The following is a 144,179-nucleotide window of genomic DNA, read 5'->3' on the forward strand; positions in this document are numbered from 1 at the left end:
TCAGAATCAGAATCAGGAATATGTGCAGGCACCAGAGAAGCCTCCTTATCAGTTGCTGGCTGAGTCCACTGGAATGTTGGCCTGTTCTTGGCGCTGACATTTAAACTGATGAGTTCTGCTGCAGCTCAGACGCAGGACTGCCAGACCTGCGGGAGGAGACGAACGCATTTATGCCAAAGATAATAAAAACACACAAGGACAGTAAAGCCAAGTATGTGATGGACTAATCTCCTGTGGTGGCAGAGGGACATCCAAGAAATTTGATTGTGGGAGCTTTTGTTTGCTTTGCATGCCATACTGTTATCTCTCAATAAAAGGAATGTGTAAAGACTACCAAAGCATAAATAACAAGGCGTGGGTTCAGTCACACTTAAGGAGCTATCAATGACACTCAAACAGACAGAAGAAGAAAAAGCTGCTGTCGTTATCATGTTCACTTAAGAGGTGCAGACACAGATATAAGACGAGGGATGAATTCATGCAATACCTGAAAAGTGTGACTGAATATTAGCTTTGTATGCATGGAACAAACAGAGGACTCCTCCGCTCACCCCTCCCTTTCCCAAACATGCCAGAAATGAGCAATCAGGAGGTTAGTGATCATGACGGTGTCGTCGTCATCAGTCAAGATTTATATCCAATAGTGGGCTACGTATTAACCTTATTCATTTATGGTATGGTGATTACTTAGTAAATGATAACACAAACAGAGACAATTCTTCATTTTAAAGCTGCAACTATGGGTATTTCATGTATGTTTTGTTATCTTCACAAAACCAGAGAATGAATATTCAGTCTGTGTACTAATACACTATATGGACAAAAGTCGTTGGCCACACCTGTAAGTGTTGAATTCAGTTGTTTCAATCAGACCCCTTATCTCCAATGAAGAACAATCTTAGCAGTTATAGCTCTTAGAGCTGTATATGTATTTGAATATGTCATTACAGTCCTTGTTGGTGTAATGGTCTAATACTTTATATACATTATAGTGTATATCAAAAAATATAATTTGCAAAATAGGACCCAAATGCAGGATCTTGTTTAAACATCGAAAACTAATCTTTAATAATACTGAAACTAAGAGAAACTCAACAAAAACAATCAAAGGCAAGGTGGGAAGGTTTACATAAAAGCAGGAAATACTTACACTTACAACAGAAACATGTGAAGCGGGGAGGTGAACAGAGCAAGAAAGAGCAGAACATGGCACAACAACAGAGAGACTGACCAGACACAAGGCCGAGATAATTACACACAGGTGAAACACATCAGGGTGTGGCAGACAGTCAACAATGGAGGGAAAAGAGGACAAACACAGGACATTAAAAACGAAATGAAACAAGAGCCAAAGGCACAGTCGACAAAACAAACAGAAAAACTGAAACAACAGCAATAATAAAATACAAGACAGTTTGAATGAAGTCAAAATGAAAACTACATGTTCCTTTCTCTTGTGTATTAAGACAGGCCTTTCATGGAAAAACAGAATCGATTTATGATATAAAGGAAGTGCAATATTTATTCTAAAAACACTGCAGAGGTTAACATTGACCTGATATTTACACTCACGAGTTGTTTATTGTGACACAGTTGTGACCAAACAAAAAGTGCTTGGGACTCCAAATGGGGAATTATATTTGACATGTTTTAGGTCCGTGTTAAAAAATGTGCCACATTTTTTGCCCAATACTGATATCACACATTTGAGTACTTACTCATACAGGTATCAGTCTGGTACAGTTCTTTTTTTTTTATAAATATCTGTTAAACTATAGTTAATTGTTACACCCAGTTGGGCTGATGCTTTGACACCAAGCCCCAGCAACCATTTCAAAATCATAATGCTCCCATTGAATAAAAATCTTTTGCTTGACTCAGTTTTTCTCTGATAGCCAATTGCATTAAAAATGCAATATTAAATATTGAATGGTATCATCTCTTTTAAAAAACTAAAGAAATGTGTGATTCAGAACTTGGATGCATTAAGATTTTGTGGCTTAACACACTAACAGGCAGTCAAGCTTTTTAAAAAAAATTATTTTTTAAACAATATTTATTGTCTTGTTTGGCTTCAGAGTCAGCTGCAAATCCAACAATGATAAGTTATAATGCAGATTTGGCATCCATCAGCTGAAAGATACTTAGATCCTCCTTTTCGAGCTGAGAGGAAAAAAGTCATTCTCAGTGGATGTTTCAACAGCCAGCCTCTTCACATTACACACGTTTATTTGTGCAATGTGAAGATAAATAGAGATAAATATTTTGTAGCTCAGTCTCAGGCTGGCAAAGTGATCATAGCAAGTATCTGTATAACACCCAGATCACGCTCCTCAACTCGAGTGTGAATAATTAAATAAACGAGTCACTGCCCTGACTGTTGTCGCCTCATTAAAAACAAAAAGATGTGACTGTTGTATGGTCAGATGACAAAAGTTGCAGTAATGAGCTACTAAACTGCTTATCGGAGGATCATATTTGGACTGAGGGTACGGGGTCCCTCGAACAGATGGCAGCAGCGTGGAGTCAGATAAACAGACGAGGAGCTCAGTGAGGAGAGATCTGCTGTGTGAGGGAGAGCCTCATGCTGTGTTCACTCACAACTTTGGTTTCAAAACCAAACCACGCAGTCAGTGTGCTGTCAGATCCCAACGAAGTGCCAAGAGAGATGATGGACAGCCATAGATGCTGTCATGATGACAATAAAAAAACAAAAACAACAACAACCAAAGATGTGAATCTTCATCAACAGAATTCTGCTACTACCACTAAAGTGACAGTTCAGCGTTTCCCAACCTGCCATGACACACCTGTTTCAAATGAATGCCTCGTTATCAGGCTTGATGACGAGCATTTGAATCAGGTGTGTTGGAGCAGGTTTCCCCCCGAGGGCCAGGGCTGGGAAACACTGGTCTGGGCTGACTCGATGTCACGGTACGTACTATTTTCTCTCTCTCCCAGGGCTGCGTTTTGGGAGTTCTCGCAGCTTTTTCTTGACACATCATCTGCGCTGAACTTTTTTCTCGCGTGGTGTCCGGCAGCTATTGCTTGAATGGCCAGTGTGACGACCCTTTTCAAGTGGAAATGTAAGATTCAGTTGCCTCGTAAATTGCTCACTCCCCACACCAAAGTCCATAGAGAGAATCAAAAATGTTTACATCACAGCACATTGATCCACTGCTGCCTCCATCAGTAATTTCAAATGTGTTATTTTTGTAAATTCAGTGTCCTTAATTTGGTTTCACTCATTTGACACACATTTACCAAACAAGGCAGCAATAGCCGAGCAGCTTTCCTGTCCTTGTGAGCTAAAATAGTTGATTTCTCTATGGACTTTGGTGAGGGAACATGAGCGGTTTACACACTTCAGTTTCAGGTATGAAAAGGTCTCAAGGAAAGATAAAAAAAAGGAGTATTGTATACTTTTTTTTTTTAGAAGAGTCGTTGTTGTTAGGTGGCTAGAGTTGTTCGTATATTATGTCCCTGTTGGCCATCATGTTTTCAGTCACGACAAGCGTCCATGTCAACTTTAATTTGGCATGTTTTTTTTTTTAAATTTAAATCCATTTTTTGTATGATATATTTGTGTTCCTGTACAGTTTAATCATAGAGAGTCCCACAACTTTTTTTAAAAAAAAGAGACAAAACCCAACACCATTTGAAAGCTCATCATATACAAAACAATAATTTATTATTTCTCTCATTTTACAAGACATCAAATTGTGTGGCTAACTAAGGATTTGTTAAGCTGTTATTATGTTCAATACATGACAACCCTAAGAGAGCAAAAGCGGCTACACTGTGTGTGTGTTAACAAACAGACATATTTCAGTATCAACAATGTGAGAAAACATCTCTCTAAACAACAAAGTACAAACACAATGATAATCACGTTATGCTGTTCTCTTCATGATGTAACAGATGGTTTAGCGCTGGTGGTGTCAACTTTGGCAGATCAGCACCAATAGAGAGAAAATTCATACTAAAAAAAGTGGATTTGTTACAAAATTTTATTTTATTTTTTTAATTTACAAAAGTCCTTTTAAAAAGGATCATGTATTCTACCTTCAGGAAAATAGTATTGTCTCCATAAAAGCCTTACGTATGCATAACAGTAAAATACTGATAAGAGATATATAGTACAAACAAAAATAATGTAAAATAGTGTAAATGCTGGTTGTTTCTGTCTCTGGAAGACAGTTTTTTTTTTTTACACACTTCTGAAAACTTCCAAAAAAGCCAAATATTGTGTTTTTATGTCCAAACTTATGCAAAAGAGCAAGCACAAAGGTAGAAAAAAATTATTGAGAGAATCCGAGAAAAAAAAAAAAATGCTTCCAAAAATCATCCTCGTAGCCATGTGGAGTAAATGTCACCACGTCGAACCATCATCTACAGGACCTTCTCTTCACCGCAAGGGTGGAAAACGTCCAGAAAATGCTTTCCTTATTTCTTATTTACAAAATGTTGCCACATTGAACGAGGCAGGAATCTCTACCCCAAACTGGTAGCGTTCTATGTACAGTCAGTACTGTCCTCCTCTGTATTTGCCCCGTCGCTGAACTCAAACTAGGACTTAGACTGTGGTCACAGACAGGATTGAGTTGTAAACCCTGGTGCCATCTGGCGACTTGGTACCGTGGGTCAGCAGTTCCTGGATCGTCATCCAGTTGTCAAATATTTTCTTATTCCTCTTTTTCATCATCTTTTTGTGGCTGAGTTCAATGATGTTGGGCTCCTTTTTATCCTCGGCACCACTCTGGTCTCTCAGACAGTCGGCCCGGCTCTGCTTCATGAACTCGCGCCGCTGTCTCTGCTCCTTGGCACGGACGGCGTGCTGTTTCCTCTCCTCCTTGCTCCAGTAGCGGCCCATCTTCAGCTCGCTTATGGCGTCGTCGTCTGTGGTCATCCCGCTGCGCTCCTCGTGAATCCGCAAGGCGCGCTCCCTCAGCAGCTTGTCTCTGACGGGGCGCTTGGTGATGTAGCGTGTGCCGTCGCTGCGGATCTTCACCTTCCACTCCATCTTGGGTTCCAGGTCACCTGGGGAGATGGGGTCCCGGCACATGCTGACCAGACTCATCTGGCTCTGGGCGTACTCCACTGCTGACTTCTGCTGGATCAGCTGCATGTAGCTCTGGTAGTGCTGGGCATGAGCGGGGATGTGAGCGTGTTTATAAGGTGAATGTGGATGGGAGCAGCTCCGACCAGACTTGCTGGACTCTCCCGACTTCCTCTCTTTGCTTTCTGCCTGTAGTGCACCATCTTGATCCTTGGAGGAGCCTCTGCTCCGGCTGGGGCCGCTGACTTCCTGCACAGGAGACAGGAGGGGCTTGGGGATCCTGCTGTTGGAGCTGGATGCTCCAGCCTGACCCTGGTTCTCTGCTCCTCGACGGAGCGAGTTGTCTGGAGACAGCTCAAGTGTCAGTGGGGTGCTGCGGCAGCTCTCACCAGTGTTATAAGCACTGGAGCTGTCTTTGTCTGATTTCTCTGGAAGCTCCGTGATGTCTGAGAGCTCATGGCGGCGAGCATCGATGCTCGTGTTGTAGTTGCGGAAGCCGCTGTCCTGGAGCATCCAGGACTCCCGGCACTGCTCCCGCAGTTGCTGCATCTTGTGAGCGCGGACGATATTGAGGCACTCAAGCTCGATGGTGCGCAACTCCTCGTTGAGCAGCTCCAGCTCCTTATCCACGATCTCTTGGTCTTGACCTCCCGCTCCTCCGCTCTGGTAGAAAAGACCCTGAGCTGCGCTGCTCCTCATCTGGCACTTCAGCTCCAGGAGTTCCCTGAAGCGCTCACAGTCGTCGGCCGGGATGCCCAGAAAGTCTGTGTCGGTGTAGTCTGCAGAGATGAATGACTCACTGCTAAAGGGCAGGTCGGTGCTGCCGAGCGTGTCCTGGCTGTAGGTCAGCTTTCTGCAGCTACCCAGCGTGTTGGAGGCTGTGGTCTGGTCATCACCAACGTTCTCCTGCTCTGAGCTCTCGTCATTCCGTGTGCTCTCATCCGTGCGGCCGACTCCGCTATCCTTCTCGTGGTGGTTGGACAGCAGCGTGGCTGTGTCGGTGGTGCCTCCGTCCTCTTCGTGCTTCTTCTGTAAACAGAGACAACGAAATAGCTCAGAGACAGTGGAGATATGGATGTCAGGAGCGGTTAGGGCCCTACATAACCTGATGCCACCCAAAATCACCTCCCTGTAACCAAAGTAAACAATTCCAGGGACATTTATAGACTGTATATGAAAAAAGGCGTAGTCTTCCAGTTGCAGAACAAATCCTTGGTTTAAGGTTTGACTGAAGGTCTACAGGCATCACCTGCAACCAGCAACAACTGACATGTTCCATGCTGCTCTGGTCTGCTGCGTTCGCAAGTACTAATGTAATTTGCAGCATTAAATGTGTGGGTTTTCTTTGAGACTATTGTCTGAAATTGCCCGTCAGCCTTGTACTGTGTACCTTGGATAATGTGAAAAAAACTTTCATTCAGACGTACTGTATATATTGGATGCAGAATAACAATAAAGGCTGAATTTAATTGATATTGCACTGATAAAATGTAACAGTGACTAACGATACCAACATTTTACTCATTTTCGTTGTAGTGATAGGATTTTACATATACATATTGTATATACAACACAAATGTTTCCTAATTTATGGAGAATGAAACAAAGTCATTTATTTTTACCTGCTGAAGCATGCTGGCAGTGAACTGCATGGCCTGATGGTGCTGCTGCTCCAGCATGTCCATGTGGAGGTCATCCAGGAAGTCGTTCCTGTCGTCATCCATCCAACCTTCATCCAGCTGAGATGCAGCGGAGAGAAGAGACGCCTCATTAGGTGCAAATATTCACATTTAAAAGAAACACACAGCATACTTTACATTAAAATAGGGCACTGTCTTGTTATAAACTTTTACAGACTTCACATCCATGATAATCCCAAGCTTCTCTTAGACACACACCGAAGGACAAAAATGCCAGAGATTGTCTGAAAGGGCTGGAAACGCAAATATTCTCTTGAACTTCTCCTGCCAGCAACTCAAAGTCAAAACTCTGGATAATGAGTGTGAGGACGAGCCTAAGTGAAAATAACAGCAGGAGAAGTATCCTATCCACTGTATGCACGGCCCAGGTGCCCTCTCTATGAACTGCAAGGTCCATAGAATATCCAGACCCAATTCCCCAAACATTTTTGGAGTCCATGTGTGAAAACATTTTCTAATTACCTGCATCTCTGGTCTGGCCACCAGGAGGGAGATATTCTGGTTGCTCTCACTGGTCAGCAGTACTACAGCATCCTCTCTATTCTGGATCTCAACACCGTTGATCTTGACAGATAAAGAAAGAACAATTGAAAAAAAACATGCTTCATTGCTATGTTTGAGATTAATTTAGAAGCAAGTAAGGCATTAAAAGAAACATTATATTACATTGAGACATTACCTGGATGATTTTGTCCCCTTCTCTAATCCTGCCGTCCTTTGCAGCAATGCTGTTTGGATCAACCTAAAGAAAACAGAGAATAAAACATTCAAAAACTCCATCTGTCTTACATTTTAAACTTTACCTTTTGTACAATTACACTTTATAATCAACATTATCATACTATATATATCATACTATACTCACTGTTGATAAATAGATCTGAGAGTTTCCCTGTATCACATACCTCACTGATGTAGATCCCAGCTTCATCTTCATCATCAGTCCTATAACAGATGGTCAGGCCGAGCTTGTCCTGGATATTTGCTCGGTACAAATCCACCTCCTGGTGAGACAAATTGCACAAATTAATATCCCACACCTCTGAAATCATTTTGTTTTCTTTGTCAAAATTGAGAGGATAATGTGTTTTTTTTCTGGACAGATTGAATATATTGACTAAGTAATGGGATCACAGAGCAACAGCGATCCATCAATCACTGTAATGAAACTTTCAGGTGGACTCAGGGAAGCCATTGGCTTTTTCAGAGGCCCACTGACAGGATGACAGACGACGCGGCAAACAGCAGACGGGCAGAGTCCCGTCTTTCACTTGTCAGCACCTGTAATCTCACAGATACAGATGAAGATACGAGCGGCGGCGTTCTTTGAGGCCAGAGGCCGAGCTCCGAGAGGATTCATAAAGAACGAGTTGTCTCGGAAGAAAATGAATCGTTTGACATTTTATGAAATAACTTCATTTGGTCTCTTGCAGAGAGTTTGATGAGACGATCCACACCACTGCCACTGTGTGTGTGTGTGTGAATGGTATATTTGAACCTGCAACCAGAAGCTGGTCAGGTACTAGACACATTTAAAGCTCTCTTGTGTCATGTTTATTAGTTCAATCTAAAGTTTTAGGAAATCAAAAATCTTCTGAGGTGCTTATTGACCACAAAGACATCGCAAACTAGTGATTTACATCATGATTTTGAATTGATTATGAACATTTTGCTAAGTGAAAACAGGTAAATTGGTTCACAGGCATCACCCAATTGCTTTGGCCATGTTTGCTACTGGTTGTCTCACACACATCAACATCTATTTCTATCAATATGCCAATTTATTTTTGCTCTTTAAATAAACATTATGATCCACACTGAGGTGTGAAATTAAATAAAAGTCATCTGACACAAACACGGCCAAACTAGATCATTTACAAGACACATGATTGAGTCCCTCGGCTCTCTGCCACGGTGGATATTATTAAAATTAAGCAGTTGGCAGGCTGGTGTTTACTGGGAGGGGGGTATATGGGGTTGAAGGTCACAGAGGGAGCAAAACAGAGGCTTGATCAATGCCTCATCGTGGCATTGTTAGCGTGCAACATAAGATTCATCACTGCCAGCCTATTATCTGCGCCGCAGCCAAGAAAAGAGCTATATGTCACTAATAAGCGACAATGTCGCTGTTTTCCATCTGCTGGAACAAGCCAGTCATGTCAGTGTCTGCATGTAGGTACAATACTCTGTCAATAACGACCATATATCAGGAGTTGTGGTCAGCAGCAGGGCTGCTGGAGTGGAGACACAGAGGTGACCTCAGGTCTGCTTATGGACTAATAATGCAGTTGCTGTCTGAATGAATGAAAACCATTCATTGAGAAGACAGTGGAGACAATGTTTACCTCATATTCCAGCTCCTCGCGTTCTATGTCCTGCTGTATTCCCTCCAGGAAGTCATTTGGGTCAAAGTACGCATGTCCCGGAGGATTCCTGCGACAAGAGAAAGAGAGGGTAATTGGAAAAGCGAAAAATTCACACATAAAAAAAGGGAGACAACCGACACATTTGTCAATCTGCATTTAATTTTGCCCCAGAGTTAAAAAAATAAATGAGAATTAGCGAGGAAGTCAATGTAGGAATCAGTCTTGAATCAGATATATCGAGGCTACACCCCGAGGCTAATCACAAATGAACATGCTGTGTGATTAATTTGACTCTGAAATCAATTATAGAAATCATGATTATTCATTAAAGGGCAGCTGCTACTACCACAAATTGTAAAATGGAGACAGACTCCCCAAGCTCCAGGGCCTAACACACACACACACACACACACACAGACAGAGAGGGAGAGCGAGGAGAAAGAGAGAGAATAGTCGTGAATACAAATGAAAGGAAACATATTTTTAATGTGGCTGTGCCCCGCAGGAGCTGTCATCTCCCACAAGTGACAGGGACAGAGCCGGTGTGATACCGACAGCGGCAGTGCGGTCTGGAGACGAAGATAAGGTGTCACTCTCTTAATTAACTATTATGGCAAAAGGTCGAAATGTGTCTGAGAGAAACGTGACCTTTCCAGCACAGCTGAGGTTTGACACCCAAGATTTTCAACAGTTTCATCTCATTTAAAGTGAAGTTTCTGGAGCTAAAAGTCTCAGGTGCAGGACGATGCACCATCAGTTTTCTTCAACAATTTCCTTAAACAATTTTCAGGTCAGTCATTCTCAAATAGTATTCTCTGTTCTTCCACGTGAGTGTTCCACTCACCAAAACATTTGGGAAGTGAAGCAACAAAGGTCCACTGTCTGTATTACCTCTTCGAATATGCAACTACATACAATCACTGACATGTTCTGACCTCAGACTAGAATTGTAGAAGGCTAAATATCGAGACGAATCAGTGACACCAGATTGCAGGACAGAGTGACACGACGGAACCCTAAAAGATCAGCTATCATGGCAAGAGAGCATGTTCTTTGCCTTTTCCACAAACAATCTGAATCCTAATAACAACCTGTCCTGAATACATTACTATTATATCTATTTTTTTTGGACTAAACATGTTTCAGAGACAAGACGCCCCAGTCTGGAGTTCCTCCAAAAAAACCAAAAACATGACATGCTGACAGTCAGTTGTAGGAACTGAGCCTGTACATTTGTTATGTGATTAGCTTTTTTGCAATCTCTGGATACAAAACAAACACATGAACTTGATCTTTAGAATGTTTTACTGATGTCAGTATAGATTCTCATTCTCAAAAAGTCATTGAATCATGAGCAACTGGACTTGCACTTGAAATCTACCATCGTTCTATAAATGCAGACTTTCTGCAAGAGGTATCGCTCGAAAAAATCCTTCCGACTTAAGCTGCAAGTCACGGCCATGGCCATCTCTACAGGGGGGTTCTCTCTGCGTTTTATGAACCGAGCTGGTACTCACTCATCTGTAAGCAGATACTCCTCCAGCTCCGTCATGGGGGGCGAAGCAGGGGGCAGCTTGGTGAGTGCCATAATGTGCTGGAGGGTGATGTCGGTCTGAGTGCTGGTGTCCGACACCTGGGTGTCAGCGGTGGGGCTGACCAGTTTGGGGAGAGGAGCCCGGCGCAGGACCTGGACCATGATGGGCTCCTTGGCGGTGCGGAAGGCCTCCACTGCCTGGTCGTGTGTGGCCTTGGACAAGTCTTTGCCATTAACCTGGAGGATGAATGAGAAACAGAAGGGAAGGGATTAGCCATGTGCTGGTAATTCGCAAAAATTCGGCTAGTCACGTAGTAACCGTGTTAACCATTACGATACGACAACAGACAATTTCCCTCACTCACGTACGTTATTTGCTGCATGGTTGAGCAGTTTAGCACTTTCCTTTAGTGGAGCTCTGGCATGTACATGCCTGTGTAGCACTATTATTCATAGTTGTATGATTTAAATGTATATATTTGTAGATGCTTCTGCAAAATGTTTACATAGCTTTTGGAAATGCTGCTATCTCAGCAGTGCTCCAGCCTCACATTTAGTCAAATGCTGACGCTGACTTTAAAAGTAATTGAGATCCTAAACAAGTTATCACTGTGGCAATCAGCACAAGTACTGTACTGTATATTGTGTGTGACATTAAAATGAGAAATAAGGACAACTAAGGGTTTACACTGAGCTGAAATGAAAGAAAAATGATTAAATGACATCTTCATGAGATCCACCATGTTAGCCATGTGTCCAGTCTGATACTGGAACATTAGGATAGGTCTGTGTATTTTGTTGAACAAGAATGAAATCATTATACTGACGCAAAAAAGATGAAGACATATTATTTTTTTCCATTTTGATTAGTTGGACTCGAGAGGATATTCATTTCACCAAACCGCTGTAATTGGCATCATGATGAAGCTCTCACATGAAGAGCTGTGCCCACAACAAACGAAGCAGAGAAACCACTCATCACTGCCTCTGATTGCTTACAGGGTCACAGTCGGACCAAACCCGACTAAGACCTTCATTAGCTCCAGTCTCTCCTTAATTAATCAAGGTCATTAATTGAGGCTGCGCAGGGGGAGGAGCCCTCATTTAGCAAACTAATTCTCGGCGGAAGACGAATATGACCTCCCCATCAGAGACAGTTGATCGCGTGCGGTATACGTTAGCCTGTGAAGATTAATTTCAGCAAAAAGCCATGGCGTGTTGCAGAGAAGAGGCTAATTAGTCTTGGTAGAGGCCCTTAAGGCCTTTGTGTGCTGATGAAAGATGAGGGCTGGTCCTCTCAAGTCCGTGCTCTCCATAGAGCGTATCAGAGGATCCAAAGAGAGTTAAAGGTCCAGTGTGTGACATTTAGTCAGTGAGAGTTATTGGCAGAAATGTATTTTACTTTTGTATTCAATAGAACAAATATTTACCTACATTGTAGCTGCTAATAAGACATTCATTCTGATTCCTCTGTTCGCTCCACTCTGCAGTGTCACTATATGTCACTATAATCCTAAACACTGGATATTTAAGAGACAAAATTTATATAAAAGGAGACTTAAGTGGACACAAAGGATTTTACGGTATGTGTTGCTGGAAATTCACAAAAAAACAAAGCTGGGAATGTAAAATAATAAGCAGCAGCTTAATGAACTTCATGAACAGTCAAGTGCATGCATGTTGCATCCTGACTCGCCTTTTTGCTTTATGAGGATTTACAAAAAAAATCTGCTGCTTCCCTTTCAGTCACAACATCATACGGAAGCTTTTGTTGGTTTGTGATTCCTGGATGTGTTGAGAGCTTTGACAGGATCTCAGCCTGGGGCTCTTTTCACTGACTTCCAGGAATAAAACCACTTTCCCGCACCAGTGCTACATATAGCATTGCAGGTCACATACTGTATCTTCAGCATCCCGTCTCCCTTCCTCCGACATCTAACATACAGCACATGCAAGTCCATTTTCTGATAAACATGTGGCTGAATGCTGCACTTGCCTCCGGCTTATGGCTGCCTCATTCCAATTCATGCCATAGTTCTTAGACTTAACTGTGGTGCTGCACATCAAGAGTAGCAGCAATATTACTACAACACCTCCAGGGAATTAGGGTTGTACATACATACATTCATATATATATAAAAAATTGACTTTGAGATAGACACATTAACATCTGAGAACATATTTCTATAAAGGCATACATATAGAGGCGTTGTTGTGTGTGTGTACAGAAGGACAGAGGAAGGACAAGGAATGGTGGAAAAAGTTGGAAGTTAATGTAGAAGTCAAAAGATAATAACCAGAGCAGATTAATGCTAATCCCGGGCCAGCGGGATAATTGGATCATCTCAGTGGACTCAAACTTCTACGTCTTCCACATCAAATGTTGGCCAAAAAAAATTAATAGCTCATCTATTTGCGGTTTGCGTCGAATAATTTGACACTGAGAAAAGTGGGTTTTCATATTGCAGGATAATAAAAAGTAGAAATCCATATAAAAGAGCTTTGAGATTTAAGACGACTGGCCCAAGAAGAAATGGAGAAACTATCCCCGACGAGTGTTTCCTCCACATTCATTCAGAAGCTGTGCATCACCACTGTTATAATTCTAAATGATCTTTAATATCAAAGTGCCAATGATCATCATTCACAACTTGTTCCAAAAGCTGGAAATTAAGATACAAAACACAACAATGATTAATTGACAATTATTAGGCCATCATTTGGACACGAAATTAAATTATTTATTGTTGCTACTGGTAACAACAATAAGGCTTCCTAACATCTCGGACCATGTTTGTTTCCCACAGCGAGCCGTCATGTTGCACATCAGCTGAGAAAAACAAGCGCCTTTGTGCTTCTCCTCTCTCTGCGTGCAGGCTCCAGCAGTCAAACCTGGTTGCCCAGAGCCCCTTGAAGGCACTGAACCAAAGACAAAGCCTTTAAACCCCCATCACTCTCAATGGTGTGTGTGTGTATGTGTGTGTGTGGGGGGGTCTCCACCCAGCTTTGGAGGGCTCCCATGGCCCCCATTCACTGTGCTCACCTCTGACACAGATCAGCCCTTTGCAGCGCATTGAGAGAAAACACACAACACTCCCCACGACACAATTCACAATGCCTTGCCACCGCTGAGCTCTCCAACTATGCCAGGTTAACCCTCCGCCTCGACAAAACGGCAGCTCAGCCGCTTGTGGCAGAAGCAGACGACAGCGACAGGGCCGAGACGTGAACGAATACGTCGCCAAGTGTCATCAGAGACAAGGTTCGCCCCGTGCGAATACAAAGCACTTGGGCTGTTGTTAATGTTGACACACCACGGCGATGGTGAAATGACTCTGTCAACCTCTGGTGTTCATCTGTCGAATCCATTTTAATGGCAATAGAACAGAGACGCCGTACTTCAGTCGCTACGTTTCCATGCGAGCTACAGATACAGCACTTAACTGGACTACTGTCCTGTACGAACACAAGCTCAAGTGGAAAATCAGTTTATTGAATGAAGTGTGTCCGACTCCACTACACTAGGTGGCGGTATTTCGCCCCCTTTTTTTACTTTGATTATGTTACAGACCAAAACAACGTACAACTACTTTGATTGCTAAAGGCGGCTACATACAGTTGTATGATACTGACAATGGCACAGGGTGGATGATAGAGGTTCCGCACTGGAGCTTTTTGTCACTCCAAAAATGTAGCATTTTGGATTTTGCCACGTTTTTCCTCACAGTTGTCTTCTTCTACTGTGCACCAGCTTCTTCTATAACTTCCAGGTCAAAGTCCAGAGGTGAGTTTAGGTCCAGTTATCTGTTGGTGACTTTAGTAAAATTACACATGCTTACGTGTACTTCAAAGCCTTGTTCTATTTCAGACTAATACAATATTTGATTATTTCAAACGTCATGTCAACGTACCGCGAGTCTGGAATTCACACAGCTGCAGCTGTTGTTTTTCATGGCATATCTTCGCCAATTAAAATGTCACATTTGACCTTGAGAGCAACAGTGGACCCCAGCGGAAACCTGCCGTATCCCTGCGGACAATTCATTGAAAGCTCTTTCACAGCAATCAGAGATTTCAGCTTTCCTCGATGTCTCACATGGTTACGTTATGTCAGTCTTCAGCCCTTTGGGTAATAATTAGGGGCAGCAAGGGTCACTGGTGCTGCGAGGCGCAGCGTGCTGGTTTCATCGCTGAAGCGCAAATCCATCTGGATTGAGACGTTGACATGGGAGTGTGTGAGTGTGTGTGTGTGTGTGTGTTCTTGTATGCGTTGCCCCTATATGACCCTTTCTTGCATAAACACTGACTTGTCAGGACCAGTAATCCTCATGGAGACCAAAGAGCCTCTCTGGTCCTAATGAGGCATAACCTGATTTCGGAGCAACTGGTTAAGATTTGAATTGTGGTTCGGTAAAGGGTTAGGGATAGGCATTAACTGGTTAAGGTTAGGGATTTGTTTAGGCTGTTCAAATGAATGGAAGGCAACGCGAGACCTCAAGAGGGTAGCTGCACGAACCAGTGTGTGTGAGTGTGTGTGGGCTCAGTGATTGCAAATATGCTCATGTGCCAAGCAGTAGACTCAATCTCTCACCATATTACAGTAGATGTGGCGCTGCTGCTGCTGCTGCTGCTGCTGCTGCCGGCATTATTTATTTATCTATTTTATTATCTCTTCAGGTGGCCTCACTGAAACTGAGCCTTCGTATTCATGAGAACCCAGAGACACCGTCAGCAATCAGCTGAAGTTAATAGATAAACTGAGTGTCCGTCTGTGAAGTGAGTTACTGCTCGCACATCTGTAACAAAGCTGCAGTGTTGTCTACAGGTTTAAACACAGTAAGCATGCGGGGATGTTAATAGTTAGCTAATTAATTGCTGTTAGAATTTTATCAGATGTGTCAGTAAATTATCCAACCTTGCCTGTCAAATTCACTGGGGTGTCATTTTTGTCCAGAACTCACATGCTGTGAGTTCTGACTAATGGTCAGCATCTTAAAAGTAGATTTTTTTTGCCAGTTTTGTTCTCAGAAACTTGATAAAAGCTGCAAATTCACTAAAACTTTGTTTCCATTCAAACAATCATGTAACAAAGCTGAGTTTTCTGACCGCTTGTTATGCATCCATGGTAAGCAGTTTACTTACTGGCCAACAACACAACACAACACAACACATAAATAATAAAAAACAATTTGCAGAACAGATTAAAAATGTCAGCAGGAAGTTATGACAGGAAGTCAAGGTGACAATAAAAAGTCTAACTGTAGAACTATAGCACAACTCACACTCCTTATCATTATTATGCAGACAGGTCTTTGAAGGATATCAAGTCGATTCACTGGCTGCGTTGTATGAAATTAGCCTGTAATTCGGTCATTTCCTCACCACATAATCCCTTTAATAAAGAGGAGAACATCATTACAGAGCCACTGTTTCTGTTCCTCAGGGAAATGCACTGAGGTGAACAGAGTGGAAACACTGCCAGGCAGAGGAAACCCCGGAAACCTCTCTTTACAGCGCGCTCGCCTACTCTTTCTGGTCGGCTAAACCTTAAGACGCGTTCTTCAAAGTCAGGATCTTGGAGCGGAGAGGAGCGCTGACGTGATTGAGAGCATGAAGAGTTGGATGGCTTATTTTCAGAGGGCCCGTGTATAAAGTTTGAGAGGCAGTTTGAATATGGGTCGCTCTACTTGAAAACACAGTTAATCCCTCTTTTATTTCACTTTGAAGACATTTTCATAAGAAAGAGATAAAACTGAGGGACCTGCCAATGTGTGTGTGTGTGTGTATGGATGTGTACTGTTCTTTTACTTGAGCAGACAGAAATCTGTGTCTTGAAAACACAGCAGTCTTCATTCACTGCAGTGTGTGAGCTTACTGAGGATAAGAAAACATCTGGCTAAAACCTAACACCTGCTGAAAGAGACACAACTTTCACCTAATCTCATGTGGGCATATCCAGATCTGATCAGATAAGAATTCAAATCTCTTCCATTACACTATCCATTGGATGCCTAATGAGCCTAACAGAAGGCATAAAGTGTGTCTGAGCATGCTGTTGAACTTCATTTGACTTACGATACGATACTACGCGGTCATAACTATTACATTATCACCTAGTTTGATCTAAAAACTCAAATGGAAGAGATGGTTCTTCCGTGTCAAGGATTTATTAGGAAATGATCATCATTAATACAAATACAATTTGGATTTTCCACTAAAGGTTTCTCCATCCATCCCTTGTTTTACGAACTGTGATGCTTACACATCGGTTCCACTAATAACCATCATCTTTCTGTGGATCCAATTAGAATATAGAATAGATAACCAAACTAGTCATTTCCAACAATATAAAGAGCAAATTGCCATGGCTGCACTTTCATTGTTCTTGGGCCTGCAACGAGTCAATTCGTCAATCAAACATCACTTTTGTTTGATAATCGATTAGTTTGAGTGTTTTTTTTTAATATTTACAACTACAACTACAATTTAAATAGTACAAAAAAAAAATCACACATACATGTTGGACGTATTGTCTTTACCCTTTTTTTAAAATGGCTTTCTAAATGTTCTGTAATGTCTGCATTGCTGCACTGTGACACAAATGGTTTGGGAACAAATAGTTTGAATTAAATTGAAGTGTGCATGGAATTGTCTGTTATAATGTGGAAACACTCCATCCTTCTTTCCACAGCGAACTAAAGCCTGATTATCTGGCAATTCGCAAGAGCCCCTAGAGTCCGAATCTTGTCCGACTGAATGGAAATTTGACTCCTCATCGCATTTTCTTCATGGGTTGGTGTGACTTTGAGAATCTCCAATCACGTTTCAGTCAGGCTACCGTGTTTATATGTCATTTAAACGTTTGGTTTTAGTCTCCAGATGCAGCTGAAATCTTCCTGCTCATCCATCCTTGTAAAAAGATCAGAATGCCTTGCCTGTGCAGCACATTACAAAAATAACATCTGTGACTTCAATATGGGTCAGAGATGTGCTGACTTATCCTTTTTTTTAAATGAATGTGAACCCACAATGCACACAAATATTTTCAGTGTCACAATCCAACACTACTCTTTATTTTAGGGTTTAGTTGGCGAGCGGTGCACAAGTCATTCATTCACTGTGGCCATGGTGACGGCATTTTAAACAGAACATTTCGATAGACTTATTCAATATATTTAATAAATACGCTGAATTATTCAGTGGACACATTTCGCAAATAAAACGTTCATAATAATTTCTCTTTCATATCAGTTGGTGCTCTTAATGTGTGCTGTCGCTGTGATCCCTCCCTGTCATTTGCTGTGTACTAACAACAGTTAGTACACGGGCAGCCGGCAGTTTTCCCCTGTGGCAGCTCGCCACCTGCTCCAGTGTTTAACAGATGTGACGGCACACCAGGGCCGGTCTCAGCCGTTATTAAAAACACACAGTGTCAGGCTACGGTGGCCAGCGGTGATCCCTGCTTATACGTAGCCTGTGTCGAGCCTCATTGCAGGGGGTTGGGATCAACTGGAGTGGCATCCTTTTTTTGGGCAGCCTCTTTGAAGACACCACTTTCTCACAGTAGGGTGAGGAGGAGTTTGGCTCGTGAGGAACTCTCTTGTACAAATATTTACATCTCATCTTTCGCTCTTGTCCAGACAGTGTCACACTGAGACCATCTGCCTCGATGACAGCATGGTTTTCCCGAGCTGCAGATGACATCTTTGCAGCCTTCAATCAGAAACATGATTAATTAGGCTTTGGCACTTGTAAAGCCTCGGATCCAGAGAAGTTCCAGTGGGCTCATTTGTAAATTTCCTAAACTCAGCAGATCAAATGTTTCTTGCTCCACTGCAGGAAACAGAGAGAGAGGAAAATAGACAGAGAAAGACAGATACAGGGAGAGGGAGAGAGAGAGAGTGAGAGACCAGTGCCTGATCAGTTCGGCATGGATCAGTCCCTCAATAGCAAGCTTGTGCTGAGGCTCTAATTAAACTCTGGCTCTTGCAAGAGCCGCAGCATGGCGCCAGAGCCATTACAGAGTACTTGTGGAGAGATTAAGAGCCCTATAGGACTGTCAAACAGAGTTTCCAAGGCCTCTACCTTAAAGTCTGTGACAAAAGCAGCTGAGCTTACATCTCCACATGGCGCTTACCTTTCGCTTTGAAGAAAAGGCCGAGGGGTTCACTGCTGTCAGAAGGGTCAAGTTTAAAAGAGAGCACCGAGGCCAGTACAGCTCAGGCCTGAAATAATTACAGTGAAAGGGGCCAACGCTTGTCAGGAAATGCTGCGTTGGCTGTGTCTAAAGATATAATATGTTATATTTATGCATTGAAATGTCAAGGTAATCCAATTCAAGGTAATGGGCCGTTTTGTTTTGGTCTCATTTGTCATAGGTTGCATACGTCTCTGTCATAACTTCTGGGATAAACCAACTACCAAATGTCAGAGGGAGGAAGGAAATAGTCCGTACTACTAGTTAGCCAGTGTGTTTTTTTATTTTAGTGCATATTTGTCACTAATAGATCGTGAATACTCTTTGACGTTTGCTACATGTTCTGCTGCCAAAGCTCTCCCCAAACCCATTTTTAGAAGAATCTGCTACTTATATCATCATCTCGTACAATGACAATAAAGGCTTTCTGTTCTCATTTCAAAGCACAAACACACAGGGGATACAAACGAGACAACAAGGCAACAATTCCCATGATCCTATGCTGCTTTTTCGGTGACATCGATCAAGGTCATTTTTTGTTTCTTTGACTCCTATATCTACGACATACTGTGCATTTAATACGAATGATCAATTTTTGATATCCAGTCGAGATGTTCATGAGTTGCTTTACTGTATTAAGAATTAAAAAAAAACATTAATAAATAAATAAAATGACGGGGTCTGTTTTCTTTTGTTTTCATTTCTTTTCAACTTACATACTGTGTAGTCAAGTTTGATACCAGAAGAGGGCGCACATCAAGCAAAAATACTAACGCCATTCACAGAAGAAGTCAGCTCTCTGTAGCTGGAGTGAAGGACAGGCCGTTTTCTATTACGACTATTGATTATCAACCCGTTTAACTATCCATTAAGCACAGCATATGAATTTTCCTTATCTCCAGTATGGCTATATTTACATTCAGCGGTGTCAAGAAAACAATTAATATGCGCACACTTCCTTCGAGAAAGAAATGTATGCAGATAGCAAAGCTCCTAATTACCTCTATTCAAACGAACTGCTGAAGTCAACCAAGTGTTTCATGTGATTCTGTCAGCTCTGATTCAATGCCTCCAAACGGAAAAAAGGCTGTGCAGTCTGTTGACTTGTATAAAACAGTGCAAAACCACATTTTTACATGCATCCAACATGGGAGTTATAGAGCTGCTGTGTTTAATGACCTGGAAAGATTTCAAGTGGTCATGGATTATTAATTCCTGAACGGGATGAGGTGAGGAGCAGAGAGGGCACTGTGCCAGACTCCCTCATCATATGCTTGTATTATCAGCGAGGAGAATTAACACCACCCCTGCTGTGAAAAATAGGATCATACAGACTTCATACGTGATGTATTGACTGGACCAGGGTCTGCCACAAAATGCTCCTCATACTCACTGGATTGAATTTAATTGGAGTTGTAGCTTGTGTATGAGTGCAGTATGTCAGTATGTGACCAGTTCAAGTATCCTACAGGTATTTAATACATAATGCACTGTTTTAATGCTTGATGGTGGGTATGCGTGACGCCCAGTGCTGGTGCTGTTGTCATGAGAGCAGAGAGTTGCAATTGTTTATGCTTGGCAAACAACTCACAAAGCAATGTGGTGTCTGCCATTGATGATGGCACTGGACAAAAAACACGGCAAAGGGGAAAAAACTACTACTGTGTCCAAAAGCTCCATGTGGACAGTGTTTTTTTTTTGGAGCATTGATGCATGCATGTGATTTGATTGGACAATTTTTGCAACTGAGTATTTGCACAGCGGGATTTCATTGGTTGGTGACCTTGGAACGACACCTCGGAAATATTCCACCATACTCAGCGAAAAAGGAAAGTGAAGCAACAGGTCCACACAGCAATCCAGCAACACGAGACGCTGGCCCAGAAGAAGTTAAGTTGAACCCACCAAAACATGTGTGAGTCCTTACACATGGATCAACAACAACGGGTGAGAATGGGTACTGTGCATAAAATAAGACGCATAAAAGAAAACATGGAATTCGGTTGAACGCGGATTCAACCCGACGCACTGACCACCTCCATTTCTTGTGCTTCCTGTTCTCCTCTCACTAAAAGTTCATTCAAAATCAATCCATGAGGAAAACAAGGGAAAAAGTAGCACAGGCAACAATAATCATAAGTGTTGAGCAAGAAAGAATACATTTAGGCTTAAGAACTGCTTCAAATCCACTCCATTCCCAGTCATTGACAATAACTGCTTAACCTGTGTATATATATATGTACTGGCTGTGCTGGATGAACGCGCAGGCAACACAAGTGTGAACTTGGCCATCATTAACCAGTGATGGTCATGGTAGTTAAAGGCTATGGCTGCACATTCTCGTAGGGCCTATATAATGATTGTCCAGAGGGCGTGGAAAAAATCTACAGTTTCACATAAAACTGGTTTAATAGACAAACTGTTCAAGGAATGTTTACCAACTACTCCGAGAGTAGCTGCGATCAATTTGCAATGTTTAATGACAGTTTCTAACCTTAGCGACAAAGGCCATGAACACCATTCCCCTGTATCTTTCAGGACCACTAATGACAATCGGAACTGAAAACGATAGAAACCTTTTGACCATCCTTCCACGAGTACAAACATCACTGAGCTTTGCGATAAAATGCAGGGTGAAAAGGCACGTTTTTTGTTTTGTTTTTGTCCATGTTACACCAGAAATAATCGCCAGTTGCTGAAGCTGATTGGCCTGTCTGAGGGCAGCGCAATGACAAACGACTTGTGAAGTAAAAACCTGCGCGCAGACATTTTCTTGACAGCGTCAGACGAAGCAGCCGGGCCGCTGGAAGATGAAACAGAAGCCGGACAGAAGAAGGGGTCACAGGATCCAGGATAATTGACAGGCGGGATGACACCGTGACCGGAGAGAGACGGCACAACAAAAGAAAGTGACAGCTCTCTTCCAAACACCATGTTTTTGCTGTTAGTGGCCAGTTGGAGGGTGAAGGAGCGGTGGGCTTTGTGACCTCAGTGTTAGCACCCATAATCCATTTATTATGCCACTGCATAACAGCCATCTTTACTTTGAGACAAGCCAAAACCCTTAAGTCTTTTTTTTTTTCTCTGCCCATGAAAATCAAAGCCCAATTCTTTAGAGGCACGATGACAGACACCCCCTGTTATCTTCCCCCCAATTGGGGGGAGGGGGGGCGTGTTTTTCAGTGGAGAATAATGAGTGATATACACAGAGAGCGTGATCATTACATTCATCCGAACCAGCAACTAGCCACGCTGCAGCCTCTGCAGCAAAGAGGAGAGGTAATTTGGTGTGACAGGACGATAACACTTGGCCGGGTTCCATTATGGATGAAAAGATGGAGACTATGAAAAAAAATAAAAAAATAATAATCACATTTGAGCACATTACAGAAAACAGTCTTCAAAGACATGATGCAGCACAGTGTGTCAGAGTGGTACGCTCTTCTCTACTGTCAGACAGGTCACTGTTTTCACTCATTAAACTGGACTGGCCTTTGAATCCACACACACACACACATGAATAAAGCAGTGCTCAGTGAGTGTGTTGTCTCAATTAAGGCTGACAACGTGGCAAAGCCTGGAGAGGAACAGAAGAAAGGGTTCTGGGGGCACCACGTGTCACTCACAGAGCAAACGATACACCAAAATCTTCTCAACGGACGGAATACATAAGACTTCAGACCTGACTTTAATATAAAACATGTTTTCTTTTTATGTTAGAGTGGACAGTGATGGATGATTTCGAGAGCTGCACAAGGTTCACGCTGAGTTCATCTGAGGGCAGAGAGGATCCAGACAGAGAAGGTGGATGATGGTTCATTTCTTTGAAATAATGAACAGCTTCTCTAGGCAAAGAGGCCCAAGCAAAAACACGTGTTTGTATTTTGAGTTTCAGGACCGCAGCAATCCATGACTATGTTTTATAATGTATTCATCTGTTTCAAAGTTGTTGAGAAGATTCAAGATACCTTTATTGTCATTTTTATGTCAAAAACTAAATCTAATTTCACCTGACAGTAGTTAAGTTTTCTTTAAAAAGTTGTTGTTAAATGGCAATCAAAGTTTACCAAGGTCCAAGATGACGTGTTGGAAGGTTGGAAGTTCTGTTTTAACCAATTCTGGAAAACCCAAATTTACAATTTTCCAGTTTGGCAATAATAATAATGAACTTGTTGAACTTGAATGATTTGAAAGTATTTTATCTTGATAATGTTATTGGCAAATGACAAAAAACTCAAAATGTCAAGTCAATAATAATAATACTAGGTTTGCCTTGTATTGAGCCTTTTAAGGTACCCAAACTTTTACAGAGACTATTTAAAATTCTATTTTTTTTTTTTTGGAAATAATCAGGGTTGTAATTAAGTTTCAATTTAAAGAAAATGTAAAGAGTAAAGGTATGGCAAATCCTACCCCACAAAGACAATCTTCCCTCTACTTGTTAATGGTGCATCTATAACATGCCTGCTCAAAGAAAGTGCTTAACAGGCAGGAGGATGTTAAATATAAACTTTGGTGAAAATCAAACAGGGGTTAAAGCTCGGAAAGCTCCGAGTCAGCATTCAGCTGACAATGAGGAGGTGGGCAGTGGTCGGCTCACACAAACACACACACACACACAGACACACACACACACACTAGCAGACGCATTGAGAGAGCTGTCACCTCTTCATCACCCCCCCCCCCCCCCCCACCCCTCCTCCTTTAAGCACAGCACACCACCTCTCACTGACCCCTGCCACCAAAAGTTCAGGCTGCTCAGCTGCACCCGCTCCAGCCAGCAAACACTACACTCCACATTTTTTTCAACCAGCGCCGACCCCCCACCCTCTGAGATGTCAGCGCAAGCAAACTCCAACTACATTTTAACAAGTCGGAAAACAACCCATGACATACAAAAGCAAGCTACGAGAAAGAAAGAAAGAAAGAAAGAAAGAAATCAAACAACTGAGGGGGAAGTTTTCTGTGTGAAAACCCCTCCTCAAGCTTGGTCACAGTACCTGGCAGACTTCATAGAGTAGTTTATATTGCTCCTGGGGCTTCTGCAGGGTACATAGGCTGCATCCCATGGTGGAGGAGATCACACCATCCAGGCTCTACCTCCAGCCACTTCAGGCAGGAAGAGAGAGGAAGACAAGAGGTAGATATTTTCCCCTTTTTCTCTTTCTTTCTGAACTCCTTTCTTCTGTCAGCTCACTGTCTTTCCACCACTGCCACACAGCGACTTTAGCTGACAGGATAGACTTCCCTCTCCAGCATGTGGCTCTATCTCTCCACTCTCTCTCTCTCTCTCTCTTTCCTATACACACACTCTTTCCCCCCACTCTCCTCCTCGCCTCACATGCTCTCTCCCTCTTGGTTCCAGCCTTCTGCTGAGCTCATAGAGGCTGATGCTGGAGCTCGGGTATATAACCCCCCCCATACACCCCCTCATGTTTATTAAGCAGCCTCTCATTGATCATTCATGAAGGGGGGGGACAAACTGGTAAATGGGGTAGGCTGACATCATGCAAGTCAGTCTTGTTGATCAATAAGCATCATTAGATTTGTGTAGCACAGCTAAAACTGAATGATGGAAACAGCTTTTTACCTGATGATGTGATTTGTTTCTCCTTGGGTTTATTAATTAATTTAATATTGTGTAGCCTTAGAGCAGAGGTCTCACATGTGGCCCTCCAATCAATTTCAATCCATCTTTTTTTTTTAGAAATAGATTAGATTTGCATCACAATTACACTTTTATTTTAAAATTGCGATATCATTGAATGTTGTGATATCACTGTTAGCTCATATTGCCCACCCCTGACTGAATCATTCCCAAAATATTTGTCACTTGTCTTGCCCCCTACTGGTCAGACAAGACGCTCAGTGGTCCAAAGGTCATTTGAGACTGAGACCCCTGCCTTAGAGCAAGCTTCACGTGGCGTGGCTCTTGCTTTGCGAAGGCCACCGTCTTGTCTTGATGTGCCGTTTTGAAGCAGACGCTTATTACTCAAGCCAGGAATAATTAGGAAACTGGGCTCTAACCTAAATCCAATGCTAGTCACAATGACTAGTGACAGTAGGTTTGGACAATAATATGATAATAGAGTAGACTGTAAAAAAATAGCACAGTTTGCACTTCAGTATCATGTTTTTTCCTCGACTGTTTGTTTGATGCCAGAGACGAGATTTAATGAAGTTTACAGATGTGTTGATGTCATGTGACCCCTCCAAGGAGACACCGCAAGTGAAGCATGAAACAAGTCGGCCCCAAAGAAATACACGACACCTCCGGTGTTCCTGTGTCAGACAAAGAAGCCCGGCGAACAAAATCAATAAAAGGCTGGAAGTCAAGCCATGCTGTGCAAGTTGATGCACAAGGACATAAGAGTGATGACCCCGGTTTGCCAGGACGAAGACAAGTGCAGGTGCCGTGACCAAAGTGAAGAGTTTAGGAGGAAGACGCACGCTGAGCCCTATGACTGCAAGTTCTGGTAATACAGTGAGGTTCTCCGTGTCCTTCACTGAGTCTGCTGGCCTGGTGTAGAGCAGCTCTATAAATCTTACAGAGCTGGTTCCTCTCTGTGCAGGACATATGTGACCCCATGGTGAAATACAAAGGATAAGCTACATACCTGGATAGATTTCACGGCAGAGGGGGTGTGGGAGTCTAGTGGGAGAACTGCTGACTTGCTATTGATAGTGAATCTTCCTCTTGCCAGATGTGTCCACTGATCCCTATCTATCAGCACCTCCACAGTTGCTTCACGGCTGCTTCAGCATTATTAGCACAAGGTTTTAAAGTCAAATGTCAGGTAAAATCCTATGCCGTTGCTTTCAAATGCCACCGAAAAACAATAACATCCGGAGTAAAGGTCAAGTATAAGAAATCCTAAATAACCTGAACCCAACTTTGGCCATATTTTACTAGTGAAATAGGCATGATGTTTCACAAACTAATCTTTTGTACAAATGCACTTGTAGCATCATTTAAATATTGGCAGAACTCCCTCCTGCCTCCGTGGCATGTTTGTGAGAATTTGATTAGACTTTACTGTTGACTTTAATTCACTTCAGCAGAGGAATTTGGCTAATACAATTTCACTTTTTCTCATTTAATCATTTAATCTATGTTTTGGTCCTGTGCAGCCGATATCTAACAAGTCTTCACCGACTTCAAATAAACGCTCACCTTTTCCCACAACATAAACTGCACATAATCCTGGACAATATGAAAAAAAAAAGCGAGAAAGATCCGATTCTTAAAGACGAAGACGCAGTGATGGTGGCAGAAAGTTGCCTCGAGGCAAGCTGCAAACGTACCTGTGCGAACTTAACAGTCGTCCATAATCACTGCTGTGGGCTTTGCTTGTCTGGGTTTTTAGGCTCAGACTTTCATCCACTGTAGCATGGAAACTAATTCTCCGCTCACATTAGTTGAGCTGTTGTGCCTGGGGCAGCGATCAGTGGAGAATTTTTTTTAGCCGGTGCTCTTGCTCGACTAATCTTTCTTTCACACTGAGATTATCCTATTCACTAAGTCGAAACGGAGACAGGCCTCAGATATGAACAGCTGCACTGAAGTTTATGGCAGCTGTGGCAAGAAAAAAAAAGCCGTAAGTATTAAGCAGAAGTATGGACAAGGAGCAGAGAAGTCAACCAGGAGGAGCTGAAAGTGTCTGTCCTTTATTCAGGAGAAGCTGTCGTTCATAACTATTTTCAAACCATTGTCAAAGGATATTAAAAAGACACAAATGGTTGCGTTAGTCAGACTCAATCCATATACATGCAAACATGTTAGTCGGACTGAAATTGTACTGAATTAAATTGGTCAAAGTTGCACAAACACACCCATATAATGCAGTTGGAAGTGGATTCAGTACAACCCCGACCCTGCGCTGCCTCTGTATACACACACAAACGCTCCCTTTCTGTTCATGAAGACCAAACAGAGGCAACATAATTCGAAAAATCAAACTGGTTACACCTTTGTTCAGAGAGACAAACAGACGCACACAAACACACTTTTATTCATTACTGATCCAGACAGAGGTTTAATCTCAGAGGGGAGTAAGACCGAGGAATAATAATGCCATGCACTTTGTCATAATAAACACCAGCATTTCTTTGTTTTTCCTTTCTCCTTTTAATAGAGACAAGAGAGTTGGGGGATACTAAATTCCACTCCCAATTAGCAATGTGCTGCTTGGGTCCTGTGTGTTTGATCTATGCTTGGTTGGATCATTCTTATTCATAGCCACTGCCTGGTGTTGTGTCTGCGTCCCACTGGGCCCAGTTTAAGTCACGGCTTTAACTAGAGCCAGTGCAGCAGGGATCAGGTGGCGCTGGCTATACTTCGAGCATTGTTCCTATGGTTTACAACTCTCTAACATGTCGTCCTCCGACTGCCTCTGATCTCTTTGTGCTCCTCACATCATGGACAAAGCTTACAGTTACAATCTGGGCGGCTGCTTCTTTTGTCTGACCATAATATGTCCAGAACTGTAAAAACACACTCATCACCAATGCTACATTCAGACCATCCACACCGAATGTAACCAGTGTACATATGATGTACAAAGAGCTCTGCATTATCCACAAATGTGTTAAAAAATTCCAATCCTTGCAATGTTACAGAAGAGACAAAAACATTCCTGTATCCACCCTAGTTGAGCTGCTCCAAATATTTAATGGGTTCCTTTCAGGCTCATACCACACATACCAAGTTTTTTCAAACAATATATTCAGGAGTTTTTTTTTTGCCTAGTACTGCAAACACACAAGCACAGAATGCATTGATAACCTCCCTGTGAAAGATAATCAAAATCTACTGATATAAAACAGAAAATGCCTCAAATCATTCCTGCACACTGACATACGATCAATGACGGAACTAGAAAGGCAATCATCTACATTCCGATTATAAACACTGATAAACAGTACAGTATTTTTCCATATGATACACTATCGATAAACTATATATAAACTCCCCTTCGATTCAAAGATTCAGCTGAAGTGCACAGATCCTCTTAAAACAAAAAATCTATAGATAATTGGGTGTTATATTTTGGCCTTGGCTCAAATGACAAAAAAAATGGCAGTTCACGTTTCAGCCTCAGACAAAACCAAACCCCAATTAATGTCAACCTAGACTTTAAAATGATAGTGTGAAGATTCCCACATAAGTTCAGCCTGCCACATGTGGCAAAATGTTATAAGCTATGTCGTTATATCTCCACATCATGGGAAGCCAGACCTTAAGCGATCAGAGTGGAGAAGGGGGCTTAAGAAATTAGATTTTAACCGGGTTTGGAGACAGAGTCTGCAGAAGGTGACGACGTGGCAACACGTGAAGAAACGGGACACTGATGACTGAGTGATAACACAAGGAAAAAGCATGACTTTCAGGTCTCCCTCACACGACTCTAATGCACTGTCCAGACGACAGGATGAGGGGGGCAAACGTGGGGGAGTAAGCTAGTAAGACGTGAAGCGATTGAGTGAGAGGAAGAGAACTTATCTGGCTACATATTGTTAATCCATGAGGAAAATGTGCTTGTGGGGCCTGTCCGATGTATAGAGTGTCATTGGTTTGTGCAGCAGCAGAGAGGATTACTGTCATTTCACATCAAGTGACTAGAGGTCGGAAAAGGAAGAGGGGCTCTGAGACCTGCTGTCCTCTAAAATACTGAAAAAGCCTGTATGACACTCTGCAGAAACAACAAGAAAAACAAAGGAGAGAGCTGCACTGGGTCAAAAATGCCAAATATTGGCAAATATTGTCAAGGATACGGCACTCACATATAGAAAAATGGAAAATGTCTTAATTAAGTCATGCAAATGTTTAAACAATGCATTGCAACTTTACAGTCTTTAGGCACCCAAGGCTCATGTGTGCCCAAACGAGGATTTTCAAGTGTACAATGAACATGACATAAATAGTTGGTACAAATGAGGATCACACCGACCCTACGACACAAATCTGTGCCTCCTCCTACTGATTTGAATTTTTTTTTATGTTGTCCCTGAATCTTTGCTGGCTCAGTGTAACATGTTCCCTGCAGTTGATGGGTGACACCTCATGACGACGTGCACAATGCATCTAAAAAATGGTCATTCATGAGCTCTCTCCTCAGCACTGACGATGCTAATGGTTCGTCTTACCCAGTGAATGATCCAACTTCAGAATATTTGCTTTCAAATTCCAAGTGTAAAGTGAACGCTTTTCGAGCAAACAGTATCGCCACGAGGGAACGAGAGCAGACACAGCCGGGGATGTTAAAAGACGGTGTGAAGAAGACAGATACAAGATACACACGGGACCCACAGAGGACCGAACGGGGCAGAGACGGAAACTAAATGTGTGGAGGAGTTTAATGAGTCTCCAGTTTCTCTCAACTGTACTACTGGGACCAGAGCTCTCGAGGAGCGCTGTGTGAGTGTGTGTGTGTGTGTGGGTGCGTGCGTGCCTGTGTGGATCTACCTCTGAAACATTGGGCTGTGCATAATTTATAAGACAGCTGTCAGCTTTGTACTCCTATTTACTCTGTGAGCCAGATCCTGAGCCAACAGAGACCACAGCCAGCAGGAATGACAACCACCAAAACTGTCTAATTGGAGACTGAAGCGACTAATAATCCCATCACTATAATTTCAAATAAATGACTTAAGTGTGGGGAAATATTTAACAAGACTGATATACTCAGATGCTAAGACACAGTCCCAGTGTAACTGGATATTTTGGGGGATATAATGTATCTGTTTAGTTGTACAGGAGATGTAAATGTGAAAACCTGCGTGGTTTTTACAAGCTCCCTAAGGATGTTCCCCGGCATCAACTGTCTGGCAGTTAAAGACACATACATTTAGCTTTGGGCTACCAAAAAAATAAATAATAAAAAGAAAAATCACCGTTTATTTCCTTGGACGTTTGCATACGAAAACAGCTTCAGGCATTGAGGTGAAGTCACCAAGGTGCATCACGGAAAAAAGCAATAATCGTTTTCCAGAGTGGCATCACTGTCCCTCTGCCAGAACCTGAAAACTTCTCCACTTTAAAATGCACTTCACTCACAAAAGAGGACAGACGACAATGTTCCCGCTTTGTGAATGAGCCACGAACAGTGTCAAGTGGACGCAGGGGTGGATTATGTGTCAAAGAGTTGGTTTCAGTGAAGACTGAAACCATGAGAGTATGTGCCTGTGTAAAGAATAGTAAATCTGTATTTAGCTCCATGAGGGGGAGTTAACATGCAGTGTCCTTTGGGCACACAAATAAATTCTATCCACAAATGAGAGCGACACCTTTGCTCTGTGTCACGTTGAGATGAAAATATCTCCACTTTTTCATATTCGGTGACCACTTTCAGACCGCCTTTACATACAATACTGTCTCTGAAGTAGCTCAAATTAGTTGGTGCACCAAATCAGCAGGTCCCTGGTTTTGGTTGCTTAGTAACGGTGGACATGACAGAAGCACAGCCCCACAAACGCCTTGGTTAAAAAACGTCTCTGGATGTGTTTTGAAGCATTTTTAGACACTGCATAAGAATGAGCAATAACAGGGTTTGTAAAATCATCACCAAACCCTTGCTTTAAAAATGTTTTTATAGCAACTGTTCACAGCTAATGATCCTACGGCCACAACATTCCCGCAGAAGGTAACTTGTGGTGCTTGTCAACACAGTTCTTGGTTTATTAAAAAAAAAAAAAAAAAAAAGTCCATATTTCACCACATCTCCTAGACCTGAGAGCAGGTCTCAGTGCAATATATGGCTCTGCATAAAACTCTGCCAACGCTGGCATCCACACAGAGCTCCTGTCACCAGCTTATTCCCCCATGCCTTCATCACTCCTGGCTGCCACAGCATGTTGGCAGCCAAAGTCACCAAACAACAACCTCCAGCTACACTGGGTGATGGAGCCAGTGTGCACACACTGCAGAGACAGTAGGCAGAACAGGTAGCTTCTAAAAATGGAAGTTGCCCTGAACTGGATAAAGACAATGGGATTACTTTGACAAAGTGTGTACGGTGTTGATACCCTTTCAATTCAACACTTTAAAAGATAATATTTACTGGATAAGAAGCTTTATTTATTGATATTAAATGTATCCAGTAACACCTAATAGACAAATATGGCGGTGCCATCACTGCCATAAGGCAAGCTGCCTTAAGAATGGACAGCTCCAACAGCAGTAATAGCATTGTACTTTGTAAGAGGAGAATCTGAAGTCCTGTTTTGAAGCCTTGAGGTTGGTGATTTGATTTGTGAATGATGCCGTCTGCCAAACACACTGGTTTCCACTAATGCGTGCATGCTTTATTGCTTTATTTCCTCCAAATTAAGAGCATAATTTACTAAAAACGAAAGAAGGCATCCTACTCAACTGACCTGAAACTACCAAATGAGACTTCTCAGGAAAATGTGTACTGACATTGTATATCTGGTGAGTTCAAACAGAGTTGCCCGTGGTGGCAATTTAGTTCCTGGCAGACCTTACATCCACAGTTTATGGTGTAAGCGTACACTTTAAGTTGAAGTTTCTTGTGTTTGTCCTTTTTTAATATATGCATCTGCACTTTAAGATCAGTTTACACTCTTTATAGGTTCTGTTACATGTGGTAATCTTAAAGAGTCCTTTTTTTTTTTACTGTATTTTCTGGCTCTTGTCACAACAGTTGTCTAGGTTTTATTAAAATTTTAATTTAAAGTTGTCACTCAAATCTGTCACCAGATTTTCCTTGAACTCCGGATGAGAAGACGGAGCGGAGCATTTATGAAATGCATTGTTAGTTGTTCAGCCGTGTACTCATGCCAAAGTGTCCATGAGAAAGACATAAATCCTCAGTTATGCCACTTTGGACAACCCCTGTGCTTTGCATCGTAGCTGACAGCCACATATTTGGGAGAGCATGTGCTCGGGATTTAATATAAATTCAGTCATTTTGCTTAATCAGGGATAAAAAGAAAATACATGAGGTATTCACTTGTGCAAAATATTTTGGTTTGGCCGTGTGTCAGGAGGAGATTGGAGGTTCAGAGCTGATGTTACACAAGAGAGGGAGAGCCGGTGCAGAGATTAGCAACTGATGCGACACACCTGAGTGATGCCAGGTGCCTTCACACAATACGGGCCTGTGATCATTCATCCTTTTGGCTCGTCTGATACAACTAATGTTGCCCTACATCACAAGAAGAGCAGACTGACCAATCATACGAGGGGGTACTATAAAGTCACGACACATTAAAGTCATCGTATGAGTGATACAGAGTTCGGTTCCTACGTCTTTAAAGAATTACAAGTCTTCCCTCTGGTCCATAAAACCGTGAACATTCTTTAGTTAAACTTAAAACACGCAGGGCATGGCTTATTAGATGGCAATATTAAGTATAAGGCAGGTGGTGACAATATTTCCTCCCTGACCTCTCTTTTGCGTCTTTGTAATCTTGAGACAAATCAGTCTGAGAAGAAACGAGGGACAGACTGTTGACGCTTTCCTCTCCACAAACGTCGCCGACTGCTGCGAGCGACTGTGCTTGGTGGACTGTCAACTTTGCGCAAGTTACAAATGAAAACTCGTCAGACAGACTCCAGACTCTAACGTCAAGGAAAAAGCTCAAGTAGAGAGTTTTGGATGCTGTTCAATAATCAGACATGCACTTTATTGTTTGAAGTGTACCGAGCCCCATTATACTTTCATAACCATAGCTTCTCAGAGGTTTTGATTCTTTGGCAGCGTGCTCTTCTCTGGATTTCTGTTTGTACTTTATAACCCCAGGACACTTGCTGCAGACTCCTCTGCAACTGTACTCTTTCTTCACTCACAGCTACATTTCTGAATGACAGGGAGATAACGTGGCTTGTTTCGTTGGTCGGGCAGGGACAGTGTCAGGTGAGCACAGCTGTAGTGAGGTGGCTAATTATGCTCTTGTCTTAAATGCACGGGCGGCGGTTTCTTTTCGAGTTGATAAACTTGAGTGAAAAAGGGCAGGAGAGTTAAGAGAAGTGTTTAAACTGAACACAAGGCTTTTTAATGACTGTGCAGAGCACTTAATGAATACAATGACAGGGGATTGGATTGTGTGTGCAATCAAATAAGGCTCCTACATATATAAACTCCTTTGCCCCTTCAAAAAGACTGATCATTGATCAGCACAAGTGGAAGATTATAATGCAATCATCCTCTTAGGCTTACTTAATTAAAATGACTGTCTTCACGCCATCTAGTAGGCTCAGCAATGTAAAGAAAAAGAAAACACTATAGTTAACTGTGGAACGTGCACAAGTCCAACTATCAGCATATTTATGCAACTGGCAGGTTGAAGTGAAGATTTATATTTTTTGGTGTACGTGAAAAATGGTAAAAATGGGAGCAAGAACGCAGCCCTGAGGTACTCCTTTGCCCGGGATAGCTCTATCTTAGGTAGAACCCTTATGTCTTAGGCTACACCCACATTCCTACACTACTTTTGTTTAAAACCCTCTGCTCTGGATATGGTAGAATCCATGGGGATTACTGCTGATAGGAAACCAAAACACTCGTTTAGATGCAGGTGTTGACACTGCTTTCAAAGTTGGAGTACCTAACTTCACCCCGATGTGCTTTTGGCACCGTCGCTTCACCAATCACAAATGACAGCACAGCTTGCACACACAGAAGCCACCTGAAATGTATTATCACCCCCTGAGCAGGGCTGAAATATAAAAGGGTTGAGCAAGGAAAATACTGGAAGTGGAAGTGATATAGTGGCCGACTCCCTGGCATCTTCTACACGCTGCAGTAAGTTGGGTTCAGTTCTTGTTGTGGAAAGAGGAAATACGTCCACCTGTTGTGAGTGAAAGGTTCCAAAGAGTGGGTTCAAGTCAAAGGTCGTCGTTTGATGCTCAATCTCATTACATCACCGTGCTCCTCCAAATGAAAAGCTCTGAGTGAGAGCGGAGGTCACTGGGAGGTAAGTGACTGACATGTTGGTGGAAATCACTCAGACGTCTCAATACTCGGACGAATGGCTGCGCTTAACTGCCCAAAGTCGGTGGTGATAAATGAACCCACTGCCCTGGAGAGGGAGTTCCTGTCCTCAGCACTCATGAAATTGGTAGCGGTGCTAACTGGATGTCTTGACCAGTCAGTAAATCTCCCGGCTACACGACCTGTGGCCCATTAGTCAGGGTGATGCGATGACCTCACAGGCCTTATGGCCAATGGAGACCACATTCAGAGCCTCCCTGTTGTTTTAGCTGAGCCAGTGAGCAATATCAAAGAAAGATGTGCACTACTCTTCACGTTTCAGGCTCCAGAGGCTGCTCGATGACAACAATCAACACTTAATGTGTCCATCGAGGTAATTTGTGTAAAAGTGAGTAGAGGAATAATACATATTTGAGATTATTTCATCTCTGAACTTTTGAAAACTACAATAAATCTCCCAAGTGGAGTAAAACATCCACTTATTAGATGCCTGTAATATTCATGTAATTGCTGGCAACACTGTGATCTAGATGCAAACGGTCTGTAAACCACTCTCTGACATTCAAACACAACATCCAATGACACTTTGAGACAAATATGACAACTCCAGCTCATCTCTCCTTGCTCATCTGTCCAACATAGGATGTTGCTCATTAAGCTCCTAATTGGTGCACAGCTCCGGAGACGGCAACAAGAGATACGACAGAATCGAGAAGGAGAGTTCCACTGCTACGAAAGCAGTTTTAAAGCTTTACATTATGCAAACATCCATGAGCAGTCTGTAATGAATCAGATTTTGCCAATAAACTCCTCTCAAATGCTTCCGTGACACATCTGTCGGTGACAATACAAACCAGGTTTGCCCGAAGCAAATTGAATCATCAACTACCACTAGAATCCAAGGGGAAGAAAATGTCCCGTTTGCCTAAAACAGCGAGGATTTTAACACAGTCAACGCTAATTCCATTAGTCTGAATGGGAATAAATTGGTGACATACATCAATAGATTTGATGCAACCTAGATGCAAATAGAAACATTTAGGGTGCCAATGTGTTTCACTACATCAACCCCACAAAAGCTGTAAATAATATAATATGAATATAATATGAATAAAAATTGCAAATAAGGGTTCATATATCATGATTTCTCCATGTTTTTTTTCTTTCAAATAAACCAGACGTTTACCATATGACTGCCATTTTTGTTTCAGCATGCACATCTTTCCAAATGGAAGACATTATATACACTGATTACAGACACAGTTGGCTGCCAAGTAATGCTAATTTTAGTGCGTATGAGACGGTACAGGTTGAAAACATTTCACATCTGATTCAGGCAGTGGGCTCAGTGTATTTCACATCAAACGGGGAATTGGAAAATTGCCCTAAAGTGCAGTTTTTTTTGCTTTGATGCTCCGAGCGACACCATTAACCCAAATATAGTTTCTCAAGCACTGTTCCCACCAACATGGATTCAGAGACAGAGTTGTTTGAATGGCAATAGCAAGAAGTGCAAATTTCAGCCTACCCCCTCCGGCACTTCTTTTGCTTTGCACACCATTCCCTTCCAAATGGAATGGGAGAAAAACAGACTTGGGCTTTCAAGGAACCAATGACTGTCATTTTCTCCAAGATGCAACTTTTACTTAGCAAGTAACCTGCAAATGCTGCCTTTAAGAGCACAGTGATCATGTGGTGATGCTAAAAGGGCTCTTCAATAGAGAGGGCAAATTTAAAGAAAAGCAAACGGAGATCGAAAAAAACTAAAAAGCAGCCGACAAAATGTAAACTCTATGGGAATATGGGCTTCTTTCCATTTAATTTACAACACATGTAAACATTTTCCTGATGAGTTCATGGTGTCAACTTCTTGTTTCAGATCTTTGCCAGTATACCACAATGATACATCTTGTGAATTATGTCACAATGTAGAGGAAACTAGACAATAAACCACGACACATGTCGAGAGGTTTGACAGCTGACGGTCAAATCTCAAATTTTGAGGCTTCAAAATAAGAAGACTATGTCCATATTAGCAAAGGCTGCGATTTTCATCAAATCCTTGCATAACAGTGATTTGAGGGCTCCTCATGTGTTAATTGTTGCGTTAAATCTAACACTGAGGCTTTTGATAATGCAAATTAAATAGCAATTCGCAGTCTCTATCAGAATGATCAAAAGTAGATTTTTCCCCAAATCAATCAACCACCCCCACCCCCCCAAAGTGACAGACAGAGAGATGGTTGTGGTGTTATGAGGAGACACAGATTTTATTGGCGTGAGCAAGGGGGATGGTTTGATCTCTGACCTCTCAGATCCTTCGGTGTGTGTGACAGGCCTAAGTGGAGACAGAGGATTAAGGTAATCAAGGGCCGTAATGAGAACAGAGGACACTTTGATGAGCCTGGACACTCCCCCCCCCCAAAAAAAAAGCAATAATTAGGCACCTTACCCCCATCTCCCCTACTGAGTGCGTGAGCCTGTAACCTACACACCATCTTTTGTCTGTTGGCGGTTTTTACTTCAGCGTGACAGAAGGGGGCCACTGCAGAGACAGATATAGATGTGTGTACGTGCCGCAGGATCACCCCAGCCCCCCGTTAATGGAATACCTAGCCTTTGTCCCACTTACGTGTGTTTCCACTGGTAGAGACGTCACTTCAGTCCAAGGTGACAGGACTGAATTATCAGAAATTGGAAATCTGAGACGTACAAAATGAACAGCTCCTCTGACTTTTGCAAAGGATTTGCTGCTTTTCTGTTGCTTTGTTTTTATCATGTAGTTAAAACCATCAAATTTGATGTTTCTCGACTTTCATTTGTATATCAAAGATATGATTATGTAACATTTCTGACTTAAAATATCCAAAAATGACAACACAATATTAAAGCTAACAGACACATTTCATTTATTTTACATGAAGTAATCTGCCCTGTGGAGCTGCTGCTATATTTTACATCACGTCATACCAATAAAAATGACGCGTCTGAAACACAGATCCTATTTGTATTCAAATGTAGCAGTGTGGGCGTCGCCTGAGATAATCCTGAAACACGACCGGAACACTATCTGTGATGTGTTGGATTTAGTTTGGATTATGGATTTTCAAATAGGCAAACAATAAAAAAGTAATAAAGTTATACCAAAGAAATCTTAAATAAATAAAAAGAGGCAGAGTAGGCAGACTATTTCATCATATTTCAGTCCGTGCCGCAGGGACCAGAGGTACAGTAGAACAGCCCGTCAGTGTCCCAGCAGGCGACCAGACAAGGCCATGTTAAAAGGCTACGCTCTGTCTACAGCAGAACATGATTTCATCTCGAACTCGACAAAATCTTTCCAATCACTTCAAAGTCCTGGCTACACTTTTAACACCTACAAAGGGAACATTTAAGTCCTCATCATGAAGATGCCACATGCCAGTATCATCTTTCACAGGCTCCATTTGCCCCTACTGCTCCTGTTGGTTGAAGTCCCGTTCACTGGTGCACATCCCCACATTTATTTTATTATTTTTGTTTTAAAAATCACGTGCTTTCAATTACTCCAGGAGTGCACAGAACAAACTTGTTCTGTAATTCAATGAGGACACAAAGAGTCTGGCTGGACTGGATGGAAAAACCCGGCATTGTGCTGGGACAGCTGAGTGACAGGGGTGAGTTTAGGGCCTCAGTGCACACAGTTGTTACTTTGTAGCTGTCAGTCAAGCTGTGACACAAGCAGCGTTTCATTGGACGGGGGACAGGGGGGGGGACGGGGCACTTTGAGAAGCAGGCGAGGTGAGAGGTCCTTGACCGCCCATCAGCAGGTGACCCCCACCCTCTGCCTTGAAAACTTCACTGAACAAAGGACAGGACGGAGCAGCTGGCGGCTGAAGCAAGGAGGATGTGTACAGGGACACACATGCACCATGCATCCTTAGAAACCTTCAGTCGTGTTTAAACGTGGCTTATTATTGTTTGCGGAGCAACTTTATGTCATAGCACATCTCTTGTTTTCAGAATCAAACCACAACAGCGTAAAATGTAGTTTTTGTCAATACAGATGCACATACTATGACAATCTACATCCATGTCTGCAGCTCTCGGCAAAACAATAATTATCACAATATTCTTTTCTGTACTTGATGTTTATGCATCACACAAACGCAATGACTGTGAATTATATTACCTCAGAGGTGTGAAATGTTTCTCAGTGTTTGTTGTCAAATGCCTGCTCTCGCTGAAAACACGGCTGCACCGCAGGGACACAGAGAGAAATACAGACTTTGGCCACTTCACATAAAGCTGTCAAATGCGGAAATAAAGCGACAAACATATTTATAAGATGTTCTAGACTCAAGCAGGTTTTATTGTGCGAGCCATTTATTGAGTAGCAAAAATCAATTTCTCATTGTGTCCTCACTGTCAAAAATGTTTCCAGTGAGAGTGAGCCTCCGTGTCTCGAGCTGGAAATACTCGTGAAGCTGCAAGTCCATAATAAGAGATGTTCTGCAAGTGTCCAGTCCAGTGTCGGCGACAAAGTCCATAATGCAATAGCAATTGCCTTTGTTCTTAAACCAGCTCTCGCCTATTTGTCAGGGTGTGAGTTTTTCTTTCACTCAGCTTCACACTCCAAACTCTTTTAGCCTCATCCGTCTCTGTCAAAGCTTTTCCCGATGCAGAACTCAGTCGAGCGCTGACTAATGCTTTGTCTAACACTCCCTGCTAACGCTCTCTGCTAATGCACCAATCATTTAAACTGCTTCCGAGCTAGTGGATGTGCCTCAGTCAGGGAAAAAAAAAAAAATCAATATATTTTCCGCTGGATGGTGGAGGCGAGTTGGTATTATGCACCAGTCACAGTTGACTGTGCTGGCAGCCGGAGCGAATGGCTGCTGGGTAACACGAATAAACCTGGGTCTCAACATTGAATACACAAGCTATTGTAAAATTAAGTTAGAAAATCTAAGGAAACACTGACTGGAGACAAAAGGACTGAGATTATTCCCATGTGAGAGCTGAACAGAACTCAGACTTGTATGTCGATAACACAATGACAAGATCTAACCTTAAACCATGGACAATAGACCAGCACATGTTCTCAATATTGTAAGTAAGTACATGTGAACACATCGTATTCACAACCGGTTAATTCCTCAGTCTGCTGAAAGCTGCGAGTTCAGGATCCCCTGTATACGACGTGTATGTCATGATGATGAGGTCACAGGTTCCACTTGAAGTAGATGAAAGTAGCTCATCAGGGTCAAACTGAAGATGACTCTCCAGATTTATTCCCAAAGAAATGCTAAAAAGGGCTTCAAGAGCGAGAGATAAGACCAGGTTACATTTGACTGGCTCAAGTAGGCATTCGCGGTCATGATTGTTTTGTTTTGGTCTGAAAATCATGCTTAACTGTAATAACTAGCAGCGAACAAAAACTGCATATTCAACCTTTTAAATGCAGTAATAGATATATAGAAAAAATATATACTTTCACACTTTACTAATATCCTATTAAGTCTTCCTTTCACTATGTTATTCTGGGCTATTTGAGGGAAAAACAGTTGACAAGAGTTAGAGTGCAAAGAAACTGCATTATTCTGCATCCAAAACAATTATGGCATTCACCTGGTTTCTATTATGCTGTTTCCAGCACAATACAAAAGCAGCCGCGAGGATAAATACCAGTGTCTGCAGGATCTTGCTACTGTTGCTCTTTACGCTGCTCTATCTCGTTGCATACGGGGAAAATACTTGTGCTAAAGTGCTAAATCCACATAGATACACAGAGAGGAAGGAAAAACGGGACTGGTGCAACTCTGTGACTTATTGTATTCTTGTTGCCGAGAACAATCCTTTTGAGACTCCACAATGAAATCATCTTTAATTGTTTAAGTGCCAACAGCTTTCTGAGACAGAGAGTGTGTGTGTGTGTGTGTGTGTGTGTGTGTATTCACTAGGTGAAGAAACACAGAGAGGAAGTGCATCAGAGACTTGAACGCAAATATCAATTTGTGCAGTATGACGAGCAACAACAAAAAGCCTAAAAATCAACTCAACCGAACCGGTGGGGGGAAAAAAGATGACATAATTTATCTACTAACCTCCCCAAATGCAGCTTCCCTCCCCCTTTCTCATGTCCCAGTGGGTCATGTCATTAGCCCATTCTGGGGGAATAACTCCCCCTGCTCCTAATTGAGAGCTACAGGTTAACATGTCTCACTAACGTCTCACTAACCCCCCCCCCCCCCACGTGCTTTGATGCCGTTTGTTTCCCCGTGCGCCTCACTGCACCGAGGCTTCCTAATACACAGGTGAACAGGGAAAAAAAAACAAACAAAACATTAACCAGTGTCTTCTTAATGAGACCATAGCTCAGAATAATAGATGAAGATGTAGACAAAGATTCTTTTCCATAGAATTATATTTTAACATGTTTTATTTTTGGTTTTAACAGGACAAATAGTCCTAATGCAGACCTGTGAGACACACAGAGATAGGGCAGCAACTAACAGCAATGAATCTCATGCACATTGGGCAAGACCTGTGTAGTCACCAAGGAAACAAAGCCTGTTTCTCAACATCACCATGGCAACCTGCATCCCAAAAGTGTCAAGGGCTCTCTTGGAGGAATGATGTCCTACTGTTAAAGATTTCACTCTGTCCACCTCAGTGGGCCTCAAATTAAAACAACGCTATAATTCCAGTTCAATTCTTGAATCAATGAGATTTTGTGTGGAAATGTCCATGATTAAACATTGCGCAAACAGCCCTCTGAGGTCACTCTATGCTTTCAACTCTTTAACAATCTGAGATAATCTTTTCCGATTAGCAAGGGAAGAATTTGAATGCTGAAATAATCGGACAGCGTGCCAAGAAACGCCAGCAAATCATGAAATCATTCCTCTTGCATTGGAGTTAAACTATATCAACGGGTCGGGTGTCCAAATGTTGGCCGCTCAAGCAGCTCATTTACGCACACAGTCATGTAATGAAACCCACGCCAGGCCAAGAATATGATTTACTCCGTCCAACAGGCACTAATGCTGCTCTTGATGTGTAATGAAAACGAGACGAGGGCTCAGGTGAACTGGGGGGTTTTGTTCTCACGGCATGCTCACTTTGGTAATGAGATTATTGGTTCAAATGGGAGTTAGGGAGGCTGAAGGATGGCAGAGTTGCAGATATGCACGTGTTTGCGGTGGGAGGCTAACATGCATGCCTGGGTTGATTGCCCCCGAGGAGCTGATCAGCCAAAACGGGCAGAGATTAACTCCCGATTACATCACAAATATGCCCCAAGTCTCGGATCTCCACCAATATATAGTGTCGAACGCTGTGATCAGGGTTGTAGAATCCACACAAGAAAAGAAATCTATCGTTATCTTTATCACTATTAGTGCATCCATTCAAGGGAGTTTTATTGCCAGCGTATGACAATATTTAAAGCACATCTTTGTTAAAGTATGTATATACACACCCCAATGGCTAGTAGTTTCACTGTTTAGGTTTTGGTCTGTTGCACCATCCAGTAACTAATGAACAACCCTCTGCGATCGCTTCATCTTCTCTCGCTCAGACGAGAGGTCATGAAATTTGAGGTTATATCCACAAGGTCAGACTATTCAGAGACAACAAGAAAAAGGCAGAAAGAGACTTGAATCATGATGAACAGCCCGCTCTGTAGCACAGTCACCTGACCTTTGTCGTCTAATTTCCCCTCTACTCTCCCAGTTTCTCGACTTCATTCTTCAAAATGACTCTTTTTCAGACAGATACCGGGTTATCACCTTCCACGAAGAAAACAAAAAAACAAAAACTACATTGGTTCTCCAAGGAGTCAAAGAGCTTCTTCTTCTTCTTCTCAGAAAAACTTTTATAATGCTCACACAGCTTGAACTGTTTACAATACAATGACCTGTGCTATAGCTGAAATATTGCAGTGGAGTTGCAGTCTACCCACAAGTGAATGTGCCTGTACCCTGCGTTTGACAAACTTACAAAAGATTACTTCAATTGGTGACACCCTGATGAATTAGTTCATTCCAACTTGGATGCAATTCAGACAAGTTTGTAAAAACCCTTTTCTTTTTTCAGCGCATTATTGATATAACAGGTCATTAGTCAACACCCTTGCAGTGTGTCTCTTCTTCCGTGGCTCCCTCGTGAACAGGAAACTCTCTTTTATCCTCACATGCTCCCCCAGAGCTCATGGGATTCCACGTGTGCTCTACAGTGTCTACAGCCAAATGCATATTCATCTGTCTCATTACAAGAAGACAAAAGAGAGAGAAAGAGAGTAATAAGGAAATAATAAGGAAGAGAGGTTTCTCATAGACAGCGCTGATACAGCTTCTAAAGAGTCACATCACCACCTACTGGTGATACTGTAAATGAACACCTTAACACTGTGCAGCCTCAAAACACTCTCGGAAAATGTGCAATGACTGTCGCAGGAGTAGAAGAGCGCAGAAGAGGGGACGGTGAGGAGGGAAAAGGTAAGTGGAAGAAAGAAAAACACACAAACATGAAGTAAGAGGGGGCGTGTAGCTTTTAGCAAACTGAGAATTTGTGGAAACGGCTTCAACAAGTGGTGTAGTCTCAGAGAGCTGTCATGTGGGGGAGGGAGGCGGGCACACTAGTGTTTACCTGCTAGATTCTACAGCAGCGCATCAATCTCAATGTGGGCCTCATACCGCCTGCCCTTACTACTTTTGGCATTTCATCACTCCTCCCTCCCTCCCCCCCTCTGGCTCTCCCATCAAGTGCCTCTCCAGCGAATGTATGTGTGTGTGTGTGTGTGTTTGTCTGTTTGGATGTTTCAGAAGCCCAGCTGGTTATGTCGGCGGTGGGAGGAGAGGAAAGAGGAAAAACAGGGAATAGGAGCATAGCAAGCCAGAGCCGCGGCTCCAGTCGAGCATGACTCAGTCTGGGTGAATCCATGCCCCTGGGGAAAACACACAAAACACCGCGCAAAAACACACACTTCTCCTCCTCACTGCTGCTCTGTTATCACAGTGTTTAGATGCTCACTTTCCCCCCTTTAACAAGGATCCTCCGTGTCTCTCAGCCCGGCTGCTTGGAGCTCTTACAACAGCAGTGACGGGGGAATGAGAGTCAATTCTGGCCTGGGAAATATGCCTTATAAATGACATGTTGAAGGTTTTAGGCTATGTCCAAATATATGCAGATACAACTCAATTAAAAGCTGGACACGTATATTCTCAATAAAATAAAACAAATAATACCATGAAAACTACAAACAAAATACAACTTGAAATAATAGCCAGTGTATTTCCTTGGGGTTTTATGCTTAAATAAATTATATTTACTTTTGGACAAAACCTTTAAAAGCAGGAAAAGACATCACAGATGCCATAAGATGATATGACAATATCCAAAATCTCAATATTCACAATACGGATATAATAGCAATATATCGGCCATCTGTACGATGCATACAGAGAAAGCTGGGAACAAAGATTAGTCGGCGTCCGAGCACGAGCACCTCTGCTGTGCCGTCCACTGGAAAAAATGCAACGCCCGGGAGAGTGAGAGAGAAAGAAAGAGCACAAACTGGACAACATGAAAGAGCCTGGAGCATTTACAGCCCTGTGGTGGTGGTGGTGGTGGTGGTGGGGGGGTGGGTGAATGGCCCACCTGTTCAAACAGCCAGTGCTATCCTGAGGAAATGAAAACTTCCATCTTAGCAGAGCTGTGCAGATCCCGCACACCAACAAATCCCTTCCACTTCCTCACTCTCTATCTTGTGTTTCCACAGCCGGCTCCAGGAGGGTTCTACCTGTCTATCAGCACATCTAGACCCGGCGCCGAACCAAGTAAATAAATAATAAAAAAAAATCCCTCAACTCATTCAAGTGGAAAATAAAAAGTCCTAAATGTCAGTGTATTCTGCACTATGTCACACATACGTCAGTTATGGTATTCAGGCCAAACTTTAAAAAGTGGGTCACAGCTCCCGCCTGCCTCCATGCAACTGTAATTATTCACCGGCTCATGCACTCACAAAGACGCCATCGGAACTGTCTGAAGGTCTGCAGGTCAAAGTAAGGGAAGGAGTGTCATTTGTGGGGGGTGGTGAGGAGGACAGGGACAAACGTGGACAGTGACTGACCTTGGCAAGTCACTGCTCGGGTCACTGCTCACACAGAGGTGTGGGTTGACTCTCAGGGTCACAATGGCTGTGACCCCCACTGACCTTAAAGTACTGTTTTTAGAAAGCAATGGCTGCATTATGTGGCTCCAACATAAAAAAAAAAACCCAAAAAGGGAAATATGATAGGGCAGGACGATGAGGTCATCACAATTAACATTTTCAAATCAGATGATTAAAGGTATATTTTATACAGTGTGAATATGCAATGACAACAGATATCTATTCTAAATTTACACATTTTTGTTCTTGCTGAATGCTGGTTAGTTACTTTTTTTTTAATTTAGATTTCTTATGACCTTTATTTCTTATTTAAAACTAATAGATGTACCGCAGGGCAGACACAAATTGCAAATCAAAGAGACAAACCCTAATTGTTCCATAAATGTGTCTTTGAGTTCGGACATTTTGTAAAAAACAGTTTAACTGTTATTTATTCACTGTTTACTCAATCAGATGTAAGATGAGCCCATTATTTATTAGCCATTGGCAGAACAGATTTTTAAAAATATTAATATGACTTATTTTTGCCTTTGAGTGACCTGTAAGGTATTACTGACTTATTGCCCAGCCCTAAAATATAGTTGTTTAAGAGGAAAAAACCCCACGTAATAACGCAATGTATAGTTTGTTACTGGACTTGTATGACTTGTTGCAGTAGTGGCTGTTAACTACCTCTCAAGACTGTGCGGAAATTCAGTCCTTTGCTTTTCTGTTGGACTGGACAAATGGAAAACAAAGTTTGGGGTTGCACAACTTTAGCCCGAGGCAAAAGCAAACGTCTCCCAGACTGTGCAGGTATTAACCTTGAGTTTCCAGCCAGTCTCGGCCTTATCAGCAGACGCCAGAACACAACTGGCATCTGACGAGTCTGACGGTCGTACCTGGAAATTAACATCACCTTAACTACACCCATCACCAAGGAGATATCCTCGGGGAGGGGGGGGGTGCAGGCAATGAAACATCCGACAATGGAGGAGCAGCATGCCAGCGAGTGCCATCAGCTCTTTTTATGAGCAGCTAATATACTCCCCTGCTTGTCAGGGTTGTCCGTTATTGCTGTCGTTCACTTACTCCTCTCACACAGACTCCTGTGGTGACTCGAGCTATAGAGCGGGAGAGGGAGGAGGAGAAGAACAAGAGGTGTTACTAATATATTCTGTCACCTCTCCACTTTCCTGTAGGCAGAGAGAAGCCTAAACCTTTGGAGGGTTTTTTTTTTTTTGTGGGAAGGGAAAAAAGGTGCGAATGATGATCACACCGGCGTCTGGTCGCTGCGTGATTTGACAGCAAAGAGACACCCAGGTTTTATTCCTTCGGAGCTTCCACCAGAAACCTCAAATTACACCTTTCAGACGAGCCATAAATCAATGGCTTGTTGCTTAAATGCTTTTGTGTCAGACATAAAACATAAGCATGGCAGGTGGGGAGAGGTGAGTCAGCTTGTAAATTGAAGGGGATGAATGTGACTGTGGTGAAGAGGCTTCAAAGAGAAAATCCACAACAACTAAAAGTGACAGGCTCTTTTCACTATGGGACTTTACCATTTGTTACAGGCTGCTAAACGCAGTGAATTGACTGTGAAATTGTAAGTGTACACTGTGGCCACCAGGGGTCAGTCCCTCCCTCCAGTTTTGTGTTTTTGGCAGATTAGGGCAAAGCCAGCTGGACATGACTCAAGAATGAGCTTCACAGAACTGAGCCCCTATGCACACACACACACACACACACACACACACAAACATAAGGCACAGCCAGGTTGATCTGTGTTCTTTAAAAAAGACAACAGCACCAGTTCCATATTAAATACATATTTTAAGGGAGTGTATAAATAATTTATGGAACTGCCACAGCTGGCACTAAAACGTATAAATCCCTTCTCATTTGTGAGAATATTGGCCAGAAATATTCCTTTGTCTTGGAATTATTACCACTGGAGCGCAACTCCAGCATTCCTCCAGGGAACAATGAAAAAAAAAGTAACATAAAGCAAACACAGCACAACACACCGTCAGGCTAATTTAGAACTTAAGTATAAAATATGCTTGTTTTACCAGGGTAACGAGCCATACCTGAGGTGAGGGAGGGAGGGAAAAAAATACAATACATAAGAGTTAACTCTCTCTCTCTCTCTCTGCAGATGTTTTAAGAATTGTATCTCTTGAACTGAAAGTGAACAGCAAATAGCGTGGGATGGGGAAAAGCAGGAAAATAGAGAGATTTTTTTTGGTTTGGCGGTTTAATATCCATTTGCTGGTCCCACAGGGCCGTACAGGAGCAGCAACGGCACAAAGCTCATGGTTGACTTGGCCCATCATGGGCGGCTTTCGTACTTTTCCAGCAGGCAGACAGGAAGCACCTGGGTCCGAGGGCCGATAAATGATTTGGGGTGGGGGGGGTGACCCCACCCAACGCAACACATCATCAGCTCGAGTAGAGGGGTCTTTTGCAACTCTTAACAGCACTCCGTGGCTGCCTGTGTGTAAACAAACATAACTCCGCTCTCCATGGCAGTGCCAAGGGGGAGTAGTACACTTTTTCATTCTCTTTCAACCCTCAGGCATTGAAAACAGCATGTGCTACCACTGCCAGGCTTTGAGACGTGCTTTTACACTAAGACCTCCTGACAATGAATAAACTTGTGCTTTCCAAATCCAAACTACACAGAGCTGCCACTAGAAAATAATTAATAAGCCTAATTTGAATATTGTATATACTGTATGTATACAATTGCAGAAACCGCCAACCAAGCCAAGAAATTTTAAGTTATCATAGAGTGATCTGTGGGTTGAAGCTGTTTTCTTTATTATTATTATTGTTGTTGTTATATCGTATTCTGCCATTGCAGCCCTAGTTATAGTCATTAAATCATGGATGTTCTGTGAGCTTCTGGGGCAAAGCACAACGAGCCGGGTGGACGCCGGGGTGGGCCCGATGGGCTTCCTTGCTCCTCCTGGGTTCACCGAGGGGATGAGAGGCCGGGCCACAGCAGTCAGGGGCAAGTGGCCCAATGTAAACAGCTTGTTCTGATGGCGAAGCTGAGGAGCTGCTGTAGTTACCGCAAGTCATAAGAAGATGAATTGGGATTTAGAGAAAGGGAAGAAGCAGATGATCAGGATGAAACAAGGGGCATTAGGGCTGAAGCAAAGGGTTGGAGCAAGGGGCCATGGTTCCATTCCTCACATCGATCTTTATCTATCACAGATTCCCAGGGAAGGAATTATAGAGAGAACAGGCCTGGGGTAAGTAGTGCAGTTCACACCAGTGTTGCACTCTGAAGCCAAGCACTTCTTGTTCTCTTCCAGAGGCCCTTGGCAAATCAGCTCTCATGCTGCTGAGAGTCTGAGTGTTGAAAATGAAGTTAGTGAAAATCCTCTTGTTGGTTACTTGCAGTAAGGAAAAATAGAACTGGTTTTTATGTGCATGTGACAAAAACTATGCAGCCCTTAAAGAAAACTGAACAGTTTGTGATTCCAAATGTGTCAGTTATTTTGTGCTTAATATGTTTCTACTTGTTCATTTGAAAAACAAAACAAAACAAAAAAAACTCAGAGTGCTATTAATCTACAGCCGCTGATCAGAGGTTACTCTTTAACTTTGAGTGACAAGTTACAACTTCCGTGTGAAGAATACAAGAGCCCCTTTGGCAAACATGTCTCACGTTTGAGTGATTTAAAGACTGGGACACAAACATCTCAAGAACTGGTGTAGTCATGTTAAGGCTACAATTGAGCTTACACTTGATAATGAATAGTCCAAAACTTTATCAAGTCAATGAAGAAGCCGATCTCTAACATATGGTTTTTATCACATTTCTACTTAAATAGTTTGGTTTCCATTCAAATGTAGTCCAACTAATAAGCAGTAGGTGGCGCAAAAACAAGATCAAAAAGTGTGTGATCGTTTGCTGCTTCCATCTTTTTTTTTTTCCTCAAAATTTGCTTTTTTAAATATACGTCAAGAAAATTTTCCATATCAGTCCACACTTACTCTCTATTTTTCCAGTGTAGTGAATTGTGGAAGGCGCATGAAAACAGGCCGATGAACACTGGAGGTAATGTTGCTGATTGACTCATTTTGACATTTTTAATAATCACCACTGGCCATTTACTATTTAATTAATTGGCTGATTACAGCTTGTAATGTACGGAAACACATTTTTGTTCTCAGACCATTGATAAACGCTACTGATTGCCCCGAGACTTTCATTTTTCTACCAAACGTTTATTTGACGGTTAGTTTATTGATCAACTGCATACAATCATACATTCAATGCTGATCAGTATGATCACCCATATGTGCTGTTAAATTAATGTTTTTTTCAAGCAATTTTCTACGTCATTTGTTATGATTAAACTGTCATATTTGATCAAATGGAGAAAAGAAATAGAAACGGCCAGAATATTGACAGTGTCAGCAATCTGCTGCCCTGATTTCTCAACCTCTGTTGATCAATCTCTGATGGAAACCCACCTAATAATAAGGGGATGTATGTATGCGTCTCTATTTGTCATATACGACGTTCGTCAGAGGTACTTTTACTAACAACTTCTTTAACTCATACCCTGCTGGGTCTTCCCAGCAACCTGGCTCTGATGAACAAATTCACAAGCTCAGGCTTCAGGTAGTGGTGTGGACAAGAACATGAGCGGACTGCTCAAGATTAAGCCTCTTTTATACCTAGATTACACAGCATTTAGCCTCCCGTGACGTAAAGAAAAGGAGGGGAGGATGTGTGGGTTTCTTTGGGATGCAGGGAGGGAGGGGCTTCAGGTTGGCCCCCTTAAAGATTAGCGTAAAGCTCCTGGTAATGAAAGAAAGGGTGGCTGTCACTCCCTGCGCCACCTTTGAAGTACGATCAAATGGGGGGGGAGTAAATGCGATTCAACCTCAAAAGCGCCCCTGCAGGGTCAATATCAACACACAGCCGCCCACAGGTCAGCCCTGATAAGGAGGATCGGGATTAGACCCATGTGACCCTTGAGTTTTCGTGCGTCTTTCCCTTTCCCTCAGCCATGTACTGTCTTTTTAACCCTGCACCCTTTAAGTGAATTTGATTTGGAGCAAAAGCCTCAGTAGCAGCCAGAGGCGACAATGGTACTAGTCTTCTTTTCTTTCCACACTGAGTTTTCCAGTCTGTGCTGAAAATGTGCATGAGAGTGAGATACAGACCGTACAGATTGATGATCTGCATTATTTTGTCAGCAAATCGGACCAAAGGTGGAAGAAAGAGGTCAGGACAAATGCTGCTGCTGCATGACTATTAAAAAAAACAAAACCACAACACCATGTATAGAGTCAGTTATTCCCAGTGATGCTTAATAATCAAATTTTACTTGCAGTTGCTGCACAGGCATGGGCCAAGAGGGGAGAGTTTGAAAATTGAGAAACTCAGAAGCTAATTGAGAAGAAGAAGCCACAAGCACAGAGGCCGAGAAACAGGAGGTTGAGGAGGTAAACACAGGAAGAAGAGGTGAAATGTGCTTCAGAGCTGCAGGGGGGGAGGCTCGCCTGCAGAGCAGCGAGGGATGTCACTGATGGACATGTTTGACATTGGACTAACAAGCAGCCTGTGCACTGCACAGCACACGCGTACACGCTGCAGCACATTCATGACCATCATCGTCTCTTAATCCAAAACACATTCTAGATTCCACTATCAGACCCTAAGATTTTCATCCTTTCAAATCCCTTCCATTGTCTGCATTTACTCAGCTCTGCTCATATATATGTTTATGCTGTAACAAGTTTGTTTTGTTTTTGTCTTCATTGATTTTGACAGAGTTCACCTATGGATTATACTACATATAAATGCTGCTGGGTTAGAAAAGTGAAATGTGTGTGGAAGTGCCTGCAATCTTCCAATGCAACATATCCAGTTTCTAAATTATGACGACATTTAGAGTAAATCTGACAATAAAGCAGGGGATGCTTTAGGGTGTGGCTGGGGTGTGATCGACAGCAGAAGTAAGGCACAATGGCCTGCTGTTCTTGCGCTCTCAGTAATATCTTCCTGTTGCACATTATCCCTCGCTTCAAAAAAAAACCGGCTTTCTCCTTGTTTTAATAAACCACGATGGCACTGACTCAGAAACTCAAGGCTTCAAAACACCAGTTCGCAGTCACATGGGTTGCAATTTGTTGTCGCTCTCTTGAGTTCCCTTTTGAAAGTTTAACCATAAATTGATGAAAAAAGCCTTTGGACATCCAAACCAAGGTTTTATTGTTAAACCTACTTCAATTTTAAGCCAAACAGAAATACAAACAATACTTGAATCAAACTTGTATGACACAAGACACAAACCAAAAAAGCCCCAAGAGCAATGTGGTCTGGAAAGGCCTTTATTCTTTTTGAATTAGTTTTTGTTTATAATTTTTTTTTTTATTTTGTAAGTACCTCTGGTCTTCAAAAACCACATGCATTTTTACTCTCTGAGCAACTCCTTCCTGGATCAAATAATGGTTCGGTTGCTAGATGGAGGTTTTAAATAGGGCGAGGGACTCTGTAACCAATCCATGTCCTGAGTATGAAGAATGTATCCAGTTGCTTTGACGGTTAGGCATTGCTGTAACAGAGGATTTGTATCCACCAAACAAGGCTCCTTCCAGCTGTGCTTCAGTCCTCTGAGGTTAAATTAACAGCCGTGGTACACAGCTCGATGTGTTGGCACTCTTGTTAAACTCAGGATTTCTTAGTAACAACTGCCTGGCTCCTTTACAAATGCTCTTTTCCCATGATGGATGTCACCGACCTTGTATTCATTTCCAAACGACTTAAGCTAATGATGTTTTTTTGTTTTTTTTTTGACTCTCGTAACTGGGGTTTCACACATTTAAAGGGTAAAATGGCATCTGAGCCAGATCTGACAGTAATGCTGCCAGCCACTTACACCAAGCTGTCATTTCACCCGCCAAAGTGCTGCCATAATTCACCCAGATGAGGATGGTGAGCTGATGAGCATCCAGAACCAGAGCTGCAATCATTTTTCTTCAGAATCAGCTGATCAGCAAATGCCAACCACTGGTGTCTACATTTAACTGTACACTCATTTCAGGGATTTTAACCGAAAAAGAAAAAAGAAATACGTCCTGGCAGCCAGTTAGTCACTGGTCGTGTAGGTGAAGTGAATTTAAGCAGATGGCATTGATAGCGTGAAAGGGAATGTGGAACCATAAGATAAGGCTCATTATCACCTCTCTCTGCCTCACGTGGCACATCAACCCTCCATCCTCCGTCACCACCCGTACCTCTCACTTTCTGTCTGATAACAGCACATTCCTCCCACCCCAGCACTGCCTCTCAGCTTCAGCACAGGGCAGAGCCTTGACACCCCCCCCCCCCCCTCCCTCCACATGACTGGCTCTTCTGCCCACACCAATTAGAAAGACAACAATTCATTCTTGCAATCGGATTTGGCCCCTCGCAAATTCATTGTAGATGTCTGAATATTACGAGGCAGGATATTTCAAAATTGCCCGTCTCAGAAATTGATTCACCAATCTGTTTTTGTCTTCACATGACCCTAGCACAAGGTGCAACTTCATTTTAAGATACACAACTTTCATAGCAGGATCCCTGTAAACCGATCCTACCAAAACCTCGCTATTCAGCGCACAAAGCCGTCCAAAACAGGCCTGGATTTATTACTCATTACAAGCGCCCGGCTATGCTCTTTACCAGCTGCCCACATGAGGCTTTTTCATGACTGCTGCAGCCCTTTGTAACCTTCTGCTCAACCCATCCACTGTGCATTTCACTGGCAGCCATGCCAGCAGGAAACCGCTTTAACTGCCTGAACTTGGAAAATGCAGTGCAAATTTGGTTGGCTTGACAGCCATGTTTTTGTTGACCCAACAGAAAAAAAAATACTAATTTCACCTCATTTCGCAAATGCGATCATAACTGTTTATAAATACTGAGGGGTACCTCAATCTCAGCACGGCTGTAAACCCTCACTGCAATTGGGGTTAGTTAGCAGCAAAGCAAGGCTGAATGTGATCCCTATCTGAGGTCATAACTGCGTGGTTGTGTGTAAGGCAGAATATGAGCGAGCCAGCACAACTATCAACGTTAAAGGATGTGTGGTCTGGCCAAAGTGGATAAAGGTTTGGAAGGGAAATGAGTTTGAATGTGAGCCTGCATAACACGCTCTGCACCCCCGAACCCAGCCGTCGGGTTGGCAGGTCCTCTACAGAGAAAAGAGTTCAAATGATCTGATTAACCCAAGGAACCGAAATACACCCTCAACATGGTCTTTGAGGCGACGCAGCTGTTTCTTCTCAAGAGACGCAAACATCACGGGGCAAAGCAGTGATGATGTCACCCATCACAGGCAATACGGGGATATAATCCAGTCATGAATGAAGGTCCCTGGGTTTGAAATGCAGTGACATCAGAGGGACAGAAGGTCAAGTCTTAAAAGGCTTCAGGACAGTGAGAGTGCATTTCTATTACTCTTGCACTTGGCACCTCAGTTTGAATGAAATGAAAAAAAAAAAAGTCATGGTTACGGTAGCGCAGTAATTGCCGCTTCTGTTCTTGTGGTTGAGCATAGATGGAACATCAGGATTTACCGCTCCGACTGTGAAACACCACTACGTCATTCTTGCCTCTTGACCAGCCATGCTACTGTGCAAACACTTTATTTGCCAATATGGAAAAAAAAAAAAGGTTTCTGTCCTGTATCCAGCACTGATATAACACAGCAGTAAACAGACCTTAATTGAGGAGAAGCTTCATATATTCCATAAACGTTGTTTTAATCATCTGACATCTTCCCTTTTGATGTCTTTGTTTGTGTTCCTGTCAGATTCTTGAAAACAGTTGCAGACAACCGAAAATTAAGCTCATTCCGTTGTTGACTTTGTTCATTGTTCATGATAAGGACGTCTACAACTTCCCCACAATGTTAAAGTAAACACTCTTATCTTCAACAGTCCCTTGTCATCTACCCCTCCTCTGCTCCCTGGATGTGGTTGAGGTCGCGGGGGGAAAGACAGGCGGGTCATGTAAGCAAGAGTTATGGGTTTGTGTTTGTCTGTGTGTGTTTGTTTTGTCGTGATGGATGAACTTTGCCGGTTGCCGTTTGTTTGTGGTTTTCTTTACATCTATATGAACCCTCTACACCTCCTTGTCCTCTCTAGACAGACACAGACACGGTTTGACACTTTTATCCAGTCCACCTCTTGTGTACAATTACATTTCTGGAGCACAAACAAAAGGGGGTTTGAGAAACGAGTAGAATAACAGGAAAAGAAAAGGCACACGCATGCTCTAACAGGGCCCATAAGGAGATACTTTGACAATGGAGTTCACCTGAAAAGGACGTTGTTATGCCGTGTCATATACAAGATGTACACAGGTATTGACAGCTTTAATATAGCTTCAATCTGATTACTGGGTATGTTTAATAGGGCCCTGTACTGGTTAAGGTAATAAGAAAATGTTCTATAATCTCTTCTTCTTCTATAATCTATGTAAACATAGCCAATATGAAACTGAAAAGTGTTCTCTCTTATTTATTTTCCAGCTTTAGTATGGATTACAGCCAGTAGTCACTCATCTGTGCTATTAACCTGTCACAATCACAAGATCCAATTCAAAGTAACTCTCCGGCACTAGCCTAAGGATTATGCAAACAAGTAAGTCAATACAGGTTAAGTCTCTACTATCGCACAGCCAATACTTGCCTCCTGGCACTAAATTACCACCGGTAAATGACTCCTTTTGTGGCATGTGCACAATAGAAAGAGAGGAGGCCTCAGCTTGTGTCTGTAATGAGTGGCCAGCTCTGACTGACGTGCGGCATTATTAGGAAGACACAGGTTAAGGAATGGGTAGCTTCCACGGTACAATTTACACACCGTCTTCCAACACTGCTGGAGTCAAGAGCCTGTCACAACAACAGGTACCTTGGGGGTATACACACACACACACACACACACACACACAAACTTCTTTTTATAGCTTAGTAAGGACACCATCATACCTAAAACCAGGTCTTAACCCTAAAAAAAAGCACATTCAAGTTGTGGGGAACTGACAAAATGTCCCCACAAGGATAGGTTGGTACGTCTTTTTTTTGTATCTCACAAAGATACAAGTGTACACCCACACAGAGTCGTATCAGGAAGCCCACAACTGTGACAGTACTTACATGTGCGATCACAGGTTTTCTACCACTGGAATTTCTTTCTTACCTGCAGAACAAAAAAAAAAGAAGAGAACACAGAGATGCAGAATTTAAAATGAGTTTCTTGAGCACAGGGTATTCATGTCACTTGTCTCTGGGTTGATTTGGGTTCATTCTTCTCTCCCCTAAAGAGACAGAGATGGTGTCTCAATAGCCATATTTGGAAACGTGGGCGCTAGACGGTCTAGACGAGCCACCGTTTAATGACAGTGGCTCGTCTCAGCTGGTGGGCGCTCTCTCTCTCTCTCTCTCTCTCTCTCTCTCTCTCTCTCTCTCTCTCTCTCTCTCTCTCTCTCTCTCTCTCTCTCTCTCTCTCCTCTCTCCTCTCTCTCTCTCTCTCTCTCTCTCTCTCTCTCTCTCTCTCTCTCTCTCTCTCTCTCTCTCTCTCCCACAGTTAACTCAGTTACCTTTTGCCAACTATCTGCATTTTACTCAAGCATGAGCAACGGGTAAAGCTGGTATAAATGTAACAACACTGACGTTTTTTTTTTTATGGAGCTCATTTTTACAGTAAATGTAATATAAACTGCCATGACAAACTCACTTGGATGACAACTGACAACTTTTTTTTAAACTCCATCTGTCCTCCCTTTCCAATATCTCCTCCTTCAGGAAGGTTAGAGGACTTTTGCTGTCATGATAATGAACACAATTATCTTTAAGTTGAAGGATATAAATACAGATGGCTTGACACTATAATTGTCATGTCCCCATTACCAATATCACAGCTTTGTATCTACTAGGGATGTCCCAATCCTGATGTCAAGTATCGGACTGGAGCCAATCTGGACATTGTTTTAATTGACTGGAGATCAATCTCCCCCATCCCCCCAATTTGGTAATTTACTCCAGCTGAAAATCCTTCAACACGCTCCAGCTGTCAGCTACTTCATTAATGGTAAGCATGTTCTTCAAGCTCAGCTGAAGACTCTAATGGGGCTTTACTTGGGGTAGAAATGCAGATTACAGTCACATGATAATCCATACGGCGGAGTATCTACATCACCATCACCAACACCAACTACCACTAGCAGCAAAGTCTAAGAAAAGAGGAGCTTGTCATCGTCAAGAGTTTAATCTCACGCACAAATTTACCCCGGTAGCTTCCGTTTTTGAATTTCCCCTGTGGGGGAACAATAAAGGTACATCTTATCTCATCATATCTACAGTATCTCCCAATTCAATACCAGAAACACATTTTAAGTCAGACAGTCACATTCAGGTGCAAGACACTCACATCTCATCTGTAACATTAATCAGATTTAAACAATGTGGGCCAGTAATCTATACGTGGCTTAGGTTGATTCCTGATGCCACTAAGCTGTAAAATAACTTGTAAACCACATGGAAACTGCACGTCAAAATGAGGGTCATGTTTTTCTTTTTTTTCACCTTCATTAAATAGGACAGATAAGTGTGCGGGGGGGGATACGCACAGCAAAGTACCATAATTTAACTTGGGTTGCTGCAGGGGGCCCTTGCCCCATGGGGCACCACGTCTTAATCACATTTCCCACTGTACTCGCATTGTTTTGAGGAAAAAATATAAAAGCACTTATGCTGCTGCAATAAACCATTCGACAAATAACTAACATTAAAGCTCTGCAAAGTAATAGTTCGGATAAAGAAGCATACAATTCATGAGAGAGACAGAGAGGGGCTGGGCTTCCGCTTAATTCCCCGTCTAATTACTCGTCCCCTGCTCACCCCAGGTCAAAGACCCCGCAGGTCTCACTCTAATCCATCTCTGTGGCCCACTTCAAAGAGCCATGATTACAGGGAGGAGAAGAATAGTGCAAGAGAGGGAGAGAGCGAGCAGACAGAATGGAAATACAGGGATGAAAGAAGAGAGGAAAGGAAGGAAGGTGGACAGAGCCAGAATGGAAACATATCTCGTCTGTGTCTGAGCTGTCTGACTCGGAGGTCTGTTGAGCTCCCAGCTGATGCTACTTCAAGACATAAGCCATGTGGGACTCTGCTCAAATCTGCTGCATTTGAGGCGTTTGAGGCACACACACACGCTCTAACACGGTTAGAGCTCTTTTTCCATTGTCACGTAAATGGCAGGCGGACTCTCTGAGCGCCAATAAAAACCAAGCAGGCGAATGCAGCATAATAGTGGTGCTGTTTCTGTGAACATCTGTCAATGGTTTTTGAACTTTTTCCAATGCTACACTGAGACTGTCTAAATTAGCCCATCTATTACATGATTTGAGGAGCCAAAGTATTCAGAGGGGAGATAAGGAGAGGCTCAAGTACATCAGGGAGGGCGAAGCCAACATTTTCCAGAACGAAACACTCCTGTTATTACAACCCCAAACAAGTATGTCCTGCGCATCGTGTCTGGCTACCCTCTATTCACTGGAAGTCATCAAAATCAAGCGGCCAATAATTTGAAGTATTATTTCACGCAATGGTGATGAAACGTATTAGCTCCACAAGACTCGCTCTGTGTTCCTCAGTACAGCAGTGTTTAGAGCTCATGTCGTCAGGCGACATTCCCGGGGAAGTGATTTATTTTATGCCAAAAGAGGCAACAGCAGCATTGTGCAGTAAAGCAACAGCAACTGCGAACAGATTCAATATGAACGTTTCGGACGTGAATTCTACTCCTTCAGCAGTGAACAATGTAATATCAAATAATTCCTATCAATTCGGTTCACAGTGACCAAACAGAGGCAGAATAAAAACAACATGAACAACACAAGTCGCCAGAAGAGCTCAAAACTGCTGTGCTTTGTTCTCAGTATACTATGTTCTTTTTAGTCCATTATCATGTCTATCTGTCCCTCTTTGTTCCTTCACATTTTACGAACTGGTTTAGTGAAAACAAACCAACTGGGCTCCAGTTCAATCTATAAAACACATCTTTTCCCATGCGCCCGAGGATTTGTCTCTTTCTTTTTCTTAGAAACGTTCCTCCTATGAGTTCAAAAATAATGAATGAAAACAACTTTTATGCTCAAAACTATCTTTTGTGTTCAGAAGCTTAAAGAAGCCAGATGTACTGCATTTTCTTAGGGGGAAATGTTGTGGGTAATTAGTTAAAAAAAAAGAAAAGAAAAAATGACAACATTTTTCACAGCTAATAGACACCATGAAAGGCTTTGGAAATAAAGAGTCCCCGCTGGAGCCCTATATTTCACCTCAACAATTCGAGCAGCACTCTGTAACATATACAGAGTTTCCAAGCACTGCTGCTGAGTCTGAAGGCCAGAGAACATACGTTTTTACGTGTCATTTCAAAGCGAGAGTTTAAAGAAGAAGTGACGGCGAAAACAGATGAGGAAAGAGAAGGAGAGCAGAGGAGGGAGTGTTGGGAGGAGGAGGACAGACTTAAAAGGCCTAGAGCCGTCTCTCTCTCTCTCTCTCTCTCTCTGTGTTTCTTCCCTCCAAGCTGGGGATGATCAGCGGCTGGAATGAGGCCGCTGGCTAGACTCGTCTGTCCACAGGTTTAAATTTAGGCCGCATCAGACGTGAAACTTTGGCTTTCGTCCCCTCACAGCCAACTGGCGTGTACCTTGTGGAAGCCATGACTGACCGCACTCATCATCTCTCCCATCCTATATGTGTGGCTCAGACATAGCCACCTAACATTAAACTTGAAGTGATGCACGCAAAAAAAAGTGAATTCACGGGAGGAGCATTACCTGAACTTTAGTGAGCGTTTACAGCTGATGAATATGCGTTTGAAGACATTTGCACTGTTTAACTCTCCTGTGTCATTTTGAGTCATCGCCGTTTAAAACTGAGCGCGCACTTCCCACTTACAAATCAAACTCTTAACACACTGTATACATTACGCTCTTACGTTCTAGACCACCAGCTGAATTTCCACTGTATACATAAGCAGACACATGATGCTTTCACTGCCAATTTTTCCTTTGTGTTCACTCTGAAAATGCAGAAGAAGAAGAAGAAAAAAAAAAAAAAAATCACAGACGCACAACACAATGAACAATTCTGCAGCGAGCAAACAATGGTTCATGCCGGGGTACTGATAATGGGCGAGATGTCCTATCAGAGCTTCTGATGTGGAAAGTCTGACTGGCATTCAAATCAGTAAATAATGCATAATTGTGGACGGCCTCATTCAGGTCTTTGAGGTACACATCTTTTTCCATCAAAGAATACGACCCAGAGAGTATCTGTTTACAAGCTATTACTCACTTCCCTTTCTAACCAGCTTGTGTTCCACGTTGTGCTATCTGTTCTGTAATTGCGCCTTATTATGCCAGTGTGATAAGGGAACGATGAAACAGGGACACCGACGCTCGTGTCAACATTTGGATGTCATTTTGGCTCACGTTATCTTTACTGTTCACTCTCAGTGTCTAATGTGTGTGTGGGTGTGTGTGTGTGTGTCTGTCAAGGGGGTGTAATCCTCCGACGGGAGACGAGCCACAACCTTCTCGACAACAACTGAGGAGAACAGACAGCATGGAGTCTCTGCAGCTGTTTCTCTCTGGCCGCAGAGGGGGAGCTTTTAATTGAATGTGAATGTGAGCTGCACAGGCTTTTAATTTGGCCTCTGCTGGAGACACACACACACACACACACACACACACACACAGCGGGAGGGGTGGACTGAGGAGAAGACAGCCCCCTGCCTCATCCCCTCCATCACCTCCACACCAACCATATCTCCCCACCTCCTGCTAGATCATCGCATGCCTTTAATTACTAGTCATGGGAAAGCTGGGAAAACAACAACATTGTACACCGCGCAACAACAACAACAACAACAACATCCTGTGATTATTGGGTTCACCTTTTTGGGGCTTTGGCCATTGCTGATGTTAAGAAATCAATGCAGTCAATGGCCATTGTATGATGCTGACAACCGACTAATAGGTCAGGCCTGGGGCTGGGTATTTATGATGATGATGATGATTGAAATTTTCAATAAAGTATTGCTGTCATTATCTGGAATTAGATCCTGATTCTTGAATGACACTTTTTCAAAACCAATTTAATTGCATTCATTTAGCCTCTCAAAACACAACACAGACACATTAAGCACACATTTCGTCTTCTTCTCCTATGAGGAATGAGCTCCGTCTCTGGTCGTAACTTCCTTAACACTTCAAGAAACCCCACAGAAAATTTGGTCAACGATTACTTTAGATAATAACAATTACTTTCCAAATGTTTAACTGGAACAAACATTTATTGAAACATATTAAGGTCTTGGGTTACAAAAAGCATTTTGTGTCTCCTCTGTAATGCACTAATAGATCTTGAATAAAATAGTATATAAATTAAATACATAAAATAGGTAAAAAAAAAAAAATAAACTCGGTCTAATAAACTCTTGTAAGACAAAGTTTTAGTGCAATTAGCAGCATTTATAAAGTTTCTGAAAACCAAAATGCACAACTTAAACCTACACAGTTGAGAATCAGCCGATTATTATTTAATCAAATTGGCCCTATTAATCAGACATACTAATTACTTAGTGTACCTCTAACAGTGACGGTGCAAATCAAGCTGCAAAATTAGCTGAGCATGAAATCAAATTAGGAGAAGTGGAAAAAGAGGCTCAGCTGTGTCCCTGCATAATGAACAGGGGGACAGAGACATGTGTGACAGCTCCAGTGAGGCGGTGAGGACGGCGGCCTGTGGTCATTGTACATCGACTACATAACAACATAACGCGTTTATGTATTTAAAACAGCCATAATTGTGCGATAACGTCATTGGCTGGGTAAGAAGAGTGGGGATGAGACTCCTCCCTCTTTCTCAATACCCCGTCCTCGCTCTTTGTAGCGCTCGCTTGAGCCTCAGTGGAAAACAAACGCATGACAAATAGATGGAAATCCAAGCATAGGGTCATTTTTTGATTCAGTAACTGTGCGACTGGCATATGGGTTTCATTTGTGCTCTGCTGTAGGTAAGAGGGGGGTAGAGATGCACAGTGGGAGCTGTTGGAGTTAATAGCCTGAGATAACTAAAACTTGCAACAATGAGTTTGATACGGGATTTAATGTGCTTGTGGCGCGGAAGCTTCCTTCAAGTGCTAAAACCAAATTGCACTTGCATGCACTTGGAATAAAATAAATGAAAATGCAGAGCAACAGACAGTTGCCTTTGCCTTTCCCCGCCTGAAATATGGGACTGTTTAATGTCACTGATGAGTCCAGTTTGTTGTTGTAGTGCACCCCCTTCCCCTTCATATGTATATATACACATAGAACTACACAAACACAAGCAGACAGGCAGTGGGAATGTGAGCTTTGTGTAGCCGCCCAGCCATGAAAAAGCACACACACACACACACACACACACACACACACACACATTCAGCACTCCTCTGCAGCACTGGGATCCTGAGACAGAGCACCTTTTCAACAGACAGCACTAACTCACGGGCTTGCAGTTTTAACTGCCCCAGGGCAATGGCTGTGGTACGAGGGCCAAAGGCATGTAAACACCAGACGACAATGAGCAGACTGACCAGAGTGCACGCTTCTGTCATTCAGAGCCTCTTTACGGCCTCGTTCCCACAAGCCACAGAGCTGCGCTGGAAAACAATACGCTTACTTTGCGTCGCTCATATTCTGTCAAGTTAGCTGCACTTAGGCCAAGACAAGGGGATACTAAAGCTCCAAACAAGGAGGAAAAATAAAATAATAAAAACCAATAATCCCAAGTGTGAACCTTGTGGAATACCGCCCTGCTTGACAAATAATCTATTCCGCCTGGTCAAAACAACAGTTGCTACCCAAGTTTGAACAGGTTTTTGACTTTCACTCAATTGACTCTGCAATGCACCCGTGATTGGCTCCAATCAGCATCAGTAGGAACAAAATACCCAAGTGGACATGCTAATTTCTTTTTTCTCTATCTTCTTTTACAAGACTTTTTACAACGTGTGTCAGTGCTAAATACTTTTTATTACATCAATTAAATCAACTGAAAGATGGATCGAAAGAGGGACAGAAATAAAGGATACAAAACAGTTACCAGTGTAACACTGTTGCTCAGACTTGTGACAGATGGGTAGAAAAGATGAGACCATCCACTAGCAATGGGGATGGTGTCAATCACCTTTTGTAAACTGGTTATCTCGGATTTACAAATTACAGTTCACACCAAAACAGACAAAACACAAGCCTTTGAGGAGGTTTTTAGGTGTCAAAGGAGGATGGAAAACATACTGTAAAACTTATCTGTAAAACATGTTGCATCAGTCTGCAACAGAGAGAGAAAATATCTCAAACGTCTCATGGCGCATTAGTTTGGATCCTTTTCAAATTACATCTGGAGATGTTTAAATGTCATTAAAATATGTGCTGGCTGAATGGGCTGGGCTCAGATTACAGCCCAAAAATGGCTGGAGAAACATGCAGAGTCTATAGCATCTTGCCTCATCACAGGTTTTTTTTTTTTTTTTTTCTGTTTTTCAACAGACAGCCAGACCCGGCGCTCACACAGCTTTTGTCAGCAAAACATTTGCACTCTCTGGGTGATGTGAAAGCAGATAAAGGCCTCGTTTCCATGTGAGTTTATGAAGATGAGCGAGTCTGAAGGAGCAAGTGGGAAAAATACAAAGGTCGGGGTGGTGGGTGGAAACGGTCGGGAGACTCAGTTCTGTGTGAGTGTCTGTGTGCGGCAATTGCCAAGAAAAACAAGGCCTGAGCAGAGCTGGGATCTGATTTCAGCCATGGAGGCATGGCAGGAAGCTGGTTCCTCTTGGGGGGTAAGGGGGGGGGGCTGGAGGTTTACACTTCATGTACTTGGAGAGAGAGAAAAAAAAGAAATGTACAGACAGAACAATTGTCCTCCTCACTCAACACTCGTCCGTGCAGCTATGATGGCTGAACCGGCGTGCGTATTTTTCACTTGCAGACTACGTCATCAGACAATGTCATCAGACGGGCACGAGTCCCCGATGCTGATCCTTGTGCCACGGAGAGGTCAGCTCAGTTCAGAGCCATGTATCTGCATCTGGATCACGACTCCACAACTGGAGAGCCGGAGGGATACTACTCAGCACATGTGCAGAGAATTAGCTCCGACTACGCAGCGTTCAGAGGCTTAAAAACCCCTTTGTTACTTAGCCTCCATGTAACACGCTGCTTTGCATGTGTACAACAGTCCTGATCTTATTTGTCACTACTGGCTTTGTTTTTACTGCTTCTAGGCATCTCACAGTGAAAGCCACTTCCACTGCGTTCTGCGGTAGCAGCACGCAGCTTGAGCGAGGTGGCCGACTTCAACTTTGAGTGGCAAAAAAGAGGGAAAGCAGGAAATGAAGCTGATGGAAAATAAAGGGTCTGTGCCTCAAAGGGTGTGAGGTTTTGTGTCTGGGAATGAAGAAATTCTTGTGTGAGGAAAGATGAGAGGAGCCCGTGTCAGAGGCTTGTGTCAAAGGAAAGTAATTTCCAACATAAACAAAGCAAGTAGTCACTTGCTTTTGTTATTCTTGCACCCTATTTCATGTACATTTTCCCAGTTGCCCCACAGAAAGCTGCCACAACCTCGAGAGTGGTTATAAATTTCTCACACTCTGAAACTAAATTATATATATAAAAAAAACTGCACCAGCAAAAAGTTAAAATCAGAATTGATTATAGGCTAACTTTTAGAAACAAGTATGGAAAACCCTCAAATATCAATTTTGGTGTCTAAGTCATGAATACGGCAACGTAGAAAAAAAGTCAGTGAGACGGGGACTTAAATCAGGACTGTAAAAATATTGCAATCTGAGACACTGTTAGGCATTTAAAGTTTAACTCGTAATGTCAGAGTTTCAAAACTTTATCCTGCAACCCGGTATACTCAAAGTGGTGCTGCACAGGCCAAACAAAAAAGACCTGTCTTTATTAAATATAAACCCAGGGGAAAAAAATCCAAAAATAAGTCAAAGATTTCCAAGCATTTTCATACTTAATTGAGGCAGTAAAGTAAATGAAAAGTGCAACTGAAACTAACTTAGTGATTAAGTTGTACATAAGGTCACTCCTGTCAAAGGCCATCAGACCAAAATTCCCACCTTTACATGAGATTTGTGATCACCAAAGTGGACAAAATCGGACTTCATTCGATATTTCTGTACACACACCCTTTTTTATACTAATCAGTTAATTGCATGATACATATGCATATTCATTATGATTTGGTTGTTTTCGTGACATTCTGTTAATATCGTGCTGATATGTATCATGCCCAGCCCTATAGCTACCAGGAATGCTATTGAATATTGCAAAAGGACATTTTTCCGCCTAAAGAGTCCAAAGGCAACTTCTTTCCCACACTGTGGTACACGTCTGAGTGCAGAAATAGTGTTGCAGTGGAGACAGTGCTTTGTCCCCGTGTGCTGGACGACCTCAGGGACACGGAGAACAAAAACAAACGTCATATGAAAACACAACCATGTTGCTTTTTTTTTTTGCTAAAGCCTCCAGTACCACTGCCCCCAGGAACCCCACTCCACAACACAACCCATCCATGTCCACTAATACCCTGCCCTTCCACCCTCCCCCCTTCAGCCTGTTGCTCCAAGCTGGACAACATAAAGGTAGAACAATGATGCCAGATGTGACCAATCAAGCTGATAAAGCACAGGGTCTGCTGTGGGCCGATGCACAGCTGTGGGCGCAGCTGTGCATGGTTGTCAGGCCAGCTCATTCCCTTGCTCAGGAAGAGAGAAAGAAAGGTGGACAGAAAGAGGATGAGTGGTAGAGAGAGGGGTCTACTGTCCTGGAACAATCTACTTAGAACAGAGCACCGTCGTCTTGCACAAATTCATCATCCACGCTCCTGTCAATTTAAGCCCAATAAAGACTTTATCAGTGCGTTTCCAAATTCTAGCCCTCTGTTCTCGTTTGCCACTTTCTCGCTTCCCCTCTCTCCCTCCGTCTCTGTCTCGTGTCCTCTCCTGTGCCAAGACAAGGCCTGCTGAACCCATTAGCAAGATATCCTGTTCTGACAGCAGCTTTAACCCAAATCCCGCCATCATGAAGAGTTATGCTATCGTAGCGAACTGCGGATTTAAGAGATATAATACAAATCAAACCTACAGGGACCTGGAGGGAAGAAGAATGAGGAGGAGAAAAAAAAAGGGTCTACTCTTGTGAAAACAGCAACAGAGACGGGGAAAAAAAAACTGGAGGAGCCACAAACTGGGAGCCATCGCGTATAATATCAACTCATTTGATGTTAATCTGATTAAAGAGCGGGGCCACATTTTTATGAATAATGCATCTGTGTTGGCGGAAATAACAACACAATATGCAGAGTTCTCACATTCTTTGTTTTTGGTTTGTTACAGGATTTGACTTTGAAAGCGATGAAAATGGTCAGATAATTCCCCAATGCCCAAGGTGCCGCCATATATTTCATGGATTTTCTAGCAGCAAGGGAACAAAGGCAGAGGAAGGCACATGGCTCCACGACTATTAAGAAAATGTCACTTTTAAAATGATTTTCTATAGGAGGAACGTTTGGCGGATGTGACCTCTGAAGGCAGACAAATGAGGTTTTACACATTAGCAGTGGCGAGTCGCACTGGCTTGTAACGGCTCCTTCTCCCTCTGTTTATTTTCCCCTTTGCCTTTATCCATCACTCTCCCCTGCTGCTCCCTGACTTCCCTGCCTCAGAGTTCAGCCGTCTTTTGAACAATCTGAGCAAACTAACTTGACACAGCAGCAGACTGACACGGCAGAATGTGTTTGAACTAAAGTTATACGCTGGCTTCTGTGGAAGAGAATAGCTCCGGACCGGAAAACAACAACAGCTAAATAAACCAATAAATACACAAACGTTCATTATTTTATCTCAGCAATTTTCTTCACTTAGAGCTCGTAAACCCAGTCTGGTGAGAGGGGTGTTCCTGTTGACAGAGACGCTCTCTTGACTTCAAAATAAACCTAACTTTTTAGGGCTGAAAAAAGCGTTTGGTTTATGATGCCGCGCGACATGGTGTGATGTTCACAGGAGCCAACTTTTCCCTAGAATTAGAGAGTAGTTATGTACTTCATTTTCAAGGCAATTACAGTGATTGTCATGTTGGTGCTTTAATCTATGTGAGGTTATCATCAGTATAAACACAGCCTGATTAAAAACACCTCGCATTCGGCTGCATCTCCTTGATTTTCCTCGGGCGTGCATGTTATTCATGTCGCCCTGATAAACTTTCAGCTTTACATTTGACAACATGGCAAGTGCTGACGACAAAACATCTCTGCTGCACTAACAAATGCGTCTTCTTAAAGGTCCAGTGTGTAACAGCTATTGCCCCCCCCCCCCCCCCCCCCGTGGACCTCCGAGTAATTGACACAACACTGCAGGCCTGATTTGACCTAGTTTGACCCCAGTCACACACAGAGAGAAGGAGGGAGTGACAAAAACAGAGCTGTCTCAACTTTTTTCTACAGTACTAGGTTAGGTGGTATTTATATGTCTTTTGAACAGCAGTACAACATGCTATTCACATGCGATCAGATCGCTCAGGGCGGATGTTCATACCAGGCCTGAACGGGGCCTAAGTCTGTTCTTCAAAAATGTGCTCGGCTGATTCAGTGGGCCCACAGTCCAGGCTTAAAGAGGACTTAATGTTGAAAACAGAAAATGGATTCTTGAACGAGGCAATTTTTTTTAAAATATTTTACATCCCTCCCAAAGGAGCTGACGCAGCTTCATAGCATTCACACAACAGGCGCTCTGTTGTACGCTCGCTGAGCTTTCTGGCCACCACTAGGCCTCAGTGGATGAATGTGGACCTTCAAGAGTAAACCACATACACACACACATACAGGCACAGTTGGAAAACACACACTAAAAGGCAGCTACGACTTTTTCATACTTAAAACCCCCATGTCGTTTGCAGGATGTTTGGATGTGAGCGACATGCCCCTCACGACTATCGCATAAACAAACAATTCACAAGTAGAGCTTGAGCCGAGATGGGAGAGGGAGCAAACCGCACACCGCGTCTTTCACCCGAGAACAATCGAGAGGAGAAAAAGCTTCAGACGTTTAGACAGAGCCCTCAGTTTTGCTGCTAAAAGCAGGGCTTTAAGGTGCAAGGATACAAATGACCTAATCCAGGATAAACATGAAACTGGGCAGGAGAGAAGGTTTATGTGTCTACGGGACGGAGTGAACAGCATGCTAGTGTTTTAGGAGGCAAAAATACCTCCTGGTTGCTTGCCGTGCAAAGGGAACTCAGACATCTGAACGCGCTGGCTATTAATAAAGACTGTTTACGAGCCGTCACACTGCTTCTTGGATATATTTTTTTAATGTACTCAGCACTAGTTTATGCATGTGGTTATCAGGGTAAATCCACTCGAAGGCATGTACAGGACGGAGATGAAGTTACACGGCCGTGTGCTCATCTGTGCTATTAGTTTCCACCGACGCTGATTGCTTTGACACTACGTGCCGTCCAAGCGTGGCGACAAAACAGATCGGCCACGTTCGTGCCAAATTAAGGGCTGATATACAGCTCTTCTTTCAAGGCGAGGTATCAGTGCCAGGCTGCGAGCGTGTGAACAAGCCGCAGTCTGGCAATTTCAGGGATCTGCAGAAGATAACTGACATCGGGAAATGCTAAAAAACACACCCAGGCACAGACCCCAGCACTGTGCATTAACATGCAAGAGCGATAGAGCAACACGCACTGAGAATAGCAGTGGCACCTGTTAGTGGGTGGGCACCAAAGAAGAGGGTGTTGTCCCACCAAAAACAGACCAGACATCAGAGATGCCAATGTGACACATACATGACATACATGTCATGTATGTCATGTCACTTTTTTAAGTGTAGAAACTCAGCCATTCCTGGACTTAAGAATGCTGAGAGACTGCTAAATGCCAATTCAAACTTTTGGATTTTTCCCTTTAATCTTACTCTAATCAAATCCCAAACCAGATGCAGCAATACCTGTTATTATTGTATATTAGGTCTAGACTGTATGTAAAACCCTAAGATATAATTCAAATACCATGACTTTCACTTTATTATAGTAAAATAGTAGATATGTTGGTTACTTATTTATACAAAAAAAAAATACATATATTTTACCTGCAGTCCTTTTTACACACGAAAATTATTGAGTCTCAAATAAATAAAAACAACTGTTGCTCAGTTCAGTACACTCACAGGGTTTGCTGCTACGGCCATACACACAGTCACTTATGATGGCTAATGGTAATAAACGGGTTTGTAATGTTTCTACCCTCTACTTTTGCAAGTGCTTCACTGTGTTAAAATCACCAGTGTCAGCAAAAAAAAAAGAAAGTACATTAAAAAGAACTTGCTTAAGAGGTCTAAATTCAGCTATTAACCATTGTTTTCTACCAACAGAGGGTCTAATGACTGTCTAATATAAACGGTGCTTTCAATGTTTTGGTTTTCCAGTCCAGATGCTCGACGGTCATGAACCTCCAACAGAAGCAGCCGGCAGCTCTTTTGGGCTAGAAAGTTCCTGCCGGTGCAGTAACTGCACATGCAAGCTAATCACACACAGTTTTCTATGGTTGATCTTTCTAGGTGATACTATGTCATTGTCTTTGTGCTGTGTAATTCCTGATGTGATTAACAATCCAAATCCTTAAGCTGCAGCGGGCAGGACTGCTGAAGAAACAGACTGTTGAGTCTCATCATGAGCACGGACAGATGCACTGACTTCATATGCAGCACAATGATCCAAGGCAAACTCTCCATCTCCAGGAAAGCTTACCCATATTGACACAGCTCTCGCTTAGACTTGTTTCCTCTTTAGTTGGAGAAGTCGACTTCTCTCTCTCTGATCACATCCTATTTGTGAGACGTTTATACCCAAAATCGAGCAGGTCTACTTTGTGCTGTCAGACAAAATTATTCTCCAGACAGACACACGAAAACAGTCCAGGAGCCTGTCGCTGATATTAACAAGTGCTTCAAGAGCCTTCATGTATTTTTTTTAAACATTTAAACAAGTTAGTTTTAACAAACGAGTTGCAATTCAAATCCAAAAAACAGCAGCAAAACCAAGCACGCTGAAATGTTGTTTGCAGTCGGGACCGTAATTTATTCCGACAGTTTTGAAAACACCAAAAGAAATTTGGGTCATTACCGGAGCCACTAAACATCGCTCTCCCTGATCTAACCGATGATGTCCAACTGCAACAATGTGACCACGCAGGGCAGGGAGATATTAATGATGTAAATACACCTCCGCCTGGGCCAATCCCACACACACATCATCTGCTGCTTCACTCAGGCCCGAGTCAAACCAAAGAGATGAGCTCGGCTCCAGCTGGATGCTGAGGCAAGCTTTAACTCAGTCAGCCACTTCCCTGGCCCAGCACAGCTCGGCACAGACCCACACTGCCAAGTCTAACATGACTGCCTGCTACAGTTCCTCAATCAGAACCACTCTAAATCAACTGCGCTCCTGAGAAGAGGTTATATTTCATTTGCATGTTTTCAGCCAGATCGGTAGATGGGAGGCGGGGGAGGGAGAGAGAGTGAGTGTGTGTGTGTAGCGTACTAATGAAGTAAGAATGGCTCAACTGTGTGGACATGAACGCCGCTTTAGTTCACGGTTCTCTGCAGGCCGCTTTGCGCTCTGACTGGGCGGGCTTTAGCCAGATTTATGGTCTCTGTTGGGGCAGCGGGGTTTTAGGTTCCAGGTCTAAATCACGACCGAAACGACGAGAAGCTAATTACAAGTGCAGTGGAGAGCAAGTCTGGGGACTGTGCAGTTTTCACTCGGCCTGTCGCCACAAACAACAAGCCTCTCTCTGCCATGGAGAGCAGCGAGCAGCAGTGTCACATGGGCACTGAGCTTCGTCTGGAACTTGAGTGCTGAGTCATCTCCAACTCAGATTTTCTGGTGACAGTCAAGCGGTCGTCTGGGCAGCTTTCAGCAGGCAGAGCACTGCACAGGGAGCGCAGGGCAACTAGCTGTTCATGGCTTTGACAAATGTATAATGTGCTCTGGGACTCATCCATGCATAATGGCCTCTTCTTATTCTTAGCTCTGCTATTCGACTGCAAGGCGAGGATGACTGTTTAAATCTGCACTGCAGCAGGTCCTGCAAAAAAACCAAAAAAAAAAAGGTCTTTCAAGTCCACTGATCTTCAGAGGGAAAATATCCTGTGACCAACTGTATTTCAGTCTGCGTCTTCAATGAAAAAAGAAAGTATGAAAATAAGAGCAGCGCTGACAACCAAAAGTCGTCACAAAATGTAATCTAAGGCCTTAGCCACAAGGAAACAGAACTTTTCCTTTATGATCCCTTTCTTTTTTGTTTATTTGTTCATTCTTTTCCATAAACATGGCATCATTTCAAGAAATGTCCTCATCCACACAGATTCCCCAATATGTCTCTAAGGGCTGTAGTGCATACCAGGCCTGTACGTGGCATTAAAAAAGCTGCTTCAGATATAAATCAATAATGCAAGGGAGGCGTTTGCAGATTTTTCCACTCTGGGACAGGTTTTTCCAAAAATTTGTGATTAAAAAGCCAATACGCACCCATTTTTGCATGTACGGCCCCTGAAGGTGCATCAGTCAGTCAGTCAGTCAGTCACCACCTGCTGCACCAACCCCAGGCCCACACCCTCCTCCCTCTACTCTAACTAGGCAGCATGTGTTGGTAATTTGCCAGCAGTTGATGTTGATTAGCTGGGTTATGACACCCAGCGACCTTGGCTGTAGGCAAGTACAGAGTCACACATTCTCCAATTAGTCCTGTGGCGTTTGCCTATCAGGCTTTACGGGGCAATAAGAGGGAGTTATGTGAAAAGCCTACAAGGCTTTAGTTAACCGCCCCCCACCCCCCACCTCCAGAAGATGACAATGGTGACTGTATATTTTCCCGTCACAATATTCTTCGTAATATTGCAATTTTATATATATATATGAAATGTATATTTTTTTTAGAATCAAGATGCACAATGATTGTTTCATGAGTGCCCACCGCACGACTATTATCCTTCTCCACAAACAAAATATGAACCATTCTTGGGTAATTCTGAGCCGTTACTGGGAGCGTGAAGTTATTCAATCTGTCAGTCAGGGTGGTGGCGGGTGTGAAACAACATGAACACCCATGTTAGCATCACCACAATCCACTGCTTTACTGCTTCAACTGCCTTTTTGTTTTCCTTTTTCTTTCTTTTTTGTTGCTCATAGAAATACGTTAAACATTACAATAAGAATCAACCCATTCCTGCCAAACCCTCTTCAAACTAGGCTGCAAACACAAAGAGCTTCAGAAATGTGTCAATGTGTTGATCATGTCATGCTCACTGGACCCTGAAACCTGACTTTTGATGTGTTATAATTCAGTTAGACTCAAGTTTTCCTTTGCTCTTTGATTCCGTCTTGGATTCGATGTTTCTCTTGGTTTTGCTTTGCCTTGTGTTTTGACGTTAATTACCAGTGGCAAAGGTTCGATGTTCTCAGCCATGTTTCTCTGTTCGCTTGTCTGACTGTCTGTCTGTATGTATGCAGCATAACTCAAAAATAAAGAACAGATTTGGAGGATGTAGGTTACGATCCAAGGAATAAATTGTGGCGATCTGTAGACAGTTACAATTTCAGGAACATTATTTAAAAACAATTTCTAACCTTGCTTCCATGTAATGGTACCTCATATCTAAGTGCAACATTTTATATTTTGTAACTCTCCTCTGTTCTGATATAATGCCGCAGCAGTAAAGCATGTGTTAATATCAAGTCAGTTAAAGTATTTACTACATGATGGCAGATCCGCGAGTCAAACTCCACAAGGCAGAGAGGCCAGTGGCAGTTTCCTCTCCGCACCTAGATTCACTTCCTCAAAAAGGACCCCATAACTGTGAGGCAGGAGGTAATATTCTAGCAACAGAACTCTGTGCATCCTTGGCCTGCATAATGCACGAGTGACAGCTTTAGTGCTGCTCTTGAAGGCAACAGAGCTGAAATGACTTAATAAAGTGAGACTGACATTTTGACTATGAAAGTGGAAGCATGAAATAGAGAAAGTTGGAGCAGAAAATCCTGGACCGTTTCCTACATCCAGTCGGATGTAATCGTGAGTGCTTGGAGAAGCAGAAACCACCAGAACCTGATCTACAACAGTACATGAAGCAAGTGTCAAGACTGGGGCTGAACACTTGAAGCAATGCAGTTAACAAATTCAGCAATTCAGTTCTTACATAATAATGCATGAATAAAACACATACTTTGACAATTTGTATCTTTGATTTATAGTATATTAGCTAATATTCAGACGACACATTGTAGTAATGCTCTATTGAATTTAAAATTGACAACACAGTGAAAACCAAACTGAAGCTTGACTTTACAAATGATATCACAAACCAGAGAATGCCCTCAGAGAGCACAAAGCAGCTTTCCCACATTTCCACCAGAATCTAATCATTTCTACCTTGGGCTACAACCAAATTGGCCATGGAATGACCCAAAATATTCTGAACTCCCATTTTTAAGCCTCCAGAATCTTGATCATTTGAGCTTGAGTTCAGCGGCGTCACCTGCAACCATGCTCAAATTTATGATACCAGCTGTGAATCACACTAGTGTTCACTCATATATTCTTCCCAGGATACCGAAGGACTCCATCCATTCTTTCATACACAGTCTATGGCCATAAAATACATCTGCCAAAAATCTGTCCGTTTCTTGCTTTTTGATGTATGCTGCCTTCTAACAAGCAAAAAAAAAAAAATCCTTGGCAGAGGTAATAATCAAATCGTAATAGCAGTATATAGCAGAAAACTTGCAATTAGATATTTTACCCAAATAGTTCAGCACTATTCAGGACCCTCTTCTACTTGGGGGGTAACTGAGCGGTAAAATCACTGTGGAGACAAGCTTGGCAGGCATTTCCAAATTCTCAAGTCGGCTTCCTTTGTGGGAAGCCTGGAGAAACCAGAGAGACCGAAATGAAAGTTGAGCCAGTCGTCCACAGGAGCAACATCAGCCATTTCATGACCTCAATCTTACATCGTAGTGTGAGCGTTTGCTTGTCTAGTCTAGTGTAAACCTCAACAACTGTGAAACTCAATAATAATTCAATTGATTCCATATTCTCTGGTACACCTACGTGTAAATGAAGCACTAAACCCAAGGCTAACTCCAAAAATAGAACCTCAGAGAGGTGGAAGAACCAGCCAAAAAAAATACTTCACTTTACAAAACTTCCAGACTCCAAAGTTCTAACGCTTTAAATGGGCTTTAGCAAAGATTAAAACCCAAGAACACACTCGCAAACCACACACAGAGATTTTATTCCTTGCAGTCATAGTAGACTCACAAAAAGAATAACATGAACAAGCTCTCTGGGGTTTAGTTTGCCGACGAGCTAGACCAGTTTAGTGTGTGTGTGATCGTTCCCTTCACCCCAACCCCCTTCTCTTGTCCTCCTCCTCCTCCTCCTCCTCCTCTCTCCCAGACATGCTCTGATGGAGAGATAAGTTGAAGGTCATCCTGAGAGAACAGAGGCTCTGCTAAAGAATGTGTGGAATGACACTCTCTTGTTCTGTGGACAAAAAGCATATCAGAGCGTGGTATGGTGTCATATGGGCCTGTGTCATCACCGCGTTCGGAGGCTGATGACTTGATTTAGGAGCGCATGCCGAGTCACCAGCAACTTTGTCTTTGATTAAGTCTCTTTCATGGTGTGAAGAAAATACCGACGACTGAAATAAAACAAAGCTAAATGATTAGTTTAATTGGGACACTTGTAAATCCTCAATGGAAAACTGAAAACAATGCTGCATCTTGCGTGCAGCTGTTCTAATGTGACCAAAGCGCTGATGTTGCTCGAAAGGCTCAGCGAAACAACGATACAGTTGGACTGGAACAAAATGGGACACAGTACTGAGGACAGCTCTCTTTTGAACAAACTTGTAAAAACAATTCCTTTCACTTTAAGCCAAGGTGTTTCCTTTTCCAAACAGATAGAAAATTAAATTCCGGATCACAGTTTCATGTGATCTTAACAAGAACCGCTGACATCAAACTTGTGAAACATAGCCGCTTATATAGCTTGAAAAACGTTGCTTGAAAGACAACAGGTCATGACATTTTCTTTCCCTATTATTCTAAAGACGTGCTGATCAAAAGTATATGGATATAAGGATATGAACGCAGGCTGTCAATCCAGTTTGACATTACACACTTTATTCCTGTGACGATATTTTGATTATTTTGTTTAGTTTGTGCGTGTCCTCCATTTCCCACAGCAACCCCAGTTAACCACAGTCTTTAGAACAAAGTAATTGGAATTTTTTTCAATCACTTTTTATTTATTTAAGTGCATCTGAGGCCAAGCTGCACTCACTGTGTCCTCTTTTGGACGATGCACAAATTACTTCAGATGAGGTGATGGGCGTCTAGGCTGTACATTTTGAACATTTTGAATTTAAAAAAAAAAAATTAGGTTCAAGTTTAAACTTTCTCCTCCTGGGTTCAAGCAGATATGGGAGTTTAAGATAAACAAAACAAAAAACAAAAAGTGACAGCCCTGATACGGACACAGTGAAGAGCAAGAATTCTTCTGGCAATGTTAGTGATGCTCTACTCAAACACATTAATAATGTGTTTGTGACATGCAAGCCTCCCAGCTGTTCCCGTCTCAAGCTGTGGAGGCTGGATGAGTCTTCCTACAAGTTGGAAGAAAGCGAGTATGGCTGCAGATCTGTTGTACAGTGCGCACGGGGGAGTGGGGGGGGGGTTCACTGCCAAGTTCTCTGCTGACATGTTAAGATTCAGTAATCGCCAGAATCTACAAGCATCGACATTATCATGGAAATCAAGTGTAGGCAGTTTCAGGCTGTGGAATTAAACACGATGTGGCGTAACTTATCTGCATATTTTCATTAGCAGTGATGTGACTTCTCCAACAGACCCCAGTGTGATTTACACTGACGTTCATTTCAAAGGACGGAAAGCAGGAAGCGGAAAATTTGGACCAAAGATAAAGTTAGCTTTGAGAAACATCTTATGCCAGAATCGCACTACGTGACATCACCCCTGACAGATGTTGGGCGTCAAGAACAAGAAAGGATGTCACACATACTGTAGTTGCTTGTTTTATCCCATGTACTGTGTCTTTGTGAAAGATGACCAACACAGCGGGGACACCGAACTGCACTCATATGTTAACACTGTGACGCTTAATGTGCCGTCAAGTGACTTCTGAGCCTCATTTCTCGATCTTTTGCACGTCGTGACTGCCACAAAATGTAAATAATAGTCTCAATCTGAAATGAAATGAGCAGTCTTGTATGAAGTATCTTACCAGAAAATAACTTTGGTACAAGTCAGAGTCACTTTTTAAAATATGACTGAAGTACAAGTCTTAAATTATATGACATTTACTGTACAGAAGTATCAAAAGTCGTTTTCTGATATAAAAAGGACTTTTAGAAGTAAAAGTATTAAAAAAGTGAGGAGTTATGATTGAGCCATCGTAGCTCAGTGGTGGGGCGAGTCGTCTTTCAACTGGAAGGTTGTGGGTAAAATCTCTGCCCCTGCTACATGTATCCTTGAGCAAGACACTTAACCCCATGTTGAAGCGTGTGAATGGCAAAACTGTAGTGTAAAGCAGCTCAAGACGAGAAAAGCTCTATATAAATACAGACCATTACCAACTCTTGTTCCTCTGATTTTATTTGGTAGTAACAAGTAACAAATATACAATGTAATGGAGTAAAAGTAACAAATAAAAAATTAGTTTTTTAATTTTGAGTTGGGGTTAAGTACAGGTACGTGAATGTTGTACTTAAGTACAGTAACAAAGTATTTGTACTTACACTTACATTACAACACTGGAAATGAGCTGGTACAGTATTCAGATACTCATTGATATCCAATATTGGTAAAAAAAAAAGAAACACACTTTTACAGCTGAGCAAAGGATGCAGTTCCGCTATTTCACACAAGTATGTCTATGTATGTAACTTTCTATCAATTAAATATGAGTTTAAAAATCGATATAATTGTATTAGATTTTTGTAATCTTCTTTGTTTCACCTTTATTCACATCAAATCAATCAGTCATGCAGAAGGAAACTAACGAGGCAGAACCGGCATTTTCTATGGTAACGAGAAGCTAAACACTGAGAGCGATTGTGATATTTTAACATGTGGGAACATCACCCGTTACACCTCAAATGAGATGATGTGATCATTCCTCTGCCTTCCTTGACACGGTATGCTTTTTAAGGTAACACCTAAAGTGTCAATATCACACCATTTCTGATTAGGGGAGACTTAATTTAGCGTTAACATAACACTAAGATTCAAACATAATGAGTTCAATTGAGTATGTTAGTGTTACTTTAACACTGCTTGACTGCTTTACTGTGTATAAAAATCCTTAGAACAATGTAATACAACTGTGTCTGTATTTCCCAAATATTAATAACTATAAATGTAAAGAATTACATATAGTCTTTTGGTGTTACTTTAACACTGTTAGATTTATTGTGTATTGTGTGGATGGGAGGACAACCTGTAGTGAACCTGTATTGGCCTCAGTGAACATACACTACTATTTTTTTGCAATTTCATTAACTCTGCCACCTCACTTGTGAGTTTACAGCAAAGCAAAGCAAAAAGAGCTGAAGATTCATGTAAACAAAAATGACAAAAATTGGCTTTGCAAACTTTATACGAGGAACTAAATCCATTTGGTATGATTTATAGATGTCAAAGATCCACAAACAAGGGCTGTTTACACTTGGATAAGCTCCAGGTGCATTTAAAAAGACGTTCTTTCACATGTTCCCAAATATGGATCACTGATCCAAATAACTAATTATTTAGTTGTGACATATTCTCATCGTGATACTCATGCTTGTAACAGCAGATGTTTAAATGTAAAATCAAATACAACAAGAGGAATATGTACGAGCAGACACTACATAACATAGAATGTTTAGAATGTTGTTATTGTTCACATCCATCTCTGCCCAGGGTGGGTTTGGTGGCTGCTTCTTCTGTGGATTGTATGAAATTCACGACAATGATTGAAGCAATAATTTTGACAGTGCCACATATAATATATGCCTTTCTTGTCCTAGGCTTCTTATGGAGCATTGATAGGTGGTTTAAAAAGCAATATCTCATTTTGGTATCTCAGCAGCCCAGGATTGTGTGACTTATGTATAATATACAGTATTTCTGTGGGAGGCATTTCCTAAAAAAAGGAAACTCCACTGCTACATTTAATTATTCAGTGCATTAATGGTATTAACTATGATTTTCAAAACAGATGTTGATTTTTGGTGCAGGCCACACTGATGCCCCCCTTGCTGATGGAGCCCACTGAACGTTTTCTTCACTCTGGTGGTCCCTGTGCTGCCAGCCCTATACCACACTCACAATGGACCACACATCCAGCTCAAAAGGAGGAAACATTGGGGCTGAAAGTGAGCAGTGGGTTTAAAACTGGACCAGACTGGATGTGCTTAGATAAGCAGAACTGGGGGGATCTGCCTGTTAGAGCGATGCAGCAGACAGGCAGCCTACAGAGAGCCGTCCAGGAACTACAGGTTTTGAATTAACCAGCAGGAATAGTGAGATCCTGTTTTAATTCTACCCCTTCCTTTTTCCTCCATATTTTATTTCACCAATATGGTTGTGTGAGCTTTTGTCTCCCTGTGCACCACATGGGAAACTGTACAGGGATGTTTTCTCAGGCTTTCTTTAAGGTGACCAGACATACACTATCCAGCGCCTTTGTCTCCTGCTTGTTTTACAGTATGCAAAGCTCCTTTCAGTGCCTCAATGTGACCTTTTGTGCAGACTTGACAAAATGGCGTGGTCACATTTGATAATCAGCATAAAACTTGCCTGTTAAGTACAAGCCTTCACAGCTGAGATGTTGCACCTAAAACAAAAAAAACCCCTGTTGCTGTTCTTCCTGACAAACAGCCAACATCTCGAGCCAGAAATCTGCAACGCATGTGAGCTGTAACATCTCACTTTGTTTCCATTTACCGGTGTCAAAGGCTTCAGCATTCTTTGAATGTGTTCACAAAGAACTTGTTGCTATTTCTCCCACCCTTGTGCCTTTTTAGGGGGCTGTTCCCATGCACTCACATTTTATATTTTGAGTTGGGGGTTAAAATTAGGGCGAGGGAAATACTCTTCGGACCTCTCGTCATCTCGATTCCAAGTCACTTATAGGCAGACCGATCCAGAAGCAGACGTGTCCTATCTGGAACTATTGCCATAAATCAATCATTAAACTTCAATCATTTAAATATCCCCCTAATTTTGGATTTTAAATGTAGAATGCACCTAGACAGTGCTGTTTTGTTTTTTCCCCACAAAAATGGAGCAGCAAAGCTGCAGTGAAGTAGAAGTATTTAAATTTGCAAACACACCAATTAGTGATGGCGAATTTGACCTCTGCATTTAACCCATCCTTTTTACAAGCCATTGGTCAACATGGAGCAGTGGGCAGCACTTATTTGCACCTGGAGGGCATAGGGGATTGGATGCCTTGCTCAGGGGCACCCCAGCCCTTGACCCAACCCCATTATATTTTTTTATAGATGTAGGACTGCAGTGCCAGATATGCACTCTCTTTATTTTTTCATTCGTTAATTCCGTGAGGCTTCAGCAACCCTGAAAGCACCAGGGTAAAAAAAACAAAAACGTGCATTTTCAGATACTACATATGAAAAGCCCCTAAAACCGAATCTTCTCCTTTCACTGAATCCTAAAAACCTGAGCCGAGCACACAGACGTCTTTATAGTTTCGTAAAAACCAAATACGCGAACGATGCATTCCTCGGGCATGCCTCGTCAGACTATTTCCATAGGGTTCGAGACGTGGACACACGAGTTATTAAGCTTGACATGCAAAGATGTTTTCCTTTACTTGGCAACAAAGCAGAACCTTGATTTAATATACACAGTCCAAGGCTTATGGCAACATGGTGCAGAGCTGTAAATGGGATGTGGCTATGAGGGAGAGAAAAATAGTTTTTTTGTTTTTATCATTGATTCAACTCTGAATAATTTATAATTCATCTCAGGTGCTGCTGGTTCACAGCTCCAAGTTTCATCCTCTTGAGCTTTGAGCAGTCTTGATCACTTTCTCCTGACATGTCGACAGCCTCATTCCTTTGTTAGGGCATAGCGCCTCTCCTATACGACACGCTTGTTGACTATTTATAGATTAAGCTCCGGAATGAACAGCACTAATAATTTTTTTTCTACAGAGGAGGTTAAAAAAAAAACCCTTAGCTTAACAAACAAGCTCACAAAGTAAAGTGAATCATGAGTTTGTGGGTGAGTGTTCCTCCTCTGGTTTCGCCTGAATGATTTTTGTTCCGGTGATGAGGCGTGCCGTTTTACTCTCGGTGTTGACTTTCACTCTTGTGTAGGAGCTGGATAAACTGCTCAGTCAGCTGTGAAAGCCTGTGTAACATCTTCCACACTATATGTGACAACAGCAGCAGCTGGGTCACACTACTACCAGGTGCATTAGGTTGAACATTAGTGAAAACCCGTTTAAGAGATGTAAATAATATGCAGCCAAGTGTTGCTTCTCCTCACATGAACCCTCTCTTTTGGCACTTCAACCTCCCACATGAAAAGTTGTCTTTCCTTTCCCACAATATGTTAAACTGCAAACTTTATGGAGAGTCCTGAGGTGTTTGCCCACAAGACACATGCTGGGAAAATCCCACTGCGCTACACTTCATTAACAAGACATACTTTTAAACTTCCATGTCATGTGTCGACCCGATTGGATTGACTGAGTCTACTCTAAATCACAAGTGCATAAGACATTACATTGACACCGTTCATGTTGGACGCACCAACACGATGACATTGACTTTTCCTCCCTCCAAAAGATCTAGACTTAATATTTAGCTCCAAACATTCCATATTTGGACACACTGACAAGAAACGGAGCATCAAAACCACCGAGTTGCATTTTTTCCTCAGAGAGTCATACTTGATTAATCAGAGGTTTGGAGAATAAAGGGAATAAATGTGCAGTCAAGATGAGGAGAGAACCATCTGAGCAAACAGTGCAAGAGACACTGAGGAGAGAGAGAGAGAGAGAGAGTGAGAGGGAGTTTGTGCGTGTGTGTGTGTGAGGCTTTCAAAGGCAGCAACTTGTCATTTCAGCAAGATGGCAGAGAATGCTCTTGGAAAAGGCAAAGCAGGAGTGTTATTTCACCACCCCTCACTGCTGAGTGAGTGGAGTCTCCAGTCTGGCCCCCTAGAGTTTCTGCATCATGTAATTTAATTCATGGGCTGCAAAACACAGCAGAGAGAGGCGGAGACACACAACCACAGCCGCCATTTATGAATGACGGTGATTTTGTGCTTTTACTGCCAGACAAATGAGTGCAAAAACATCTGAGAAAACATTTCCAGTTATTGTAGGGGGAAAGCTAATCCCCTTTCTAGTCTGTAAATATTAAGCACTAGAATATGAGCTCGCTGTGAGATCTCCAAGTTGGGCCTCGCCATTGCAGAACCGGTGGTGGCCCTTTTTATAGGCCTTGACCTCAACGTGTTGGCATGTTCTTCTCCGTACAAGAAGGTGAAGATTTGTTTTTTCAAACCAGCAGAGCCACGTCTTGGCTATTCTCGGTGACGTTATGGCACATGAATGGATTGTTACAGTTACAGGAGGGTGGAAAAGGATTCAAGCTAACTCACGTCAAAAGGCAGCACATGATCTATATGAATAACTGATTTAGAAGCCTTTTGAGGCCATTTAGAAATAAGCTGCAAAGGATCTGTGTGGACTCATGTGTTCTTGATAGGTAGTCGTGCTCCCATCCTCCCATTCCTGTCCCATCCTCAGTTCCTTGTTAGTATCTGTACACCAAAAGGGATTTAACTGGACAAAGTAAGCTATGGCCTTGGCTTCCATGTATGAAGCTGCACCCATGAACACCCAGCCTGACATCTGATTAACCCCAGCCTGGATAGAAGCTTCTATGAGTCAAGTCAGAAGAAAGCCACGGATCAAAGAGACGTCTGATCCATACTCTTTCAACCAGTCCCGCATGTACACGCTTACATAAATATTGACTGAATTTGAAGGGCCATGTAAATTGTTCCTGCGGAAGAAAGGCATAGAGGTGGCTATGGCACACTTGACAGAGTCCTTTTGGCTTTGAACATGTTTGAAAGTGTTAACTTTCATCACTTGATGAATCACTCAGCCTTCAGAGGAATCCCATGATAATGAACTGTGTTTGCCTACTTGAATGAAGTATGTGACATACTGTACATGCTGATGTCCGTGGTTTCAATGGAGCTACAGAGGAAATGAAAACCAAAAGGATGGTTGCAAAGGGACAGGCGTCCACCAGAAACGCATTGGTCTAGACACATTTTAAGGGAGCCTTCAAAGGTTGGCTCAAGTGAGGATTTGTGTATTTGTCTAAAAACCTGCCTGATGGCTCCTTGACAAATGATGTTGTGTAAATAAACCTGAGTGCAGAAACAGGCCAGCTTGTGCACAGCTCTGTTCTTACTGTTGGAATGTTGTTACCAGAGAGTTTACAAGACGGTGATGGCAGAACAAGGGGGGAAAAAAAGTCTATAGCACCTCATATCCAGCCACTTAGCATGGTAAGTCTTTCAACAAAGGTCACAAAGTGGTGCACATTTGGTTCAGATCAGTGAGGTTATGACCCACATTGGGTTTATTTAGACCTTTGCACCAAAATAATCACAGGGCTCTGACTCTGCTGTGACAGAAATTAACAGTCTGGAACCACTTCTCTCTCCAACCCCGACCTGAATCATGAACTTAGCGGTTAGTCGGTGCCAAGAGCATTTCCTTATCAGTGTCTGAATTATGTGAATTCTGGAAGTGGAAATCTTTGTTGCTGGAGAAGGAAGGTTTTTCTTTTCTGGGGGCAGGAGAGTGAGTCAGTATTCTACTGTGCAGAAGTGGCATGTGTCTGCAGTCGCGAAGTGGCTACTTGGCGGTAAGGGACTAGGTGGAGGTCCAGATGGGACAGACAGGCTTTCAGTTTTGCTAAGCCTATATGTATATATATGAACAGAAATAAACCAAACATGTGGTTCTTATTTTTCCAGCAAGTTTAACACATGGTGATAATGTTTGAAAATACACCCTGCCAAAAAAAAAGGTCACATACTCATAATATTTGGCTAAGTGCCTACCATACAAGCTTGTAGGGGCATAGTTATGATGTGGGGTTGTTTCAGTTGGTTTGATTCAGCAAAGTTATGTGACCAAAAAAAAATAAGGTCAACTGACATGATGAATGAGTGGGTTTTTCAGGTTTTCCATGATGACAAATAAAATTGTGAAAGAATGAGTCGGGGAGCATGAGTCATCCTTTTCACCCAAGGACTGGCCACCTCAGAGTCCAGACCTTAACTCCTTAATCCCCTTTTTTGACCAGTCAGTGTATAATTGCAACCATCAAATTTAGTAGCTTTTATCAAGTGGTTACATATAAAGGCCCTTACCTATTGTATAAAAAGCAGGGCACTATGTTCCTAGTTGCCATTCCAGTAGCTTCCATTCTCTGCTGTCTGTGCACAGACCCAACCTGCAACAATGCTGCTGAAACTGCACAAGAAATCAGATAAAGGCCTTGTCTGGATGTGCCAGGGGACAGCTGGGAGAGGTCTTACATTTCTTTGGCTCCAATTCAAGGAATTTGAGTAGTGGAGCACAACGCATACCCTTTACCTGAGATACCTTGTTTGAAAATCTCCCACTCCAGACTGAGACAGCAGCTATGCAGCACGGCCAACATTATAGCCAATCCGGGCACTAAAGGTTTCACGTCAGACATGAATAAACCGTTTTATCTCTATCACTAATAAAAACTGGTAGAGGCAGAGCTGTGCGTATGTGTGCTTTCTCGTAGTCATAAGCCCAAAAATAAAGGGCCTTGTGTAAGATCCACGGAGTGTGGAAACCAAGCCCCGGCAGTCAGCATGCCTTTACTGAGAAACAGCAGCTGTTGGCTTGTTATAGCATGGCTACGGAGCAGAGAGGCCACAGTGTTAAAATCAACCTTGTTCTTTCACAAGCTCCCTCCCTCTCAAAGAGAGTCCACAGGCTGTCTCCTTTCATAATGGCTAAGAAAAAAAAAGATAATTAGATTCCCATTCTTCCAGATTCTTGGGTACATATTTGTAAAATAAAGCATCTACTGAAGGGATTTCAAGGCAAAAGTGAGCATGCCATTTCCAACTTCTTGTGGCCAAATTCCCCTTCATCTGCATCGAGCCTGCTTCAGGTAGCAGGATTCCTGAGCTCTCATATTTTTTTTCATAATATGCCTTTTTGTGTGTTATCACCACGAGTGCATGTCCTGGCAGAATAAGTCTCGGTGATGGCATAGGATATGAAAACAAAAGAGAAAATAGGTATCTGGTGTAAATCTGGGTCGCGTCTGAGGGATATTGGTGACCTAGAGTAAAGATACAGACCTGAGCAGCAATCAAAATTTCAAGACGTGTGTTAACCCTAATGCTACAGACAAATTGTCCAAATACAATAGGATAGGTCCTCTGTGGACAAAACCTAGAAATGTTCACAACCCAATTCTGCTTCTTTTTGGACCATACCTGGAGCTTAAAACGTAATCTTTACGCCAGGTAGGCTACATGATTGTATTTCAACTCCAAGTTTTCTTCCCAGCTTATGTGCACTCACATATGCACACACAAATTGGAACACTTCAGCACGCTGCACAAGAAAAGGCTCCCTGCTTTACACTGCAAAACAATTTTCCATCTTCTCTCTTGGCATCGGCACCCTCCTTCCATTTATTTTCAACTGTCACAGTGGAGGGGAGTGTGGAAACTCGAGTGACAAAAGGCTTAATTTCCCTGTATTTAAAAGTGAGCCCAAGGCAGCTGGGCTTATGGTGTTATGAGTGTTTTTTTTTTTTTTTTTTTTTAAAGGGCCTTCAAAGGACTTACAAAGGCCTATTGTCCGGCCAGGATAGGCATGACGTTAGAGACATTAGACATTAAATTACACTCCTTTTCTTTCCCTGGCCTTCTCTGACTTCAGCTCGCAGACTACTGTTTTTATAAGATGGCGAGGAGGGAAAATATTCTCTTTTAAGTTAGCTTGAACTTCTTCCTCAGGGGGATATCCTTTACCACCTGCACATATCAATCACACATTTGGCCAAGTGGTAGGCTGGAACACAGAGTGGAGAAGGGGGGGGGGGTAAAAATCGTTGTGGCTTTCACTCCAAGATGCAGCAAAATGGCAGACATTTTGTGTCCGCTGGCATTACTCCCTGATTAAAAGCTACACAGTGTCTTCTTGCTGAGGTTCTGATCAATGCACCCCTCTGTTAGCGGGGAGCACAGGTACCTTTATTGACACCTTGGCGTTGACCTTGGCACGGGGCTCTGTGCTCTCGGCCGGTGGTCCCGGGCTTCTCCTGAGCCTGCCAGTTATTTTCTCTGCCTAAGCACTGCCGTACTAATCTACAGGAATGTGTGGACACAACCTCTTAAACCCCAGGTACGAGGTGGCAGGACAAAATGCAGAGCAGATCAGAGCAAGTAGAAGGGACAAGTTATTAAACATGTGCTTTTATTAAAACCAAGCTCATGCTCAAACGCAGTAGTGTATTCCGTGTTTTTACTACAAAACTGAACACCTATTCACAAGTGGGTATTGAATAGTGAGATTCAAAGTCATGGCAGCTTCTTTCAAATTATACAAAAAGTCACATCTGTTTGAGATATTTGGGTAAGTGCAGAGGTAGAAGCCTGCGGAGCAGTGTTAGGATATGGGGTTGCTTCAGTTGGTCAGGTCTAGGCTCAGCAAAGTCATGTGCCCCAAAATGTCAGAATTTATCAGGCTCCAAGTGTACAGGAATGGTTCAGGATACCTGTAGTTAGAGTCCAGACCTGACCCCCAATGAGAATCTTTGGATGTGCTGGAGAAGACTCAGTCATTAACCCAAAATCTTTGCAAATGTTGTGACATTGCATGATCTTATCAAAAATGATTCATGGCAAGTTTTGAGTGAGTGACCTTTCTTGGCTGGGCACTGTATATCCACAAATACAGAAAGATGATTCAGAAAAAGCTGTGATTTCCATGTGACAAAGAAGCAAAGTGGAAAGTGTCCTCAATGAGAGCACATGTACTGTATATTCTCAGAGAGAGGGGAGTAAAAGGGAGAGAGAACACTTCACTTCCCACTACAGAATAACTCATCCTCTGAGGATAGGATGTCTGTGGGAGGCGCCTGGAGAACGTCTCTCTTTTTTTTTTTCCTCTCCCACTCCCTGAAAAGCTTGCTCAATGAGCCAGCTCTGGCCATTCCTCCAGGATGTGTTTTCTTTTTCTTTTTTAAAGGCAGAGGAAGTCTTGAATGAGACAAAGAGGTAACAGTTGAAAACGTCTCTCCCAGGGGAACAAGAGAAAGGCCAACACAGGGTGGCGTAACAGACAGAGAACCACGCTTATGAACAATGTTTTCTATTTGCACACATTTGCATGAGAAAGGGCAGCGCAGCGGCGGACGGTTCCACTACATGGCTGTTGAATGGAGGGGAGCTTCAGACCTTCTCATGAGAAGCTGGGAGCACTGGCAATTCTACAGCGTGGTGTGTCATCAGCATTAGTCAGCAAAGAAAAAAAGCAGAGGAAAAAAGACAGCAGGTGTTTGTATCCATTTTACACTGCAGAACTAAATAAGGAAATTTGCATCGTGAAGGCACATGTGTTATAGAAGAGTTCCTGAGGTCCAATTAGCTCAGATATTAGTGAACATCTGTCACGTAGAGGAGGGACAATTATGTACAGTGATGTCAGTGTGCTTTGCATCTGTTAAGCCCAAATAAAATGTAACATCTGTTGGCTACAGTGTCGGATATGACCTCAGCGTTGCAGCCTGATTAGTGTTCAGAATGTTTTCACACTTGCTCTGAAGGTCAGGCTGGCACTTTGGATGTGAGAGGGTGATACCGTTTTGTCATGCTATTGTTCTGAATGTACAGAGATTTTGTTTTTTATTGAAGTGAATGTTCAGTTCAGTTCAGCAATGCATGCAATACAGACTCAAATAACACGCGCTTGAGTGCTCTTTGTATTCTTAAAACAGCACTTTGGCAAGCCATTAAAGGTATGTGACGTCTACTTAAATCTACTTTGACCACAAAGATCAATTCAGTTTATCTCTTAATCCAAGTGTACCAATACCAAAGGTCATGAAATTCCCTCATTTTGATCCTGGGGCGTCACATTCACAAGGCAAAATAAGTGATTTCTGAGGTCAGGGTGACCTTGATGTTTGACCATCAAAAATAATCATTACTAAAATTCTTGCATGAGCCGAAGCAAACGTTAGTGCCAAAACCTTCAAAAGATTTCCACAGACAGTTCATACTGTCTAGGTACAAGGAACAGTACTGATGCTTTTTTCCAAAGATCAAGTTTGAACAAATATTACGTGACTCTTTAAAGACGTTCAGTTATTCTCCCCGCCCACACACACACACACACACAAACATGATGACATCATTTACTTTTGCTGTTGTGAGGTGAAACATCCGTCTGGGATGTCTCCTTAATACTAGCACACGGCTCTTTTCAGATGCTTTGGTGCAATGTGTGAAGTAGGGAAAAAAACAAGTGCCAGTACTCTACTTATCCATATGAGGCTAAATCATGCACTACTAAATTATGAAATGTTTCAGTAAATAAAAGATACCAGAAGATGTTAGTGATGTTCAGAACATCTATTTATTCAAATATTTCGTCCATATTAAAATAACTACAATAACTACATAACTACGTATGTTTCACAGTTCGCTGTCAGTGAATACAGCTAAACATTAGTGAAGTTTTAAAAACTTTGTGTTACTTGTGTCCTCTATTTTCACAACATAATATGACCCCCTTTTTTTCTGATTGGCATTCAATATGGATCTGAAGCCAAGCTGCCCTCACAGCACCCTTTGCTGGGCCATTACTTCAGACGTGGGGATGCACTTCTAGGCTGTGTATGCTGAAGTAAAATGGGCTTTTAAGATTCCACCCCCCCATAACAGGAGGCGGAATGTCCATATCAGGGGTCAAGTGCACTGTGCTGCTCCTACGCATTTACATTTAGCTGAGATTTAGCGCAGAGGACTGCTGAACGCACATGTGTAACATATAATTCACCACATTCATCACACCGTGACACTGTCTGCCCCCAGAAGCAAGGGCAGCAACCTGAAGCACGTCCCTTCACCTCCCTGAGAATGTAAAGTACCTTAATTCAAGTAAGCTCAAAGCATTAATGCTAAAATAATTAACTCTGACCCTGTACTCATGTAAATCACCCCGCTGCCCTTGTAGATGGCCAGCCTTGCACTTTTTTTATTTTAACTTGCGAGGAAGTTTAATGAGTTTAGAAGTTTAGACAAAGTGCTTCAGAGTGGGATTTATTGAGATTTTAAGGGCAGACATGAGTTAAAGCTCAGAGCTGGAATCAGATTTCATAAACCTTTTATGTTTGACTGTTGATGTCAGAGAAAAAAAAAAAGAGTTGGAACCTACTGTACATGATTAACATGGAGTTGGGATTAAAGTCCTACAAAGCAGTGGGAAAAGAAACGAGGTCCACTTCATCATCTCAACGGAGCAGCGACTGTAGTGGTTCCATATGAGAGGGAGACAAGCGTACACTGGCATTTTGATAGATGAACAAAATCCATAACCTATAATCTACTGAAGGACTGATGCTGGTTCACACAGCGCCTCACAAGCCCAGTTTCGTTTGCTGTCGGCCTTTAGACATTTAAAAAAAAACAAAAAAAAACAAAACTTTTGCCAGAGACAGAATATGTGCAGTAAAACAGGAAAGTCCCTCCGTGTATCCTTATGATGTTGGCACTGGTCATAAAACAAGTCTCACAAGAATCCAGTTGTTGAGTCAGATGACATTTAAGTGTGCGCCTTGTTCGGCTGAAATTATACACAAATAAGTTTATGTAACAGTCCAAACAGGGAAAAAAGACAAAGATTCATGCTTGTCAGCATTTGGTGATTTATGCTGTTTCTCCACCTAATTAATTTCTCTGCAAGGCGCATTTTCTCTATCACCAGTCCCAGTTTAATTTTAATGTTTGCCATCAACTCTAACAGGAATTCAGCAAACTTTCTCCATACAGGCTTAATGTCGACACAAGCACGTTCATTTGATCGAATGTCACAGTATTTTACTGTCGAGTGCCATTTCTGTCCCTCATGTACAGATTAGTGAGCTTTGTCTCGTCTGCAGCAGAAAGCAAAGATTTACACTCATTTTAAACTGTGGTCGACGCAACAGAAGGATAACTCTAATGAAAAGCCGATGGTTTTAGGACTGTGCCACTGTTTCTCATTTCTGTTGGGATCCCCTGTGAGATACAGGCTGTGATCATAAAATTAATAGACAGAGAGAATAGAATATTAACAGATTTCTATGCTGTCAGTTTGGCAAAACATATCTCGTGTGCAGATTTTTATGGGTTATCTTTTGGCTGCAAATACCGATTAATTTTTTTTATCAACTGCCAATTATTTTTTTTCCAAAGTCAAAAGGTGTACAGGTTTCTACCATGTGACAAAGAAAAGCATTACATGTTCACATTAGAGAAGCTGGACCCAGAAAATACTTTGGTATGTGTGCTTGACTGACATCTATAATTACAAACCAGTAAAACACTAGTTGAAAATGTCATTTTTAGTGGTTGTCAAATATTTGCATCTCTAAAAAAAACATGCACACATGACAAAGAAGACCACAAACAAGTTAAGAAGTTAAGAGCTCTGTAGCAGACTAGGGACTGTTGATTTAATAGCTGTTCTGGAGTTCTTGAAAGCTGAAAATTGAGATAGGACTGAAAGCTACCGAATGGAGGAGGATATAAGACGCTTGTGCCAAATGCTGCTTCCAAGGTAAAGAAGGAAATTTAAAGCTTAACTCCACATGCTAGAGGATGTTTTGGCTAGTAAAACTGCACTAATGTGTACTTTTGCTTGGTTACGAGGCAATGTTACTGTTTGTCCTAATAGTAAGTTCCAATTCCCAGGCACTTGTCATCATTTTGTTAGAAAGTGTGTTGAAAAGCTTAAAGTGATAGAGTTACAGGCGCTTCTTATTTATTTATTTATTTATTTTCACTTTATCTGTCTGTCAGTCTGTTTATCTAAAAATGGCGCCTGACTTTCTGTCTCAGGAATTCAAGTGTGCTAAGCCCAGTCTCTGCCCTGGTAGACAGAGAGATGGAGGGAGACATTGGTAGGGACAGAGTGTTGGGGAGAGCGATGGAGAGTGATAGAGAGCGATAGAGAGAGAGAGAAAGAAAGAGCGAGTGGGCGGTGATTAACATGCTGCAGTCAGGATGCATTTCAGAGGGGCACTGGGAGGAAACGACGGGCCATTACAGCACAACTAAGGGTCTGTTAATCAGCCTATTAGGGTTTAATTGAGGGTAGTTAATTAGGAGTCAGTGGGCAGTCTGTGCTTGGGGGTCAGGAGCTGACACAAGGAGCAGCTGGCGGAGCAACCTGAGCCGATTGTTGCTGATCCATTTACACAAGGCCTGTGATTGATTGGCAGGAAAATTAGCCTTAATTACACCTGTCTATTTCTGCTCCCCTTCAGAAACCTTTTAAAAGCCATAAATTAAGCCACAAGCTCCAACGAACAAGGAGCCGACAGAGACCGTGTTGGAGCTGAGCAAACACATTTACAGTAGGCCCAGACTGTGCGTCTCCACAAAAATCATCAGGCATCGGCACGGCTTTGAGGACGCAAGCTGTTTAAACCTGAGTGGAAAATACAATATTCTGTGTGTGTGGTGAGGGAGAGAGACAAAAGCAAACTTTTGGCTGGAGTGAAGCGTAAGTTCACCTCACACCATCTCTCGACTGAGACGACTCCACATCTTAAAAACTTTTTTTCCCCCCCCCGCCTCCTCATGTGGAGTGCTGCAAAACAAAGATGTACTTGTCCTCACTTCTTACAACAAACTCTGCAAAGGGCAGCAGCTTCCACCAGAAGCTGATTACGGACTCTTTTAAAGTTAAGATTTGTTGTTAATGTCCCGTTCCTGCCTCGGCTGGACCACGGGGCACAGGAATGTGGCTTGCTTTAAAGGATTGGCTGGTGGATTCATCCTGTCTTTGGTCAGGCAGGAGCAACAGAGCAGGGCCACATTCTGCGAGGGAAAAACACACTGCCTGCACAAGGGGCCGAAATTTAATAAAGAGCCTAACAAAGATCTGCTTTTTGCCTCAGAAATGCCAAACAACATGTGATCCCCCTTAGGGTAACAACTGTCCTCATCGCCCTCTGGGTCAGAAATAACACCTGGGAAACTTTTGGCACATGTCATACTGAGGGTGTCATGTGCTATGTTATTCGTGACATTGAGTCAATCACACCATTCTCCTCTTCTTTCTTCTTTTTTTTTTTTTAAATCCAGGACGTCTGATGGAACACTAGATACACAGTTAGAAAGTTGTTGTGTAACTGTCAATTTTATTCCTGATTTCTTATTGAATTTACCATTTAACTAGAGGTCAACAGGGACAGGTTTTTCTCTGGTCAATGTCGATCTTTGGAAACCAGTACAGAGGATGGCGGAAAAAGAGTTAGTTTTTTTCCCCTTCATCTGATACAATACAACAGTTTAATTAAAAACATATGAATCAAAAAAATGCTCAACTTAAACCTCTCTCAAACAGCATGTATGATGTGTCTCTTCAATCTGGATATTGTGCCTCACTGCAGTGCACTTGCATATTATGAATAAAAATAATGTATAAACTAAAAAATTAATTATTCCGGTTATCAAAGAACCAACAACATTGTAAAATTAATTCGTTGATGATGACAAATTAAGTTCCAATGACTGCGTGGGATTTAGTGAAAGTTACCCAAAAACAAAAACGTTAGCCAATGATGATTGTTTTTTTTTAAAAATGGCTGATTAAATTGCCTTTTTTGACCCAACAGCATTGCAATTATCAGGAATGCATGAGGGGGGAAAAAATCTTGAAATAATTATCAGCTTTGTCTTTAATGTTTCTCATAAAATTCTTCAAATACCTCATTCTTTCTCACCTTGGATGGAGAGTCTGACACCAAAGACGGGATAAAGGCTCATTAACATGCACACTCCAGACCCACCTCCAACAGAGCTCACTTCGCGTGTCTGTCACTCACTGCTAAGTGCTGTCTCACTGGCTTTTGAGCCGTCTCTGGCCTGGTGATTTGATACATAACTGCAGGGAGGTTTTGAGGTGTTTAGTGGCTCACTGTGGGTCACCTCGCAACTCACACAGCTAATGGCAAGAAAGAAACTACAGATGTGCTGCCTTGAGTACTTCCATCCCTGATATAATAAGTAATCACCCTCTTCTCAAAGTTTAAAGCTTGAACAATGTCAATAATTTAAGCCACACAGTACTTTATCAACCACAGTTAACTTGGGCTATAGGTGCAGCTGAAACTGAACTTTTAAAATAAATTAATGAGTTTGGGACTTATAATCCTTCCTGCCAATGAAGTCCCTGTATTTAGAGCAGCTTATTTTGCATTTCAGACACGTTTAATTGTGACCCCTAACTGTTTTCCACCACATTCCTCCTGCTGTCCCTTAATGCAATCAAGCAAAAAAATGTTATGCATCTCAAACAGGTTAAATGAACAGATGTAACTGTAAGTTAATTCGACTTGCATCATCTGCTACAGAACTGTGCCAGCACAAACATTACTGCTATTTTTGGCTCAAGTTTAAGACACCCTGTGAGGTGGACACTGAATAAAATCAGTACTCAAGTCCCACTTCTTGAATCAAATGACATCCAGTTTATAAATTGATGTGAACATCATCATAGCTAGGACACTTTCCTACTGGCTGGTCCCTGTCCAAGCCAAAAACACACATGACCCCATCCTCCATATTAAAACCTGAGTTTATTTTAAAGCACTTGTTGTTGGTCACCTTCTGCAACCTAAAAATGTTTGCGGAGGATTTACAAGGCGACATTTCCAACGGCAGCCTGGCGTCTCCATTCTCTTCCTATTTTCAAACTCAGAAGTCTACGCAGACAGAAGCATTACTTTCTTCCCGAGAGCTCAGACATGAACATCCTGAGATTGCAACACTGGCTTAGTCATATCGCACAAGCAAAAAGATTGAGGAAAGTCATTTCTATGGGAATATACTAAGCAACAAACTTTTGCCGGACGTCTTGCAGTGCTTGGTGTGAGACAGGAAAGAAAATGATAGAGTATGTGATTACATACAAAGAAAGTTATCCATTCTGGACAAGAACCTCTGATGAATCCGAACATATTTATCAAACCTTAGTGGACAGATCCTGACCAAGAGTGCGAAGACTTTTGAACATGCGGCGCAAAAGCAAACACGTCTCAAGGGTTTTTATGAGAAAAATGTCTGGATTGAACAAGGAGGCATTCATGATCTGAATTATACCAGTCTGTAGCTCAGTTAGAGGACAGCCATCTGCTATCACACTCCCCCGCTAAGAGCCTGTTATAGAAGGACTAGCTGTGGATCACCATGTACATGTTACCTCCATATAGACTTAGTGGAACTAACACCTCGACTACAGGAAGAGAAAACAGCTCTGTAGCGGTTGTCAAAGCTGTGGTTTTTCTGTCTGCTTAGGTGGAAACACTTTTCACTTCTCCGTGTAATATGATTGTCCTTTTACAAAGAGGTTGATCCCCATAACAACATTATGCTAGGCTGTCAAAATGTTCACCCCGGTACATTTTTGTGAGCCACATTTCACATGTTCCAGATGAACACAATCCTTTTCCATTTCCCCGTCACAGAAAATGACGGCGGTGACGCAGCGGTTGACACAAAATTCTATCAATATCTTATCGTCAACAGTATTGCTGAAATGATTGATCTGTTATTGATAGATTACGAAATTTTGATCCATCAATCAAGTTTTTTTTTGTTTTCAAGAACTAAAACAAGCTTTCTGATTTTGCAGCTTTTTAAATGTGAACATATATATTTGCTTCATATCACAAATGAATCATTAAGACTGAATCATTTTCATTTGTAGACAAAACAAGACGTTCCAGAACATCACAATTTGCTGCAGTCAGTTAATTTAGAAAACAATCACCAGATTACTCAGTTATGAAAATAATTGATAGTTGCAGCCCGAGTCAACAGTAAAGAATGTAACGTGAAACTGGTCAAATAGTAACTCACTCATTGAGAATCACAAAGTGGTCAATTTGAAAAGTTTTACTGGCGAACATGTGACAACTGGGGGGGAAATTACGCAATCTTCACTCTTACCCTGGAGATGCCAACTTTTTCACCATCACATTGCTAAGACCAAGGGGTTTAATTTCTAGATAATTGCTGTTGTCAAATGTTATTTGAACACATTGCTTTAGCCAACTGCAAGATAAAAACATAGAATAAGGAATCATCAATATCCATCTTCTACCGCTTTATCTTAATCTGCACATTTTGGGTTGCAGGGCAGTGTTTGTGCCAATCCAAGCTAACATAGGGCAAAAGGTGGGGTAGAAATCAATATATTGAATAATAATACATTTCTTATTGCCTATGCGTCTCTGTGTGAGGTCAGGCAGTATTTGTCTGCAAAGACATTCCTGTGGTTTGTGATGTGAAACCTGATTTGAAGACATCTGTTTTTCTAAAGCACTGCACCCCGCATAGGATGCTCCCTCGGCTGAAGTCACAAACTGTTAGTTTGATCCCACAAGCTCAAAGCATGTGGATGAAACTGCCTTCAGGTGCTTGGGATTAAATTCCCTTGATAAATGACTATAAGCGAATGTTCATACATCCAATCACCCGAGGTTAAATATGCAACAACAAACATTACATTTCATATTGTGGTCTAAAAAAAACATTTTCTTTGCTGAAACCAGCCAACAAAGAGTCTTAGAAATATGAACCACCTTCACTATCAGGTTTCCTATCCACTGAAAAGCACACATGTAAAACACTACTCTGCATTTTCTATACATTTCTGTCTCAATGGCTGAATGATTTATTTTGTTTGGGTATTGTCGTGTAATCCGTCATCTCCTGAAAAGAGCAGGTCACTTAATAGGGTGCTTCGCGACCTCCTTAGGCTCTTCACGTCCTCTCTGCTCATATGTTCTTGTTCGGAAGATTTCGTGACTTTGTTTACAATAGCTCGACAACAAGACGAACATAAGTGCAAAATGATCCCCGAGCTATATAGTCGACTCATGATAAATGGCTGCGAGTGTCAATCGCAACACTAAATCCTACACAAGATATCATCTCAAGTAACGGCAACATCTGGCCCATTAACATGACTCCCCGACTGTCTTGTGCTCACACATGCACGCAAGCTCATAAAAACAGACACTGCAAAGATGAGCGCAAAGATACACTTCCACTTCGTCATCAAGCTCGTGGCCTCTAGCTTGTGGCCCACTTGCAGACTCTCTTGACCTCAAACCCCCGTGATCCAAGTGTATTGCTGGTTCAACCTGTCCTTTGTTAAGGGATCTCATGACAAATCTCAAGTTGCAGTGAGCTTCCAGACCCTTGATTGTGTTACTTGAAGACGGAGGAATGAATGAGGACTACTATGTCACGTCCTAGTAACGGTGTTCGCCGCATATACAATACTACTTCAAACTCCCGGGGGCGAGGCATGTGCCAGCGGACTTGTGGCACTATGTTGTTAGCGAATCAACATAAATGTAGTGATCAACACAGTCCAGATGTCAGAGTCATCTTTACTTGTAAACATTTTCCACAAACATCTCTGTGTGCAATGTGCTGCCCATAAAGCTCCAAAGCAATTTCGCTGAGGTTTGACAATAAACCCAGCAACAAACCATATTTGTCATCACGCGGCACGTGGTAATACACACTTGTAATCCACACAAACCTCTGTGCTCAATGCAGCCATTGTGCAAGTTTGTCGCGGACAACCGTTCCCTAAAAGCAACCTTTGTGTTGTTGAGTTTCTCAAATCATCCCTCCAGTTGACCTTAGGGTGAGTTGGCTTTTCCACACAAGATTCTGTTTTAAGGCGAGAGGAGGATACCGCGCAGCAGCTCTGTCATAGGGGATTTACAGTAAAAGAACACAGGGCCATGATCTCAGTCAGCAAAATCAAAGACAGACATCCTCCCCTCAGGTTTAGCTCAACCAACTATAAAGCCTTTCGCTGACTGTCGATTGGGAGAAGTACTGTATGTTACATCCTTGAGCTGAAATAAAAGCCTCATCATGTAAAATGCTCATTTGATTTGTCACTTTTGCTATTTTCAGTTGGAGTGCCATTTACAAGGGTCACTGGAACAGAAACGTTGCGCGCTCATCATCTCATCGGGGGCCAGGCAGCAGCTGTCGTATAAGCCAAGTTCCACATGTACATGCACATCAGCTTCTGTTTCTTTTGGAAACACTTTGAGGAAGGCAACGTACCTCTATTATTCTGTCCTGGATTTGAAGGCCACCTTCTTTGTCTGCTGGACCGCTTTCAACGATCTTGGATACGTAGATCCCTTCATTTGAAGTGCCGTCATTATCATCCTGTGGAACAAATGGCAGTTATTAGCTCCAAAATAATCACAGCCCAGTGTTTAGACTGCTGAGGACAGAAGCAGTGGGGAATAATTTTTGACAACTGCTTTGATGTCAGCACTAAATTTAGCAAGGTTTCAAAGGGTGGCCGATCTTCTAAAAATAATCAGCGCAATCTTTTTGACTCACAGTTGCCACTTGAATTGTCACCTTTGCTTCCAGTGCTGACATGTACTGTCAAGGATATCCAGACTCCACAAGTCTGTGAACTTACTGTCTACTATCTATTTACGCCATTTACGACACACTATTGAATATTTCACTTTTTCACAAAGCTGTTACACAAAAGAAAGACATCAATACATAACACGACAGCTTTTTACACAAAAGTACAGAAAACTCTAGTAGAACAATAATTGTAGTTTGGCTCCATCCCTGAATTGAAGTGAGCACTGGTAGCTGTTTATGTTTTGGGACTTAGGGAGACAGAAATAGTTGAAACACTCCTGCCAATTATTTCCCTGTAAAACTCATACGTAAGCTATATCTGACATCAAGTTCTTGGCATAACATGGATCATTGCTATGAGGGATGCAGCACGAAAAGTCATGATCTCCACATTTAAGGCCAATGATGACTTTTATCATCAAATAACACAAATTCATGACATAAAGCCAGAGGATTGCCCACCACTGATGCCAAGAAAAGACAGTTCATTATATAATTTCTTATGTTATGAGGTATTGTGGATTTATTGTACTGTATTGTATTGTTTCAATGTTAAATGTGGAACCCAGGAAGAGTAATAGTAGAGTAACTATACATTTGAATAAATAGAATAAAGCTATTTTGAAGAGACAAAACAAGTTAATTCGCTTTTTTTAAATCACTAAATCCAAGTGGTATGAAAACAGACCACGGACAACGCTACAGAGCAGCAACTAAATTGGATCCTTAAAGAAACTTCAGTCACAGTGCTGATTCTAATTAATAATTTCTGGCCTGCTTCCTCTCCCAGGGCCATCGTCTACAGTGAATTATCAATGCTTGTTTCAATAAGATCACTACTCTGCCTTACAATTATGCCAATCTTGAGAGCTGTGGACAAAGTGCTCATTCTCCAGACCGCAAACCCTGGCTGCTGATTGCTCTTGCCAAGCCATGCCAAAATAACAGCCACATGAAACATGTGTGTCAAAAACTACAGGGATATTAGCTATTTCCATTTTAATGAATGGCTTCTAACACAGACTGTTGATTTGAGGTCCGCGGGCAAAGGAAAAGCCAAGTATTATCTGTGCGTTCTTATGGTTGAGTGTGATACATGGGTTCTGTCACAACAGCGAGAAAGGTTGCAAATTTGCAAGATCATGAGGTCAGCTACCAAAATACTTTTCCAAATTTTCCAGCAACCAAATTTTTTTTATTGTGATAATATATGGAAAAGCATGTGACGACTGTGGCTGTAAAAAAGAACCCTGTAACAGTTGAACACAGTCCTGTTTCAATGGGACCTGCAGAAAGACGATCCATGTACGGAAGACCGAATTGCAACCGGCGTTGAGATATGTTCAACCCTTCACTCAGTAGAGCAGGAGGCATCATTAATGACTTTCGTTGCGGGGCCTCGAGGCAGGAAACATGATGGCTGTGAAAGGTTGGGCACGATGAAAGACCCTTTCCCTTCTCTGTGTTTACCTCACCACCAAAATCCCCTCAATTAGAGACAAAACAACTGCGGTCGAAGCCATAATCCCAGATTTAACTCTCATAAAACTAATTACAGTTTTTTTAATCTGTCATGCCAAATCCACTAAACCAGACCAATATATAAACACAATAAAACTTGATAGATGCGGTCCATCTATCCACAGAGTCGAAAACACATGCTTCACTGTCTTAAGCTGCGTCAGTCAGTACAGAGAGAGCCTGTGGTGCTTTAAGTAAGTGCTAGTCATTCCTGAGTTGCCATATGACACTTGGCTGATCACCGGGGAAGATGAAACCTCTCTGAGACTCGCGGTTTTCAAACCTACCACGCATGGCCTTCCTCCTACGATGTTAAAACCCAGAGATCCACCCTCGCGGAGAAGGACAACCGTCGTGCTTTTAGTCTCACCTTCCTATACAGACAGACAGAGGAGAGACACGTGAACAAAGACAGGGCAGGAGGTTATTCAAAATGATAATCTATCAACGACTCCCGGTGAGTGGCAGAATGATTGAGCTGGTTACGTAGAGAGGAGAACACATCAGAGACAAATATATTCTTGTTAGCAGATAACTGAGGGGCAGAAACACGTACAATTACAAATGGAGCAAGGTGTAGGGGCAGGAGGAAGTTAATGATGCAATTCCCTTCACATTAAGGAGTGATGGGAAAGTGTAAGTTAAGAGATTAGAGGCTTAATGACACCTCTTTTTTTCACATCTTCATTAGGCCCAAAACAGCTGATCTATTTCCGAGCAAATCTGCTTCTCAAAAGACGGCAACTTTAGTCCATCAGCTGTAGTCCATCAGCTTCTAAATCACTGTGTATGTAAAGCTGTTGAAATCCTCTTCATGTCCCGATAGCCAGCGATAAAATCCATGCATCCCGTGTGGCGTCTGAAGCCGTCACAGTATGTCACATCATAGCGATTGATTCACTGGCATATGTGTCACAAACTGTCATGTCTACTGGCAAGGTTCATGTCGTGTTTTGAGGGTGGAGCTTTGATGACAGCAGACAGGAGAGGGTGCGATGTTCGGCGCTGCTATTGCAACCTTTTCCCCTCTCCTGCAACCTGAGACTTTTCCCTGTTTTTACTCAGATGACTTAATATATTTGTCGATCCACTACACATAAACATAAAGCTACACTTCAGAAACACATTACAAACCACCGCTTTAAGCTGAGGGCTAACATTTTAACTTGCACCATTAAGAATGACCCATTAGCTGCAGGATATTAAAGATTTAACGACAGCTGTGGATTTCCTCCACAATAAAAGGCAACTGCAGCAAGCAAGTGGTCTTAAATTATAATTAGTTCATCCACGAAGCACAAGTGACCAGTTCAAAGAAGCACCTTCAGCCCTTCCCTCTCACAAACCGTTGTCCTATGTAAATGAATACACCAGTGGACCACTTACTCAGTAGCAACATGACATGGGGAACTCTGGGAGAATCGCAGAGTCAGCTCTTAATCTGTTTTTTTAAAGCAGGACTTAGAGGGGAGTTATGAGGCAACATAATTTCAGCTGCCACTCCAGTATGCTGCAGCATAGTGGGACTAAATATAAAGCAGATATTATTGGCGTGTACAGTAGCCCGACTGCCATATAGGCTAAAATGACCCTCATGTGCGTGTCAGGCCATGCTGGAATGTTCACTCCTGCACCATGTCGTGGCCACATTAGTGACACATTCTTCCAAATTACGGCGCCTGCACCCGTTATTGTTGACAGGAAGACAGTTGGCCATTTAGTGAAAACGTTGAGTGGAATATTATACTGAGGATTTGGCAAAAGCAAAGCGCGGGAAGACGCTCCTTTCAGGCGGGCGAGACAGAATCTCAAAAGTCTCAAAACAAGTCGGTAAGAGTTTTAAAGGTGTTTTTTTTTTAACATTTCATCTGTGAGAGTCATTACAATGAACTAAGAAGTAATTAAGCAGAGTTCCCCCTCCTTACACACACACACACACACACACACACATCTGCAAACACTTGAGCTAATCCATGAAAAATAAAGTGAATCCTTCAGGAGGCTGTGCATTTCCTAAAACATTAGGTATGTCTATAAAACCGACACAAATGGCAATCATTGTCAACAGCCATCCTTTGGTGACAAACACTAAGGAGACAAATGTTTAACATTAACCTTACTGGAAAAAAGTATAAGAAAAGGGCAGCTGAGTAAAGAAAGAAAGCAGTGGACTTCTGCTCTCTGGTGACTTGGCACACTCGCCGTGATCCTCTACCTCAGGTCCAGTCACAGTTTCCGAGTCTGCCCTCCATCAAACTGCCTTCCCCACTGGCTTCACTTCTTCTTAACATAGTGTGCCTAATTACAGCGTCAGATACTTTAATGTAGAGCGAAAAAGGGAAATATTGATTCAAGAGCTTTTGGTCTGTGAGCAAGAAGCGAAAACTCAGTGACCTGGTCATCTTGGACATTTGGGCGCAGGCAGGACGATATGTTAGAATATGGAAGGATTGGTTGGTTTGACACCTGAGCTGTGTTTACTAATGTGATCTCTGTCATATCCAATTGACACCCGTGCATGAGAGTGCAGTAATTGAGCACATAAATCCATTAAAGTATCTCATAGATGCCATGCTTTAAAATGAGCCCACAATTAGCCTAATCAGAGTGAACCCCTCATTGCTCAGATCAAATTCAATGGAGCTTCAATGCGTTCTTGACATCTTGTGACTTTGATAGACGCTCTACACCAGAAAAAGAAGACAGAAGAAGACAGAATCACTAAATGGAAAGTGTGATAGCAATTCCAGCAGCCTTGAAGTGAACCAGAGTGAGATCTGAGCTTTCTTGTTTGGTTTACTGCTATTCCATGCTCACTGAAGAAGGTTAAAATTACTTCAGGACTATAATTGGAAACTTCAGTCAGTTATTCCACATAGCTAGGGCCATATTGATCCCCCTCCCCTCACTGTCTCTGCCTCATTTTCATAGTTTGTAGTTTAAAAAAATATATCTCCATCTGTCAGACGAAGCATAAGCTGAAGAGCGACTGAAGAGATTCAAAAACAAACTAAAGTAGGTTACCCATCAAATGTCGCATGAAATGACGGGTTTGTGTTCCCTCTTTGACAGTGATTCGAGGAACAAATGTGTCACAGCAAATCTGCCGGAGATCCCTCTCACGAAAGATATTTTGTACAATGAAACACAGCGGGGCAGGGATGCACGTTGTTTAGTTGTTCCTGCACTGTGCCTTTCAAGAAAGCCATGATCAATGTCAATGTGGTTAAATAGGTCATAAATTTAATCTAATCTGACCTGGATTCAGCGTCAATAGGAGGTGTCAGTGGGGATATCATAGGTTTTGATTTATTATTGGAGAGTCAGGTTTCACACATTTACATCAGCAGAGCAACACTAAACGCCTGCGTCACACACGTGATCGGGGCTGTATGGTGTTCTGTATGCCCTGCAATAACTGTGGGTTTTGTTCTCACTGAACTACACACACACACACACACACACACACACACACACACACACACACACACACAGGCATCAACATCCGTCCAGAGAGATCCGTTTAAAAGTAGACGGTGTGAAGGATGAGTGTTCACACCAATAACGTCTCCTGTGACCACATGTGACTGGATTTTATGTTACCACCCGATATGCAAATAAACATGGATGTCTTGTCCGTGAGAACACGTCTGACCGGACAAATGTGTCCACTGTCAAGGTGTGTGAATCAAAGCTATACTCATGTTGCTATAACATAAATAAGTATTGTTTTAATTATTAGGACATGAATTCATGTGTTTATCAATACTAATATTGTAGCAGTGACTAGAAAACACATTAACATATGGGCTCTGAGACGTGTAAAAATACTGGGAAACTCCAGCAGGTCAAAAGATGTCAGCTGAGGATGGACTGTGTTCATGCATGCAAAAGAATAAAGTCACATGTGTTGTTTTTTTTGTGGATGGATGTTAATATCAAACCTTAATTCTCCAACTCTGCAACTTACTGACCCCATAATTTGTAGAATTGGAGCCACAAACTGTGTATTGTTAATACATTGCAGAACTCAGTTGTGTTGTAATAGCAATGTTTATGTTCAATTATTCATACAAAGCTTTGATGATAGTGAGCAAAACATTTATTTCCTCATTAGACGTGGGAATTGCCCGGTGCCTCACAGCAGGAGATGCAGGGATTCTGTGGCACATTGTCAGACCATATAATGATACATTATAACATAATATGTCCAACTAAAGACTATAAAAAGCTTCCAACAAATAGTAAGTGCAGGATGTGCCCGACTTGTTGCCTACTTCCTACCCTTAGTGCTTTGATTAAGTGCCACCACAAGGAGTCATGAAGTCATAAAGTAGTGCCCCGCTTAATGAATTACTAAATAAGTAGACAACTATTTTTATGATCGACTTATTGTTCCGTATGAGATTCACACAACAACTTCTCTGATTTCAGCTTCCTAAATGTGAACTGTTCTGGTTTCTTTGCTTCTCTATGACAGCAAAGTGAATATTATATTTGGTTTGTGGTCGACAAACATTTCCGGACATCATCATTTTGAGGTTTGGGAAACAACGTTCAACATTTTCCTCCATTTTTTTTTGCATTTTGATTTGTCACTTCATGGAAAATGTAGTCTACAGATGAACCGTTTTTTTAAAAACAAACCTTATCTGTAGCACCAGTGATCAAATCATTTAAGTTTAATACCAATATTTGGGGCCAGTTTACAAGTAACCTCTGTATATTGTGTCAACATTTTGCCTCCTTCATATTCTTTAAACTTCACCGATATCAGAAACATGTTAACATGAAAACACAAGCTCTCAATCAGAGATGTTTTAGTCCCTACATGGTTACGATGTCCGTCGATGCCACGGACAAACCAGCTATTTTTATGGCATAACCTTGGAGCCTACATATGTAAGAAAGCCCCAGACGATTGAGGAAGGAGTGGAACTCCAGCTATGCGCTCTGAGAGAGTTTCAGTGGCAGTCTGTGAGTTGCCTGCCTCCCACAGCTAATCTCACTCGAGACGCTCCGTTTCATATTGCCATGTGTGCTTTGAGATTCTCCCTCTAAATAATCCATCCACTGCTTGACTGGACCCAATACGAAAAAGCTTCTAAACTAACCTCATCATTCGCTAAATGTTATTTCTTCTCCCCCAAACCTGCTCTTCCTCTTCCGTTATGATGTCCTTTGTTTTCTATGTACAGTATGTTAAAGGTGTGCCCGCAGAGAGAACTCCATTCTTTCTGTTTACATTGGATTTCACTGGGAATAATGTACTCGGTGTATATATTCAGTGCAATAACTTCCATGCCACAGTCAACTGAACAATTACAACCAGCTGTCCTAGAGACTTCAGCAAACCTCTTCATACCAACGTGAGCAATTTCACCGTTTCCCCACACCAGTGCTCTCTGTTGCGCAATTCCCCAGTCTACTGGAAAACACATTTTTTGCAGGGAGCAGAGCCACATATGATGAACTAACCAAATCACCTGGCATAAAAAAAGAGATAACTGAGAAGAGAGCGAAGTCCTATGAGTTTCTGAAACCAATTTAGACATTTCACTGGCAAAAATGTGTGAAATTAAATGAGCCCGAGAAAAGTTCCCCTTCATCCACAGGTTTATGGTGTGGACTGATTATGTGGCTCAGCGGGTACCTTTCATCTTTCACTGTCAGCAGTGTGTGTTCAATCAGTGCAATTTGTAGTGAACTGAGAGCCCCTCCTCCTCCTGTTCTTAAATAACTGAGTTTAAGTGACTCTGACCTGACCACTCCCCTTTCCTGATCACAGCAGCAGTGCAACTGTATGCCAACTCCATCCCAATTCAAATGATTAAGCCTGACTTATGAACCCCTGCATTCTCAACGATGTTAATAACTGGTCATTAGGCTTCGTTATTTGCACCATTCAACTTATTGGCATGTTTTCCTGAGCATAGGATTGTATCATTATCTGATATTGATACTTTTTTACAATGGAGATTTCTATAAAACCCTTAAAAGAGAAGGTAACAAACATTAAAAATGTATCTTGCTTAAACTTTATCAGTTAAGAACATACTTTATGAGGTCTCTCAGAGAGTTAGAAGATTTTAAGGAAGGTCCTGTTTGTTTGACATGAGTGACAAAAGTTCCAGCTGTGTGCTTTTGCTTATTTGAATGTTTTTCAGCACAGACTCCGTCCGACACTGAACTAAACTAAGGATTTTTAAGTCATTTTAACTGATCTACAGTTCCACAGTTGGATTTCTGTGTCGGACGTCGCGCTCATGACTCTTCCAGCAACGGCACTCTCTGACCAATCAGTGGTCACATGTTAGTATTGGCTCAGCAAGCTTGGAACCTCGCCAGAGCAGGTACTAAAAAAAGCATCAGGTACCAGGTACTATCCCTAATGGAAAAGCAGGAGTCAAGCCAGAACTGTACAGTGGAAAATTGCCATAAGCATCAGGAATACTTCTGTCCTTTAAAGGCCTCTCAGCAGCTCTGAAGTCCTTTGAGTTGAAGCTCCCGTTGAAAGTCAATATACTTCCACCACATTAGCTTTGGTGTCATTGCTACATCCACCGTTTTTTAATTTGTTATGACGCTCACAAGGAAAAAAGGGGTGAACTTGCAAGGGCAGAGCTCCTCGAACATGCACGCTGCGAACAGGACATTAGAGTGAGTGGAAACTGGCTCTTGTTGTGTACAGAACTGCAGTAAATATTTGGCCCTCCCCCAATGACTGCCAGCTGGCCAGAGGCACAGCTGACATCCGTGTCTCAAAGCAGACAGTGAGGAAACAAACTCCTGAGAAGTTGCTCCTCCACGAGGGAAAACAGTCGGAACAAAGAAAAAAGGAAAAGAAAAAACAGTTTGACTTCCATTTCCATCTGCGATGAGTTAAACTCCTGAGCCAAAACAACATGGAGGCCCAATAAAACAGAGATACCAAGTCCCAGAATGCAAGCAAACCTGGAGAGCTGGACATTTTTAAAAGCCTATAAAGTTTACATTTGTACAGCAGCGTGTCACTGAGGGTCACTCAAAATGAGATGATATATGATTAAAGGTCCAGTCTGCAAGAATTAGTGACATCTCAAGGTGACACTGCAGTTCCCAACTAACTACTCCCTTATCCAAGGGTGTCAGAGAACTATGGTGGCCTTGGCATACCAGAAAGGATATCACTGTCGACAAGCGTGCCACGTTGTCAGCCAGCTGATGAGGTTCCCAAAGGATAAAGATGTTGCAAATTGGTTAGAGCATTGGGTTTGTCCAGGCAGAACGTTTGTTTAAGTTTAAGAAGCAATTTGAGCTGTTGTAGAAATAAGCCAGCGCAAAAGCACAACTCTTGGATTATGTACATATAAAAGTCTAATTTCTGCCACTAGGGGTCTCTCAGTCAAAACAATAACAAAAGACCTAGTTTGATGATGATGTTGGTGATGATGTCAAGGATGCACCACTGGGATCATGGGAATTGTTATCTTACTTTACCCGGAGAGCTTTAGCGGCAGAACGCATGGAGAAACGGCAACAAGCTGTCATGACAAATACTAAATACTATACTATACAAATACTATAATAAAATAAAATGGAAACACTCAATAACACAAAAACACAAAATACTGAATATTTCCTACCTGTGTTTGACAATTCAGAGTTCCAAAACAAACAACAAAAAGTTATAGCAGAGCTGAGGAAAGTCAGAGTGTAGGAAACATTTTGGCTGAAATAAGTGTGATGATTTACAAATTATACAAATTATATCTCTGATGAGATTATATGTACTTCAAACTGACAAACATACTTGTGAGTAGTTTTTTAACTTTTTTTTTTTTAATGTTACACACTGGAGCTTTAAAGAGAAAACACGCCAGAGAGAACTTTTGAAAGTTATTCCAAGACACATTTTGAGATAAAGTGGGTGAGTTTTACTGGTTTCACTTGTTTTTATAAACACTGCATATAAATTAGTTAAGTTCTACTTGAGTGACAGGGAGAAATCAGTTTTGAGTGGAGAGGGGGTGAAAGTATCTTGTGCGTCCTGATGAGTGATTTTTTTTTTTACCTTGCACGAGATAGCCACACTTTTGGTGAGAGAGTCGATCCTCTCGCTGTATTCAGTGAATTTCTTCTGATATTTCAGCGCAGTCATCTGCAGCTCACTGTGCACGGCGGAAAGCTGCGCCAGCAGCGACTTCTCCCTCTTGTTGGCTTTAATGGTCTGCGTCTTCAGCTCTCTGTCCAGGGTCAGGATCTTGTAGTGCAGCGCGCTGTTGTGCGCCTTCAGCGCTCTCACGCAGCAGTGGCCATTGGACTTTTGCTCCTTGTGGCTGAGCATCAAGCCGCAGCCGCTCTCGCAGATCCCCACCGGCCTGTGGTCGCACGTATCCCGCACATGAGCATCCATGTCCCGCAGGCTAAGCACCTCGCTGCATCCTCGGTTGCGGCACTTGGCCGGGGAGTACTCGCACATCTCTGCGTGCTCGGCCAGATGCTGCAACTTCACCACGGCATCGCAGCCCCGCGCGTGGTTGTCACATTTGATCTCCAGCTTCAGGATGAGGTTCTTCAGCGGCAGGACGTGGTTCAGCTCTTTGGTGGAGATCCGCTGACATTTGACGGGGCAGCTGCTCTGCTGGACGACCCACGGCAACACGCAGCCGGAGCAGAAGACGTGGCCACACGGAGTCGTTAGTGGGTCCTCCAGGACTTTATTGCACAGGTTGCATTTGAAATCCGGGTCCACGGTCTCCTTAAATCGGTCCAGCTCGAATCCCATGGTTCTCAAAAGTCCCGATCCAAACTTTGTGCGCTCCCCACCCCCGCAGGTCTGAGTCGGAGCAGTGGGGCGTTTTCAGCTGGTCATTGGTGGAGCGTTCACAGCTCACACACACAAACACACTCACTGACTACAGGCTCTCTTCACTGTCTCAACTCTACTAATTGACCGAGACTCTTGGTGCCTTCAGGTGCGCCTCGTAAAAAAAGTTGGGGAAAAGTTTTAAAGTATTAAAAGAATTACTTTTAATTAACTTTTCAAGTAGAAACTGACTTTTTAAAGAAATTTGGAACAAAAATAAGTGGTAATCCGGAACAAGGTAAACTTTTATTAAACTTAATACATCAAGAATTGAAGTTAAAAGTGAAAGATGACAGTGGTTATTTATGCTTCAACATACAATACACTGTTTCTCTAATGATCATTTTCTGCACTCGTGGTTACTGTTGTACCAAAATATCTGAAACATGCTCTTCTCGTGCCTACAATGGAGTAAAAGCAGCATTTCTTGCGGTCAGTGAAGGCATCACTCCTCTGGGCGAAAGTGTGAAGGGATTCGCTACCGTAACGACTCTACTAAGTGCGCACACGCTGTCCAAATGTTTCTAATATAGACTGTAGTGTGTTGGCCGTCTAAGTAATTAAGTAAGTTAATAGATTTATCAATAAATAAAGTGAATTTATTGTAAGATTGTTGATATTTGGCTGAGTATTTGGAGGCACTTTACTCAAAATATATAAAAAAAAAAAAAAAATTTAATTTATGTGACATAGAATTTGACACAATGTTAGAGGCTCTGTGTTCCCAACTGCACAGTCTGATTTGAATGCAGTCTATGTTTTTTTGTTTTTGTTTCTAGGGACCTCTCACATCTAAATGTGCCAGATTGAAGCCACTTAATATACAGTAATATAAATCTTCAACACAGGTGCACAGTACAAACACAAATAGACACAAAATAACAACATGCACTATTGCACATTGTCTCCGTATAATATATGCCCGGTGTAAATTGCACCTTGTGGTTAGACTTGTCCACAGACCTGGCTTGTCCTCGGCCACATCTTCAGATGTGTTTTGAATGTCGCAGAGCTGGAACACTCTCTGCCTGAAGGTGCTAAACTGTTGACTAATGTGCTGCCTCAGTAAAACAGAACATTTTCCCTGGAGGCAGTCTGTCTATATAATACAATTTAATGTAATACAATATACTTTCACAATACAAAACTGTGATATGGTGCATTAAATACCCCACAGAAGTATTTATAAGTGATGAACTGCTAAAGTTGAGTACATAGACCTGAATGTTTGACCAGTGGACTTGGCCATAAGTTACAAATTGTAACTTTAGGTGAGCATTTAGTACTCTTGTGGGGACATTCGCACCAAAACCACGAGTGAGACTTTGCAGAACGCTGATCAGGTGAAAGTTGATTGAAAATTGAACCGGATCACAAATGTGTGACATGGAAATGAAAATGTACCTGTCACTGCTCACTAAAGTGTGCTATCACTCTCTTTTCCCACATAGACACTTTGATTTGGTTACATTTGGAGGCCCAGCAGGAGGTCCTATAGTGTTGAACGCATTTGAATTGTAAATGATACTGTATGGTTTCCTGCTCTCTGCCCTAGACAGAACCCGCTCCCGTTGGGCTTGACCCTGTCCTCAGTAGATATACCTGCTCCTACCAGTTGCTCTCCTCTTTCGGAAATCCAAGTTTTATGCAATGCTATGCTCAATAAAACCTTTCCATGTGTGCATTATCCAGAACTAAATACAAGGGCTTATCAAAGACTCCATGAACAAAGTGTGACAAAGAACAGCTGAGCTTGCGGGTAATCGTATACTGATGTTATGGGATGTCTTTGGGTGGAAAGAATAAAAACCTCCCAGTGCAGTCACGTCAAAGGTCCTTGTTCTGTTTGGAGACCATTTCATACTGAGATTTGTATGATTACATATATTTTTTCCTTGCAGGCACTCTCTAGGTCATGGCTTCCTTAACACACTTAACACATGTGATGTGCCAAGAGACACTGAGACAGATGGAGGAAAAAAAAAAAAAAAGTACAAATATAAAATGAAAGGGAGCCCTGCTGTTTTGCTTGAACACCTGTTTCTACCAGTTTCCAGGAAGTGATTACTTTTTATGTTTTATTTTCATACCAGGTCACTTTAGACGTTTTTGCTTTTTTAAACGCTGGAATAGTATGTGTGGTCAGTGCTGCAGGACACTCAGCCTCTCGACCTCTGGACCAACCTGCTGCCTGTGATTTATGATTCCAGTCCGAGAACAAACAAGCTGCCTGTCTGTGCAAGGCTGTTTACTATGAGAGTCGCTTGTTTGGTCTGGCAGAGATGGAGAAATGTTTACTCTCAAAATGGAGTCACACTGAATAAGCTGTTGTTTTTGTAGGCTGGGTGAGAGCCATAGCAAGCGGGAAGGTGCTGTGTATGAGTGTGAATTTATTTGGATGTGTAGGGTACAGTATACGTTGAGTGAAAGTGATACGGTATCTACACGAATGGTTTGTTTAGGTAGGTTTTCCATGATGCTGGGTGAAGTGGCAACAGCTCGAGAGGGCTGAGATGAGTCCATGTTGGGTCCAGCGAAAAAAGACAGACAGCGTCCCAGGAGAGATAAGAGTTAATCCCTCTTCTCCAACCTAAACTGTGAGTGAAGGATCAAGACAGACAGGATTTAAACGCTCTGACCAGCCCGGCAGGTCAAAGTAACATCTGAAGATTATTTCCATCGAAGAATTTAAGCCTCCAGTGGCTCTGTGGCTCCAACTGATATTTAATGGAAAAGTCTGACATTTTGGAGCACACTTCCTAAAATAAACCTTTACTTTTTCATTTGGTTTGTTCCAAAAAGCATGGAATCAAGGGGAACGTTAGCCTTTGGACAGAGCCAGGCTACCTACGGTCAACCAGATCACAGTGTTATGTCGTTTCAGGGATATTTTATGCAAAAAATATGGCTTCACAAGGTTTTGTTGTGCAATAGAATTCACTTCTGAAAGTTTTCATGGGCAGCTCTTTGTGTTTTCAGTCTTTTTCCAACCACGGTTGCAGCAGTTTCACTTGACTCGTGCAATGTTGCCGTTGCCTCCATCTATCTTGTCATAAACCCAAACACTTCTGCTGTGCAGTACGGGAATATGTCCAGGTGACACAAGATCTAAACACTGCTATAGTGAAAAACACAGAAATAGTTGGATGGAAATGATAGACGTAATCAGCATTATGTGAATGTCATTTGACAGTGGTTTGTATATAGCGGACATTTGTTTATGAGTCGAGTATATTACCTTATTAAATTAGAGACCTTTATAGATTGCTACAATTAAATAAATCTAAATAGTTGAGCAGAAAGTATTCAAAGCAAAGTGATGTGTGTCTCTGGCTTTTATTGCTGAACCTTTAGACTTGAAGCCTTTGTTGTAAAGCAACAGAGAGATCTCGGTTTCAGTGTGTGTGATGAGGGCGTTTTGTGCGGCTATAAGGCCTTGGAGTTGGGCCATTTAGTAATCATCACCACTCTTCTTTAGATATGTCAAAGACATGAGGGCCATGTGGGAAACTGCAAAGATGAGTTATTGCTCCTCGGGATGCCCTTTCATGTTGTGCTGAAACATGATGTACTTACAAAAGGAATACACTATCCATCTCGCTGTGGTTTCCCATGCGCCTGCAAGTCCCTTGGGAGTCAGTAATATTGTCAAAACTGAGTCTCGACCAACAATGATTTATTCGCCAATAGTACGGTTTGTTTTTCTTACAAACATCAGTAACTTACCGTGCCCTTCACACAGGGAGTGCTGCTGATTTGCGGCTTTAATGAATAAGTAACTTTAAAGGCTGTTGTGGTAAAGGTCTCTGCGTGACCTTATGGACGAGCAATGGCACCACATTTGCCCTCACAGCTGACAGATGGTGGGATCCAAACAGCCGCCCTGGCCTTGTCAGATTGTTATGACAGAGAACAGCAGCTCAACCATCACAACATACCCGCAGGCGTGAACATGCAAGTGCAATTGCTACTGATTACACAATGCAGGTGTCATCAACGGTGTTGTTGAAATGCACACCGATTCGATCGCACTGTGCCACGGGGGCAGCGTCTGGCTTAACACAATTGATAATCGATTTCAGAAAACACGAAACAGATCCACAGCAAAAAAATATTTGCAGTTGCTTAGAAGATTACGATCACAAACCTCTATGAAGAAAAGCCAATAAATATTTTCTTTTTTTTTCCACTTCCCACATTAGATTCTTTTTTGGAGGTTAAAAGCAGGATGTGGGTCACTGGAAGCTGCATTTACCCAAAAGCAAAAGTGCACAATTACCAATTTTAAATGAACTAAGTCAAAGTCTCGGAAACAAAATTTGACCTAAATCTCAAGTCACATCCAGTAGCTAATTAAATCTTCATGGTACAGACGTGCAGACACCGTGCCTCTGGCTGAAGTGATCTTTTGGACCAAAGGAAAAATAATAATTATCATTATTTCAAGTTTTTATAGCTGGTTCTACCACTGCTGCTGCTGCTGCTGTTGCTGCTGTTATTATAATAATTATTGTGAGAGAACCTGTCTGTCACGCCATTTGTTTCTTGGTTTATGCATGAATGAACTTGTCAGTTCTTAATTATTATGTAGGTGCCGTTTAGTTGTAAGTGTGGTTGGTTTTGCATGTATGATGGTCATAGCTACAGCCACACAATAAAAACTAAACAGGAATGTTCACTGTTCTTAACCTCACACTGTTTTCACTTCATGGCTTCACACCCTGACATCATTAATATCCACGTTTTTGTTATTTTTCCTGCAGTCACAACTTTACACTGACTGCCTTTTTGTTTTAGTTTTTGTTTACTGCCCCATTTGAGACTATACACAGGGTTTGGTCTTTATTTGTTGTATTCATTTATATCTCTTTGTCTGTGCATGACCGTTTACGCTACAGTCCAGTTCTCCTTCCTGGTTTGGCCCCACATTTGTCTGAAGGTGGAGTTTGGTCAAGTGCCACAAGAGCCACAGGAAATGGACGAAACCAAGAGCTGCAAAGGAGGGTGGACTCTTCCATTGAGTTCACCTCTTATCAACTGACTCAAACTTCAACTTAAAATGTGCCTTTTTTTTGGGTGAAATAGTTCATAACATATATTTGTCTCAGGGTTATTTATGGTCATTTAATAGTTGTCATTGACTAGTGGCTAAAAATGAAATTCTAACAAATTGAACAGTGTTGCATGCATGACAGGAGAGTTAATAAACCATGACATGAAGCGCCTAAAGCCTCGTTCACACGGAAATTAGCACATACAGTATATCCAGGATTTTTTTTAACCTTCGTGAAACCACCAGAAAAGGCGATTAACACCATCACCATTGCCAGCTGGTTATTCTGTTGCCAAACAAAACTATTTGAAGGAAGAACAAAACAACAACACGAATCAGCTCAGTTGCAATATTGAAGCTGTTACTAGTTTGTATATTTTCGCAAGTGAGCAATTCTAAGGTGTGAAGAAAATGTCAGCCCGTGGCCTAGAGGAAAGGAATTGGGCTCGTGACCAGAAGGTTGCTTGTTTAATCCTGGGAAGTGCCAAGGGCTGCAGTGCCCCTGAGCAAGGCACCCAATCCCCCACTGCTCCTACATATTCACTTTAAACATTCATGGCTAATGGATGGAAAATGAATGCATGTCACCCAAAACTAACTTGGGAGTGAATGCCGATGAAACACTAGTGAAAGCGTTTGAAATCAAGTGGGAATGGGATATATGTCATTAAAAAGACAGCAAAGAGCCAATGGGATAACGAGTTAAGTGCGTTGCGGCACGATCAGACCAGCCGATCCCAGCATTAACACAGCACTCGCAGCACGAGAACGAAAATATGATTAAAGCATAAATCAGTCGTCCCGACTGAACTGGAGCATCATTGTTTCACTTAAGTGATGTTGCACATGGCATTTCCAGGACGGTGATGAAAACAAGAAAAGTACAGTCAACAATTTGTATAAGATAATGAATGACTGACTTATTATTTTTGTAATGTGTATCGTATTTATATACACTGTATGGCCCCTGGATGGAAAGCATAACTGTTTCATTTCATAGTTTATTTTGAAACTCTGCATGAGTTTTCATAAGTCTACTGGAGATAATCATGTGTTTTGAATGATAAAGTACAGGAAAGCCCAGTTCATATGACACAGCCTTAGCCTCTTGGAGAAGCTTCTACTTTTGCCAACAGCTGACTCATCCATAAATAAAGTGACTCGCTGTTTTTTGTTTTTTTTTTCCTCCGTGTGAAGAATCTATTGATCACATCTGTCCCACAGTGCAGCTAAATCCGTTTTTATTCTTAAAAGAACAAAACATATGGACCTGATGGAACAATTATGACCAAAACACTATGGCTCATGGTTGAGTAACGGCTCACTGTGATAAGCAGCGTCTGACACCGTATGCTCGGATAAAAAAAAAAACCCAAAACAGTTTCTACCTGAAACTAACAGCAGGTTGTGGTGTGCTTTAGAGCTTTGTACAAAGCCTTCAGCATTTTTTTTGGATGGACAAGCACAATGCATTCGTTACAGAGGTTTTCAAGGCACAAGTGTGTAATATTAGGAACAGATGATTCTCTCTGTAGGAGGGGGACGGAGGGAGGGATGGAGGAAGGGAGGAAGGCACTTGAAAATCTCCAATCAAAAGTTTCTCTCTGAAGCCTGTGAAGCTGCTGATTTTCTAGAAGCTCTGTTCTCGCTGGCTCCATAAATAACCTCCATACTTGGCACATCTTATCTCTGTGGCTTATTAAAGAAAAAAATGTTGAGAGTGAGACATTTAAAGATAAACCATATGGACGTGTTTCATCTCCTTATTCATAAACGGCACATTTCATGCTTAATACCTTTTATTTATACACCGTATGTCTCAGTTTATTATTTTTTTTTAACTGTATGTCAGGCTCAGGAATGGTGACGATGATCCAACACTAGTTTGGAGAGTTTTTCATGGTTACACTAGCATGAGACATGTGACCCATTAGCCACAAAGGTCAATGCCAAGGGATAGTTCAGGTTTTTTTCATGCCTGGTTGACACAGAGGCTCTATTGAGAGCTGGTGTAACATCCATCCATTAAACGTGGATAGTGTTAGGTACAACTGTTCCTATCTAGCATTAAAATGCACCCTGAATGCATCTTCTGTGACCACACATGATTGGATCTGGCTTCACGGTGGAGTAGTGGTTAGCACTGTTGCCTCACAGCAAGAAGACGCTATAGGTTAAATTCCCAGTCTGGGACCTTTCTGTGTGGAGTTTGCACGCTCTCCCCGTGTGTTTCCTCTAGGCTCTCCGGTTTCCTACCACCATCAAATCATGTTCGAATGTTAGACACACATTCGGTCAGGTTGGTCCCTCGCGGTGGCGTGCTTAGAGGCAGCGGCTCTGATCAACCCTCCATTTGACCTCGCAATTTCAGTTGCGGAATCACAATAAAGATCCCTTTCCTTTCCTTCACCCGCACTGTATTCAAATACATACAGACAGAAAATAACGTAACAGCGCTGATTAGCGTAAAAAAAATCAGTTCACTTTGAAACTTCAGCAGGTTCGAGGACGTCAGCTGAGAAGGCGGTCTCTAATTCATCCCGAGGATGGATTGTATTCATTCATGCTCAAGAATGTGGCCACACACATTCCCAAACCACCTCCGCATGTGGTTCTTGTGATCGGATCTGTATCTGATGTCTGCATGTTCCCGCATCACTCAGGGCGGATGTTAATACCAGGTCTGAGGGCGCCATAGGAAAAGCACCAAGAGCCAGTTTGGGACATGGACAACTTAAATGCTCATTTTAGTTACTTAACAAAAGGCTCACTTCATATAACTATGCCAGTTTAAGCCAATGATATTTTAACCCTTTAACACCTCAGCCTCTGGACTTTTTTTGGCTTATTTTAACCATAAAAAGGAGCAGAAAATGTCCTGTGAGTAAGTGCTTTTGCCCATTTTTTAGAATAACTTTCAATATCTGGTAGTCATTTACAATTTAATGCATGATGCAAATGCAAATGCAAATGGTGTAAGTAACAATCACATATTTAAAATAACATTTGAGTTTTTGCCTCAATGTCCAAAAACAGGTGTTTTTCCAACTCTCTCCTCTCTGGTGATAAAGACGCTGATTCGCCAGCTTCCTGCAACAGCACGAGTGAGTTACCGTATTTTGTGCAACTTCTCAGCTTTCAGAAACCGTTGGAATTCTTCCCGATAGCACAAACCGTTGCGTAATTACGGTGATGCAAAGTGCGCTTACGCTCGGTGTTAAAGGGTTGAGAATAACTTTTATGCTGTTAATATTTTCAGTATTCAAGTATTTACTTATTTTTTTTCATGGATGCATGAAACTGATGAAAATTAAAACGATAAAGGGTGTGGTAGTAGAATCAGCAAGAATGTAAAACAACTTTCACCACTGCAACAGAACTTTGAAGAACTTCGCAGCTAATCAATCAAATAATTTTCACAATACTTCGTGGAAAGCAAGAACAGATCTAAAACAGAGAGTGAATAATAACCATATACTGCAAGTCAGCAAAATTTGGGACTCCAAATGAATTTTAATGTTGCTGCTGCATATGTAAATAAGAGACTTCTTGCTAACAAGTTTACAAACTAATTTTAAAAGGCAAAGATATGACAGGGCTTTGTTCACAACTTATTTTTGATTCCCCACGTGGCCGAACACAATCCGGTGTCGCAGCTTTAATTGGATCTTTACATCCAAGTGAATGACGCACTCTGATTCTCTATCATCATATTAGGTGTTTTGTTTGAACAGCTTCTACCTCTTCAGTGAACAGTCTGAGGTGTTGGAGAAGTTGTTTTTTTGCTCTTGTCTAACACCTGAAGCAGGGTGACAGCAGGATTGGAGCTGCAGATAAAAGCTGCTATGATGAAAGCTTGTTGAAAATGAGAGCAGCGATGAACCGGCAAGCTGTGACAATAGTGCTGACAGCTTATCCAAGAGCCATGGTTCAGGCTTGCACATGAGGGCGATAGGAGCTAGAGTCCTTTCACTTCTGGAAACACAACCAAACCACAGTCGATTGCTTATACATAAAGGAATAATTAAATTTTTTTTGGTTATATGAGGTTCTTCATTACTGTGCTGAGAACCAGCTTCAGACAGGGATGCTCACTTTTGGCTGCCAGAGGTGACGAGGCATTTATCTGGTCATTCACCTCTTTCACCTCAGTCATACTCCAACCTGTTTGCAGTCGTCTTGCTTTACTATTGAATACTGCTGTTGCCTTTGTCTGTCTAATACAAATCACTCCCCGTATACAGCGCAGGAATGTTGCTGGGCAACACAAAATCAAATAGACATTTAACATGCACTACAGTTCCTAAGCGCCAAACACAACTCCTGGTATAGTTGAGGTATATACATCACATTCAATTATCTTCATATTTGTCGTGAGTTCTGTGATGAGAGTGGAATTCTTATCAGCAGCACATTTAAGTGACCCAGAAAATGAGCTTTTCATGAGCTCTTGCAGGAAGGAAAGCGCGGGTTGCAACTCAACAGAAACAGATGATCTGACTGCACAGGAAGTAACATTTCTGTGCCACTCGCTTGCCACAAGCTGTTCAGTGACCACTCTGCCTACATTTGTGTCACATCATATGAGCGCAACTGTCGATGAATTTGACAGTATATCGTAATATAACATTGATGCTCCATTTTTCTTTTAGCTCTGCCATGCAATTGTTCTTCCTCGGCAAACATGGTCAAAATCTGAATGTAATGACCCAAGGCTGTCAATGTTATTTCTGCCATTGTTTTATTTATAAGCCTGAAAGTGACTCATCATATGAATTACACTGTTTTTGACTACGCAATGAGACAAAAATAACAACACTTTCACACGCAACACTTTCATATTTCATATCTACTGTGCATTAAAGGGTTATTTTGGCCTTAATTCAGTTCATGCATGTCGTAGTCTAATAATATTCAAAATAGATGAGCTCAGGATTATTGTTTGGGCTCTCATATATATATATATATATATCATTCACAGTATAATTTTCAGCCTGTGTGTTGTTTTGTTCATTTTTCAATGAATGATCATTCAGTTATTCATACAGTCAGTTATTATCTATTACTTATTCTTTGAGGGTCATGGAGGAAGCTGAAACGATCTTGGACAAGTCACCAGCAAGTCACAGAACATACAACCATTCACATCCACACCTACGATCAATTAAGAGTCTCCAATTACCTGTCTTTGAACTTGGGACGTGGCCTGGTATACTCGGAGGAAAGCAAAACACACTGGGAGATTGTGCAAACTCCACACAGAAAGGACCTGATCAAAACAAGAATTCAATTCAACCTGTCCTCCAACTGAAAACGTACATATAGGTCGTTTGCGCTGGTTTTGAAAACGTAAACATAGGTCGTAGATCCTGCATACGACCTATATGTACGTTTCCTTGGAGGACAGTCTCATTCAACTCCCTTACATGAATCGTTAAAACTCCGATTACTTTAAAGGAACTCGACTTTGATACTGTCTCTCTGAATCTATGGCTACATCCATGCAAGCAATAATAAGAACCTCATTAAGACCCTAAAGTCACACAGAAATCCACCCATTTTGGGGCCTGAAAATGCCATCATCCTGTGGGAGGCAGGCTTATTCATAGCATATTTCACATGTTTTTAAATAAAAAACAGTGTTGTCAATGTAGCCCCTGGCTGTGTGAGGGCAATGTTGGGGTGTAAAAACTAGAAGGCATTAAAGACATCAGGTGTAAATTCATGTTAGTTTGCACTGTGGATAATCGAGAACCCAAGAAAATGCAATGAAAAAGAATCCATATCACTGGTTCTGCTGCATTGATTTTTATCCTTGATAAACAGTCCACTGTCATCCTTCTAGGAATGTAATGAGTATCCTTCAATCCTTATTAATAAAACAAAACACGATGAGAGGAAATCAGAGAAATTACACACTCCATCATTCAGCGAGGTCAGCAAGTGTGACCACAGACGGACGGTCTTCTGAGAATAATTAAAACCATTCCTCTAAATATCAGTCGTTTCTCGGGGCTGTTTCTCTCAGTCCATGTTCACACTAGTGATTATTTAAACACACATTGGGTGACAAATACTGGGATTAAAAACCACCAAGAATAATGGACCTACAGTGTCATGACAGCGTATGTGATCAAGGACAAAAAATAAACAGTCTGATTGGAAACACCAAACCAGTTATTCAAGCAGTGCAGGAGTGCGAGGGGCTCGCTGAGGGATAACTCAATATACACGGAAACAAGGCAACGGTCTGTGTAAGTAACATTAGGAGCTAATCGGAAACAAGCCCCCTCTAATTAGCCATTACCAAAATAACAGACTGAGGTCATAGTTATTGCTTTCCCGTACAGACAGCACTGGTCTGCGTTTGACTCGATTTGAACAGTTGCTGAATTGAGGTATTTTTAGACTCGATGTTTTAATTGCAGCCCTCATCGGAACAGATGTCCCCATAATCAAGTGACTGTTGTCATCTTCTCAGATGTTATGGATTGTCACGTCTGTTCTATGAATACAAATCTTTGTTAATTATTGTGTTATTATTTCATTTTTTGCTCCGTCCTCTGTCTCTAGCACAAGTGTATCTGCAGTCATTTGAGGGATCAGCTGTGAGGCAATTAACATTTTCGGATCTGAGAAAAAAAAAAAAACTGAGCGAGTTATGCAGCGATTAAACTTTGAAGGCCCTATTTTTAAAAGACCTGTTTTCTCAAAAAGACTTTTCCTATGAGCGATGTGGAACACACACAGTCTTCTGCCTCAATTAAAACAGCTGTAGTGCATAACTTACACAAACAAATGTCTGCTACATTTAAACCATTGTCAAATGAGTTCACACAATGCTGATTAAGTCTGTCAGCTCCCCACTCTCTGTGTTTCTCATTTTAATGGTGTTTTGCTTTCATGTCTCCGGCGACTTTCTCCACGAAACATAACAGCACACAGCGTGAAGTGAGACAGGTTCGTATGGCTGGAAATACCAATTAGCGGCCACGACAAGTTTCAGAAGTGGATTCTGCAGCTTACCCAGAAGTTCAGTCGGACTTCACAATCCTATTTTGTTTATCACAATCGCGATTTTAGCTTGGCACGAAATTGATCTTCCGATACTGCTGCCTGACGACATGTCTGCGGGTGCTAATCTGTCTCACACGCCTCCACACAGCTCCAAGTTCTCTGGATGCAATCTGGATGAATAATGTGACGGTAAATGACAGAACACAGAACTAAGCAAAGTACTGCAGAAATAAAAAAATGGAATTGATGATGCACTGGAGCTATAATTGGCATATCTCCACCTCAAACGCTATAATAGTAGAGAAACCCTCAGCGCGCTGTATCTGTTCACGCGTGAATTACTGCACCTGCTCTTACGCTACTGCCTTTGATTTGCTAGCGAACTGATAATGTCTTTGTCCCACAGATGAGTCTTCCCTCAATATAAAAACATGCAGGAAGCACTACAACAATGTTAACTTCCCTAAAAGGTGAGTAAGAAAGAAACAGAAAGATGCTGTCACAACAGCAGTTGACCAAAGTGCACGTGAGTCGACACGACATGTCACCCAGAAAATGCAGAACAACAGTCTCAAATGCAAAGGAGAATAGGTGGAAACTGACAGTGATGCCTAATGTGTAATCCATTCCACAAAAAGGCCTGATCCCCTCTGAGCTTCATCTGTGATTTTCCGACAATTAAGAGCGGCTGATCAGCTGATCTTAACCACAGAGGCACATATGGTTGCAGCAGTCATTCCTTTGTTTATGCTCATCAAAGAAAGCACTGTTTCTGCAGTCATAAACAAAACATGCACACCTGTCCATGCAGAAAGAGGAGTTTTCTTAGGAAAACCAACCAGACAGCTTTGGCATATAGCACATATATATATGTGTATATATATATATATATATATATATATATATATGTGTGTGTGTGCGTGTGTGTGCGTGTATGCGAGACCCTGTCACGCTCACATTTTTGTGGGGCTGCTCACACACCTCTCACTGTCCTACTTCACATGCCTGAGAGGAAAATACCTCAACTCCATTCGGTCCAGAGGAGCATTTGCCTGCCAATGCTGCTGCTGCTGCTGCTGCTGCTGTTCTACCTGGGAATGGAGATAACATCACTGCTTATGTTCTCTGGAGCAATGTGAAAGCAAACACAGCTCCACTCCACAGCTGAGGACAAGCTTCCTGTAAACACTGTTCATAAAACAAAAAAAAAATGTGCCCACTCCCTATTTGGATATTTTAGATGCTGGTTGCTCTTCTGTGGATCATGGTCTGTGATAAATCTCACAAAGGAGCAGTGTGTGGGCTGGGCCCAAAATAACACGGTGCAGCTTTGGTTCAGCATATTATGTGCAAAAATATGTAAATACATTGTACATAACACAAATATCCTATTTAGCATTCTGGTTTCCGACCTACTTGTTACACACAAATGAGCATGGTTTGAATAACTAGAAGAATATGGAAATGTTAATCGTGCATCCCGGTTTTTCTCTCTGTAGATAGTGTACATCTCATTTAAATGCTGTGCAGTGACAGCATGTAATGTAAATGTCACAAAGTGGTTTACGAACAGTAGCGAGACAAATGTCTCACAACATCAAATAGGTCAAATCTATAAATTTTTTATGGCCTTTAAACACAACAAGGAATGCTCAACTCCAAAGTAGGGTAAACAAAAGCAATTTATTCCACAAACCAAAGACACTCTCAAGGAGGATCAAAAACTTAACTTTTACTCAGTGACGTGGTTCTTGGACGACAGGAGGACTGTGAAGCAAGACAGACAAAAGCAAACCGACACAAGACAAGGGAAACAAGGACTAATTATACACGAGGGAAGGGAACACAGGTGAAACCAATGAGGGGCAGCGTTGGCAATCAATGGAGGGAAAAATCACACAGGGGAGGAAGTCAGGATCTGAAAACAGAGGGAAAAGTCTCAGCTACATCGGGCGATAGGCGGGGTACACCCTGGACAGTTCGCCAGTCCATCGCAGGGCCACACACACATATAGAGACAAACAACCATTCACTCTCACACTCACTCCTATGGTCAATTTAGAGTGTCCGATTTACCTGATCCCCACATTGCATGTTTTTGGACTCTGGGAGGAAGCCGGAGAACCCGGAGAGAACCAACGCACACATGCAAACTCCATGCAGAAAGGCCCTTGTTCCAACCACTACACCACCGTGTGGCCCCAGAGGGAAAAGATGAGTACAAAATAAGACAGGAAGTGCATGACAAGACTGGAAATGACAGTGCCTTTAACTCAACATAAAGAGACACAAAGGACCAACAGGAACTCATCAAAACTCTAAACATGATTACATTACAACATTAACATTACGTGACGAGATGCAACACAATTGATTCACAGCAGCCTGCAATCTTTTCCATTCATTCCCATTGACTCGCTCAACTTCACAGAGTTGTGAAGTCCTTCACAATGAGCATGAAGCTTTTGTAAAAGTTTGTAGAAGTTAGTTCATTAAAAAATGAATCTAGGTGAAAACCTAGCTTGAAGCAAGGATTCACTTCCAAACAAAATTTCATTGAGAAAATCAACAATTTTGTATCACGGTATACACAGAAGTTGCTGATGCACTGCTGCCTTCACAAGTAAGTTCATATGGGTTATTTTGTGACTTCAGTGTATGAACTCCTTTGTTTGGATTTAATTAAGTGGTATAAACTTACCAAACCAGGCAGCAGTACACCAGCAGCTCATGTGACTCTGTGAGCTAAAAACAGTGTTTTTCTCTATGGAACGTTGGTACTGGGAGAGGGGAGAGGTTCACAAACGTCAGTTCTCCAGGCAAACATATTCTTTTATGTCTCATAGACATAAAACAGGTATTGATTTTATTAGTTACGCCTTCTGCTAAATGGCTATGATCTGTTTTCCATTGCGTCCGTGGCTTGCAGCCACGTTTCCAGTGACAGCGAGCTGACAATGTGTCAGTGTCATACAGTGAGATTTCAAATAACCTAACCTATCCCTGGCCTTGAAGGTGTAAAAATACACATTTAAAGTTTAATCCAAACACAAAATAGACATATTGCTTATCTTGGATGCACTTCTGATATTTAAACAAAGGTCAGGGAGCTTTTTGATTGAACTAGTCCAATGAACACATGAAAAAATGCCATTATGCATGCATAGCCCCTGCATGGTTATTTACTCAAGTCATTCAATACTCCAATAATAATAATCCACAACCCTGGTGACATTAATATATCCCATGATGGAATAAGGTAAAGCATGTGGTACGTCATTGTACATCCATCCTTTCAAACAGCGATGACCCATATCTTAAAATGATGATATTTGGCCCATGACCTAATATGTATGCATCATAAGGAGCCATGTTTTTTCTTCCTCATCCTTTTGATTTGTTGAATGCTTCTCTAGGTTCTTGGCTATTTCGATACAAGCTTCCTTATGTGAAAAGTTAAAAGGGTCACTAGTGTCTCTGCTTCAACATGGATGTGATGCGACTTATGCTGTATGTGTGTTCCTGAAAGAAAAACATTTTTAAAAAAAGTTGGAAAGTGCTTTTTTATTGCCTCAGAATCAAAACCACTTTTATACCGTAGGCCTTCCTGTGCAAAATTACCAGACAAAAACGGCCAAGTAAAACTGTTAATAGTGCTTTCTTTGGACTATCCGAAACACACTGGACCTTCAAATCTGAAACAGGAAACTAGTCGAGGTGAAAATATTTCTTTAGAAATTTGGGTGAATCGATTCTTGAGGAGTTACTGTTATGCAAATGAGGGACAAGTGGTACATTTAATAAAAGTTTGTTTGGGAGTGGAGATATGTGAGTGTCAGCTTAATGAGACAGGTTGAATGTTGAACTCAAGCAGAACTAATGTGTTCTCACACAATCACAGGTCCATCAGGACATCATTAGGAACTCTGAGAATGGCAGCTCGCGCACGGTGATGCTTATCAAAACCAGCCTTTTCTATTTCAAAATGATGTGTGTGCCTTTTGATCGATAACACTACTCATATTCACTTTAATATAGATGACACCTTTGCGGACAGACTCCAGTGGTTTTGTTTTTGTAAGAAAAATTACAAGCATGTAATGAGATTGATATTAATCATTGATGGAAACAATCCCTATACTCTTAAGGAGTGTTTTTCTTTGCATTCTGTGCACCTGATTGAAATTAAAAGTTCCATCTGACTTCTTTTTATTTTAATCTCAGTTGTGCTACCAACACATTCATATTCATGATGTTTTTTTTTTTTTTTTAACTTTACTTGTTTTTATCTGTGAAGTGACATGATATGCGGAGCATCTGATGCTCCGTTACTGTGTGGAAGCCAAGAATTAGCAGTTTATACACAGCAGCGATGTGTCTTCTGGTCTGTGTGAGCTGTCCATCTGGCTGCCCCGATGCCCTCCGGGTCAAATGTTGACTATGCAGCGAGTCCAAGTCAGTGATCTTCAAGGGAGACTAAATAAGGCGTTGTGCTGTAATCCTTTCATGCCACATGTAATAAAGCTCCGAGGCTGCGAACACAGTCCGCATACCAGATGGGGCTTAAATAGCTTGCATATCCTGCCACTTTTATCTGGATGTTCTCCAGCGTAGCTCAACGTTAGTCTGTGATGTCATGCTTCTCAGTGTTGTGGCCAGGCGAGCGTTTGTTATAAAGAGCCATGTCAGCGTCATTGCTCATGAGAACACAGCGAAAACCTCAAGAAAGGCATGGCTTTGACATAAAACGTGTTTTCTCTTACAAAGCAGAACAGTTTCCCATTTCTCCTTACAAATCTGCTTAAGTTCGTTGACTTTGTTCTTCGAGTAGAGCGGCAGAGAACCACTTGCTGTGCTAAAAAACAAATCAGCAACATCTGTGGTAAATTCGAATTATCTGGCCTATATGAGATGGAAAGTTTTCACATCATTAAATCATCATGACTGACGAATATAATAGGTGATGAGTTAGATTCTTAGCAAATCATATCCTGACCTTGTTGTGGGGGGGAGAGGGTGCAAATGCGATGACACTATCATCAGACTAGAACTACTGATTAAAGGAGCGGTACAAATATTTGTATTGTATTTGAAGCGCTAGTGATCCTGCAGAAACAGTTGTGTAATGTCTGAGAAAATAGCCCGCCTGATATCCTTGAGTTTAAGGACAAAATGTCAACATAAAGTTGACCTCTGTTTTCTTAAGGACTAACCCACTGTTAAGTGCTGTCAAATCAATAGGTGAAGATGTGACCATTACTGTAAAGCTTTGTTAGGCCATCAGAAAACTTGAGCACCTGTTCCAAATTGTGTGTTTTCAGAGACCAAACCCACAGTTTGTATGCAAACGAAAAAGAAGCAGAAAATGTGTGGACTGGGCCTAAATCAAACCACTCTTCATTTGCCATGCTTGCAGAGTTGGGCTCGGATGCAGCTGCTCTCATAGTTTGTTGGTTGGTCTGCCAGCATGAAATTACCAAACAAATATTAGATGGTTTAGTCCCGTTATACAGACATTCGTGGTCCCCAGAAGATCTAGCCCTCTGTTGATGGTAATCTCCTGAGTTTTTATTTGATGCAAAGCTTGGACTGTCATTGATAGTTTTTTGTTGTTGTTGTAGCTAAGCATCAACAACAACAACATTATAATGTATGCACAATACATATAGAACTGCAAAGAGAATGTTCATTTCTACAATACATAACGGTGGCTTTGGTAACTGGTGTGAATAACCCAGAGCTTGAGGTTTCATCTGTGATTTGCAGGAAAAGAATTGAGCTGAAATGACTCAACAGCTATGGAATAATTTCTTTTGTACTTTGTTACATGCAGTCTTGCTGGACTCTGGTTAGACAGGAATGAGTGGATTGGTCATTAAACACTTCATGTCCACAAACAGGTCAACATTTTAATTTGTCCACTCATATAGTTTATTAGCGTACTTGCAAAAGTAGTGATGATCCCATCAGCCTCAGCCTGTGATATTAACATGCTGCCACGCTAAACGTGTATAAAGTATCACAGAGCACATTTCGACATAAAAGGTATAAAACATAAAATCAATAAAAAAAGTAGTTGCGATATGTTGCTATGGAAAAGACCTAAAACAGACAGTAAATACATCCATGTCTTTATAATAATAACAATGAATATACTGCACAAACAATGGTTATACTGTATGTAGTTATGGTTAAAAAGTGAAAAAAAACAGCTGAATCAACAAAAAAATCAACCTCATTTGCACAAACTAAGGCTCTTCCAACGCAAATCTAATATTATTTGTCAAACTGTGGCTGTGAGTACTCCACCGCAACTATTTAGATAAACTTCCGCGCCTGAAAGAAAGAAAAAAAGTCATAATCAAATGCATAATCTATGTTGCTCGAGAGTATTAATACAAATAGATGAGCTGACCAAAAATAAAGAGAAGCCACATCTGTATGTGATAGAGTAAGCAATGCAAGTGAGATATCATATGATGTTTGCGTTTCAGTGCCAGAACCAAAGGATGATGTTTTTTTCCAGTGATTTCAGGCTTTTACTGATTCCCTGCAGAGAGAGTTAAGCTCAGCTCAGCTTAGGACACAGATATGAAGACATTCACAAGCCTGAATAAAGCCTTTCATTACATGATATAAATGAATGTGAGCCTGACCTAAGCACACTCCTCCCTGTAGGATTTGCAGTCTGTCTACTACTGTATACCTGCAGGATGCAAATCAGTGTTTCCTTGCACCAGCGAGGATTCACTTTGCGGAATCCTAATTAGGCCATAAACATTATTTACACATTTTCCACACATGGGACACATGGGAATCTATTAATAGTAAATTGGTACATGTTGAACATGCCTGTGGTAAAACAGATGCAACAGACCGTCAACAGATCCACTCTTTTAATATCCGACACCATTCAAACATCAACAGCACTTTCAAGGCTGTTATTAATATCATATAAAAGTCTGAAAATGACTTATTTGCACACTTCACTCACACCTCAGTCAAGCTGTGGACAGGATTTTCTGCAATCCTATATTCCTACAGGAATCTTCTTCTTCTTCTTCCTTTTTATTTTTTATTTTTTGATTTAGCAGCTGTGTGGTTACACCCCACCAGCCCCTCATTTTCTTGCTTGCTGAAACCACCAAACCATGGAGGACGAGCAGGAAGCATGTGGTATCCCCGTGGTCATCATTAACCTTCTGGAGCAGCACCAGCAACAACAACTGATCGCCACCCCAACCGTCTACTGTTGCTAGGTGATGGACAATCAGCTGCTCAAAACAGACGCACAAATCAACATGAGCTGGTCCCGAATTCGCGATCGAGCAGTTCCACCAAGATGTTCTATAACCAAGGAGGCCTTTGAGTGAGACGCCTAAAGAGTTAAATTAATGAAGAATTGTGGAGGCCAAACATTTTAGAGCAGCTCCCACTGATGTGTATAGTGCACAAGTCATTAAGGCAAGAGGCACTTTCCAAACAGTCATTTCTTTATAATGGTAGTCAGCAACGACTTGTTTGTGTAAGTGCAGTCCCACCAGCAGCATCTGGAGTGTCTCTCAGATATACTCAGGGTTAACCAGACTGGTGAAGGCAGCAAACCTCCAGCCCAAGAGTTTGTAAACTATCCCAACCACACGTGTGGAGCTGGGCATCTGCTGCAGAAAGTTGGGCCCTGTCATGTGTTGTGTCAAGCCCCAGGGTGATAGCATAATTAAAAGGGGCCCTGATGAACAGATGACATCGGTTCTAAATATCATCCGCAAATCTGTTGGAAAAATATACTGAACGGACGAGGAACAGTGTCTTTGCTTTTGCATGTGACTCCTTGATGAAGGAGCTGGTAGGGAGGGAGCGGCAGGCGACGGGATGTGGGGCTACCATGCAGGGACCTTCGCTGCATGACATATGTGTTCCATTACAGTTCATTTTCAAACATTTCTTCAGGACTTGCGGCTTCACAGTCTGCTTGAGAAGGAGGATTAGGCCCTCCTGAAATTGATTTATTTCCGTGCCCTAACTGTTTATTAAATATAATTGACCATCAAAGTTGTCACAGACGGGTGGGGGGTGAGGGTTGGGGGGGGGGGGGGGGGGGGCTGCTACATGTACCGCAGGAAAGGGGAGCTTTCTTTGAGAAGCTATTTATCTAAAGAATGTCTTAGTTAGAGGCTGGACTGGGAGGCAAAAAATAGGTCATATTTCAACCACTTAAACTACCACACTTGGTGGCTGCAGGATTAATTAGAGCCAAAGTCATAATAAATCTGGTAAGTTGTCTCTAGTAAAATACAAGGGTTATACAGTGCTTTAAAAAACAAAAAACAAACAAACAAACAAAATATAAACAGCTCACTAAAATAGGCAAATTCCTCCTTGATGTTCAATATGAAAATTCTCAGCTTCTCACCATCATTGTTGGGTTTCATGGGGAATATATCGGATTCTGTTCATTTCACGAAAAGCCACAAAAGTTCTGTTTTTCGTAACAGTGACAACTGTACTTGAGGCAGGAACAGATCCCATCTGACTGACATCAACCATATCAGCTCCCAGACTGTGTCGCAGCCCCGGTGGTCGGATTGCCATTATCTGTGTCTTAAAACAGACGTAAGCCCGATGTTTTGTTGCCTTTCAAATGCCTTTCAAATGCCACACAGATGCAGGAGGGCAAAGAGCATTTTTATTTGCCATGATTTCAGCTGGCAGTTTAAGTTGAATCAATATTTTGTCTTTTAAGGGCAAAAACAAAACAGAAAACTAATTAATGTTCTTATCATTTCCATTTCTGATGTTTGAATGACAAAACACTTAATTTGTTTTTATTTTCCAAATACAGCTTTTGGTGGGGGGGAGGGGGGGGACTGACAGAGACTGACAGCAGGTAAATGACTAACAATGTGAAATGGCTGATTTCCTGCTAAGTTTTTTTTACTCGGGCTTTAAACAAAAACAGCATTGACACTTGCTGTCTCTTTCTGTTTCACACACCCACGCACACACAAATACAGGTTGTTTTTTTTTCCGCATCCCATTGCTGTTTTGGTCTGTTGCACATACACATTCAATTTCAAGAAAGTTGGAATAGTTTTGAGAGAAAAATACAACAAAATGTAAAAAACAAAAGTCCTTTTTACGAACATTTTGCCACTTGGCAGCCATCTTGCTTAGGCCCCCAGGCAGCTATTTTGGACGAACAAGACCAGACTCTAAAGATCTAAATGAATGTGCAGAGAACCATAACTTTGCCGCTCACTGGGACATAACAACAACTTTGTAAATGGAGTCAGGAGTCATATCTGATCAAAAAACACTTAAACATAAGACCACTTACAAAAATTGGTAACTTGGCCCCAAAACAAGTTATTTCTTTCTATGGGGTATTTGTTTTCTATTAAGTGACTTCATTTAAAGCTCGATCCAAAGACCTCCTCTCTTCTGTTGATCAGTGGTGGCTCCTCCCACCACAGCACTTGAACCACGTAACCTTGTCTTTTAGCTTGATATCCTTCTCTTTCACCTGTGGCAAATCTCAAACTGTGCAACAAAGCATTTCCTGTGTTGACTGTCAACCCTTTGGCACTCATGGTTTTTCTACACACGGAGATATCTCATGAATTATGTTATTTGTAGAACAGCCATTTACAAACTTGACGCCGCAGTGCGTAGCTTTTGGTGACTTGTATTGTTGATGTTGTCATTATTCGGCCTCATCGGTCTTTGTGAACAGAAAAGGATGGGACATTATACAACGGCAGCTCAGGGACAGACAGAGACAAGACGCATTTATCCAGTCAAACTGCTGAAAGTGTTTTGAGCAGTAGACTTTACTTCTTAAACTTTTCTCGGGTGCTTCTTTGTGCTCTCAGTCTGTTCTCTGATCTGTTTGCAGCTGTCTCGCTTTACTAATGCTACGTTGCTTTAAATCCTGTCTCTGCTTATCTCAGGTACAAAACAAAGCAGCTCTATAATTCAGTCATAGGAACTAATCCACGTGAATGTAGCTATAACCAAGTTTTATAATTAATAACCCTGTCCACCACGGCCCACTCTTGGTGAATCTCTGTGTCAGAAAGTAAAACTTTTGCTTTATTACAACTGTTAGAAAGAATGACTCACTTTCTCCTGTGTGTGTGTATGTGTGTGTGTCCTATCTATTATGTGCAGTGTGCAGTGCAGCAAAGGACGAGGCTATCTTTAAAAGGCTGTGGACCATTAGCAATACCTGCCCAACTCTGAGGTTAAGGTTGCATAGATTGTTGGGCTTTGTTTGGGTGTGTCTGATTGATGAACGCTAATGTTCCTTTTGGGTCAAATTAGGAGAAAGAGAGTGGAGCTACAGAAGGGCAGCACTGATTAGCAAACACTACTACTGGTAACTAGAAGTAGCAGCAGTGAAAGTGATGGATTACACTTTTGATGTTGTTTAGGTGCTTACTTTTTTAAGGTATCGATTTCTGTGTGTGGAGGAAGAGAGTCTCAGTAGACCTTTTTGTATATCACAGTCTAATTGTGGCTGGCAAGTAGTTGTTCAGTGCTGTGTTTTACTGGCTGGGTGGGTTGAAATGTTACTGGCGCCAGTGACAAGCAATAAGCCCGTCTTCTTTCAACCTTCCCTGATAAAAACAAAATTAATTTAGGTAAAAAGAAAAACTTTTTGAAAACAAGTTCCCCTCATTTTCCACTCTCCCTTCAATTTTCACCCTGTCTCACACTTGAGCTGAACCACGTTGAGTTTCTAAGGTGATAGCAGAACAGATCTGGGTTGTCTCTGCCTTTGATTAACATTGTCGTCTCTTTGGTCTTAAATCTGCAATTAGGACACATGAGCGAGGAGACAGCATATCGTCTCGATAATCTCGTCGCTGTTCTGATGTGGTCAGAATTAGCTGATGCTCTTCCCCTTTGAAGAGTTCCCCAAGAAAGTCACATTCAACTTCTCCTGATAATAAATACCATTAGGACCCAGCAGGGGAGAATCATTGCGGTGTATCCTGATCCATCATCATTATCTAATTTACCGTTTTATGCCTTTTTAGTCGACTGCCTCCACTCCTGCCACCGACACAGTAGAGAAGTAAAACTGTAATGATCTGTGTCATTGATGAAAGCTCCTCACATAACTGAGCTGCAAGTGATTTCTCAGAACACTGACTCTCAATCATTTCCAACATCTGGAACAACTATGGAATACATAAACAAAGAGCTGCGGCGGGGGGATGGGTGCCACCACCATTGCGAGGAATTCAAAGGAGAGAGTCAGGCAGTTGAGACAGAATTAGTTGAGAGTTTACAGGATGGAATGTAAACAGGCCTGATGGATGGGTCAGTAAACCTCTCTGTTGTCCTGAGGAAGTCTGGTAGAGAGCTGCAGGACCCCCACTAACAGGCCGAGATTATGTGGAAATGGGATCTCTACTCTGGGGAGAGCATTCTTCTCGTCGTGCTGCGCTCTTACAGTGTATCAAAGTCACATCTGAAGTTTCCCCCCGTTGCTTTTCTTCCCTGACGTTCTGACCTATTGCCTTGCATGCTGCTGAGTTTGTAGATTAAGTACAAGTAATGTTCAAACAGAGCATTCCTCGTTGCAGAGTGTATTTCAAAAGCTTACCTCACTTAGCCCTGCTGAAGGCCACTGCCAGGGGACTTAAGCTAAATAACGGAGTCATTTGAGCCCATTTGTCAATATGTAATGACAAAAAGGGGCGATTCAAATGTATTTGTAGTACTGTAAAATAACACAAGCAGCTTCAAAGAGAACAAACTATGTTATAAAAATGAACGGAAATCAAAGTAATGCACAGGTGCCGACCATTTGGTAACATTTTACTGGATGGTAAAAGCAGGAAAAATAAAATATGCACATAAATCAATGTCCCGACAAAATAATAAAACGTTTCTTCAGTATGTTTTATTTATATTTCCATGTAAAGGTTTTACAATTGCAGTTTCAGCCAGGATTCATATTTTTAACCATATTCGTATCATGGATGTGTCAAGAACATATTTTGGGTCTGGTAAATATATTTGTAGACAGGAATTCCAATGCTTTAGTCATTGTGATCCAATTGAAAACATCTCAGTAACAGACTACTATGAAAGTTCATACAGACATTCACAGCTCCCCAGATCTTAGTGAATTCTGTGAATCTCTTGACATTTCCTCAACTGCCACAAGTTTTATATTTCTGGCTTTGAGTGAAATATCTTTAACTAATGGACTGGCAGGAAATTTGGCAAAGACACATTCCCATTTGCCCTGCGATGGACTGACGACCTGTCTGTGTCAGCTGGGATTGGCTCCAGTGGAGGATACAGCAGTAGACAATGGATGAATGACCTATTCCCACCAGGAGGACTTCTTAGGTTATATATCTTAGGTCATTCATCTCTAATTTACAAATGTATCTAGTCTCAAATACCATATTTATCGTTTAGTTGATACTAACTAAGAAAAAGACAAGAGGACAACATAGGGGTCAGGGAAAGGACACAGGGTGGACGCGTGAGTTGCAGAAATGTGTCTCAAATATGAAAAATCGCTTTTGTTCTCATTTCCACCAACGTTTTCTTTTTCTTTTTTTATTCAAAGGATGGTTGCCATTTCAAAATCTTTTTACTCACGTCACTTGGTCACTTGGTCACTTGGAGAAGTTTTCTTCAAACTTCACCAAGTGACTGTGGTGAAAAAGTAGCTCCACCATTTTTCTTTCTATGTCCACAAATATTCTGTTTAATCATTTTGGAAGGCCCTGGGAAAAAGTTTTGTTTTAAAGACAAAAAGTGAGGACACCGAAGCTAGAATTTAGAGGCAGTTTCACAGTTCACAGAGATGAAGTTCCTTAAAGTGAACAAAATAAATAGAGGAAGCACTCGGAGGAAGCGGTACAAAGGCGGAGAACATGGGTTAGTCACAAAAAAAGTCTCTGATCAATGGAGATTTGGAGCAACCTGGGAGTCATGATAGGCTGATTGAAGTCAGGTGTGCAGTGGGAGATTTACCCATGTCAATATACTGTGGCATATGAGCAGCCATTTTGATGGATCACTGTGGGAAAATCACAGGTGTAAATAATCAAATGAACAAAGGCCACTTTCTGTTTAGCTTCCTCAGTTTCTGGGTGCATGCTGGTTCACTGTCACACTGTCCTGACTCATATGAACTGGTGGGAGCATTCATTAAAGCTCCAATGCTGGACCTCTATCGTCCCTGTAGACTCTATATGACCCAGTTCTCTCTCACCTGCCTCTCACCCACGCATAGAAACACAGAGAGAAAAAAAAAAGAGGGGAAAAAAGTGATGCTGTCTTCTGATGTTGTTTCTACAGTACTTTGCTAAGTCATGTGTTGTAAATCCATCTTTTGCTTGTCTAGGATTAAAGGAAAAAAAGGGGGGGGGGGAATGTTTTCTTTTGAAAGACTAATGCTAAACTAGCAAATGTTATCATGCTGACATGCCAAGATGTTGAACATGATAAAAGTAGAGCTGTTAAACATCAGCATTTAAGCATTGTCTACATATCCCACAAAACTTTCAGCTGCTTGAAAGTACTAACTTGTCTTTCTAGTCAAGCAGCCTCTCATTAAAGTGTGAATTTATTCAGGTACACATTTATCTCTTTATCTTTATCTGGGAGCTATTTACATAGTGAGATGAGCTTTCATGTCAAAAAGCAAATTTCCCATCCAGATCCGAATAGGTTCACGGGGTGATGTAAGATCTTAACCTCAGGGTGTCGTGATCAACCTCAGGTGAAAACAACATGATGGAGAAGAATCTATTAGTTTTTTTTTTTTTTTTTTTTTTTTTAAATCTGGCTGCTTGTTATCGCGTCTTCTTATCGCAGCAAGGTTTTTTTTTTTTTTTTTCAAAAAGATCAACACTCTCTTGTTCCCAGGCCAGAAAATCAAATGTCTTATCTGTGTGTTGGCTCTACACTATCCACCCACAGATGCAGGGATGGATGCATGCGGGACAACTGAGGCACGTCTGCTCCTGCAGCCTGAGAGCTGCTTGTCAGGTAAGAGAGATGTGGGGAAACAAGAAGCCATCATTCAGGTCCCGACCTGCCTAATGAGACATTTCTGCTCCAGAGACGTGTCACTCACATGAACGATGAATAATGTTCAGTGTCACTGACCTGTTTGGCTGGCCTTGTAGTGTACATAATAATGTGAGCTATGTTCACATTTTGAATGGAAACGTTTCACTTTATACATTATCGAACATTATGGACACGAATGATAAAGCTAGAGTCGGGAAATGTGTTTTTTCTGCTGATTGCATTGTCCAATGCCCACAGTGATTTGACATTTGCATATGACTTTGTGGCGTTTGCATTATGTCTCACATTATCCTCAGAGGCACATTTAGGCACAAGTCACATTTGCAGCTGCTCTTTCAACATGTCACGATTGTTATTTTTCCTTTTCCACTCAATGCTTTACAAAATAAACGACTCTCGCCATAAATTAGAAACCAGAAAGCCAAGGCTGTTATCTGTGAGACAAAACCTGGAGCTGGTCCACATACAAATAGCAGGGACACTGACAGAGTGTTTGTTGGTGAAATGTTTTTTTTCTTTACTTTGAACTCAGCTGTACTTTTCTACAGTGATAACAGTTATGGAAAAGGATGTCTGCTTAAAATTGGACAAGCCATTACCAGTGCCCCCACAAAGCTCTTAACCTCCTTACAGAGAATGCTCTATCGTCAAAGCAGCTTTTTTTAAAAAAAAAACTTAAAATAATGGTGGCCATGAGAGATCAACACCCTGAAACTCAGAGGGATAGTTTTTAAATGTGTGGTGGTGTAAAACATGGCTGCCAAATAACACATTTCAGGAACTTAACAAAAGGTCTCTCCGAATAAAAAGCCTCCTTAAGTCTTGATTCGTGATTTCAAATGAGTTATTTCGCGACCTTTTTTAATCCTTCATGCAGATTTACGTAGGCGACACAAACTCAGATTATGTTGCACAGCAGGAGCACACAAGACAAAAATGTCAAGTGTATTTGCCAGACAACATCTTTTTTTGCCGTCTGGTTTCTGCAATGACGTCTTGTGGATCGCACAGCTCATGATATAAGTCTCTTCAACCATTGTACACATGCAAGATACAGTAAAAGGTGAGGAGAAGGACGGAAGCCAGCAAAAAGAAAAAAAAAAGAGAATCTTTTTATGCTTATTTCTTTTTGGTCAGTTCTTCAAATGTTTCCTTTTTCTATTTTGGACCTGCCCCAATCAGTCTCCTCCAAAATCCATAACTCTCACAGCGTGTAACTAACATCACAAATGCAAACAATCTCCTGTGTCAGAAGAGAAAGAAGACAAAGGATGGAAAACAGATGTGAGCTTGGTTTGTGAAGTGTCTAGCTTCTTCCTCTCCCACAATATCTAATCGTATCGTATAATAACCTGTATACATGTACAGTACTGCCTTTCTAGTACTGACAACCACTCAAATCGCTTTACATGTTTTTCCAGTCACTCAATTGTATGGATATTAATAAGTTAATCTACTGTGTGTCTGGCCTGCGATGGTGACCCTGCGACCCTCATGTGGAGGATGACCCATCATTCAAACATGGCTATTTTAACCAGGCATTACAATGTTATTTAGCTGACTACATAAATATTAGGACATGTACCAATGAAACAAACGTTGTTGGGGAGTATTTCCAGTTTATTAAATATACACATGGGTGCTATTTTGACTGCTTTTGATCACTGTCTTGACGGAGTAATCTCAAGCAGATGATCTCTACAGCAGTGTTTTTCAAACTTTCCATAACCCAGTTAACAATATGTCTTGTGACAGGAGCTAATTTGTGCATGCTATAATGTGTTTGTCTATTTTTACCGCCAGTTCTGTAACACCCAATATTATTTTAAAGCAGCTATTTCTTATTTCGTATTCCAAGAGATCTATGTTTGATCAATTAATCATAACTCCCAACACATGGCTGCTGAATAGTGGATTATTATGGCAGAAACCAATGATGAAAAATGAACAAGCTCCCCCATGTGGATCAGAGGATTTACTGCAGATATAGCAAAAAGGAAAAGGCTGGAAAATAATTCTGCAAATTTTTTTGGACACTCTCCAGAAATCTTCTGTAAGCCTTCTGGGGATCCTGACTCAGTCTCTAGGAATGACTGCTGTAACACATTGATCAAAAACTCTCCCATTTGACTCCTTTTTACTTTTAAAACGGCTAGCATCGCTCATAGATTGTGAACAGTGAAGTCAACCACGAGTTGTCTTTCGTTTACTCTCATCACTTTTTCTTCCACTCTCTAATTATGGGCACTTGAAATGTTTGCTCTGTTTATTATAGACTCAAAGGTGCCTTGTGGTTTGTTTTGACCACGAGTAACACTGGGAAGCAATGTTTTTCTAAGAGTCTCTTTCTTGCATCATGTATGAAAACGAAAGCCAACACACAAATCTGCCCATAAATTCTGCTGACAAACAGTTGATGCCAGTAACACGCACTGACGGCATACTAACATGCAGACAAAAGACACAGAGGACATGTGTATGAAGGATGTAATGCACAATGTAAAAATAATCATGTAATAATCATGTCATGTAAACTGTGCTTTGGGTTTTATGCACGTCATCAATGGTACCATGGTAGCACGGCCTTCCTCGGACAAGGACATGTAATGTAACGTAGGAGGATCATGGGGTGCAATACTGATGATGTGTCCTGAGATTTTTTCTCTAATTAATTAACCCTTTAACACCTAAGCCTCAAAATGTCTGTTTTTTTTTTTTTTGCTTATTTTAACCATAAAAGGGCCAGAAAATGTCCTGTAAGTTAAGTGGTTTTGCCCTTTTTCCCAGAATAACTTTCATAGTTACTTACAATTTACTGCATGTTAAAATAGTGTATTAACAATTTAAAATGAAAATAACACCATAGTTGAACATGAAGGCCTGGTTTTATGTGTTAAATTGGAAAGTTAATGTCCAAAAACGGGCCAAAAAATGGAAACTATATACGGGAGTTTTTTTAACTCTCTCCTCTCTGGTGACAAAGACGCTGACTTCCTGCAACAGCACGAGTGAAATTACCGTAATAACCACATGTTGGTTGTGATGTTCAACTTCTCGCACAAACCGCCACGTAATTGCAGTAATGCAAAATCTGCTCAATCTCGGTGTTAAAGGGTTAAATATGCAAATGTACTACTAAGATGTTCACCAAGTTAGAAAAAAAGTACAGAAATAAAATATTAGTAAATAGGACATCTTACTATTTTATTGTTAATACCAAAATAAGGAAAAGGACAGTGAATAAAATCAACCATGATGACTAATATTACTGGTAGGGGTTAAAATTGGGTGGTGAACCCATAACCACATAGAGGAACATTTAACATTTTGCCATGCGATTATGTCCATCACAGTAGCATAATTGTTTTGCATACAGTACTGCCTGAGGGCTCAATGTTCATGCACATTTAGCACTTTTTTTCTGCTCTTGGCCATGCTGAACTGAGATTTCCCCTGACTCCCTAAATCTTTTCACTATATATTATTTACTGTATGATGGACTGTAAACTTAAATAGTTTGCAATCCTGCTCTGAGAAACATTGTCTTTGAAATGCCAGTCAGTTCTTTTTATAATGTCTGGCACAAAATAATGAGCCATGACCCATCCTTGCTTGCGAAGACTAAAGACTTTGGTGGCTGCACACTTTATAACCAATACCTTTGCCATTTAACCCACTGACTGTGGAACCTCTCAGAATAGCCTTACTTGAGTAACCTTATCAGTCTTAACTGTCTTTTTTTGGGACCATTTTTCAGGATATTGGGTTTGTGTTATTATATAAGCTATTAGCACAGGTTACTCTTGTAGACTGTATATAGATGTTATGTTATGTGCATGTGTGTTTCACCTGAATTAGTATGCATGTACTGTATGTATAAAGAACAGGGCTCAGGTGTGTATGTTAAAGAGTTTCTTTGATGTGCACTGAGCAGAGAATCATCCTAAAAATGAACTGACCTTGCTTTTAAGCGTGAAACATCGGAGACCAGATGTTGAGGGTGTTGACCCCGACTGGGCAGCTTTACCCATGCAAGGTGATGTGATCCCCTTGGGATTAACACCAGTATGACTCTGCTTCCTGCATCAGCTCCTCGGCATCTGTTCCTGTTTAGCATCAACATTAGCTGGCTCCCAGCAGCAGCAGAAGTCTCAGACTGCTGGCTACCTTTACAGCTCCAGACCATTATTTTATATCACATTTCAGGTTTCAATGAGGTCAGAGAATGTGAGCATTTAAATTCAGCTATTACTTGACTGCAGGGATTAGATTTCTATTTTTTCCTCCTTTGAAAGCAGCCTCTCTCAGTCTGACAGACAATATTAAAGGTTACACTCATGCTTTGTTTTAAAAGCTCTTAACCACACTGAACTACTACTCTGGTCCCTGCTGCACAATATTCTAGTTGTCAACACACACGCACTGGTTTGGCTTCTCGGGAATCAAATGGGTAAAACACTAATGCAAACTGCTTTTCTGTTATTTTGTGGTCATGTGTGGAAATGTCATTCTGTATCCCTCACACTTCAGGTCAGTTACCCACTGGGAGCATAACAATGAGTGAAATTACTTGAGGAACTGCACTGCGGTAGTGACCGTGGCCCAAAAATGCCTCTTTGGCTTAGTCTGACCTGACACGTTTAACTGCAGGTCACGCTGCTGATGAGTCAGTGGCAGCAGGAGGGGAAAAAAAAGAAAGTCCCGGGGTGATGGACTCCAAAATGCATTTGCCCTTGACTTTGGGGACTCATTCTGTCATTCTCATCTCAAAAAAGGACAACTCCTTCTCAGACGCCACCTGGTCTGTGTCCTCACGGATTTTCTGACATGCTACAGGGAGGTGGATGAATGCTGCCATGTTTAGTGCATGCAGTATGTTGTAACATGATTATCTGCGGAAGGCTGGCCTCAATCTATGTTAGCATGGTTTTCATATATGAATGCAAATTTCAGACAAACAAGCATTCTTAATGAGCCGAACAGACGCATTTACGAGAAACCCTTTGAAGGGCTTTTAATAAACTGAGCTGCTTAATCAAAGAAGATTAAACTGTTGTTACCCAACCAAGGCTTGTACGTGAGCACCCAGGTCAAGTAATTCCCTACATCATGGCTTCAGCCATGTGGGCTGAGCGTTTGACCAGAGACTGGACAGAGGGACGACAGCTAAATTAGACCTTGCAGATACTGGTGGAGGGACTTTCCTTGCAGAATCAGTAAGGAAACGAGGAGTCAGAGAATCAGATGGAGCGGATTTGCGGTACTGAAGCCAGTGTGACTGGGGGAAAAAAATGTGCCTCTGATGATAATGAGTCTAACAGGGCATCCACTACACTCTCGCTGCCGCATTGCCTCCTCAAATGGTGCTGACAAAGTCGCATGGTGATCAAAACTGTATCGCGCTGGAGTCATGCTGCTACGCGTGCTGCAAAAACGAGCTGAGCCCGGAGACATCTCAGTGCATCAGTCAGGGATTATGTAAGAATAAATCTAATTATTGTGTTAGTCTGACTAAAACAGGATTTTCAAAAGACATAACATGTTATTGTGACTGAAATTGTACTAAATCAAACTTGGAAAAATACAACCAGGTAATGTGGTTGGGAGTCAAAACTGGACTGGACTTTAACTGGACCCAAATTGGCTAAGGAGGAGACTGAATTTATGCTCAGTCATCTTAAAGCATACACCATATTGAAGTTAATGGTAGGAAGACAGAGTGGTACACGACATGCTAACAACAAGCAGCCAGCCACATTTATTTTGGTCTGTTATGTAATAGGTCAACTGGAAAACACCTAATATTGACTAAATGAAACGGGGCATATCACTACTTAGTGTAGCAGAGGCAGACACATTTGACTCAATAAATCACTTGCTTGGACACTGAGACAAGGAGAGTAGAGTATAAAGTGCAAAAAAGGCAGCACACTGGCTAACCAGTAGTATTTAGATATTACATAATATATCTTTAACTGTGCATGGGAAAACATATTGACTCAGGCTCAAACAGGATGAGGCTGACACCGTCCACATATTATTTGCACATCTGAGAGGCAGAGGAGGGTGAAGGAAGAAAAGACACAATGGTTAGTGGAGCTTATCAGGAACTGCTATGCGATAGTGATGGAGCTTGTTTTCTCCCCGTCTGAAAGTTCTCAAAATAAACAACTACTGACCTAAACTCACTCCGCCAGTTTTCACAGACAGCACACGACAAAGCCAAAGTACATGGCGAACATTTCCTCTGCTGGACGACTGCTCAGTGTGAATGTGTTGCGAGTGAAAAATCATCCAAATGTTGAGTCTGAGACAAGCAGGCACCAAATAATTGAACGTCACACAGCTCAATTAAATGTGTGAGTGGAGGTTAGTAGCTAAAAAACTTTGGGCGTTAAAAAAGGGAACATCTGGATCGGCCACGTTTGCTTGTTAACATGGATTCTGCGCACAGGTTTTCGCCTTCATGTTGTTATTTACAAGTTGGTGTCAAAGTAACAACAAGTTTTCGCACAAGGCAGCATGAAAGCGCAAGCCCCATAATTGCCAAAACCACTGGAAGAGGAAATGTAATCATATACAGAATACAAATTATGGCCCTATAAAGATTAGGTAACAGCATGAACAAATTAAAGTGCTGTGAAAACGGAAGGATTAGAGCAATTACACTCATTACACAACATCCATCTCTCTGACCTAAGTCTGCTCTGAAAAACCCAGAGAACAGGAAGGCGGAATCCATAAAAGTAGAGTAGGGGAAAAAAAAGAGAGGAAGGATTGTGAGGAATGCTGGAATCTCTTAATGCACACATCCAGCATAGAGACAGATAATAGCAACATGTCTGAACAGCAGTTGGAGTGTTAGAGGAAAAGACACACGGTTGTCGTAGCGGTGCCTCTTGCCTCAGGGCTGCAATAAAGACGATATAAGTGATACAGCTCAACACAATGGAGAAATGTTAAGTGAGAAGACAATGTTTTTTAAAAAGGGGAGAATCCGCTTGTGCATTCAAACTGAAGTCGACAGACGCACTCTCAATCTTATCTGGGCCAGGTTACATTGACAAGAAGCCTCGGGATGATGAAGATGAGGAGGCACAGAGAATGAAAGCCTGCTTCTGGCACTCAGCCAGCTAGTTTGTTGTTCCTCCAAATTAAAATCAGGTGTGCACAGTTAAACAAGAGGGAAACCTTCCCCATCAGTGACACTAATGACAGAGCATTATTATTCTATTTACTTTTGCAACTTTGAAAGCTGATTGCAAGACTGGTTTCATGGCCGTCCATGAGAGACAGAACAACAACAAACACTTAAGTCATAAGCAAACTCAGTTTGCTGCTGTATTCAGAAGCAGCACTGGAGATTTAGCATTGTTTGGGAGGATATTGATGATGCTAATGACAGGGTGATGACAATTGCAGTTGTGAATAATTGTAGTGTGGCTGCAGAGGTGGAGGCCATGGCAGTGGTGGTGATTAAAAGTGCTGATTAGGATAATGAGGACAATAACGATGATTACAAGTATTACAACAATCAGCTGAGACGATGGTGAGGGGAGAAAGACACTGGGATCTGTAATGTCATATAACCTCATCTAATGTCTCATTAGGGAATATTCAGGTTGTACTCACTTGTGTCAGGGCAATTATATTGAAAGGTCATGCTCACATAATTAACTAAGTCAGATACAGAAGCTGCATAAAAGACAATTTAGTGACAGAACAAGAAAGGGTCGCAAGATCAGCTAACATTTAGTTTCAAGTGTCAGCCTACTGTGACATCACCCAATGGTTGGTAGGACAATAAAGTTCATTCTTTTCCAAACAAAATTGCAATTTGTAACGCAAACAGTAAATTGCAAAGGATGCAATCATTTTTTATATATTTAATTGTTCTACAGGGGAAATGAAAATGAAATATAATACATTTTCAAAATAATTCCTATTCGGCATTCTGACTTCCGAACCATGGAGTCCCCCAAGGCTACATTCTGGGGCCCATTTTATTTCAGTTGTATCTGTTGTCCCTGGTGTTTTTATTCAAAAGTATGGCATCTTTTTTCATTTGTACACTGATGATTCCTAAATCTACATGCCATTGAAATTTACATTGTTTCATTTCCTGTGAAATGATGTGCAGGGCTTTGGTTGTTTTTAAATGTGCTATAGAAATAAATGAGTATTGTATTGGAATGTGAGAGTAAATGGTTGTTCATATCTATGGTGTGTTGGCCCTGCAATGGACTGGCGACCTATCCAGGGTGTGTCATGCCTTTCGCCCTATGTCAGTCAGGCTCCAGGCTCTCTCTTAACCCTTGTGGAGAAGACCATAATATACAAAATAGACATCATGCTGCAAATAAGAAGACCTTAAGTCATAAACACCTCAGGAAAATGATCACTGACATTATAAATCATGTACTTGATGACATGATGCGATATGATACGTTACGATTCAATGTCAATTCAATTCAATACATCTTATTGTCCCTATGGGGTATTTCGTTTTGAGGTCAGTGGTGCTGCATACATCACAGTCAACACAGAAGTAGCCTCATTTCATCATAGACTTACATACTGTACACACCTGACTTCACTTTGCTGTTGAGTCACCATGATGGCCATTCAGGTTTCAAACCTTTGTGTGCTTTCTCCATTTTCCCACGTCTTAGGCTACGTCAATTTTTAAAAAACACATGGTTTGATTTGATTCCTCTTTTATTTGACACGTGCACGGCCAGCTGACTTCCACAAGTTAATAGAAAATGTATGATGAGCAGACACATCAGCATCCCCAAGTATCTTCTGCTGTCTGTTGCTGCTTTAAATCAGCGCAACTTCTGGCAACGCATTTTCATTCCACTCAATCTACCTCTGTGAGATGACAAACCCATCACGGCCAATCTTTTTTAAATCACTCGGTCAAAGGAAAACAGCAGTGAACACACACACGCACACACACACACAGGGAAAAACAAAGTTCATGCTAAATGCTCTGCTGAATTGCTGGAACAGGAGGATGCTGGAGCTGGTTTTTATGTGTGTTAACCCTCTCATGAGCTGCTCGTGGCATTTAAGCTCACGATCATCCTTCAGAAGTTCAAGGGGAGAAAAAAAGTGAAAGCAAATCTGAACACATGACCCTCTTAAAGGATACGCCTCAACTGGCCCTTTGTAATGGCTTCGCTTGACAGACACCAGGTGCAGAGAGAGAAATTCTTTGGGGTGAAGCTTCACCAGATTTCAATGGCTCATCTGGGATGGGTTTCACATTAAAGACAGCATCGCACGATATCAAACATTTGGAGAGACATTTTGGAAGCCTATGAAGCACAAAAGACACAACTTTTATTTTGCGTATTATTTTTACGATAATAAAAAAATGGCAAAATGACTTCACTCAGATACATAATGCTGATCAAACGCCACATGACCTTGTGCTTCTTGCAGTGTTTAGGTCTTGTGTTGCCTGGAGACATTCCCACGCTGAACACAGGAAGTGACTTGTTTTACGTTGAGACAGATGGAGGCAACAGCAACATTGTGCTGATGAAGCGAAACAGGTTGGAGTATGACACAAAGAAGTGCCCACTTCTAACCGCAGGATAAACACTATTTTGTCCCCGCTCACCAATGCCCTGGTGCTGTATACACAAAAACGCTCCATCAGTGAGGTCTGATATTGCTCGACACAACATAAAAATAATGTTACATCGTTTGTACCCAAGAAGACCAGAGATAATAGAATATAATAATATAAACACAATTAATTGCCATTTCCCAAACATTATATACATTTATATGTAATGCTCATAGGTTGTGTGCAAGTTTGCAGTATCACGTAGCAGCATGGGAGGTTAAACAGCTGCAGAGCCAGATTGTTGCTGTTGCTTATCCACATCTGTGATTTATTTCAGCACTCGCTCATAACTGTGTGACTCCAAACCTTTGTCATTATTTTAATTGCTACATAACATACAGTGTGCAGAAGTCCCTATGTTTTTTCCATTATGGGAGTCATTTTATTGAGTGTAGAGAGGCATGGTTGTTGGTGGTTGAAACAAATCGACTCACGAGAGACAGAGAGGAAGCCGCCAGCTTTAACTCCCCAGGAAAAAAAGTGTTCTTTTTGCACTCTGTTTATAGATTTTATGCACATTGAATAAAAATACAGAAATATTTTTTTTTACATCTTCTGTCAAAGTTTATTACTGAGGCAGCTGCAAAAGTTGACATGTAAAAAAAAAAAGTAAACGCAAATGGATGCAATATTACAGGTTAAGGAAAATAAATAATGACGTTTAAAAATTATGAAATTTCACTGCAGCGCACACATTTCACTCCAATGGAAATTGGTAGGTGAGAAACTGTATGTGCGGAGCGATGAGGGATCCACAGCATTCCTTGACTTTGTGCAAAAAATATTACTACAACAACAGAAGGAAGCAACAAAAACAACAATCATTTATCAACAGCTAAAGGCATTCTTTATTAATGTCATCAAGTTGTCACCTTCTTGTTCTTCTTCTGTGGTAACACAGGGTTTACATTTTGTAATGCTTATATTAATTAATTTCAGCAGTGGATGGAACTCCACATAAATGCACACTTTCTTTTACCAAAGTATCAAGACTTTGAGTTGAAAAATCTAATATAAACAAGTTTATCACACATATCATTCACAGCAGCCATCAGGGTCAGTTTAGGGTTCAGTGCCTTGCCCAAAGGTTTTGAATTGACGCACCAAACCAAAATGATGATTTGAGTCACAGCTTTCTCCAAGTTAGAATATCCCTTTTTAAAGTGGAAACTAGTTTCTCAGCTTGCAGCCTTTGCTGTTGGAATGTAATATTAGCAAGACGGATTGTTGTGAAGCGTGGGAGGGAAAGGAAAACCTGCACGAGAAGGAAAGAGGAGGACGAGTGTGTAAATGAACTAAGACAGGGATACTAAACTGTGGCAGCAGATTTCCTTTGTTCTTTTGACTATAAATAAAAGCAAGTCATCAAGTCTTTTATATGGGTCATCATAGTCATTGGGTTTGAACAATAATGTCACTCAAATGTCAGCTTAAACAACCACGTCTCAACCCATCTACTGTATATTCCACCACAGAGTCTAGATCCTGTGATCCACGGTGAGGCCTTTTTGCACTAACTAATGACTTCACGTACAATCTTCTAATCTGTCTCAACCACAGGTCCAACATTATTAGGCAACCAAATGTAATAATAAGATAATCCAGTCAGAGTAAAAAAAAAAGTAAGAATTGAAGTTGTCAAATATCATGGGAAATAAATGCTACCCAACAAACCTGCACCTGGTACTGGGAAAAATGACCTGAAGGAAAAAAAGCCTACAAACCTAACATTGCAAAGTCTGAAGAAAAAGACAATATTTAATGCTGTAACCTGTCAACCTGAAGATGATTGCGACACACTGTAGCTGCATCAGCAGGAGCTCACATGCAAAGACATGGAATCGGATCATCCCTCTGTTTTGAGCACGGCTGTGTTTGCAGTTCATTTCACGGAGACAAGGACACGGCAACCGTGCTTGTTTGGGCAACTTTGCAGGGAGATAATTCTGCACATATTGCACTGTTGAATCACACTGACATGATGGCTCTATTTCCACTGGACAAAACCAAATCCAAGGTTTAAATAGGATTTTGACCAGTGATGTCATGGGTTTGATCAAATGACTCTGCAATGCGTGCAGGTTTTTATCATCTTTGGCTCCGATTGACATGAACGCACTCATGTTGTCTTTATCTGCTTCGTTGTTGGCATTTCCAGTTGCACATTCCTCTCCTGGCCGTTTGTCGTGGTTGTCATGAATGTCTTTAGTGGACCTTACTTTTTACAGCTCGGGACAGCACTCTTCTATTTTTTTTTATTGTATTTATTGTATTTTCTTGTATTAGCCCTTAAAAAAAACTTCACCCTCCATTGTCCTATGGGTGATACAAAAAACAAACAAACAAAAAAAATGCAGACAACCACTGGTAATGGGAACAGTACTATTGCCTTGTAACAAGTTTACATGGGCTCCCAGGTATTTCCACTAATTTTAGTGTAAAAAAACGCTTTAATGAAAGAGCAAACAACACATTTTAATGGCATCTAGTCGTACAAATGCCTATAAACATACACTTAAATGGTGTTCAGGTTAGAAGAGTGTCCTCAGTAAATTGTCTCCTCCGTCATTGGGATTGTGGAAAAGAAACAGAAGAGACAAAACAAACAAATCATCAACAAAGAAGCATCTCCTTGATGTTGTTATACTGACAATAAACCAGTCAGAGGCACACCACCACCACAGACTGGGAACATGGACAACTGCCAACCAGAGGCCTGAAGCTTAGATGCTGTTTCCAAACATGTGTCCAAAATCTCTTCTTTTGGAAAATTGAAAAGATGCATAAAAACATCCCCATTGTCAATAAAAGTTATATTTTTTATTTCAACTTTAATATTTAGAAGGTTGTTTCAAAGCAGTGACAAAAGCCATATGCACTCAGTGCACACACACACACACACACACACACACACACACGCACATGCATGCACACTAAGAAAAGAAAGACAGGCGCTAATAGGAGATAATGGATTCTGGGTCAACACCTGGTAATCCTTACGTCAGTGAAAGGGAGGGCCTTGACATTTTCCAGAAAGTGCCATACAACGTGCCTATAATAAGAAGGTCAACTAAATTTCAAACAGGGGCAGGCTGGAACAAAGAC

General features: G+C 41.8%; 1 protein-coding gene across 3 annotated transcripts; it reads right to left on the bottom strand.

The window, feature by feature from the left end:
* Positions 1 to 3,669: 3,669 nt before the first annotated feature.
* On the bottom strand, positions 3,670 to 105,350 carry pdzrn3b (PDZ domain containing RING finger 3b). 3 transcript variants are annotated; one of them, XM_058632056.1, is made up of 10 exons: positions 104,500 to 105,350; positions 96,734 to 96,820; positions 94,599 to 94,706; positions 10,643 to 10,896; positions 9,105 to 9,192; positions 7,665 to 7,763; positions 7,439 to 7,501; positions 7,222 to 7,323; positions 6,682 to 6,798; positions 3,670 to 6,088 (listed from the first exon to the last, which is right to left on the bottom strand). In XM_058632056.1, the coding sequence occupies exons 1-10, from the start codon at positions 105,211 to 105,213 to the stop codon at positions 4,577 to 4,579; spliced, it is 3,144 nt and encodes a 1,047-aa protein (XP_058488039.1). In that variant the 5' UTR covers positions 105,214 to 105,350; the 3' UTR covers positions 3,670 to 4,576. The 3 variants fall into 3 exon arrangements, with proteins under 3 accessions (XP_058488039.1, XP_058488040.1, XP_058488041.1); XM_058632057.1 differs by lacking the exon at positions 96,734 to 96,820; XM_058632058.1 differs by lacking the exons at positions 94,599 to 94,706; positions 96,734 to 96,820; positions 104,500 to 105,350 and adding an exon at positions 23,857 to 24,162.
* Positions 105,351 to 144,179: the final 38,829 nt, after the last annotated feature.

The sequence above is a fragment of the Solea solea genome, chromosome 6, assembly GCF_958295425.1.
Source record: "Solea solea chromosome 6, fSolSol10.1, whole genome shotgun sequence".
NCBI lineage: Eukaryota > Metazoa > Chordata > Actinopteri > Pleuronectiformes > Soleidae > Solea > Solea solea.

Bases quoted from the DNA above. Each gene is read 5' to 3' on its own strand.
- pdzrn3b (XM_058632056.1), bottom strand. From the start codon at position 105,213: ATGGGATTCGAGCTGGACCGATTTAAGGAGACCGTGGACCCGGATTTC. The intron at 96,821-104,499 runs GTAAAAAAAAAA...CTGTCTGTATAG, and splicing joins GTGTGGCTATCTCGTGCAAG to GAAGGTGAGACTAAAAGCAC. The intron at 7,324-7,438 runs GTAATGTCTCAA...TTATCTGTCAAG, and splicing joins AAGGGGACAAAATCATCCAG to ATCAACGGTGTTGAGATCCA.